The sequence below is a fragment of the Aplidium turbinatum genome, chromosome 1 (assembly GCF_918807975.1).
Source record: "Aplidium turbinatum chromosome 1, kaAplTurb1.1, whole genome shotgun sequence".
Taxonomy (NCBI): domain Eukaryota; kingdom Metazoa; phylum Chordata; class Ascidiacea; order Aplousobranchia; family Polyclinidae; genus Aplidium; species Aplidium turbinatum.
Window position 1 is genome coordinate 10,205,030 of NC_137472.1, and position 144,179 is coordinate 10,349,208.

The following is a 144,179-nucleotide window of genomic DNA, read 5'->3' on the forward strand; positions in this document are numbered from 1 at the left end:
TTCTTTTGACAATAGCAATCAGCCTTAAAAAGATTTTTTTGCAAGATTTGGTATCTTGCTAAATGTATTTATTTTTTGTATCGTTATGACACGGCTTTGAGTTTGTCATACAGAACGGGAGTTCCATTTGGCAATGTACTAACGACTAACTTCTATAGCCTACCAATACGATTTGACTAAAAGATTATTGTCACTACACTAAATAAATAAGTATTATATTCCCTTGGGGGGGGGGGGGGGAGAACAGTCACCTTTACGCGGCCCCCCTTGTAAGTAGCATCATAAAAATGCGAAACGAAGACTGTCAAAACCGAACCTCTACCCGAAACGCTCAGCACAACACCCCAAGAGAACCGCTCTTTTCAGAATGCGGCAGTCCCACTGTCGACAAGTACCGTCATCTCACCATGTTACAGCTGAACGTTGAGGGCATCACATCCAACAAGATTGATGTGATCGAGCAGCTCGCTCATAAGAACCGAGCTCTTGTCATCCTCCTCCAGGAGACCCACTGCACTTCTGCAGACAAGCTAGTAATTGCACACTACTCACTAGCTGGGTCTACCCAAAGCAGGAAACATGACCTTTCCAAGTTTGTCCATGAGAGTTTGAACTGGATGCTTGCAAACTCATCCGTCAATGAAGAAATAGAATGGGTTTGTGTGAGCATTGAAAAATACAACATCATCAATGTATACAAGTCACTATCCTCACGCCTGAACCCATCATCTATACCCGCATTCCCCTCACCCAGTATCTATTTTGGAGAATTTAACTGCCAGCACACCGACTGGGGTTACAAGTACATCAACAGCGACGGAAAATGCCTGGCTGCTTGGGCTACGAACAATAACCTCGCTTTCCTATACAATCCATTTGCTGCCCCTAAGCTTGTCTCTCCCATCCCAAGTGCTCCAGTGAAGCGATGGCACTTTAGAAAGGCCAACTGGAATCGCTACTGCCTCATAAACAATCAAAACACGGCGGAACTACCATCACCTTCTAACCGCCAGCGTGGATGAGGCTTACCAAGATTTTTGCAGTGCTATCAAATCCGCAGCTAAACAAGATATCCCTCGCGGCCGCCGAAAGAACTACACGCCGTGCTGGGATTCAGAGTGCGAAATTTTATACCGCTCTTATGTTTGTGCCTCACCAGGTGCTGCCTCTATCTCAGCCGCAACAAGACTGCTCGATCGGCTAGACTCACGGAGGCTAGAGCAATGAAAAAGCACCGTCAACACTATCGACTTTACACACTCTAGCCGGATAGCATGGAGTACTGTCAACAATATTACGGGCCGTTCACCACGCCCTTCCCGCCAATGCCCCGTTACTGCCAATAAGATCGCATCAGAACTAGTGATAAACGGGACCTACAAAATAGGCGACCGCAAGTTCTCCAAACTTGTAAAGAGGGAAACGTCTGATCTCTGGAATATTCCAACTCGTCCACCTTACCTCGTCCACAGGTCAACTGGCCAAAAAAACACTTTTCTTCTACAGGTACCTAGACTCCTAAGCCTGGCACCGGCGACCTAAGCTGGTGGACTTCCCTTCAGGGTGCATCGCTGCCCCATAATCACGACACTCCCCGCCGCCGCGGGGCGTGGAAAGTCGGTTTTTTAAAGTCTTCGACCTGGCTACGTTTATTGTGTTCTTCTCGCAGTGTCAATTATTTTGTACTCGAGCACTGTTGATCAAAATAAAACAGTTCATCACCGTTTCTAGCTTTTGTTTAAAGTTAGTTAGACTACCAAAATTTTAAACAGCTTCGAAAATAGCCTAAGTCAGCTAGATCATTGGCCTCCCTTGCTGGGAATCAACAATCTAGACGAGTAGTTAGCTTTTTCTTTCCCACGCCTATTTTTTCTGAAGTCGGCCCTTTTCTGGGAATTAGATGATTCAACGTAGACAGGTCAGGTGAGAATAGCCAGCTAGCTACAGCGAGTCCAAAGCAGATAAAACTAGTTTATTGGGCGTTAGAATTGCAAAACTTTTCTTCAAACGAAAAGTTTTCAACTGTTAAAATGAAAATTCAGTAACTCTGTTTAAGATTTTATTACTTAAAGCTTTGGTAGAGAGTTTGCTTTGTTGAACCATAGAGAAATAAAACAAATTAACTTCAGCGGGTTTAACATGATGTATTACATACACAAATATAACATAATTAAAATAAACTCAAACGTTTTCGACACGTACATGTGTCCTCATCAGGAATTACATATCTGCAATATAAATAAAATGAAAATTGTAAGGTAAATTTGACTTTGCATTATAACTGTAACTGTATACTAACGACACTCCAGACTGAAAAACACAAACTGAACGACACAGGAATGATTACAAGTAAATTATACGGTGGAAACAGATCACATGAGGTGTAAACTACAGGCATTTGACAAACAATTAGAACACACACAAGAGGAACGATGAGCCACAGGCGAATAACTGCCGGTTGAGAGACGGATTATTCGTCTCTCAGCTCGCTAACATCCCCGAATAGGTGCATTTGTTTGTTGAATGGAATTCCATCACCAAGCCTGGGCAGGGACATTTGCCACTCTGCCAGATAAGCAAAGTCCGGGGTCACCTCACACCTACGTGCTCAACCTCCCTAAAAAACCCAGGCAGATCTACTTTGGGAACGGGCACCTAAGACGACTAGAATAGGGGCGCCGGCAATGAGATCAAAACGCTCTCTCAATAGGAGCAATGAACGCTTCTGTCAATAAGCTGAGGCTCAGTTCCTGAAGAAAAATGCACAAGTCAACCCACGGCCACGCGTTCTCCCACTTAAAAAATGCAGGATGGGTACGATTCAAGCGAGTCGTCGTTTACCAGACAAGCGATTAGGCTACCTGTTCTGCTTTTCAGGAATCAGGCTTTACACGCATGATTGAAAAGCTGTACGATCCAAGCTCTAGAAGAAGAAATAGGCACAGAAGCGTAAAAAACTCACCTCAAGCGATGATGGCTTTACCATCGTGGGCCGCGACGGAAGCACAACCCAAAATCTCGCGAGCGAAGCAGTTCGATTTCAGCCACCGAATTGTTGGAAAGGCACCGATCTAACAAACAGGAGATTATAACTTCGTTTCCAAATGAGCCCACACTGAAGAGGAGATCGGTTTCACAACTAACATCTCCCAAGCAAACGACCACGACGTATCCCACGCTAGCTCCAAAGATGTGTCGGTGTTAGTTGACAAAGACCACTTGCCAAATGACTCGGAGTCCGCTTCTTCCAGATAGTCTTTGCGGGATGGACTGCTTGAGACTCTTCATCACTGAAATGTCTTCATTTTGATCGATAAGTTCACAAACACAGACGACGACCTAGCGGTTTATACGGCGTAGTCCATACATTATCCTTTAATCTTTTTGTTTTCTTTTTATATCCATGTTTACTGGTACAGGGAGTAACTATTCGGATGCCGGACGGGACAACCTCAAGGTTAGCTCAATGAACATTAACGGAATATTCACAAAATTGCAAGATGTCAAAAAGTTCTTTTCATCACACAGACTTTCTGTACTTGCCATACAGGAAACAAACAGGATCCCCACCAATCGACTCGAGACGTGGGCAAAGCATAACAATTACAAACCATATGCTAACATTGAACCTGATAGAACCCGTTTCGATGCAGGAAAAATGTTTATAGTTTCCGAAAGACCTTCACGACAGGTCCGAAATCACACACCACATCATAAGTTATTAAAAAACCGCATACAACATCTCAAAAACATATTTTACAAACTTATTTAGCACAAACTTATTTAACACATACTTTCTACAAGGCATTAACGAGAGAAAGTCTTAAGAACAGCTCTCCGAAGCTATGATGGAATGCAATCATCAACATGTTTTCTTGCTCGACGATTTTAACGTGATTGTTGATTATTTGGACACCCCTAACCCACAGCTTTTCACTAATAACCAAAATAAAAAAGCACTTAAGACATTTGTACCGATTGTGAGTTCGCATTCTGACATATTCATATTGGTACCATATTCTACAGTCTAGTCCCTCCGGTATATAACTTTTTACCTTCACGGTTTAATTTATCTACATTGTGGTTTTGGAATCACTGGCCATATTTAGTAAATTTTACCTTAACCATTGTGACGTCACAATCGCTTAAACCTTAAACCCTTTAACTGCCACGGGCTCTTTAAAAAGCCCAAGCCGTAAAAAATACATACTCTATGCAATCACCATAACTCTAATCTTTGTTTGTTAAACCGCATGGGTCTTACTTTTTTAGAAAGAGGAAGACTTGTATTGTCTAAAAGTTGAAAAAAATTACTAGGTTTGTATTTGAACTTTTTCTACAATTTTCCATCATTTACAGAGAATTATTATTTTTTGCGCAAAGTGAAGTTTATGAAGTGCAAAGTGAAGTTTATGAAGTGAAGCGCAATGTGAAGTTGTCACATTCTGTGATAACTTACCCTGAGGATCAATACTAATACTTCATTAATATCTTGTTTCAATCAGAGTGTATTTTTGTAAATTCTGTTATAATTATGGTAAACCTACTGTATTACAAATAATTCTTATTTTTTTTCTTTAACATATAAAACCGGTAGCTTATATCTTTGCAGATACGTAACTACCAAAGAAAAACTGAACGTGGACGGTATTCGAAAGACGCGACAGAGGCTGTTGCAGAAGCGGTTGTGAATGGTGGCTTGAGCATCAGAAAATCTGTAGCAACAATGATGTTAACTACAAAACCTTAAGTCGTTATATTTCAATCTATAAGGCTAAGAACAACAGCCTGAAGGACGTCCAGCTTGGTTATACTTCTCACCGCCAAGTGTTGACCACAACTATGGAGAATAGTTTAGCAGAGTCCAGGAAAAGGAAGAAGGGAAAATCTGAGATATACGCAGACTCACCTGTTATGAAAAGGATGGCAGAAGAAAAGCACAGCAAAAGAAAAGGGAAGAAAACAGCCGCTAAAAGAGTGATAAAGTTTCAAAAGAAGACCAAGACTCCAGCACCAGAATCATCAAGTGAGGACAATGAAAGCTTAAATGAAACAGTCTTGTGCGATGATACCAACGATGGAGACTCAGATGATGAAAGTTGTGTCCAGACACCACTTAGTCTTGATAACATAAATATTGACGACTACATTCTTGTGTGAAATTCGAAGGTGATCGAACCACACAATACTACGTTGAGAGAGATTTAGAAGTCACCGAAGATCAGATTTCATCAAACTTCATGCGGAAAAAATACCTTGATAAATTTGGAAACATGCAATTTCATTTTCCTGAAAATCCTGATACTTACCTTCACCACTAGATGATGTTGTCTTCAAGCTTCCAACTCCCGTTTGCGGACAAACAAAACCAGGAGCAACCTCCGTTTAGCTTTCGCTGCTCTCAATTATTTATTTGAGTACAATGTGCAGTAGTTTTGGACTCCACACACAAGCCAATTAAGTAACAACAAATACCATACTTGTAAAGTGAATACTATGTATAATTGGCTTTTTAATGTAGCCTATCTGTATTCTTTTATTCATTCCATTGTACTGTATCTTAAATGAACTTTATGCGTTAAAAACTGCATGTGACAATTTACCCCAAGGCTTGTGACAACTAACCCCAAAGCGGGGGTAAAAAGTCTCACCTCGGTGCTCATTCAAGATGTTGAAAAATTTTGATAAAGAATATAGTTATGTGGAATATTATATGTAGTTCAAGTACTCGAAGTATGACAGTAAACATTTGTTTGTAAACTCACCCAAAGCGTGTAGATCGTTTAATTAATAAACCTAGTGACGTCTTGCCCCACCTTCCTTTACTTCGGATGGAAGGCTGCGATATTTCTCATTTTTCCTGCGTCAACACATGGCAACAATACAAATGGACTTTCTGACTTCAACCACTGTTTAAGTTCAGCCTAGAATGCCACATTTCAATATGAATCGTTGCAATGGTCGGCCCAATATCCTTCGAACTCAAGACTTTGGACGGAGACTTGTCACAATTACTTACTAACAATTTCAACACCGGAAGGTAATGTTGCATGTGCTTTTTTATACCTTGCTTTGAGTAACCATAATCTCTAGTAGCCTATTTACCTGTAACATAGCCACCTATTTTACTCTACTGTAGTATATCTTAGAGGTTGTCATAGAAACCACCACACATAGAATTTTTTTAACTGCTTTAAATTATCAAGTACTGTAGCCTATATTTCTTATCAACCACTTATAACTTTTTCTCTACCGTAGCTTATCTTAGTAGTTGCCACAGCAACCACCTCATCTACGAGGGTTAATTTTTAAGTTATGTGAGCAACCATTAAAACATACTATAAGCTCATTCACCATACCTCGTTTTCTTACAGTTTCTCATGCTTTCGATACGCATTCTACTCCTATTAATGCCGCGCTATCCCATACGTCTACATCCGCCTTAACTTGTGTCAATAGTTCTCATATAGCCTATCCACGTCGTGACTCTTGACAGTATCGCATCCACCACTTTCATTATGATGTCTCTTGCAGACGCTAATATCTCCACGCCAGTGGAGGGAAACGAGATGGAATGAAGATGAACAAGAAAAAGATAAAAATAATGTGTAACGAGACAGCGAGGGTACAACCAAGATCTGGTATTTTGATTGATTTGCCTGCTGTGGCATGACTGACTAATGATGAAGCCTTCAATACAGTTTTTTGTTGTAGATCGGTTTCCGGTGTTTGAATTCGCTTATCTCTGAAAAGTTTTTAAGAAATGATGTTATGAATGCGTCTGCAGACATTAAATCAATAAAAACATGATGGATCAGCTTGGCGCAACGTAAATTAGTTTCTACTGCTTTGAGACGCTTCCTTTGATTCAATTCAATGTGAGATGAAAATCTATTTTCTCATAAATTGGTTGACGCTAATGGCAAAAGTCATCTTACTTCATATAATGATATGTTTATACTAGGGGTGGCCAAGCGACATTTGATTGTGGCTCTTTAATGATAATAAAATATCCATTTTGGCAGCCCCACCTGAAAGAAAGAGAAGAGGGTAAATATGTTTTTCTCTGTATTTGTCCGACCCGGTTACTTTTTCCACTTAAAAATGCAGATCGAAAATTAAAATATTAAAAGTTTCGTTTGGCAACACCGATTTTGGGCAAACTTTTTTTGCAGCCCGAGATTCTGGATTTCAAGCGCTCTGATTGGCTAAAAATTATCCTTGAAGTTCCACCTCTTTTGGTATTTTACAGCAATTTTTTAATCTGTTCAGTCTGCATGGAAAACAGCCCCACTTAACCGAATAACTTCACAGACTTTTAAAATTAATTTTTATTTCGCAGAGTGGCGATATTAGCCATAAATATAGAAGTGTTAGCTGTAGAGTTAGGGTATTCAACAGGTCATAGGAAGTGCTAGGACATCTCAAAATTACTTGAACCTTATATGCAACGACGAGGCTAGTCAAGACTAAGCTCAATACTAGTAAAGTTATTCTCCAAAGCAATAGGCCTACTGTTAGTTTTTTTTAAATACAGCTTAGGAATACATCAGCTTTTCAACAAAGTTTGAATGCATTTTTTCAAAATTTGGGGTAAAAACATGCTCAGAACGAACCAAATTTAATGTGATTTTTCAAATTTGTCTGGGGGGAGACCCCTAGATCCCCCCGCGAAGTCGTTTGCAGCTCCACTGGTCACAAACACCAACAGCCACTGGTTAGCTGGACAGCAATAACACTGTTTACCATTTGCCAGCACTGTTGAAAGTCAACCAGCGGAAAATGTGGTAATGATGAAGGGAAACTTACTGAATGCAAGGAATGCGCCGCGCAGCAATAACAACTGTCACTATCAACAAAACTGCATTTTTAGTTTGAAGAACTCCCAGTTTGTTGTAGTCAATGGCATAGCCAGCACAAAATTTCAAGGTAAGACAAAAAAGTATTTTTGTACATGAGAGGAGTGAGCTCCCCTACGAGTCATTGAAAGCGGCGTACTGACAGACAGGCCCAGATTTAGGGGAGGCAGAGGGTGCAGGTGCCCGGGCCCTCCGACTTTTGAAGAGCCCCCTACGTGGAGAAAATGTGCTTTTGTGTTATTTTTTTTTCCTTTCTGCCTTTAAAGTTTCCGCAAAATGCTGTGCAGTGCTAGATTAATGCTACTGTTGACGTATAAGGTGGTTTTTCTTGCCGTAGCCTAACAATTTTTTGCACGGGGCCCCCCGATCTAAAAGTGCCCCGGGCTCTCCATCAGCTAAATCCGGTCCTGCTGACAGAGAGGTCTGAGAGGCCTTTTCTAAACTTTCTTGAAAATAATACCTTAAAATTGCGCATACGAAGAGTAGGCTACTTTCAGTATAAACTAATAATAAAACTTTGCCCAATGATACTGTAACAGAGTGTACAATTTTTGTATTTCTCTAATTTTTTTCAAAATGATCAAAAAGTGCAAACACTGCTCGAGAATACGTCACTATCGATAACAATAACAAAAGGCACGTTAACACTAACATCAGATCTGATGTTTTGAGCAAACTGTCTGATATTTTGATGTACATACATGCATAGCCTACAGTTAAATCCCCGCAGTAACAACTATTGCGCGATCAGCTAATTGCTAGTCCATAGTGACGTAGACTGTACAGTCGCACACTTCGCTGCTCAAGCCCATTCTCGTTTAGAAAGCTCTGACCATGGCCACCTGGAGATGCGGCCTGATTTGTCACATTTTGCAGATTTTGATTACAGCTACTGCTAGTGCTTGACTGACATATTTTGAGATGTTTTTACTTTTTGCGGTTTCCTAATGACATAAAACTTTTTTGTTGCCTTGGGGAAGCAGTAGCAAATGAGAAAAAGTAAGTTGAAAAACGCAAAATCAGACTGTTATTGAAAATTAAAAGTCTGACTAAAATCTTCGAAATCAAATTTTCTTAGTTTTTCCTCATCTGAGGATGTTAAAACCTATTGTGTCGTCTGGGGAAAAGAATAAAGAAAGCGTAAAAATCAAATTTTTAGAAAAATTTATTTAAACGTTCGCCCAAAGTTAGAAAAACCTGGAAATTTATGCAAAATGTGACAAATCAGGCCGTATCTTTAGGTGGCCATGCTCTGACAAAAGCACGCGCGGAATGCTGATCAAACCGCAATGGGACAAAATTTTATTGAAAATCGTTTTATGGTAGCATGTTAAACGCAAAGAACGTGTATAATCGCCAAGTCAGGTTTTTCCTTTAGTATCCCTTTAAAAACTTGACAAGTTTAAACCCTACCTAAAGTATATATACAGTGGTGGGCACTAGTTACTTTTAAAGTAACTGAGTTACAGCTACAGTTACTTCGCTCAAAAAGTAACTAGTTTCAGTGCGATACTGATGAGCCCAGCCTCATGGGCGAAACACGTGTCTATCGCTGTCAATTCTTGCTACAAATCGCGGCTGCCGAGAAACATAGTTTCAGTTACAGTTACCGTTTTTTAAAAAGTAACTAGTTACAGTTACTAGTTACAGTTACTTTTCAAAGAAAATGGATGTATATGAGTACTGATCTACAACTATTCTTCTTTCTATGAAGTACAAGTTGAAAAATACATGATAAAGGGCAAGATGATACTTTGTTCGTAGCTGTTGCTTAACTACAAAACAGCGACCACTCCGCTAGCTGTCCACATAGGCTACTATAATGCTTCTAAGAATCCATGATCTCACCCCAAAACCAAAACGTCCGCCAACCGAATATAAAACAATAAAAAATAGAAAAAACGACATGCACAGGACACTCCGTGATAAGCAATAGAGCGTGTCAATATTTTTATACGGGTATCTAAAATGAACGAAGAGTCACAACATCAATTTCCTTTCAGAAACATCAATATTTCAAAATTAATGTTGATCGCTAAGTCCAGCTTGCTTTGGCTCCAAAATATCTTTTCCAAGGGAGAGCAGTCTTGCAACAGCAGCACTGGAGGGGATAGGGGTATTGTATGGTTTGGTTTTTGAATGGTTTTTGAATCTTTATTTTCGGACTGACAAAGCCTTGATAGGTTATTCCTGGTACTTGTTCGCATACTTGTAGAGGCTCTTGACGCAGGGCCGGTTACCGAGATTGGCAGAGTGAAGTTTTCCGATTGTTGAAGTGTTGCTGCCGAGAAATTATTCCATTCACTAGGTGTCGCTGAATGGAGAGAAGTCCTGAAATGCGTTGCTCAAGCACACACCCCGAGAGTCGAACCAGCGCCGCGTGATCTTGAGCCCGACGCGTAACCACTGAGCTAACGGGGCAGACGCAAGAACAAACGCCTCATGGCTTCATTGGGGAATGCATCAGACGTAACTGCCTTTGTTTGGTTACGTTCGAAAAATTCATTTAAAATTTTTGCGGCACTAACTTCCTTTTTTTTTGTGTTTTCAAATAACAGAGCAAAAAAGTCATCTGTTGCATGCCTGTCAACATCAGTGTCGCTGTTGCTTGCTGCATCGTCGATGTTGAAATTGCTGTGGTTCTGTAATAGGTTAACAATTTTGGGGTGTAGAGGCGTCTTAATTTCTTCACCCTTGTTAAGCCAAGAAAGTCGGAATGTGTTCAAAGCTATATAATCACAATCTACAAAAAAAGAATCGCTTTACAAAAAAGGAGAAGCTGAAATTTCTAAAAACAGACAGCTTAGTGGGGAAACAAACAACGGATTGTGGCGTCACAGACATCAATTTGTATAGAACACTGCGAAATCCTACCTCGCAGTTTACGCGGCTTCCTTTCTGTCGCTGGTACACCGCAAAATCCTATCTCGCAGTTTACACAGCTCCTCTCTGTACACAACCTCGCTTCTTGTCGCCAAATGCCTATAATCTCTCCCAAACAAATAATTTAACCACTACAAAAAAACTGCCATAAACTGAAAAACAAACGACCAATTTTTGTTTGGGAAATCAAGTAACTGTAACTAGTAACTGTTGAAAAACGATAAAATAGTAGCTAGTTACCGCTTATCGTTACTTTTTCAAAAAAGTAACGAAGTTACAGTTACTCAAAAAGTAACTAGTTATGTAACTAGTTCCTTCTTTAACTAGTTACTGCCCACCTTTGTATATATATATCAAGCTTTTCAGAGTAGAAAATTCTATATACAACTTATTTTAACCACGTTGTAAACAGTCATTATTACGTCCTTTGCATTATAACAAACGCAACTATTACGCGCATTCTGCTGGAAGCTTCTATATTAAAGTACCATAGAGTGGCGTAGCCAAGGGTGGGGAGGGGGTTGGGGGTTGCAAGCCCCCTTGGGCACACGTGTGACGTCACGATATTGAGAAGGATGCTTTCAGTCTCTAACAAAAGGTGTGCCTAATTTTAAACGAAACTGCAAAGAGCGATTTTGCCAATACCAAACATTCGACTATCTCAGCCAGGAATTAGTAACAAGAAAACATAGAGACTTGTAGTTTTATTTCCGAAAGATGCCGAAGAAAACATGATCTTATCCTTTTGCTATGGCCTACCACCGGACCATTTTAGCACCATTTTACAGGAATATTCATACCCGCATGTTTGTTGAAAATACTCTCAGAATGCACCAAATTCAAAGTAATTTTTTAAAATTTTCGGGGGGTTCCCCTGACCCTCCGCCGCTGGGTCTCGTCAAAAGCGAAACACGCCGTCAAACACCCTCCCTTTCAAAATTCCTGGCTACGCCACTGACCGTAGTGTTCTCTGCAAAAACCTTATCGGTAGTTGACATCAGGGCTGCCACTCCTATAGTGGTTTTCCTTTGAAATAATCTAATGGTCTAGTGGCTTTCTTGGAGAATCTAGTGTTTTTTTTTAATTTTGAGAGTGGCAGCATCAACTTTCTTTCTGTTGTTAACGAAGGAGATTTAGATGATTTGCAAGAAGAATAGAGAGTTTGCCTCAAGCATGCAATGCTCTCCATGATAGTGATAACCTTAGCCTACCAGAGTTTTGGCTAAAACTAGAAATGGACAACCAAGGTTTAAAACTTTGGCAAAAATGATGTGCTGCTTGTTTGCATTACCACACTCTAAAATTTAAACTTTACAATTATTTGTAACAATTAAACAATTACAATTATTGTACCGGTTGTTTGATCAAAGAAATTAAAAGTAAAATTGAATGAACCAAATTTTCATTCCTTTAATTAAAAATTTGCACCCATGAATGTGGAAATGAAAAGAACGAAGAGTTTAATACACTCACATTTTTAACATTAAGCAATGACATGTGATGTTGTTTAGAGGGAAATTCTGATCTCAAAAATCGGGAGGGGCCTCACAAATGGAATAGCCTATGGCCTCTCATGGTCTCAATCCGGCCCTGACCGGCACTGATTTTATTTATGCTTTTGTTATCAACAGTCAATCCAAATGCTTCAAAGGCTGTCAGGCCGTAATTTACGCGAATCTGCTTCTTTTGGTGGTAAAATGCTATATTTTTAGCTAGGATATGCATATTCATTGAAACTCATGCTTTATACAAACCTAAACATAAAAGCCTGAATATGTGAACAATTAAAGTTGAAAAAAAATGTTTTTTAGAAGATTTGAAAAACAAATCGTCAGTCTCTAAAGGGCACACATTTGCTTGATGTTTTTGTCCAATGTGTTCACGCAGATCTATGTGCATTGGAATAACGTGTAGTCTGGCAACCAGCTTCCTCCTGCTTGACAGGTGACGCTGGTGATAGCAGCGTTTAAACGCCTTCTAGAATCTTTACATTCGACTTGAATGGATGAGCCGGTGATTTGGTGCGATCCGGTCACGCCAACAGCTCGAACCTCAGAGCTAAGACGACTTTCATCGAAGAGACATCCGGACGCAGCTGCAATGCAATGAGGACATTAAGTCTGCTCACACGACGACGATTAAGTCTGCTTAGAGTATAGATAGTTGTGGTTTCAAACATTTTAAACAGGTTACATGCTTAATAAGTTGTAATATCTGCGACAACTTTTATTTGCTCGAAGCCATCTACACAACTATTCTCTCAAAAAGTAACAAATTGTTAATTGGAAGACCTCAAGCTGAATAAACGTTTTGATTATTAATTTTGGTAATAAGCTTTTTCTATAAACCGTAGACAAGCAAAACAAAGTAACCTTAGCGGTTTATCATAATGTATTACATACAAAATAAAATATCTAACATAACGAATCAAACGTTTTCGACACGTACGTGTGTCGTCATCAGGAATTAAATCTGCAATATACATAAAATGAAAAATCGTAAGATAAATTTGACTTTGTACCATAAGTGTAACGACACTGTGGACTGAAAGGCACAAACTGAACAAATGACACAAGAATGATTACGAGTAAATTATGCGGTGGGAAACGGATCACATGAGGTGTAAACTGCAGGTATTGGACAAACAATTAGAATACACGCAAAAGGAACAATGAACCACAGGCGAATTACTGCCTGTTGAGAGATGGATATTTCAAAATCTCTACCAAAGCTTTTCTATAAAGGTTAAACAAACATTTCGTTTCAACATGCACAAATGCGGAATGGCACTATCTGCGGTCTGTGAGTGTGGTAAGGAGGAACAAATCGCAAACCACACCATCAGCAACTGCGCCATCCATCATGCGTCAAACATTGTGCGTGGTCTGCGTGGTCAACACATATGCCGGGACACTATCACTACTTTAGGATAGTAACAGGCAGAATTATTCGATCATAAGCTTAGCAAAAAAAGTTTAGAAAACTGGTAAAAATTAACTATTGGCCATAAAAAAAAACATAAATTTTACATACACTTTTGAAATCGGTTAGATTTATTATTTCAGGCCCAAATTTTTCCTGTTGTCACCTTCCACCTATCCAACAAAAACAATAATTTGACGTGACGTTCTGATGATTCTCAATTCGATTGAGCTTGTTTGGTGGCCTGAGGATAGTACAATCGTTGATGACGCGGTTCACAGTAGTTCGACGAGATACAGAACTTTATTCCTACTCAGTTTGTCGAATGACTCCAGTAGAAGAAGGTCGTCCCATCTTGTGAGAAACAAACATCAAACTGATGTATTTTTGGGACAACATTAACAAAATGGTGAATTTTGATGAGAACAAATAAAATTATGTCAATTTTTTTCAAGAAATATGAGCAATGAGCAGCAACGTTGACAAGGGGTCCAGGAGGTACTCTACCTTGGTCCTGAAAGATTTTAGGGCCCCATAACATGTCCAGAAAACCCAGAAACTTAAAGAATCACCGCATATTTTTGTCGGCTGCGTAGCCGAGTGGTGAGAACGTCTACGCGACGTTCGAAAGTACGTGGACGATACCTCTTCAGAGCACGCGGCTGTGTCTCGGCAAAGACACTTAATGGCAAGCCAATATAAGGGGAACAGCTGACTCGAAGACTATAAGCTATGTCACTTCGCTGCTTTTTGTCTGTCTGTTGTATCGCATCTGTGATCGCAGTGTAGGCTACTGTATGTTATCGCAATGGGCGCAAATAAAAACATGATTATTATTATAATTATTGATGATACTATATCACAGGACGGCAACTGATAAAAGATTGAATAAAGCTCACAGAAACAAACAAGGAAGACGAACGGAACAGAATGATACGTTGGGTTAATTAAGTCTTAATATATCAAAAAGAAAAAAAGAAAGAAAAAGGCTTGGAGAACATATTTTGATTAAAATAGGGCTGTTAAACATTAACAAAATGGATTTATTATTTACTTGAAGTGTTCGTCCTACTTTCCTTGTCTGACTTCTTGTAACATGGTAAAGGTGTTGTCGGAGGACGAAAACTAGCGGAAACTACAAATAGTAAAATTTTTAACAATAATTGATAATTGTATGTAAATACTTTATGAACAATCAAAGCCACAGCATATAGATGAAGTCTAATTCTATTCTACAGTGCAATACCAAATTATTTTCCAAAAGGGCTTGAATGTGACGATTTCTTCTAGTTTTTTAAAATTTAGATTGAAAATTATAATACAGTATGTTTATTATACACAATAATAGTCCGTCCCGTTAGTTCAGTGATTATGCGCCCGGCTCATAATCACGCAGCGCAAGTTCGACTCTCGGGGTGTGCGTTTGGGCAACGCATTTCAGGACTGCTCTCTATTCAGCGACACCTGGTGAATGGAATAATTTCCCGGCAACAACACTTCAATAATCGGAAACTTCACTCTGTCAATCTCGGTAACCGGCCCTGCGTCAAAAGCCTGTACAAGTATGCGAAACTACTAGGAATAACCATTTAACCAATCAATTCTTTGTCAGTCCGAGGATAAAGATTCAAAACCAACCAACCGATAATCTATAGTTTCACTCATGGCCACCTAAAGATATGGCCTGATTTGTCACATTTTGCAGAAATTTCCAGGTTTTTCTAACTTTGGGCGAACGTTTAAATAAATTTTTCTAAAAATTAGGTTTTTACGCCTTCTTTTCTTATTTCCCCAAATGACACAATAGGTTTTAACATTTTCACATGTTGAAAAACAAAGAAAATTTGATTTCGAAGATTTTAGTCAGACTGTTAATTTTCAATAACAGTCTGATTTTGCGTTTTTCAACTTACTTTTTCTCATTTGCTACTGCTTCCCCAAGGCAACAAAAAAGTTTTATGTCATTAGGAAACAGCAAAAAGTAATAATATCTCAAAAAATGTCAGTCAAACACTAGCAGTAGCTGTAATCAAAATCTGCAAAATGTGACAAATCAGGCCGCATCTCCAGGTGGCCATATTTCACTCAATTTCTTTCAATAGTAATTTAAATAGGACTTCGAAAGCCTGTATCAGTGTATGATCACCTAAAAAACTTCTCTGGGATACGGTTTGAACCGGGACTTTGACTACTTTGATTTTGTAGTAAAGTTCCAACGTTTGAATAGGCCTCCATCTGCACCTTGCTAAAGTAGCAAGAAACTTAATTTAAACCCATCGCCGTCATCGCTTGTTTAGCCAACTGTTTGGAGATGCAACTTAAACCTAACTAGAAAATCTAAAATGTCAATCAATAGAAATTATTTCATACTTTAGTAGACATAGCATTTACATTTACAACAACATACAACATACATTTACAACATAGCATTTACAACTGTTGTGTCAGTTCAACGCAAAAGTCATCAAGTAGTTTCTCTGAAACGATATCAAGCTTGCCAAAAACAAAAAAATTGTTGCCTACTTGATTACATGGGATGAGCACTGTGCAGTTATCTGCGAAAATCTTCCATAAACTAGTCAAATAAAGTTTTATTTACCTGACTTAATGCGAACAGAGAACTTTCCAGTGTTAAAATCACAACTAGATGAACCTGCAAAAATATCAGCGTGATTCTCAAGACTTCACACAATTAGGAAATATAGGCTACATCCAATGATATAAAACTAAACCTCACAACTGATGCTGCAAATTAGTGTATTCTCCCAAAAGCTTGACAACGTTTCGTTCTCAAATTTTGTTGTGAAAAAAATATTGCTGCTAACAGAGCTATGGAAATCATCCAACGAATGACATGGAGGGTAAAACGACAAAGCAAAGTACTTGATGAACAAATCTCGATCCAGCATTCTTTAGTTTAATTTCCAAGCAATAATAAATTATAAAGGTAAAATTTTCATGTATCAATCTACCGACTGTTACAAAACAATCGCCTGTTGTCTGCATCTTGCCACAGTCAATTGTTGATAAAGATTTTGAAATGTTTTACAGGAGACTTACTTGAAGCCAAACAGAACTTTTTTTCTTTTATAATACTATTCTACATACTTGTGTTTCCTGAAACGTCTAGTTGGAAGACATACTTTGTATTCTCAGTGATCCCTGCATTGAATGATTAAAAGTGAGTCATTTAGTTTTTATGATTCATAGAGATTAGCACGGTTATTTTAATTACTTCTCAAAAAATCTTTGATGATAATTTGGTGTAGCTACTTTGATTAAGCGAAACAGTCTAAAGTTGCATTTTTTTCAATATCAACACATAGAGAATGGTTGTCAGCCTCGTTATCTGCTTTGTCGAGTGCCGAGAACGATGATACGACTCTCAAAAGGACGTCAATTGTATGCTTTATAATTTTGAAATCAGGTACAGGGAAAGCTCAGTAATCATACTGTACCACTCTCCATTGTGATTAGCCTAACTTTTCTACTTACAACTTACACCACAATGGTCCGACAAATCAAACAAGGATTGTTGTTTTCAACATTGTTGATTTTACAATAGGCTATGCCCATAAAGTGTGGAGTTATAATTTTTTTTGCATTCTGATTTTTTGCAAGAAGTTTATTACTTCAAACTGAGAGTGTTAGGTAGACGAAGACCAGGCTACTTTTAAAAAATAAGAAAAGCCACGCCTCTAGCCTGCAGTACAAGAACCGAGCTAGTCAATTAATGAGCAGATGGGTTGACATCAATTTGGCATGAGTGGAACGTTCAAAAAGCAAAATTTAATAGGTTACATTTGATCCTATCATGGCACGCATAAACATTTACGATTTCTAAGTATTCATAGAGCTTTGGTAGAGAGTTTGCTTTGTTGAATCATAGACAATCAAAACTAAGTAACTTTAACGGTTTGAACATAATGTACTACAAAAAAAACATAATTAAAAATAAACTCTAACGTTTTCGACTCGTACTTGTGTCATCAGGAATTACAAATCTACAATATACATAAAATGAAAATTATAAAATAAATGTGACTATGCACTGTGACTGTAACGATATTTCGAACTAAAAAGCACAAACTCAAAAAGGGATTCAAGAACGATTATGAGTAAATCACACGACGGAAACAAATCACATGAGGCTTAAAATACAAGCATTTGACAATTAGAACACACACAAAAGGAAATACGTGCCACTGGCAAATAATTGCCTTATAAGAGACGGATTATTACGTTTGATTATTAAGGCTTCCATGATCTTGGTCTGGTATTCAGATCTGCCATGAAGGTGTTAAGACTTTATCGAAAAAATGAGAAGGATATCCATTTAAATCTGCATGCCTTGATGTTCTGTTTTTTCGTGTGGAGTACGGTGAAGCGCTTTGCTATGTCGTGTGGAGCACACCGGTTGGCATCAGACATAAAGCGTCGAACGAGAACTTGACATGGTCTCTAGTGTCGTCATCGGTGGTATATCTGCATTTTGCTTCATTGATGATACCAGTTGGTGTACACTGCATTTTAAATCGTCCAGTTTTACTTTGTTTGGCAGGATGTGGTGGTCAAAGCCGTAGCGTAAGGCGTTCTCTTCTTCTAGACTTAAGACTTTTCTGCTTAGATTGATAATGCAGTTAGGACTTTGTTGGTTTAGTTATCTCTATGTCTTTGTTGTCTCCTTTGTCATTCTGGAGTGTCGTTACAGTTATAGTTATACAGTTATAGTCAGATTTATCTTATAATTTTCATTTTATGTATATTGCAGATTTGTAATTCCTGGTTAGTACACAAGTAGCCTACGTGTCGAAAACTTTAGAGTTTATAACAATTATGTTTTTTGTGTAATGCATTATGTTAAACCCGTTAAGGTTACTTAGTTTTGTCTGTCTATGGTTCTAAATATTCATCGTGGAATTCATTACAATAGCTTACGTAGTAGCCTACTAATGGATAATGAACATAAAGTAGAAATTCAACATTGGTAGTTACTTAAAAATGCTTTCACAGACATTATCAAAAAGCTATGCGGATTGCAAAGATAGACAATAGTTAATGAAGGCAGAAAATACAATATAAATTATCTTACATCTGAACTCTCCTTTGCTTTCGCTCAAATTTTTCAGAACAGCTGACCATGGAGGGTAACCTAAGATTGTCAACTAATTAGCAAACTATCTACTTTTAATTAATCTAACTTTTTATTGTATCATTTCACTTACAAGGTATAACATCGATGACATTCATTTTATCAACTAATTACAGTTAAAAAAACACAATTTGTTTTACAAAATAATACTAATTTACAGTTTATTCTTTTTGTGCGTTTATTTATTCTTTATTTATTTGTTTGTAGCTTACGCTGTATAACTTTGAGAGATGGCAAACTTTTACAGCTTTTGTAATATATGGATGAAGCGAGGCTATGCTAACGTTTTGCTTTAGAAGTTAAAGTTAAAAAAATTCATATATCCAACAAAATTTTCAAACAACAACTTGCTCTTTCCGTAATTATAAGTTTTTTTAGCGGTAAAATATAACAATAAAGCTAGTAAATTTATTTTTTAAATATATTCAACATCTATTCATTTTGGTGCTGGTAGATATAGGTTAATCGGATTGTAGCCTATATGCTGGGCAGGCTACCTCAACTTTACTATCATACAATAGACCTGAAATTATGATAAATGTCACAAACTAATCACAAAATCTCACATTTATTGTTGGAGACGATGACCATTGGTTTATCTGAAAGTGTAAAAGATTATTTTTTACATTTCATTTACTTTCTACATTTCATTGCATAAGTCTTTGCAATGAAGGCGTGAACATACGCCGTCTAGTAGCCATTTGTGTGGTCCCCTTGTGCTATTTAAAAAATAATAAAATGCTGTAGACTTTTATGGCTGGGATTTTAGGAAAGTTGTTGTTTTCAAATTACAGAACTTTATTTATTGGTAGGTCTGATGTCAGGTTAAGTTCTCAATGCTGCTAACCTTCAATAACCTTCAATATTAAACCTCCATACTTGAATGCAAAGAAACAAAACAAACTTATCTGTACTTCAATCTCTGATACATTATCAACGAAACTTGCTAAAAAGGAGAGGTAATTTAAATGCACTTTAAAGGTAGATTAAGCTTTGGTAAAGAGTTAGCATTTTTGTACCATAGACAAGCAAAACAAATTAACCTTAGCGAGTTTAACATAATGTATTGCATACAAAACAAAATATATAACATAATGACTAAAACGTGTCGAATACGTATGAGGAATTATGTTATATTTTGTTTTGTGTGTAATACATTATGTTAAACTCGTTAAGGTTACTTTGTTTTGCTTGTTTATGGTTCAAGATAGATTAGGTTTTAAAAAAATTATGTTGACGCATCATGCTTTCTCAAGCCAAATGGAAAAAGAAAATAGCCTAAACCAGTGGTTCTCCATCTTATTATCCTGACGGACCCCTTTTAGTGCTTTCGAAAAGGTCACGGATCACTAAAAACATTTTTTCTGAAATTTTAATTTTTATTGCATCTCCAAATGGAATCAAAGGTTTCATAAGTTTCGAAATAACACACTTAAAAAAATTTGCTCAATTTGCGACTAACTTATGACGATTGATGACATTGACGAACTTATATTATTAAGCTATATATTAGCACACATGATTAAAATCAGTAATCTATAAGCTGATTTATTGTTTTTGCAACCGTTACATAGAATTTCTCCTTTTTTTCACTTGTAATCAACATTTCGTTGTGATCACAGCCATCGTAAAACTGTGACTGGTGATAGACTGCTGACTAAAGTTTGCACTTCCAAATTAAGCAGTGATCAACTCTCCGCTGTCTCAAATGAATTAAGTTGAACATAGCCAACATAGGTTTATAAAACGATTTTACTCATTTATATGCTTTTTTTCTAGGGAAACCAATCTTGTGTGATGTCCTCTGAAATTTCAAACAACACACCAGTGCGTTGCTACGTACAGTTTGAGAATCGTTGTAGTACACAAATAAACACAGTAATTTTTTTAATTTCTTCGTTTATCAATTATGCTGCAAACTTGAAAACTTCCACGGATCCCCTGAAAAGAAATCGCTTTGCGGACTCCTTGGTGTCCGCGGCCCCAGATTTGAGAACTACTGGTCTGAACTAATGTAGCAGTTGATTTTATATTTGCCCTCTCTTCAGTGAGCTTGAAGAGTCCGACATTACAAATTCTTGCACAACATTTAGTCATTTGAAAGTAATACACAAGCTTACTTTGATCGCCTGTAGGAGGGATGGCCAAGTTTCCAAAGCTGAAAAATGATCTATTCCCTGAAATTTATCGTTGCATAATTGAAATGAATCTACAATAAGTAGGCTGAGCAGTAAGCAATCGATTCAGTGAGGCAATGAGACAACAGCATACGAAAAAGAGTCTATCTTAAAGCCTAAAAGACTAACACTCGATTGTCATGTAATACTCTGAATAGAATGTACCTAACTGAATGAGGAAATAAGATAATTTAAAATAAAAGACCGTTTTTTGCCCACTGTAATTGAACGATTCAACATAATCTTTACAATTTTCTAGTGAAACATAATGACAAAATGTATACTCAACTTGACATCAGCAATGCTTTACTATGCAAGAAATTAGTGAGAACAAGTTTTGTCTAGTGTTTTCACTAGTGTTTGAAATTTGAGATTCTAAACTCTAAAGCATTGCAATGTGAAATTAGAATTAAGTTTTTGACTTGAACCAAATTACAAATAATACAAAACTGTTCTACGTCAATTATTCACCCTATTGAAGTTCTTATAGAAAACACATAATCTTACCACTGACATATACTTACATATCGGTAAAAACTCGAACCTTATTGGAAACTCCGATATTGCATTGAAATATACAACTGCAAATTGCAAATAAGAAAATTGGTTTGTTTTGGTCGTCTTGGTTTCTCTCGAGATGAAGGAAAGAGTGAATAGAGCAATTATTAAATCGCGCTAAGTCTACTCATGTGGCATTGCATGTTTAGCCGGAGCTTGATTGGAATTTATGATATTTTAACAGGAATGTGCTGTTTATGACCGGAAGTTATCACAAAACATACTCTCTGTACAAGCATGACGGCCATTCAAGTAAAATAATATATTCGATTAAAGATAATTAATCAGAGATATGATGCCGGAAAGTTGGATGGGCGCTGCTGACAAACACTCGTGAAGGTTTCGATTTTTAAATTAAACACCAATGAAAACCTGCAGTCTTAATTAAAGAATCATCTTAATGTGAATTAGTTTTTCAATAAAAATTAGTATTTTTGTGACTTTGACGGCATTATTATTTTTAGTTAGAGAACTGTCTCACTGCTAGATGCCCTTTGAAATTTCAAACAACGCACTGTTTAAGAAGCAATCTTTAAGGATTGCAAACTTTTTTCAAGAGGATATGTATCCAGGAAGAAAAATGTTTCTCCCTTTGAACTAGGTACAGTATTTAGGCTAGTAATGTTAAGAACTTTAGTTTTGACTTGTTATAAACAAAGTATTAAAATTTAAAGCAATGAGTTTGACTATCAAAGAAGATCTTTTGTGATTTGACAGGTGCTAAATATAATTCAGTAAAGTAGAGTTGTTGGTTTAAGAATAACTCATGGTGTTATTTGCGCTTGCAATTGTTCACAGCCACCATTGTTAGGCAACTGTAATCAAGGGTGTCATAAGTTAGACGTGTATGGTTACTGAAGGAAAGGTGGCTTAGAGAAAATAACTCGTTACTCTATTTTCGTTAGACCTAAAGACTTACAATGGGAGCCTTTCTGCATTATTTTTCCATTTTCATTTATTTTTTCCATTTTCAGAAGCCCTTGGATTTGTTTCAAAAACCCAGATAGCCTAACAGTTCATTTTAACATTGATTCGACGCCTGAATACATTGAATCACCTAGTTGGCCTATCATTTTTCTTTACATTGATTTCATATCTGAATGGGTTGATTCTTTGTAAAAAAGAACTGATTTGCTGACTGGCGCGACGCGCTTGTAAATGCAATGGGTCGTTTCACCGATCAGTCAACACCGATTTGCACCAAAACTTCAAAGTGCGTTCCGATTGTTTGGCAACATATTTTTTCATAACAATGGCAACAAGAGCAAGAGAAAAATTCCTACAAATTGCTCCAAACGCTGGCAATCAAGGTGTCTGAAGCAATACATTTCTGATCAAATAAACGTTTCACACGTGACTTAGAGTGATGTTGTTTCACTAATAGTGTCGCTGTCGATTTGGACACCTTCCGTTGTTAACGGTACATCGACTTTCTCCCGTCGTTCTGGTGTTAAAATCAATCTAAAAACGCAATAACCACCAGGATCAAAGTTCTCAATAGGTCTTCTCAGTCTGAGGATCAAGAATACCACAGTCAATTAATCAATCATTCAAACTACAAAAAACTATAGGTTTCATTTGATGACAATGATTACAGACAAAGTATGCGTCTTAAACCTCAAGCATTGGACTATTTGGGGCTCTGTTGCACAAAATAAACTTAACGACCAAACAAACCATTGTCACAATTTTCTAAAATCCAACTCCCAGAAACTCTTCTTGATTTTTAGACACATATGAATATTTACCTCCACTTACAAATCTCTCTTAGAAATGTGTGTTAAGACTAAATTCTAGTGACCTCTGTTCGTTTCTAACCCACTAATTCCGCCGGACGTAGGTGGCATACAAACTACATAAAAAGTATGGAGCTTTGCTAGGATGTTTCAAATCAGGCAATATTGTTACATCAGCCCAGAAGGTGTGACGTCGGCAATGTGTATCAGTGCCGGTCTTAGGGTATTTTGGGCCATGTGCGGAATATTTTTGCGGGCCCAAATGACAATGATAGAATTCAGTAGAGTAGCTGACGGCGTGTTCGCCCAAGGCAACACCCAGCGGCGTGGGGTCTCCCCCAGAAAACTTTGAAAAATTACTTTGAGTTTGGTGCATTCTGAGAGGATGTTCGACAAAAATTTGGGTATGAATATTACTGTAAAATGGTGCTGTCTCATGTTTTGTTTGGTATTTTTCCGAAATAAAGCCGAGTCTCTATGTTTTCTTGTTGCTAATTGCTGGCTGAGATATTTGAATGTTTGGTATTGGCAAAACTCGCTCTTTTACTGCATTTTCTAAGTAAATTGCGGTCTCCATAGCTTGCGGGCCCTGTGCGATCGCACGGTTTGCACACCCCAAAGACCGGCACCAGGGCCGGATTTACCAATAGGCTAAGCAGGCTGAAGCCTCGGGCCTCAACGTCTAAGGGCCTCGAAATTTGGTTTCGAAGTTTGTAATTCTTTTAAAAACTTGACAAGTTTAAACCCTACCTAAAGTTTGTTTTGTTTTGTTTGTTAAATAAAACAAACCAAAAGTATATATATATCAAGCTCTTCAGAGTAGAAAATTCTATATACAACTAGTTTTAACCACGTTGTAAACAGTCATTATTACGTCCTTTGCATCATAAGAAATGCAATTATTACGCGCATTCTGCTTGAAGCTTCTATGCTAAAGTACCATAGAGTGGCGTAGCCAAGGGGGGGGGGGGGGGGGGTTTGGGGGTTGCAACCCCCCTTGGGCACACGTGTGACGTCACGATATTGAGAATGATGCTTTCAGTCTCTAAAAAAAGTTTGCCTAATTTTAAACGAAACTGCAAAGAGCGAGTTTTGCCATTACCAAACATTCGACTATCTCAGCCAGGAATTAGTAACAAGAAAACATAGAGACTTGTAGCTTCATTTCCGAAAAATGCCGAATCTTATCCTTTTGCTATGCCAGCGGACCATTTTAGCACCATTTTACAGGAATATTCATACCCACATTTTTGTTGAAAATACTCTCAGAATGCACCAAATTCAAAGTAATTTTTCAAAAATTTCAGGGTTCCCCAGACTCCCTGCCGCTGGGTATCGCCAAAAGCGAAACACGCCGTCAAACACCCTCCCTTTCAAAATTCCTGGCTACGCCACTGACCGTAGTGTTCTCTGCAAAAACCTTATCGGTAGTTGACATCAGGGCTGCCACTCCTATAGTGGTTTTCCTTTGAAATAATCTAGTGGTCTAGTGGTTTTCTTGGAGAATCTAGTGTGTTTTTTTTAAATTTTGAGAGTGGCAGCATCAACTTTCCTTCTGTTGTTAACGAAGGAGATTTAAATGATTTGCAAGAAGAATAGAGAGTTTGCCTCAAGCATGCAATGCTCTCCATGGTAGTGATAACCTTAGCCCACCAGAGTTTTGGCTAAAACTGGAAATAGACAACCAAGGTTTTAAACTTTGGCAAAAATGATGTAGGCCTATTGCCTGTTAGCATTACCACATTCTAAAATTTAAACTATATTGTAACGGTTGTTTGATCAAAGAAATCAAAATTAAAACTGAATGAACTAAATTTTTATTCTTTTAATTAAAAATTTGCACCCATGAATGTGGAAAATGACAAGAACGAAGAGTTTAATGCACTCATATTCTTAACATTAAGCAATCACATGTGATGTTGTTTAGAAAGAAATTCTAAGCTCAAAAATAGGGAGGGGCCTCACAAATGGAATAGCCTATGGCCTCTCATGGTCTCAATCCGGCCCTGACGTCATTTATGCTTTTGTTATCAACACTCAACAATCGATCCAAATGCTTCAAAGGCTGTCAGGCCGTAATTTACGCGAATCTGCCTCTTTTGATCCTAAAATGTTATATTTTTAATATCCATTGCAACTTAAGCTATATACAAACCTAAATATAATAACATGAATATGTGAAAAATCAAGGTCGAAAAAAGTTGTTTTTTAGAAGATTTGAAAAACAAATCTTCAGTCTCTAAAGGAAAAGCGCACACATGTTTTGCTTGATGTTTTTGTCCAATGTGTTCACACATATCTATGTGCATTGGAATAGCGTGTAGTCTGGCAACCAGCTTCCTCCTGCTTGACACGTGACGCTGGTGATAGCAGCGTTTAAACGCTTTCTGGAATCTTTACATTCGACTTGAAAAGATGAGCCGGTGATTTGGTATGATCCGGTCACGCCAACAGCTCGAACCTCGGAGTTAAGACGACTTTCATCGAAGAGACATCCAGACACAGCTGCAATGCAATGAGGACATTAAGTCTGCTCACACGACGACGATTAAGTCTGCTTTGCGTGTAGATAGTTGTGGTTTCAAACATTTTAAATAGGTTACATGCTTGATAAGTTGTAATATCTGCGACAACTTTTATTTGCTCGAAGCCATCCACGCAGCTATTCTCTCAAAAAGTAACAAATTGTTAATTGGAAGACCTCAAGCTGAATAAACGTCTTGATTATTAATTTAGGTAATAATCTTGTCAGCTTTTTTTTCTGTAAACCATAGACAAGCAAAACAAAGTAACCTTAGCCGGTTTATCATAATGTATTTGCATGCAAAATAAAATATATAACAATAATGAATCAAACGTTTTCGACAAGTAGCCTACGTGTGTCCTCATCAAGAATTAAATCAGCAATATACATAAAATGAAAAATCGTAAGATAAATTTGACTTTGCACGATAAGTGTAACGACACTCTGGACTAAAAAGCACAAACTGAACAAATGACACAAGAATGATTACGAGTAAATTATGCGGTGGGAAACAGATCACATGAGGTGTAAACTACAGGCATTGGACAAACAATTAGAACACACACAAAAGGAACAATGAGTCACATGCGAATAACTGCCGGTTGAGAGATGGATATTTCAAAATCTCTACCAAAAGCTTTTCTATAAAGGTTAAACAAACATTTCGTTTCAACATGCACAAATGCGGAATGGCACTATCCGCGGTCTGTGTGGCAAGCAGAAACAAATCGCAAACCACACCATCAGCAACTGCGCCATCCATCATGCGTCCATCGTTGTGCGTGGTCTGCGTGAACTGAACTACCAATCCATACTCAACATTTATCCCAACACATAGCCCACATAGCAACACAAGACAAAAAAAAAAGGAAAAAAGCTTGGAGAACATGTTTTGATTAAAATAGGACTGTTCAAAATTAACAAAGTAGATTTATTATTTACTTGAAGTGTCCGTCGTACTTTCTTTGTCTGACTTCTTGTAACATGTTAAAGGTGTTGTCGAAGGATGAAAACTAGCGGAAGCTACAAATAGTAAAATTCTTAACAATAATTGTTAATTGTTAGTAAATACTTTATGAACCATCAAAGTCACAGCGTAAAGATGAAGTCTAATTCTACTGTATTCTACAGTGCAATAGCAATACCAAATTATTTTCCAAAAGGGCTTAAATGTGACGATTTCTTCAATAGGTACGTTATACACAATAATCTATAGTTTCACTCAATTTCTTTCAATAGTAATTTAAATAGGACTTCGAAAGCCTGTATGACCACCTAAAGAACTTCTTTGGGATACTGTTTGAACTGGGACTTCGACAACTTTGAACTTAGCAATACCAAATTATTTTCCAAAATGGTTTGAATGTGACGATTTCCTCTAGTGTATTAAATCTAGATTAAAAATTAAAATACAGTAGGTTTATTATAAACAATAATCTATAGTTTCACTCAATTTCTTTCAATGGTAATTTAAATAGGACTTCGAAAGCCTGTATGACCACCTAAGCAACTTCTCTGGGATACCGTTTGAACCGGGAAGGGGAACTGAAAAAAAATTGCGGACTTTACCGCGACAGGATCAGGGTCACTCTGCAACGGCAGAAGACTGTCACAAGCACGTTTTGTACAAGACGGTGTTTTCTTTTTAGCGCTTGTTCTTATCATTTAAGTAGGCAAAACATAATAGTTTCAGTTTAGGTAAAACAATGTGAAACAAAATGTTTTCTTTAGGATATTAACATCCAAGTTGAGAGTAAATCATAAACACTAGAAAAGCATTGGACTTGATGTCTGAACAATCTCATATTTAATCAAATAAGAAGTTTACTTCAGTTTTTCTGATTTAGTGAGTAGTCTTTTGCAAGACACTTAATTTCAACTCTATCGCCGCCATAGTTTGTTTAGTCAACTGTTTGCAGATGCAACTTCAATCTAACTCGAAATACTAAAATGTCAATCAATAAAAATTATTTCATACGCTAGTAGACATAGCATTTACAACTTTTACGTCAGTTCCACGCAAAAATCCTCAAATAGTTTCTCTGAAAGTATATCAAGCTTGCCAAAAAACAATTGCTGCCTACTTGATTACATGGGATGTGCACAGTGCAGCTATCTGCGAAAATCTTCCATCAACTAGTCAAATAAAGTTTCATTTACCTGACGTTATGCCAACAGAGAACTCTCCAGTGTTAAAATCACAACTAGGTGAACCTGCAAAAATATCAGCTTCATTCTCAAGACTTCACACGATAAGGAAATATAGGCTACATCAAATAATATAAAACCAAACCTCACAACTGACGCTGCAAATTAGTGTATTCTCCCAAAAGCTTGACAACGTTTCGTTCTCAAATTTTGTTTGCGAAAAAAATATTGCTGCTAACAGAGCTATGGAAATCATCCAACGAATGACATGGAGGGTAAAACGACAAAGCAAAGTACTTGATGAACAAATCTCGATCCAGCACTCTTTCGTTTAATTTCCAAGCAATAATAAATTATAAAGGTAAAATTTTCATGTATCAATCTATTGACTGTTACAAAACAATCGCCTGTTGTCTGCATCTTGCCACAGTCAATTGTTGATAAAGATTTAAAAATGTTTTACAGGAGACTTACTTAACGCTCAAACTGCTGCTTAAAGCCAAACAGAACTTGTTTTTCTTTTATAATACTATTCTACATACTTGTGTTTCCTGAAACGTCTAGTTGGAAAACATACTTTGTATTCTCAGTGATCCCTGTATTGAATGATTAAAAGTGAGTCATTTCATTTTTAAGATGCATAAAGATTAACACGGTTATTTTAACTTACTTCTCAAAAATTCTTTGATGAAAATTTCGTATAGCTACTTTGATTAAGCGAAACAGTCTAAAGTTGCAATTTTTTCAATAACAACACATAGAGAATGGTTGTAAGCCTAGTTATCTGCTTTGTCGAGTGCCGACAACGACGATACGACTCTCAAAAGGACGTCAATTGTATGCTTTATAATTTTGAAATTAAGTACACGGAAAGCTCAGTAATCATACTGTAGCACTCTCCATTGTGATCCGCCTAATTTTGCTACTTACAACTTACATTACAATGGTCCGACAAATCAAACAAGGATTGTTGTTTTCAACATTGTTGATTTTACAATATTCCCATAAAGTGTGGAGTTATAAATTTTTTTTGCATTCTGATTTTTTCGCAAGACGTTTATTAATTCAAACTGAGAGTGCTAGGTAGGTGAAGACCAGGCTACTTGTAAAAAATAACAAAATCCACGCCTGTAGCCTGCAGTTCAAGAACCGAGCTAGTCAATTAATTAGCAGATGGGTCGAGATTGACCCAAAGGATCAGTTAGGCATGAGTGGAACGTTCAAAATGCAAAATTTAATAAGTTAGCCTACATTTGATTTTATCAAGGCACACATCATCATTTACGATTTCTAAGTATTCATAAAGCTTCGGTAGAGAGCTTGCTTTGTTGAATCATAGACAAACAAATCTAAGTACCTTTAACGTGTTTAACATAATGTATTACACAAAAAAAAACATAATTAAAATAAACTCTAACGTTTTCGACTCGTACTTGTGTCCTCATCAGGAATTACAAATCCACAATATACATAAAATGAAAATTGTAAGATAAATGTGACTATGCGCTGTGACTGTAACGATATTCCGAACTAAAAAGCACAAACTCAAAAAGAGATTCAAGAACGATTATGAGAAAATAACACCACGGGAACAAATCACATGAGGTTTAAAATACAAGCAGTCAAGAATTTGGTAATTAGAACACACACAAAAGGAAATACGTGCCACTGGCAAATAATTGCCTTATAAGAGACGGATTATTACGTTTGATTATTAGGGCTTCCCTGATCTTGGTCTGGTATTCAGATCTGCCATGAAGGTGTTTAAGACTTTATCGAAAAAATGAGAAGGATATCCATTTAAACTTGCATACCTTGATGTTCTGTTTTTACTGTGAAGTACGGTGAAGCGCTTTGTTTTGTCGTGTAGACTGTAGAGCATACACGGTGGGCATCAGACATAAAGCGTCGGACGAGAAACTTTACATGGTCTTTAGTGTAGTCACCGATGGTATATATGTATTTTGCTTTATTGATGATACCAGTTGGTCTACATTGTATTTTACATCGTCCAGTTTTACTTTGTGTGGCCAGATGTGGTGGTCTATGCAGTAGCGTAAGGCGTCCTCTTCTTCTAGGCTTAAGACTTTTCTGCGTAGATTGATAATGCAGTTAGGACTTTTGTTTTAGTTGTCTTCATGTCTTTGTTGTGTCCTTTGTTGTTCGGAGTGCCGTTACAGTTACATGGCAGTCAGATGTATCTTATAATTTTCATCTAATTTTATGCATATTGCAGATTTGTAATTCCAGATTAGTAGACAAGTACGTGTCGAAAACCTTAGAGTTTATAATAATTACGTTTTTTTGCGTAATACATTATGTTAAACCCGTTAAAGTAACTTAGTTTTGTCTGTCTATGGTTCTAAATATTCATTGTAGAATTCATTACAATAGCTTACGCAGTAGCCTACTACTGGACAATGGACATACAGTAGAAATCCAACATTGGCATTTTTAAATTTAAAAGTGCTTTCATAGACATTATCAAAAAGCAATGCGGATTACAAAGATATACAGTTAGTTACTGAAAGCAGAAAATACAACAAAAATTATCTTACATCTAAACTCTCCTTTGCTTTCGCTCAATTTTTTCAGAACAGCTGACCATGGAGGGTAACCTGAGATTGTAAACAAAATGGCAAACTATCTACTTTTAATTAATCTAACTTTTATTGTATCATTTCACTTACCAGGTATAACATCGATGACATTCATTTTATCAACTAATTACAGTTAAAACAAACACAATTTGTTTTACAAAATAATATTAATTTACAGTTTATTCTTTTTGTAGCTTCGGCTATTCTTTATTTATTTGTTTGTAGCCTACGTTGTATAACTTTGAGCGATGGCATACTTATACAGCTTTTGTAATATATGGATGACGCGAGGTTATGCCAACGTTTGGTTTTAAAAGTTAAAGTTAAAAAAAATTATATATCCAACATAATTCTCAAACAAGAACTTGCTCTTTACGCAATTATAAGTTTTTCTTAGCGGTAAAACATAACAAAGCTAGTAATTTATTTTCAATATATTTTCCATCAATTCATTTTGGTGCTGGTAGGTATAGGTTAATCGGATTGTATGTGCTGGGCATGCCGCCTCAGCTTTACTATCACACAATTGACCTGAAACATAGGATAAATGTCACAAACTAATCACCAAATCTCACATTTATTGTCAGAGCCGATGATCGTTGTTTCAGCTGAAAATTTAAAAGATTATGTTTTACATTTCATGTATTTTTCTACATTTTATTGCATAAGTCTTTGCAATAAACATACGCCCTGTGGTAGCCATTTGTGTGGCCCCTTGTGCTATTTTAAAAAGAATAAAATGCTGTCGATTTGTATGACTGGAATTTTAGGAAAATTGTTGTTTTGAAATAACAGAACTTTATTTTTTGGTAGGTTTGATGTCACTTTAAGTTCTCAATGTTTCTACGTTTTCGTTCTTCATATTACGACCACCTGCTTGTATCAAAGCAGACACTGACAAACATGTGAACAAGATTATCTCTATATCAATAAGAATACAATGCAGAGACTTTTTGAATATCTCACATAAAATCTGTTTTGGTTGTTTTGAACTTAAATACCTAACCATCGATATTAAACCTCTATACTTGAATGTAAAGAAACAAAACAAATTTATTTGTGTTTCAATCTTTGATACATTAATAACGAAACTTTCTAAAAAACAGAGGTAAGATGCAAGATAAATTAAGCTTTGGTAGAGAGTTTGCATTTTTGAACTATGGACATGTAATACATTATGTTAAACCGGCTAAGGTTACTTTGTTTTGCTTGTCTATGGTTCAAGACAGATTAGGTTTTTAAAATATAATGTTGAAATATCATGCTTTCTCAAGCCAAATGGAAAAAGAATATAGCCTAAACCAATGGTTATCCATATTATTATCTTGGTGGCGGTTCCCTTTTAGTGCTTTCGATAAGGTCACGGATCCCTAAAAACATTTTATCTGAAATTTTAATATATCGCATCTCCAAATGGAATCAAATGTTTCATAAGTTTCGAAATAACACACTTAGAAAAGTTTGCTCAATTTGCGACTCACTTTTGACGATTGATGACATTGACGAACTTATATTATAAGCTATATTATTAGCACACAGGATCAAAATCAGTAATCTATGTGCTGATTTATTGCTTTTCTATTAATTTTATCAAAAAAATTAATGGAATTTTTGCAACCGTTACATAGAATTTCTCCCTTTTTTGATTTGTAATCAATATTTTGTTGTGATCACAGCCATGGTAAAACAGAACTGTGAGTGCTGATAGACTGCTGTATAACGTTTGCATTTCCAAATTAAACAGTGATTAACGATCAGCTGTCTCAAAAGAATTGAGTTGAACATTAGGGTGGATCGTTTCTTAACTTTTTTTCTTAATTGCCTATTAATAGTGCGGAAAAGTTGTGCACTGACATTTTAAGCACAACGCAAAAAAAAAAAATTCAAAAAATTTAATATCTTGGGTTGCCCCAAAGAAGTTGAAATATTGGAAAAGAGTGGAAAATTTCCAAAATTTTGTTTTGTTTTTAATCGCTTAAGAAAATTTCTGAAAATCAATATTTACTTCTCATGCTGATGCCATGGTTGTCTAATGTCTATATCCTATTTAATAACATGAATATTCACCAACGTTTGCTACCTTCCCCTTCATAGTGCGGGCCTTTTATGTGTTATGTGTAGCCTGTAGGTAACACAGCACACACTTGACTTACTGCAGGTTTCCAGCTGTATCTCTCTCACGCAGCTACACGGATCGCAAATCAATATCATGACGACGACCATAACTCTAATTTCGTCCCACCATACTTATAGACCACCAGACCTGTAGCGTCTGCTGCATTGCACGACGTAGGTATGGTAATGGTTAGTGCTGATAAAACTGGTATTATTGATAGAAACAAAGTTCGGAGATCAAGAAGTAGAAATCGAGATGAATTGCAAGAGTCCAGGTTGGACGTTTTACACGGTTTGTATTTTGATGGCAGAAAAGACAAGACACTAAAGATTGAAGTAGACGATTCATGGGGTGTTTTCCAGATCTGTTGTTGAAGAGCATGTGTGTATTATCACAACCTGGATCTCAATATTTAAGTCCAACCGCAGGAACAGCCAGAAGCATTGCCGACTCAATAATATCAGCAGTTCATGATAGAGGAACAGACACCAGCTTAATAACAGCCGTGGGGTGTGATGGTACTGTAGTAAATACGAGTCATGCTGGCGGTGTTATCCGACTGTTGGAATTAGAGTTTCGAAAACCGCTGCAATGGTTGGTATATCAATTCCACGCAAACAAATTACCTCTGCGCATCTTTTTGAGTTTGTGGATAGCATTACAACTGGTCCTCGTGGATATTCCGGACAGATTGGAAAGGCTTCACTTATATGTGATAAAATGCCTATCCGACGATTTGAATCAATACCAAGTAATTTTCCTCATGACCGATAAGCACGGACCAAAGATACCTCTGGGACATTTGTCATTGCGTTTGTACAGGAGAAATTCCCACTTCACTCGCCACAAGAAGTCCAGGTAATCGTAATCACTCACGCTGGCTAACTGCGGGGAATCGAATTCTGCGGTTGTATTTATAGGGACCACAGAACCCTCTGATAATTTAAAAACGTTGTCCACCTTTGTCATGAAGGTGTATGCTCCTACGTGGTTCGAAATAAATTGCAATCCATTCTGTATCAGCGGTGCTGTTCATCTATGGCAAACCATCAGCAAATCTCGCTACCTGTCGGATAAACTAAACGCCATTGTCGACCCTGTTATTCAAAGAAATGGATTTTTTGGCCACAGCGAAAACATACTTTTATCAATGCTGTTTGACAAAGAATCACAGGAACGTGAGCTGGGAATACGCCGTATACTGTTTTTTTGTTTGTTTGTTTATCTTTATCCTGCATTACGGGAAATCGGACTTGAGCGCTATGCATCGGTGTACGCCTTACGACGTACACCTGACTCACGCTGCAGCCGACGGCAATGTCTTTTCCGGTTGTCTACTTATGACTTAAATTTGGTACTACCCATTACTCGAAATCTATCACTGGGTAGAGGCAATTATCGTAAAGTTTCTTGCCCAGAGAAACAACAGCAAGTGCGGGTGGCTGGAGTCGAACATGCAGGCTCTCGACTGCGAGCCCAACGCGCTAACTACTCGGCATTTGCACGAGAAACTCCAGTTTGTACTGAAATCCGGCGCTTCAAACTGCCCAAGTTCAATTTTAATGCTGTCTGTTATGTTGATAATGATATGCTGGCAAACCGATAACGACAAAAAATGACAACAGAGAACTTTGGTCGTTCAAAAACATCAACACAAGCCAACATTCTCTCAATTTCCCCTGCCGCACACAAGCAGTCGAGCGAGGTGTCAAGGTTGTCACGGAAGCCTCTGTTGCAGTATGTGGTGCCGCTAACCGCGATGGATTCATCAGAAGTCGGCTACAATCCAGGAAAGACATGCCGCGTCTCAATACAAAACAAGATTTTAGATTACTTTCTTAAAAGGTTTGCGTATCCTTCATGTACTTGTAATTCTACTTGTAAATATTGATTTTCTGCGTAATTCACAATGATTCGAGGGAGGTAGTGCAGTTACAAATGTGAAAAATGGAATTTTTAAAAATTTGCAACTTTTTTTTAATTTAGACTTTGTTGGGGCACCCCAAGATATTATTTTCTTTGGAAATTTATTTTTTCGTTGTCCTTACAATGTCAGTGCACAACTTTTTTGCGTTCTTAATAAGCGATTAAGAATTAAAACAAAAAATAAAATTTTTGGAAATTTTCCATTTTTTCTAATATTTCAACTTCTTTGAGGCAACCCATGATATCAAAATTTTTGAAAATCTTTTTTTGTGTTGTGCTTACAATGTCAGTGCACAACTTTTCCGCACTATTAATAAGCGATTAAGAAAAAAAGTTTAAAAACGATCCACACTATTGCACATAGCCACAATAGCTTTATGAAAAGATTTTACTCATTCATATGATTTTTTTCTTGGGAAACCAAACCTTGTGTGATGTCCTTTGAAATATCAAATGACACACCGGTGCGTTGCTAAGTACAGTTTGAGAATCGTTGTAATACACAAATAAAGCACAGTAATTTTTTTAATTTCTTCATTTATCAATCATGCTGCAAACTTAAAAACTTCCCCGGATCCCCTGAAATCGCTTTGCGACTTCTTGGGGTCCGCGGGCCCAGATTTGTGAACTGCAGGTCTAAACTAACTAAGTAGCAGTTGGTTTTATATTTGCTCTTTCTGCAGTCAGCTTGAAGAGTCCGACATTACAAATTCTTGCGTAACATTCAGTCATTTGAAAGTAATCCACAAGCTTACTTTGGTTGCCAGTCGGAGGGATGGTCAAGTTTTCAAAGCTGTAAAATGTTGCATGCCCTGAAATTTATCAGTGCATAATTGAAACGAATCAACAATAAGCAGGCTAAGCAATCGATTCAGTGAGGCAATGAGGCAAAATCATACGAAAAAGAGTCTATCTTAAAACCTAACAGACTAATACTCGATTGTCATGTAATACTTTGAATAGAAGGTACCTAACTGGATGAGAAAATAAGATAATTTACAGTAGAATAAAATACGACTTTTTTTTGTTTAATTGAACGATTCAATCTAATCTTCAAAAATTTTCTAGTGAAACATAATGACAAATGAATACCCGACTTGACATCAGCGTTGCTTTACCATGCAAGAAATTAGTGAGAACAAGTTTTGTCTAGTGCTTTTACTAGTGTTTGAAATTTGAGATTCCAAACTCTAAAGCATTGGAATATGAAATTACACTTAAGTTTTTGCCTTGAACCAAATTATAAATAATATCAAACTGTTCTACATCAAATATTCACCCTTTTTAAGTTGTTATAGAAGAAAACACTTAATCTTACAACTGACATATACTGTACTTACATATCGGTAAAAACTCGAATCTTATTGGATACTCCCATGTTTCATCGTACTTTTCATCGTATCCATTCAAATATACTACTGTGAATTGCAAATAAGAAAGTTGGTTTGTTTTGGTCGTTTTGGTTTGTATCGAGATGAAGGAAAGAGTGAGTAGAGCAATTATGAAATCGAGCTAAGTCTACTTATTAGGGTGGATCAAAAATGGCAAAAAAAAATTGTTTCTCAATTTTAATTAGCTAGATATCGCAAAAGTTGCCAATATATCACCAAAACATAATGTAAAAATTGAAGAGGTTTGAACAAGTTTTTGATTTTTTCCCGCGACATACAAATTTAGGCACTCACCTACATACAAGAACTGCAGGGCATTTTTTTTTTGATTTTAACTCGCTAGGTAGACATGGCAAAAGGTTCTAATATAACACCAAATACAGTGAAAATGTGTGTACTTAAGAATTTTGACTTCACCCTCTTTCAGCATATTAATTTTAAAGTGACTTGGCGGATGGACCACCCGCGGTTCCAACAGGTAAAGGAAAAGAGTGGGTAGAGCAATTATGAAATCGCACTAAGTCTCATCATGTGGCATTGCATGTTTAGCCGGAGCTTGATTGAAATTTATGATATTTTAACAGGAATTTGCTGTTTATGACCGGAAGTTATCACAAGACATACTCTCTGTACAAGCATGACGGCCATTCAAGTAAAATAATATATTCGATAAAAGATAAATCAAAGATATAATGCAGAAAAATTCATTGGATGGGTGCTGCTTCTTCTTCTTCGTCGTATGAGCTGTTCTTCCGGACTATATGTTTGGGCATGATGTCACCAGCCACTCAACAGTCTCGTCATCCAGGGCCTTCAGTCCAAGCGTTCTACGTGGTGGTTGATGGATTGGGCAGTCATGGACGACATGATCTACTGTCTGGTCTGTGGCGCCACACTCGCATCCCGGTGAGGGAGCTAGGCCCAATCTGCACATGTCTGAACGAAAGCGACCTACGCCGGTTCGTAGGCGGTTAAGCCGGACCCACGCAAGTCTTGCGAGGGACATTCCCGGAGGGTGGGGATCGACGTCGGGTAGGAAATCACGGAGTCGGGAGATTTTGTTTTGCCACTCCATGTTCCATGTGTAGTTCGTCCAGTGTGCCGCACTTATTCCAAGATCTTCAACGTTGTTCAGAAGCTGTCGTGCGGCGGGCACAAATGGGCGTCTTGATTTCAGTTGCTGCTGTCCTCCAGGTAGGCGCTGGAGTGTACTGTGGAGGAGGTGGTCGGGGTCCAGTGCGCGACGAGCAAGGGAAATCATGGCTCCTTTACGACGAAGCTCAGCATGTTGGATGCCTGCAAAGATGGGAAGGCAGTCCGTTGGAGTGGGACGCAGGCATCCAGTCACAGTGCGTAGTGCGTTATTGATGGCGGTGTCAATGTGGCGGGTGTGAGAGCTGCGGCACCACACTGGTGCGCAGTACTCAGCGGTAGAATGGACGAGGGCCAAGGTAGTTGTGCGAAGGGTTTTCGCATCAGGTCCCCAGCCGGAACCCGCCAGCCGCCTCAAAAGTGCAACGCGCGCAGATATTTTTTTGCGCAGTGACTCCAGGTGTCGTCGGTACGTGAGTGACCTGTCCAGGGTTACGCCGAGGTAGGTGGGTTCGGCGCAGTGGGGGAGATGTTCGTCATCGGTGGTAATGTTGATCTCACGTTTTGCTTCCTTGTTGTTTAGATGGAAGGCCGCCGACACTGTCTTTGCCTTGCTGAGCTGTAGCTTCCATTTCTGGAGATATGTTGATATAGTTGACATGTCCTGGCTTAGGTTCCTCTCCATTGACTGCCAATCTCCGGCTGGATGCAGGAGAGCCAGATCGTCTGTGTAAGCATACTTCCTGGATATGGTGTCAGGAAGGTCATAGATGTAACTGTTAAAGAGGAGGGGAGCCAGGACAGAGCCCTATGGGACGCCGTTCCTGAGTCGACGTAGTCTACTTCGTCGGCCGCTACCGGTGGAAAGGGTAAAGCTGCGGTTTTGCACAAGTTCCATAATCATATGGACCATGTGCCTGTCAGGAAGGAGACGGAGTAGTTTGCAGGTAAGGCCGCTGTGCCATACAGTGTCGTAGGCAGCCGTAAGATCGACAAACACGGCGCCAGCCTTCTTTTTTGCCGAGAAGCTGTCCTCGATGTCTTGAGTCATCAGAGTGACCTGGTCTACGGTTGATCTTCCGTGGCGTAAGCCGGCTTGTTCCCGAGGAAGCTGAGGGTATATTACCGGTTCGACACGGGCGTAGATAAGTCTCTCGAGTATCCTGAAGGGGATACAGAGCAGAGAGATGGGGCGGTAGCTCTTCGAATCCCCTGGGGGCTTCTTTGGCTTTGGGACTGCAACCACTAGGGCTCTTCTCCAGATTCTTGGGATGCGCAGGTGACGCAAGCAGCAGGAAAGGAAGTCTTTTAACAAGGACCTCATAGAGGGGGCAGCTTAGAATATTAGTTCCGGGCATAGGTGGTCAAGGCTCGGGGATTTGCCTGGCTTAAGTACTGGAGGGCGGAGGCAAATTCTTCTGGGGTAAACTCACCAGAGATGTTGCCTTCGACAGGTGTTGGGACCTTCCAGAGGTCCGTCATTTCCTTGAGGACGGACTTGCTGATTCACGGTCTCTCGTTCTGTGCACTCCATTTTTCAGAAGTTGTAAGGCGATGGCATTTTCTGAAATCGGGCATTGGCGACGAGAGGCACGTGATCTGCCAGTGAGGTTGTTGAGTGCACTCCATGCTGTGCGGCTGGAGTGCGTGAAGTCGATTGAGTCTATGGCTTCTGTCCAGCGCTTCTTCCTCTTTGAGGCCGTGTTCTTCCGCTTTGAGGCCGTGTTTCCTGCTGCAGGTTGCGCCTGCGAGTGTGAAGTTGGTTATTACCAACTTATCCACAGATGTACAGTGAGTCTCCTGGAGGAGGATGATGAGGGCTTGATGCTTGGTGGCCAGGTGCTCGATGATGTTGAGCTTGCTGGCCGTGATGCCCTCGGTGTTCATCTGCAGTACGGTGGGTCGTCGGTACTTTTCGACAGTGCGAGCACTGCCGTGCCCTGAAAAGGGCATTTTCCTACCCACCCTGCGCTGAACAGTCTAATTAGCTCTTGTTTGACAAGCTTCGTGTCGCATACGTATTTTGTATAATTTCGTATGTTACTGACGGGGGGACCACGTGAAGGTGCTTGTTCTTCCTCCCATGGGTGCTGCTGACAAACACTCGTGAAGATTTCAATTTCTAAATTAAGCACCGATCAAAAACCTGCTGTCTTAATTAAAGAATCATCTTAATGTGAATTAATTTTTCAAGAACATTTTTTTTTTGTGAGTTTACCTGCATTATTATTTTTAGTTAGAAATCTGTCTCACCGCTCAATGCCCTTTAAAATTTCAAACAACGCACCGTTGAAGAAGCACTCTTTACTAATTGCAAAGATTTTTCAAGAGGATATGTATCCAAGAAATTTTCCCTTTGAACTAGGTAGCCTACAGTATGTAGGCTAGTAATGGCAAGAACTTTAGTTTTGAATTGTTATAAACAAAGTATTAAAATTTAAGGAAATGGGTATGCATTATCCTAAATGGATTATCCAAGAAGTCCTTTTGTGATTTGACAGGTGCTAAACATAAATCAATAAAGTTGTTGGTTTAGCCCTATCTGTAGCGACACGGGGTTTTATGAGGACGCCCCACTCTAGTAGTGAAATATTTCTCAGAAGGAAATATGCTAAAAATGTGAAATTTCTTGACTTTTAGTTTTTATTCTTTGCAATTTTTCTAAACCTTACTGGTCATTTTTCTACCTTCCTGCCATTCACAATAAGCATTTCCTCACAGCTGGCGAAACATTTTCGTGCAATAATAGATTTATATATAATTTAATGTTAGTGCAATTACTTTGAGATGTAAAAACGCCCAAAAATGGCTTATATTTATGAGCAAAGGTAATTTTTTGTTTAGTTTAGCATTGCTTTGTGTTATAATTCAAAAATTTCAATTTTGAAGTTATTGTTAGGAAATTAAAATAAAAGCCGACATTCTGACGTTTTTTCATCTCAAACAGTTTATTTCAATAATTTGCTTGGGTACAAATTTAATTTCTGCACGCACAATACACATGGCTATTATCTTGTCAAATATTTTGGCCCTGTGATTTTCATAGCTTTCGTTATTAGCGATTAATTAGCACGGGCTAAGATAGCTCGTGATGTGCTTTCCGCGTACGAAAGCAGCTCGTATTAAGATATGGTTAAGAATAGTTCATGGTGTTCTTTGCTCCTGGAATTGTTCACAGCCACCATTATTAGCAACTGTAATCCAGGATGTCATAAATTAGATATGCATAGTTGCTGAAGGAAAGGTGGCTTAGAGAAAATAACTCGTTGCCCGACTCTCAGTAGAACTGTAGAATTACGGTGGGAGCCTTTCTACGTTATTTTTCCATCTTCTTGCTCAGATAATAAATAATATGTGACTATCTTCTACATACATTCTGTGCTTCATCAATTTTTAACCACAAACAGATAAATCGAGGTAAACATTCTCTCAATCTATAACGTTTCGTTTGAAAGTTAAGTTTGTATTGTATAGCTACCTCCAAAACTAACTTCCCGGCATTTTAGATTGCGGTACTTGCCACTTTTGCAACTGTTAATGCTGATATGCACATCGCAATGACGGTTCAAGAAATCATCTGAAACAACAATGCATTGGGTAAGCTATATTCCATGAACAACTCATTCTGAGCAAAAAAATGCTACACGAAATCTATAACATGGTAGGTGATATTGAAACATAGATCTATGTACAAGAACAATATTAGGCTTGCGAGTAAAACATAACAACATTTTAATTACAATCGTTTTTTTATCTGATCTTTATTTTCGGACTGGAAAGCATTTTTGCAAGCTTTAATCCTAGCAGTTTAGCACACTTGTAAAGGCTTTAAACCATTGACGCAGATCCAGTCATCGAGATTGACGGAGTGAAGTTTCCGATATTTGTTGAAGTATTGTTGCCGGGGAATTATTCCATCCATTAGGTGGTACTGAATGAAGAGCATTCCTGAAATATGTTGCTCAAGCGCACACCTCGAGAGCCTACAAAATTGATATAGTACCATGAAAACATTTCCGTATAATATGTGTAACAAATATAATATACTGCACACTTAAATTAGGATTACTAAGTTGTAAATGAATAAATATGTTTCAGCTATGGAGTTCAATTTGGTATTAAACTCAAGTTTCGTGTATTGAATGATACAATAATATTTATGAAACGTTCATCTAAACCATTGCATTATCACAGTTGTTGAAACAAGCGTTGGTCGAACAATAGGTAGTTGAAAAAGTGAGGATACTGGGGATTTGGCGGATAATTACGGATTCGTGTTTCTTTAAACTTAGGGAAATTGGGAGTTGAAGAACAGAAGAGATTGAAAAATCGGGAAAGTGGGGATTTTAGGGAGTAAAGATTCAGAAGAAGGTATTTGGTAGAGTGGGGATTAGGGGGGTTGACATTAACCCATTCACGGCCGTTGTTCTTTTAAAAGAACATTGTTTTGAATGACTCAGTATTGCATCATCCAATTTTGATTGAATCATTTTGGACTTGCTAGTAGTTGTTTAGGGTCTGTTTTGGAAGGTGCAGATAAATATTTCAGAACAGCGTACTTTTTCTGGATTTTGTGAAAGTTTGAAGATTGTTGAAAAATGAGAAGAGTCGGAAGAGATGAAGTGAGGAGAAACATGGAAATTTTATTGCCTATTAGTAATAGACATGAATTATATCTCTTCATAGTTTGACACTCTATAATATTGTGCTTCCTACTACACTTTAATTTGTGTAAGGTTTTGCTTCTTTTGTTTGTTTATTATGCTTTATATTTACTGTAACTTTTTAAAAGGACACCGGCCACATGGCCAAATTTTCTTGGCTGTTTGTTACACTGTCAAAGGGTATTGAAAATCGTATAAAAGCAGCACATTGTGCCTATGGAAGACTTAACCATCGTGTTTTCAACAACCAAGCTATATCTATCCACACAAAAATTCTGGTCCTCCGGGAAGTCGTTCTCTCCACCATTCGCTATGCTTGTGAAACATGGACGTTATACCGCCGTGACATCAAACGTCTTGAAAATTTCCGGCAGAGGAAACTGAGTCAAATGCTAGGCACTCGTTGGGAAGATTGTCTCACCAACTATGCAGTCCTTGATCGCGCTAGGTTTCTCAGTTCAGAAGCCACCATATTGCAACACCAGTGAACATGTCATGCGAATGGTGAACTAATTTGGTGAACTAGAGACAAGAAAAAGACCCCCCAGAAGACCAAAAATGAGATACAAACATCAGCTGAAAGTCTCCCTCAACCATGCAAACATTGATATGGATTCATCGGAACAACTTGCTAGTGACAGATCACTCTGCAGAAAAAGATCTAAGGAAGGCACGGAAATTTAAAAAAAAAACAGGATAAAAAAAGCCCAAGAAAAACGATTAATACAAAAACTAAAACTACCATGTCCCCATCCTCCATACAATGTGACTTTTGTCAACGAATTTTCCATCATAGACTGGGCCTCCAAACCCATATACGACATCACCATCCAAAGCCAAATTAGATTTGACGATGAAACCATTGCTCGGACACAAGCTGGAGCCGACGACAACGACTGTCAGTGGCGTATAGCTAGAGTTTGCGCCGCCCGGGGCAGACCATGATTTTTCCACCCCTGATCGTTTGAAGTAGGAGCCAGCAAATAGAATTCGAGACAAATCCGCTTCAAAAAAGATTTTTATTATGCTTTTTCATTTACATGTAAAAATTCTGCCACCACAAGCTTCCGACCGGGGGGGGGACTGCCTTCTGGGGGGTACCGCCCTCCCACTAGCTACGCCAATGGGTACCGTGAATATAATATGTTTATACAATAATTTTGAATTGTCCTTCAAGAAAGATCTGAAAAATTTCTACCGAAACAAACACCCGCTTCTGTTAAGGTATCACGAGATTTATATTTGACCATGTGGCCGGTGTCCTTTTAAAAGACAAACAAAAAATGCATCAAAAAAGCAAAAATCACCAGATTTTTTTGATCTGATTAAAAATTTAAGACAATACAACTTTGTCGTCTGAAATACGTAGCACCTAAAACGAGCAACGGGAACTTGTGGCGGCTTTTAATGGGTTAAGGAGAGTGGAGATTTGTGTGTTTGGAGATATGGGGAATTCAGATTTTGGGAACTGAGGGATTGAAAGTGTTGGAAGGAACTTAGAGAATTGGCTATTAGCTTTTAGTGATTACGTATTTGAAGTTTATGGTTTTGGAGTTAAGGTTTGGCTATTAATATTTGAGCATTGCAGTTTTGAGGGATGAAGATGTTAAATTTGAGACATTATAGACTTGAGAAACTGAGGGATTCTAGCCTTGTTAGATTTAGGTAGAGAAATTATTGTGGAGGTAAAATAGGGAAAAATTATCTCAAATCTCCAAACACCACAAAATCTATACCTCCAATGCTCAATTCACCAAATCTCAAACTATTGTGTGACCAACTCGATTAATTATTGTTCGACCAACTGCTCGGTAACGAAAAGCTATTACCATGTGTCATATCCATGGGTGAATCAAAGTGAAGATTACTTCCTGAAACAAAAAAATGCAACAAGTCGTCAAATCAGACATTTTTGCTTACTGTAAGTACAATGTCATGTAGATGTTATATGTAAGACAGTAAGATAATGTAGCTTACGCATATGTGCATACCAATTTTTACAGTTTGTGAAAAATCATAGTTTTAGAATAGACCCGAGTTGTTTCTATACCATACCTGTGTGTCCATCTGCAATGTCAAAACAATAAAAGTGAACATACTACAAAATTTTATAATGAACTACATAAGCAAGACACCTTAAACCGATACTGTAATGCAGTGGCATACGCAGGAATTGTGTTTTGCTCCTTTCAAACATTAGTTCGCATGAACTTGCAAAATTTATAACTAAACAAAATTGCTAATTTTTTGAATAAACCTATAAACTATAAGAAAAAACAGTTAACCTTATAGTGTCTGACGAGAAGATAGAAAATCTAAAAAGTAAAAGCGAAAAATGTTAATCGGACGTACAGCCAAAACATGGCCATATTTTCAGGACATATTGTATCAATATACAGTGAATTGAAACTTCGTGAAAGCAAAACTGCAACGGCTGTCTTTCGTTTCTATAAAAAAAAAATTTAGATGAAAGTAAATGTCAACAGCAGGTCTTTGCCGTTCTATCCAGGGCCTGCACATCATGATTTTAGACTCGACAGACCACTGACACACCATTCTATCAACAGCCACTGATAAGTCTGCACAAAATGATTGGAGTGTCTGGTAGACATAAATGTTCTGTGTTTAGCTTGCAACAACGTGCGCACAGCAAATGATCTATTCGACCTTAACCCTTTGAAAGTTGGAGGGTGAGCTGTCAATGCAACTTTTTTGTATCAACAGTTGTAGCTCTAAAGCCACTGACGCTGCGACTATGAGATTTCTTGACTTTTCCTAACTTTTATTCACCTCAATTGAGTTGAAGTTTTGAGCGTATAAAGGTTATAAATTGAGAGATATAAGGCATTTCTCAGCACATCCTCTGAAATATTTCATATTCCATTTATATGTTATTTTGCATTATTATATTATTTTGCATGAAAAATATAGATTCAAATTGAGATTATGTAAAAAAAAAAATTAATCACAACATTGCAATGCATGTTCTTCATTACTTTACCAAAAAATAATGTGTAAACTCATGCAATGGCAAAATAATCTAAAAGAAATTAGTCACGTCAACATTTCAACGTATATGAGCAGTTCTAAAATTCAGATTGTTTTAATTTTTGGATATGCTCATTTTGAATAATTTTACAAAGTGAATCCCAAATTTTGAAACCGTGCCTTAACAAATAACAGAGATATCACTCCTAAAGCATAAGAAGAATCGACAGCCCCCCCCCCCAAACTGAACAAGACTCCAGGAGCCTAACCTCTGTAGAGTTAACTGTAACTTATACTCATCGGTCTGGTGTAGCAGTACATTACAGGGCGTGATAACGCCCCTGTGCGCCCCAACTGGGGGGGAGGCACAGCTGTTAAGGGCCAACTCGCTTTAGTCTGTTGAATTTTTTGCAACTGTTTAAAAATATAAAAAGCTGCTATTGATAACACAGGCCTACAAAAAAAATTGTGTCTGCAATGTAAGATGTGATTTGGTGTATATTGAGGCTGCTGATTTCAAAAATGACATCAGGTTATACCTATCGCATCAGGTTTTTGGAGATTTTGGCATGATATTTTTTCTCATAATATTGGATGTTTAGCCGAAATTTCTCTTACTGTTACAGTTTTATAAAGACCTTATGAGCCAATAGTGTTAGAAAATTTGTCAAAAACATAGAAATTATTTTATCTTGTAACATTTGGAAATTTATTATCACACCATGACCATTGGAGTGACCGACCTATGTTCAGAAGGTACACCAGTTAGAAGGCCTCCTAGCTAGATGATCCACTGGTCAAGAAGGCCACCTAGACCTTCTTACTATAGTAGTATATATCTTCTTACGATATATATAGTATATAGTATATATAGTATATATATAGTATATTATATAGTATATATATATATAGTATATATAGTATATATATATAGTATATATAGTATATATATATATATATATATATAGTAGTATATATATATAGTATAGTATATATAGTATATAGTATATATATATATAGTATATATCTTCTTACTTCTTACTATAGTAGACTTTGTGGCTAGTTGACCATCTGTCTATGATAGACCATCCAACTAATGTACCTGCTGAGAACTGTCCATAAACCACCACTTACAGGAAGGGATACATTCACTTTCACCTGAATGTTTAGTAGGCTACCACACCACTTTTTGTTATTTACCTTCGGTTATAAATTTTACTTTTTGTGAGAAGTCCGCCATAGTTACTGCTGAGCGTGGAGATTTAAGCTGATGAGACACTTGTCTATAACTCATTCTTATTATAATTTTCGGAAATTCGGATTTTTTCATATTGGCAAGTTGTTAGTTCTGTTTGTGGTGTGAATAAGTACCAGGGGGGGAGGGGGCATCTTCAAGGAGAAAGTGTGAAAATATCCTTGATGTTTTTTTGTTACACATGTGGCAGTTATAACTTACTGTTCCTAATCAAAAAAAATCTAAGAAATTTTCTGAAACAAGAATAATTTTCTTGCATACTTCAAAATTCGCCTTGGTGATCAGGGCTCCACATACTGCATGTAAAGCTTGTATGGAAAACCTAAGACGATGGATCAATTCGAAATCCAAAAGGTATGAAGTTTGCTATTCCTATGGTCTGGAGAGAGCCACAAAGCCATCTGCAATTTTTTTTACTTTTGCATGGTCAAGACTAAAGGATTTAATGCTAAGGACAAGCACATGATTAAGTATCCGGATGTACCATCAGCAATCCGACCAGTTCCACATTGTACTGAATTCCCCGTCTCTGATTTCCAGAATTTGTCACCAGATATTGAGGAAGTTGTAAGTTTGGGGGATGCAAGTGGAGATAAATTTGTTGCCTCGTGTGATGATCCACAAACAGTTAAGCAAAATGAACTAAATGACTTGATAGGTGACCTCAGTCTTTCTTATGAAGTATCTAAAATACTCGCATCTAGGTAAAACGAAAAGAACCTGTTGGAAAGTGGAACTCGAATAACTGTTTAGCGCAATCGGAATTCGGCTTTGTTTAACCCATTTATGCCTAGCGTCCTATACGTAGGACACCTACTCAAATTAAAATTTTTCTTCGCACGTTCAGTTTTTAGATTTAGATGAAGTCAAAACACGTTTATGAGTATTTTTGCAGCATATATCACAACTTTTTTCAAAAATTGCTTGTTTTGTTGAGACTTGACATCATTTTCAATTTTCCCGATTTTGCTAAGTCTGAAACTTTGAAGATGCATGTCGAATTATATCAATAAATCCGCATATGCAAATAAGCTTCCAAAAATATTTGTCATTGTCTTTATTCGTTATGTATCAACCTATTTTACAACAAATGTTTAAATTTAATTGGCAGAAAAATTTTCGAGAAAATTGATTCAAAAGATTGGTGTCCAATATATAGGTCGCCAGGCACACGTGTTAGCAAAATGAAGCAAAAGCGACAATCAATTCCCACGCATCAAGTGGTATCAAACAGCGATTCCCTATGATTTCTACGCTGTATAACAAAGTAGTTGTGTTTGTTTTTAGAACAATAACATAATTATCGTAATTTACTGAAAGTTTTGATAATTTTTTAGTTTTCTCTTGGCATTTTTAGATGGAGAGCATCTTGACGTAGGCGAATTCGGCCTCAAAGCGATTTCAATCCGCTAAATGACTTGTTTCAGTGATGTGTTGCTTTGCTAATTTTCATCTTCGTATTTTGTGAACTTTCGTTTCAATAAAATGCTCGATGACAAGAGACTTTCCATTTATCACTTTGAGCGATAACGATTAGGCCTACGCATTACGCACAAGAAACTTGCAAAATTTGATAGCGGATTTGCCTAGCGTCCTATATGTAGGACGGTCTTTTTCTCAACCGGTACTAACATAATTAAGAAAAAATTAATTGTGAAATGTTTTTTAGGTCATGATTATGCAATACTTAAATTTTCAAAAATTTTTTTTAAGTACTTTCACTTTCGGCACAAATGGGTTAAAGTACTTTAAAAAGTAATATGTTTTTTTGTTTTGTTGCGACATAGAAGGACTAATGGAGCATAATGAGCATGGGAATATATGTGTTCCAGACGGTTGTTCGCCTGGTCAAACGTCATATAAAAACCGTTCAAGTCTACTGAATATTACGTCATGGAAATTCCTAAAACATGAGCCAAAATTGCGCCATCGTTTGTAAGACCTGTGTCAAACCTGTTGAAAGCTGTTTAAACATGAAATATTGCGTCACACGAACTGCTCACGTGCCTTTGAGTTATCACAAATTTTTCTGATTCATTCCTTGAAGTTGTTTGTTGGAAGTCGGTCGCACATTTAACTGGTTTATTTGGTGCTTGCTAGCTGGACAAATTCTCCGTCTTTTATCCAAGTAATCTGTATCGTAGTGACAGTTTTAGAGGTGTAAGGCGTTGCATCTCGATTTCGATAGCCGCGGGCTAATTTTACAGGAATACACTTTAAGAATAGACGTTTCAAGGAGTGTTTCTTTTCGGTCACTACATGCAGACAAACGGATCCGGGAACTTTATGTTACAATTTTCCCACGAAGAGATTATGGTTTACCGCTGTGACCAATATGATCCAAACGAGTTGCTTCTTGCGTGATGTTGGATAGCTGTAGCCTGTACTTCGTCTGTTGTTCAATTTTTAGTAACATTTATTACGTCATAAATCTAGAGGAGTTTCTCAAAGCTCAAAATGATAAAGCCGTATTTACGTTCTACCATGAATGATGATCGGCTATCAGCTCTATCGATTCTTTCTATAGAAAGAGATTACGTTCAAAAACTTGATTTTGAAGATATTATCGCTGATTTTGCTTCGGCGAAAGCTCGAAAAATTCAATTTTGAGGCGGCTATTGATCTATTATTTGCCTAATACATTTGTTGTCCATTTTTTGTCTTTTATTTTGTCGTTGAGTCTTCCACATTTTTCTTTTATTTTATTAGAAAAACAAAGATATCCTTACTTAAGGCCAACGGTTTGATTTCTAATATGCTTTGTATTTTGCATTTGGGTTGCAAACGCAGAAAGTTATGAGTCAAAATGTGTAAATTATAACGTCAAAATTTCAACTTCAGTGAAATGTTTGCAACATATATAGGAATGAGATGTAGGGGTGAAATGCTTTCTTTTTGTCCGATAGTCCAAATCTAAAAATGCAGATAAAATGTATTGTAAGAATTGGATAATCATCACGATTCATTACTGCACATTGTACATTCAGTGATTATTTGATATATACAAAAATATTACGAAATATAGCCTGCCACAGTACTAGCCTAGCGATTAGCCTGCCAGACAGCAGAGCAGACACGAACAGCGAGCAAACTAAGGTTGCCAGATGTTTATAAAATTTAAAGCCCAACTGCTACTGAAAAGTAGCCCAGTCGTCGAAAGTGATGAAACAAGTCCAGAATATAGTCAAAGCTTTTTTTGTGAATATAAAACAAAATAAGAAAAAACGCCACTGCTAACATTTTTCCGCGACTTTGAAATAAAACTAGCTTAACTTCAGGGGAAAACCGCAGAACTGGCAATCCTGGAGAAAACCTACGAACTCGACGCAATCACGCAAAGAAACTTTGCAAATGAGTTGACGTAAGAAAGCGATACGGCTTCTGATTGGTCAGTTTTCGAGATAGGCACAAAATAGGGAACCTTTTGTAAATATGCCGACCGGAGACTTTTCATTGACAGTTCAATGAGAAGTCTAAAACGTGTTTTGCTTTACAATGGTAACATATTCACATCCATCCCTATTGGTCACTCTGTTGGTATGAAGGAAAAATGTGAAAATGTCAAAATCATTTTGGAGAAGACCAGACATGCTGATCTTAAGTGGGTAATATGTGTGGATCTCAAAATGGTAAATTTCTTACTCAGCCAACAAAGTTGATACAAAAAATACCCGTGTTTTATATGCTTGTGGGACAGCAGGGCTAAATCTCAACACCATGTCTCAAAAGAATGTCCAATCCGTGAAGAATTCATAGTCTACCAATATAGATCAGGGGGTGAATTTTACTAATTTTTACCAAAAACAGCATTCAGATATCATAAAATCTTGCTGTGATACAAAAATATGATGTGATTGTTTAATTCAGCACCCAAAATGTACTCCGGAATGGCATTTACTATGCTAACATAAAATGTATGTTGGCTTGTGTCATCAATAGCTTAAATTGTTCAAGGTCGTATTTACTTCTTCCCAACCCTCCGGCTAGGGGGCCACTCACATTTAATTTGTTCAGCGTTTATCGGCTTGTAATTTTACATGTAACATTTAATATGCTTTTTTTTTCCATTTTGAAAAACTTTTTTACACTCAATCTAGTGCTTTGCTAGTGAATGAAATTTCTGGAAGAGTAAATCAAAGTAGAGAGGTAAATGAAAGGTGAATAAAACTTTACTGAAATAAGGAAAAACAACCCGTTTAAGATTGTAGTTTGTTCATAAAAACTTTTAATCAGTTGAATTGACAATTTCATGAAAAATATGGCGGTATCTATTGCGTCTAGAACAGTATGATTTTTCAAAATGCAGAGAAATATGACCCAAAGCAAAATTTCAAGATTTTCTGGAGAGCAGGCCTATTCAATAAAAAAAAACATTAATTTTTCCAAAAATTATTTTTAAGTTAGCTACCGAGTATACTAGTAATCAACATCTTCCATCAAATACGAACATCGGAATACATAATCCATATAAAATATTGTCAAATGTTTTGACTTCAACAAACTTTTTAAAGATTTCTGATTAATATTAAATCGCCAACGGTAGCAAGCAAAGTTTTTTTTGAAATAAAAAATTCGGTTTGTTATTGCAAGTCTGCCATTTAGACATAATAATATTTAACAAATCGGTGAAAACCGACGCTCATCATTACATTACAGAAATGTTTAAAAAAAAAGTTGGGTTACTACTGGGACACTTTCCGAGCTGGTAACCAAAATTTTATTCTGCTGTAGTGTAGAATGTCTTTTTAGTGCAACAACTCTGATTATTTTCCTTTACCATGTAACCTTCAAATTATTTAGAATATAGGCTATCTGTCATAGATTCACAATGATATTTGTTTAGGGTTAAATAATCGCTGCAGTTGATAGTAGACATGAAAAAAAAGAAAGAAAATTGTAACAAGCACTGGCCTTTAGACTTAAAACAGAAGCAAGTTTTCTCCTTCTTTAAGCTGTTGTGGAAAACATCCCCGCATCCTTCATAAAATTCCTGAGTATACCACTGCTTTAATGAATTTGAAAATCTGAAACGTCTAGTAAATAGAATATAGAATAGCTGAATATATGTCGTGACACCACTTAGTCATTAGGGTGGAGTGAAAAAAGAAAATTTTGATTTTTGCTCTGTAATAGCGATTAAAAGTTGTAGTGTGGCTTGACTATTAAGCTTTGAAAATTTCAGCGTTTTAAAATAAAGTTTTCGTCTGCCGCAAGCAAGTTCAAGATTACAAGGGATGTGCTGATTAAATATCACAATTTGCTTCAGATTTTTTTCCGCAACAAAACCATCGCATGTGACGTCATAGAGGATATTTCTTACGATTCAATTAGTCCATTTAAGCAACATAATCGGAAATATGCAATTCTTAAAAAGGGCCTGAAAAAGCCATTGCAGCGGTTTGTATGTCTGTTGCATTTTAATGAATTACCACTGAGACACTTGATGCATTATCTTGATGGAGTTACATCTGGTCCACTAAGTTTTTCTGGCTCCATTGGTAAAAAACTTGAAGACTGTGACAGTTTACCAGTCACAGAGTTTGAGGCTGTTGATATTCAACTGCCTTCAATTGACGTGAGCTTAAGCACAGACCAGCAGTAGCCTACTGTACTTGTATGGCATCTGTAAAGCAATTAGCTCAGGGCGTTGTGATGCCAAGCTTGCCTATTGTAATCCAAGAAAGATGAATCACTCCAGATGGCTGACAACAACCAATCGCATTTTGAAGCTTTATGTTTCACGAAACAATCCCTGTAAAATCTGAGAGCGTTGGTCTTCTTCATCGTGTATCACACGGCCGTAGCCCAGAGCATCACGCAGGCCCTTGCTCTATCGTTGAACTCGGCCAAATCCTGTGCAGAGCACCTTGCTTTTAGGTCAGGGCATTCGAGTAGATGTTGCATCGTTTGCTCCTGTCCGCATTTGCAACTTGTGCTCCCCATGGAATACCCCCAGTGTCTCATCAAGGTTTTACACCTGCCAATACCAGTTCTTAAGCGGTTGAGGCATCGCCAATACTTCCACGGTTCACGTTTTCTGGGAGGAAGGCTCTCCATGGGTGTGAGCTCCATATTGGCCAATGTCGGTCCGGCTGCCAGTCTCTCCTGCCATAGTTGAACCCGCACATTGGCGGCGACATCGTCATGACCTAATGGGACAGCTGAAGCAAGAAAACTTTTGGTGGAGTAGCCTACATTGCCAAGTTATACGCTCCAACGTGGTTTGCAGTGAAAACGCAACCTTCCTGTACTACTTACTGTAAAGGAGCTAAACACTTTGTTTCACGTAGTTAAAAAGTCGCGCTGTCTTAGCGCTGAACTAAAAGCAATAGTTGTCCCTGGTATCAACCGAAATGCCTTTTTTGCTCACCAAGAGAACCTATTGCTGTGGATGTTGGTAGATGAACGTCTGTAGGCTACAACAGAAAATTAGCACTGAGAAGGATACTTTCCAGAAAACAAGGTCATGGAGATTCCATTCGTCTCTTTAAAGTTCCACTCTTGATCTTTGAAGCAAACGAATACTTTGAACTGATTGATTGGCAGCATACAGAGAGATATGAACCACCACTAACTCGAGACATACCGGACAGTCAGTTAATGTCCTTCATTCAAGATGCTGCAGCTCCAGAGCTTGAATTTCTTAGCTATCCGTGTCACACGCAAGCCATGGAAGGGGCCGTGCGCCTCGTTACTGAAGCAGCATCTGCGGTGTGTGGGCAAAAACAACGGGAGGGATTTATTCGAAGTAGACTGCAGTCAAAATTAGAAATGCCTGTATTCAATACAAAACGAGAGTTTTTGGCAAATGGAGTGCTTAATGAGATTTAAACTCATGGGAGTCGGCAGAGAGGGGCACTTGTCCCCCTGGATTTGGGTTTTATAAACGTTTCTTTCCTTATGAAAACGATACTTTCAAAAATGTTTCTTACCTTTGGGCGATAATATCTTTTTCATCCAATTTTCTTCGAAGTAAACCAACATTTTTCCAGGACTATTTTTTCGCGCTTTCGGAAACTATCGCTAAGTATGCCTTGGAAATATCTTTAATTGTAACGTTTTCGCTCGTGCCGTCCAAATTTACGTTACATTTCATCAATACACTTAGCTACGTTGCACTCGTTGTAGCTCACAAGATGAAATTTGGCTTAAAAGATGTTTGCCCCCTCCCCCTGCAATATTTCTGCCAACGCCCATGTACTGTATAAGCTGATGATTTAAAAAGCGTTTACAATATTTATATGGGATCAAAAGTAAACAGGCAACCGAAATCTCAATATTGTCATATTAAGAAAAACACTTTTCTACTGTAGTTTGCTTTACCTTCATTGCACATACTTGCTTAAACTGTGGTGATGAACTTGTGAAAGGAACAGAAATTTGAAGAAAATAGCTTAAAATCCGTGTTTTTTCTTATCAGTTGATCATATACATGCAACAAGCGTTCTAAAAGACGTATTTTCCACTGCATTGCAACGATTTATGTGTAATTTACAACTCTGATATTGTTAGATAGAAGTACCGAAGGTAGAAGTTAGATAAAAGTGACCATCTGCTAATTGTGATGACGTCATAGCTCCAAAATACCAGTGAAAACTTCAATGGACTTGCGGCAGACGTAAACGTTGATCAAAATCAAAAATATTTCAGCATGTGAATACATTTACCACATCACAACTTTTAGTAACTATTACAGATTGATTCTATCAACTTTCATTTTTAACCTATGTTTCACTCCACCCTATTAGTCATGCCAAATGTATGGTGATAGTGATAGAAACTGCATGAGGCTAACCTTCTTTGGTTCGACACAAACGTTCAACCATAGTAGCTGTGTCTTAGCAAGATACTTATAAATATATGTATAGACATAAAAATTGTTTTTTTTATCTTTCCCTTATCCTTATCTAAAGACCAATAGTCCAGTCGTTGAAGGGTTTTACCTTGACTGAATTGGTGTAAAGCTGAAATTTTGCACATTGGTTCTGTTCATTGTGTACAATCAATAAAAAAAATCCCCGTGAAAATTTTTTTGACGAAAAAAATTATCCGCTATTTTCGAAATTCTGCCATTTTGAAAAAAATGGCGGATGTACAAATAATGAATTATTCAGTTTTTATGAAATTATTGTTAGTGTTGGTGCTCATTTAAAAGTAAATTTCATATTGCAATTATTTCACACTGGCAAAGTTTTGGCCTACCGTGATTGCCGAAGATAGTTTACGGATACACGGAAAAAGGGTTCAGGGAAAATGCCTGCAAAGAAATTACGATCTGTGACAAGGAAATTCAAGCTTCTGAAGCCTCCAGTAGGCTATACTGCGTCAAAAGGGTGCTGATGGGATTAATGCTGCCAGTACTAATAGAGGGGACAACACTGTTGCGACAGCTGGTCGAAAAGTACACATAGACTGTCGTAAATGTTACACCAACCCAATCGATATACATCTTAAGAAGCACAGAGAGGAATGTGGGTCCTGCGTCACGAGGAAACGAAGTGTTCGAATTCTTGATGGCAATTTCCACAGTAAGACTCATTGTTTGTTTTGTGGGACTCGAGTTCTCACGGACAGACCTGGCTTTAGTTTTGTTAAAACAGATGGTTTTGCAAGGACTACATCAGAGTGTTGTGAGAGACGTTCTGACGATTGGTCATTCGGCGTGAAAGGTCGTATTGAATATTACGGTGGCGATTTGCATGCTGCAGACTGTTTATACTTTCATTCTTGTAGTGTTAATTCTATATATGGATTTACCCTTGCGATGCGGCAGAGTACCTGAGGCAAACCTTTTAAAATCTGGGCGACCGAAGGATGAGGAACAGGACCAGGCATTTCTAAGATGTGTTCCCATCTTGAACAGAATGATGAAGAACAGTTAACGATATCAGACCTCAGATCTAAAATGAAGGAGTTTTTAGCAATTGATGATTGCCTTCCTTATGGATCAAAATATCTGAAGACCCAATTATACTGTAGAAACAGTGCGGTGAATCTATTTATATAGCTAAAGGTCAGGGTCTTCATTGCATTGTCACTATGAGAGAGAAAACATCCGAAATCCTCCGATCTCATTACCATGGCCACCTGGATATGCGGCCTGATTTGTCACATTTTGCAGATTTTGATTACAGCTACTGCTATTGCTTGACTGACATTTTTTTAGATGTTTTTACTTTTTAAGGTTTCCTAATGACATAAAACTTTTTTGTTGCCTTGGGGAAGCAGTAGCAAATGAGAAAAAGTAAGTTGAAAAACGCAAAATCAGACTGTTATTGAAAATTAACAGTCTGACTAAAATCTTCGAAATCAAATTTTCTTTGTTTTTCAACATGTGAGAATGTTAAAACCTATTGTGTCATCTGGGGAAAAGAATAAAGAAAGAGTAAAAATATAACTTTTAGAAAAATTTATTTAAACGTTCGCCCAAAGTTAGAAAAACCTGAAAATTTCTGCAAAATGTGACAAATCAGGCCGTATCTTTAGGTGGCCATGTCATTACCTAAAAACAAGGTATGAGGATGATGAAGAGTGAAATAATTAAAACTGCGGCAAGGCTCATCAATAATGGTGTTCCATGTGTTAATGATTACTATCCATGCACAGACGCACTCATTAATAATAATAATAATAATCGTGTTTTATTTGCGCCCATTGCGATACATAATATACAGTAACACTACGATCACAGATGCGATAGCCTACAACAGACGACAGGAAGCAGCGAAGTGACATATAGGCCTAGTCTTTGAGTCAGCTGCTCCCCCTATTTCGGCTTGCCTAGACACAGCCGCGTGCTCTGGAACGGTGTCGAACCCACGTCCTTCGAACGTCGCGCAGGCGTTCTCACCACTCGGCTACGCAACCGATACTCAATCTCGGTCCTGCTCTGATGTAGCCCACTTGCCTGAAACTTTGCGAACCCTGTTGCGTTCCTTATTTGTAGGAAAAAACACAAAGCAAAAGGTTGCAAGCATTGGCCAAGATGTCAGACCACGAGCGGTGATTGTACCATTGCAAATTGGTCTTGCTGTTCAAGGACATCATTTGTACAGGTCGAGATTTCTTGTTGATACTTTACAGTTTACACAATATGGGATGTTGTTCTTCTTACGCAGAAGTCCTGAGGTTTGAAAAGAATGCAGCTGATTGTGTAGCGTCAGGATCCATTGTTCTAAAGAATATAGACCTACTCGAAAGTACAATGTTATTTGCAGCTGACAATGTTGATCATAATATTATCACCCCGGATGGGAAGGGGACTTTCCACGGGATGGGAATAATTGCTGCCTTGACACCGGGTCAGAAAGCAAACCGTATGATTCCAAGCCACAACACATCACAACTCAACATCACAAAGAAGACTAGGATTGAAATCATGCAACTCCGCTTTGCCAATGAAGCGCAGAAGACATCACTGGCTGGTAGCCTAGTGGTTACGTACCTTTTTCTCAGGATCAAATCCTGAGCAATATTATGAATGGTTTTGTGGCCGAAGATGTCGTTAATGCAGATGAACATAAACAAACGAAAGAATGGTCGACTTGATCAGTAAAATACTGCGGGGTATTCTAAAGGCTGCGAAGTGATCAATGCCCCAGGGGCGCTGATGTTCCGATTGTGATGGCTACTGTTCTTAATGCAGTGTCATACTCGACAACGTTGATTGGAGAAGACGCAGATCTGTTGGTCCTGCTTCTTCGTCATGCGCAACAAGCAAATGAAGATCTATATTTCCGTTCCGACAAGGAAAATGCTGACAAAGTGTATCATATAAACGAACCGTAAATGGTGATGGGTGAAGAACTATGTTCCCAATTACTTTTTCTACATGCTACATGCCTACACTGGATGTGACACCACATCAAGAATCTTTGGTGTGGGTAAGAAATCTGTCTTTCACAAGCTGGTAAAGGGTGCTGCTACTCTGAAAGACTATGCCAATTACTTCCTTCTTCCAAAGCAGACAGCAGCATCCATTGTGAACAAAGATTGTCAAGCGATGGCTGTGATTTTTGGTCGCACGCAGACGGATTCCCTCTCGTCATTGCACTACAGAGTACTAAGAAAAAAGTAGACACTTCCCAAACATTTGTGACATCAGAACGCCTAATACCTTCTGAGTCATCGACAAAATTTCACTGTCTAAGGGTTTACTACCAAATAATGGTCTGGCTAGGACAGGAGAGTGATATGGAAATTTACGGGTGGGGTTGGAAACTGGAAGGCAGTCAGTTTGTGACGAGTCGAACATGGATGCTGATCCAGATTTCCTCTTATAGAATCCACTGCAACTGCACAACTGCCTGTAGCACTGCCAGGTGTAGCTGTAGGAAGAATAATCTACCCTGTACTTCAGCATGTGGACAGTGTAACTTGATGCCTGTGACAATACGTACAATCAGTCATTCTGGATGAAGATGATGACCAGGAATTATTAAGCAACTGAATGTAAATAACTTAATAAGTGGTCTGCGATTCTTGTACTGCCAGTGTTTCACTATATTGGTTTTGTTTCATATAAGTCTTTCCATTGGACTAATTATTTAATTTCATTTTGAATTGTTTTAATAAATTCCTTACCATCTTAAACCTAGGGATAGACGCCAGAATTAGAGCTCTAGCATGAATATTAAGTGAATTATTGTCATTAGGCTATACTGATAAGGCGGCCATCTTGAAAATAACAACTTTCCATTGCTCTGATTCTCCTAGATTTTTAATATATTATTCTTGATGATAAATACTAGAAAAAACCTTTGGAAAACCTTTTGTAGGAATTTTTTGGGTTCTTTTAATTTTTGTTTGCAAATTTTGTTTATCCGCCAATTTGAGAAAAAAAATGGCAGATTTTCAAAACAAGCGGATAACATTTTTCCCCAAAAGATTTTCACGGGGATTTTTTTTTTGGTCAATTTACATAATCAACAGAAACAATGTGCAAAGTTTCACCTTTACACCAATTAAGTCAAGGTTCGGCCCTTTTTTGCGCTTCAACGACTGGACTACAAGCTCAAATGCTGTATAGACAAGCAAGCTTATTCGCAAGATCACCAGATCGTTGTGAGATGAAAAAGGTTAAAATATCTTCAAATCAAAAGTTTGTGTTGAAGATAATTTTAAAAGTTTAACTAGAAACACGTAATTTTATATTGAAATCGGATACTTACAGCTCCCTTTTGGTAGTGTACAAATGAGAAGTTGATCGATTATTGTGAAGGCGATCTCACTGCTACCTAAAACGGAAACAAGTAGCTACAGTAAGAAATGGAAAAAGCTGTTACAAAATTATTGCATATCAGCTAGATGTGATAATATGTGACAGTTAGCTTAGATAGCGAGGGTACGATTTTGTAAAACCGATGAAACGACAGGATCAAGAGGAGCTGGTTCAACTCTTAGAATGCTAAAGCATTTCTTGGACATCATTTTATTTAGGGGCACCTGATGGATAAAACAAATCAGACAAAACCATTTCGAAGAGCATAAACTTTACTCTGTCAATCTAGTTGACCAAGTTTCTGTCAATGGTTGGTTTGGTTTTGAAGTTTTTGAATCTAGAGCCATCTACAAACAATAACGGCTCAAGGAGGGCGCTTAGCCATGTGCCCTCCACAAATCCAAAAATAAAGCCATGTAATATTTTCTGTTTGTAGCCAACAACATTTTCTCTCTAGCTTTGCTCGCTCAATCACATTTCCTTGGCCATCCAGTGGCATAGAAATTGCGTGTTTCCTGTAGTAGATATAAGGCGGGTGAATTTTATGCCTCTTACAGACTGAGAAAATAATAAACATGCCAAAGTGAAACCCATCGCTTACTCAACCATTGTCGCCAACAATTAAGTTATCCTATTCAAGTGTTAATAGAAATATAACCTATAACGTGAAATGTGTCTTGTGTAATTAAAAAGTGTCAAGGTGGAGACTCTGCGGATGAGTTAGGTATTCACAGAACTACGGGATGTCAAATAACCAGACAAGCGAACTGTAGGTAAAACAAAAGTGTTAGCAGATGTTATTGAAACTTATAGGAGAAAGTAGGAAAAATAATTATTTTACTTTAGCGGTAAACTAGATCTTTCCCGTAACAAATTATTCTAAATTAATCTATCACAATTTTGGTAAATCTAAATGTAAAAATTATATCCTAAAAAATGATGTTTCGACATTAGAAGCATGAAGTTTCATATTCCTGCATTTGAAATTTTCTGAAAGTTGTTTATCTTTCAATGCTTAGTAATCTCTATCTCCTCTATTTATACGATGTAACGTCTCTTGTTCCCCGTATTGCAAGTGTTAGATGCCAACGGATGTCTACTTTGTCTGATGGCATTTTTACATGTCCCCCGATACTAAACATCGACCGAAACAAAATCTTTTAGTCGCAGATCTTCCCGAATGTTGTTGAGCCAACGCTTCTTTGTACGTCTTCGAGGGTTTATCCCACGGACGTTAAAGGGATGGATTTTTTGGGCTACTCGACTTATTCCATGTGCTTCACGTGTCCGTACCAAAGCAGCCTTCTCCATTTCATGGTATCTTCTTCAAGCAAATGGATGCCAAGCCTACATCTCAACTCTTCCATCCTCACTCGGTCAGAAAGGCGCTGAAACAGATCCATCGTACCGTGGCATTGTCATTGCGACATGGCTGATTTTTCTCTTCGACGGTGATCGGCCGCAGGTCTAGCATGCAGTAGAACACTTCTTCACACATATACTGTACAGTTTTATACACGTGACCGCGGCTACCAAAAAGCATGTCCCTGTTTGTAAGGGTGAAATTCAGCTCACGGAAACTCTTCCACGCCGATTGTCTAATCATGTCACCAAGATAAAAAAAAAGGCAGGTACGACATTGTTTCATCACGACACTTCTTGCATTTAAAAAGTATGAATTTTGCTTGAAAGGACCACAAATACCTGAACACTAGTGGTGAATCCGTTTATTGCTTTCAGCGTTTATTGCTTTCAGAGGATGGACGACAAATGGCTCCTCGTGCCCCATCCTGTGAGTACCATCTGCTTTCAACCAGATGAGAAACGAAATTTGTCAACAAAGAGCCTCCACCAGGACGGCACAGCTGCAAGGGGCAATTGATAAGTTCAGACGCCCCACCATTCTGCAGCTCAACATAGAAGGCTACACAACAAGCAAGACCAAAGTTGTGGAGCAGCTTGCCCATACCAACCGGGCACTCGTCATCCTCCCCCAGAAGACCCACTGCACTTCTGCAGATAGGCTAGCCATTCCCAACTACACGCTAGCCGGGTCTACCTTAAGCAGGAAGCACGGCATTGCCACGTTTGTGCATGAGAGCCTGAAGTGGACGTTTGTCGACCAATCTCCAACTGATGCCGAGATTGAGTGGGTGTGCATATGTATCTCAGACTACAACATCGTCAACATCTACAAGCCCCCACCCTCGCGAATGTTGCCATCATCCCTTCCAACGTTCCCCTCCCCCAGTCTCTACGCTGGCGACTTCAACTGCCAGCACATCGACTGGGGCTACAACAACACAAGCAGCGACGGAGAATTGCTGGCTGACTGGGCCTCTACAAACCATCTTGCCCTCTTATTCAATCCAAAGGAACCAGCCAGTTTTCACTCCGGCCGCTGGGGAACAGGGACAAACCCTGACTTGGCCTTCGCGAGTGTCGACAGCTCTCTTCCAGACAGACGTGTGCTTGAGAAGTTCCCGCGGTCCCAACACCGGCCGTCCCTCATCATCGCCCCAAAACTTGTGGCTCCTGTCCCGAGTTCACCGGTGAAGCGATGGAACTTCAAAAAAGCCGATTGGAATCAATACAGCCTCCTGACCAATGAGTCTGCTGCAAAGTTACCACCGACTGAAACATGCAACGCAGACGAGGCATACCAGGACTTCTGCAATGCCATAATAACTGCGGCAAAGGCCACAATACCACGTGGCCATCGAACCAGCTATAAACCATGCTGGGACTCTGAGTGTGAAGCTCTCTACCGCTCATACCTAGCCGCCACAAGTGGTGCTGCTTCTAACATCGCCGCCACCAGACTACTTGAGTGGCTGGACACAAAGAAGCTTGAGCGGTGGAACGAAGCTGTCCAAACCATCGACTTCTCACACTCAAGCCGCAAAGCATGGAGCATCATCAACAACCTCACTGGGCGCTCAGCAAACTCCCCTCGTCAGTGCCCCGTTTCTGCTAATGCCATCGCTTCCCAGCTGGTGCAGAAGGGGGTGTACAAGACGGAGGACCGCAAGGCATCCCACCTTGTTGCCAAGGAAGTATCTGCCCTATGGCGAGTGGAAACACCACCAGAAGAAACAATCTCTGGAGACTTCACCCCAGAGGAATTCGCCACTGCCACCGCCTAGTGAAACCACACAAGTCTCCAGGGCCCGATAAGATCTGCCCTGAGCTTGTGCTCCATGCTGGCCATGCCCTAAAGTCCTGGTTACGTAGATTCCTCTCTTCCTGCCTGCACCACCTCACAATCCCAAAAATCTGGAGAAGAGCTTTAGTAGTTGCGATCCCTAAGCCTCACAAGCCACCAGAGGACCCAAAGAGCTATCGTCCAATATCCCTCCTCTGCGTTCCTTTCAAGATCTTCGAAAGACTGATCTATGCCCGCGTCAACCCAATCATCGACCCGCTCCTTCCAAAAGAGCAAGCTGGGTTTCGGCGCAGAAAATCCACTGTAGATCAGGTCACACTGTTGACCCAGGACATCGAGGACTGCTTTAAGGCAAAAAAGAAGGCCGGCGCTGTCTTTCTAGATCTCACAGCTGCCTACGATACTGTATGGCATCGCGGCCTTACTTACAAGCTGCTTCGCCTGCTCCCTGACCGACATATGGTCCATATGATCATGGAACTTGTCAGGAATCGAAGCTTCACCCTCACCACCGGCAACCCACGGCGAAGCAGACTGAGACGCCTGAAAAACGGCGTCCCACAGGGATCGGTCCTGGCTCCACTTCTTTTCAACATCTACACCCACGACCTGCCAAGCACGGTCTCCGCAAAATACGCTTATGCGGACGATCTGGCGGTTCTCCACTCCACAAAATCGTGGGAAAATCTAGAAGATACCTTGAGCCAGGACATGCAAACCATCTCAGCTTATCTCCAGAACTGGCGACTGAAACTCAGCGAAACCAAAACTGTGGCGGCAGCTTTCCACTTACACAATCGGGAAGCTGATCGTGAGCTACATGTCCACAACAACGGAAAACCTCTGTCCTTCTGCCCCGAGCCAAGGTATCTTGGGGTGACACTAGACAGATCGCTCACATACCGCCACCATTTGGTGTCACTGCGCAAGAAACTGACATCCCGCGCTGCATTACTGAAGCGCCTGGCAGGCTCTAGCTGGGGGGCGAGGGCTGACACTTTGCGTATAGCGGCCTTAGCCCTTGTCTACTCTTCAGCAGAGTACTGTGCACCTGTCTGGTGCCGCAGTGCTCACTGCCACAACATCGACACTGCCATAAACAGCGCCCTGCGCACAGTGACCGGATGCCTGCGTCCCACACCATTGGACAATCTCCTCATTCTCGCTGGCATCCAACCTGCTGAGCTTCGTCGCGAAGAAGCCACTCTGTCCCTCGGTCGACGGGCACTGGAGCCTAATCATCTTCTCCACCACAAGATCTCTGCCTTCCCAAACGGGCACCCCCGCCGACTGAAATCAAGACACCCATTCGTGCCAGCCGCTCGGCTTCTGATCAACGAAGCTGATGAACAAGACATCTCTGCGGCTGCTTGGGCGGACCATAAATGGAATTCTGAATGGAGGTCAAGCACCACCAGACTCCATTCATTCATCCCCGACGCCGACACGCGCCCCATCAGCCTGACACTACAGAGACGGGCATGGGTGCGCCTCAACCGTCTCCGTACGGGCGTCGGGCTTTTCCGCTCAACCATGCACCAATGGGGAATGGCTTCTTCCTCCTCCTGTGAATGTGGTGCCGAGGAACAGACCGCAGACCACATCATCAATGACTGTACCATCTTCAAGCCACCTAACGGAGTGGAAGGTCTGCGCGTCATGGATGATGAAACTAAAGACTGGCTGCTCTCTAGCAGCCTTCCAGTGTAGTCCGGGAACATCGTGAATCTGGGGTGGTAAAAGGATAGACCCTCGGCCCCAGAAGCTCAAACGACGACGACGACGAGCGCAGTATATGGAGTTCCTCCCAACGCCTTGCCCATACATACCACATGGAAATTTTCGACTTTTTTTAATTCGTTTTTTAAATCTTTTAGTTATTTTCAATTTAACCCATTCATGGCCGGTGTTCTTTTAAAAGGACATCGTTTTGAATGCATCAGTATTGCATCATTTTATTTTGATTGAATCATTTTGGACTTGCTAGTAGTTGTTTAGGGTTTGTTTTGGAAGGTCTTGATAAATATTTGCAAACAACGTACTTTTTCTGAATTTTGTGAAAGTTTGAAAATTGTTGAAAAATGAGAAGAGCCGGATAAAGTGAAGTGAGGAGGAACATGCATGTTTTATTGCCTATTGGCAATATATATGAATTATGTTACTTCATAGTTTGACACTCTATAATATTGTGCTTCCTACTACACTCTAATTTGTGTAAAGTTTGCTTCTTTTATTTGTTTATTTTTCTTTATATTTATTGTTGCCTATTAAAAGGACACCGGCCACATGGCCACATTTTGTTGGTTGTTTGTAACACTGTCAAAGAATATTGAACATCGTGTAAAAGCAGCACATTGTGCCTATGGAAGACTTAACCATCGTGTTTTAAACAACCATGCTATATTTATCCGCACAAAAATTATGGTCCTCCGGGCAGTCGTTCTATCCACTCTTCTCTATGCTTGTGAAACCTGGACATTATACCGCCGTTACATCAAACGTCTTGAAAATTTTCAGCAGAGGAAACTGGGTCAAATGCTAGGCACTCGTTGGGAAGATTGTCTCACCAAAGATGCAATCCTTGATCGCGCTAGGTTGCCCAGTTCAGAAGTCACCATATTGCAACACTGCCTTCGCTGGACAGGACATGTCATGAGAAGGAACAACGAGGAGGGACAACTAGAGACAGGAAACCCTCCCTCCAGAAGACCAAGAATGAGATACAAAGATTAGCTGAAAGTCTGCCTCAACCATGCAAACATTGATCTGGATTCATGGGAAAACCTTGCTAGTGACAAATTACTCTGGAGAAAAAGATCTAAGGAAGACACGGAAATTTTCGAAAAAAAAGGATACAAAAAGCCCAAGAACAACGAACACTAGAAAAGTTAAAACTACCACGTCCCTCCCTCCATACAATCCTTACCCCCCATACAATGTGACTTTTGCCCACGTCTTTTCCATCATACACTGGCCTCCAAAGCCATATATGACATCACCATCCAAAGCCAAATTCGATTTGATGACGAAACCAATGCTCGGTCACGAGCTGGAGCCGACGATTGTCAGTGGCGTATCGCTATGGTTTGTGCCGCCCACGGCGGACCATGATTTTGCATCCCTGAACGCGTAAAGTAGGAACCAGCAAATAGAATACGAGCCAAATCCATTTCAAAAAAGATTTTGACTATGCTTTTTCGTTTACGTTTAAAAATATTCTACTGCCGCAAGCTTTCGACCGGGGGGGAGACTGCCAACTGGGGGGGGGGGACACCCCCCCCACTAGCTACGCCGATGGTTACCGTGAATATAATGTGTTCATACAATAACTTTGAAACGTCCTTCAAGTAAGATCTGACAAATTTCTACCGAAACAAACACCTTCTTATGTTAAGGTATAGCGAGATTTACATTTGACTATGTGGCCGGTGTCCTTTTAAAAGGCAAACAAAAAAATGCATCAAAAAAGCAAAAATGATCAAAACTAATTCATTTTTTTAAACTAATTCAAAAGTTATGACAATACAACTTTGTGGCTGAAATATTTCCTAAAAAGAGCAACGGGAACTTGTGGCGGCTTTTAATGGGTCAAGATCTGCAAATAAATTCTTAGCCTACGACTTCATTGCTAGGTATGGTAATTGACATGTACCGTACTTTACATGTAAACGTAATATCATCGTCATTTTCTCATACGAATATCAGTTAGTTTACATATCATTTTCTATAAAGTTAAAAAGCTGAAACACCATACCTTGGAAACACTTAAAAATGACTCTTCCATCGTGTATACGGTCACTGGGAAAGCACAAAGGACAGGGAAAACCTGCAACAAAACGAAGCGTTATGCTTGGAAACAAGGAATTTTGAAAATAAGCTATCTTCATTCTAATTTTATTTAAAACAGTAAATTGGCAAGAAAAGAAGTGATTGCTTTTGAATTTTTATCCTCGCACTGAAAAAAACTCTTTTTCCAAAATAAAAGGCCTACTCAACTTGAAACAATTATTTTCCAGTATTTCATTCGTAATACTTCATGCTATAACAGGCCAACAGACGATTTTTTTTCAATTTTTAAGTTTCAAAAATTTAAAGTTGCTTTGACATGTTTGTGCAACATGCATGTTATAACTTTTCGACCAAATTCACCAATTCAAAAAAAAATTTAAATGTTTTTGAAATTTTTGCCATGTTTGAAAAGTTTATTCCAGTAGGTTTAGTGCAAGATATGTAGGTCTAAAGCCTTTCCGATAAAACAAATTTGTAGAAACTTTAAGTAATATTATAAATTCATTTAAAATGTTTTAAATTTTAAGCTGAGAAACTTATTCATGCAGGCTATATTATATACATGTAGGCTATATAAAAAGCGAAAAATGCTATTAATACCCAAAAATGCTCAATGCCAAGCAAAAAACAAGAAGAGCGAATTACATCAAATAGCACGCAGTTACTATTACTGTACTGTATAAAGAGTTTCAGACCATAGCACGCAGTTACTATTACTGTACTGTATAAAGAGTTTCAGACCTTACTACAAAATACGATATCCCTGATGCATTGACATCAACTGCTAGAATTGTTGATTATTTACATGCAAGCAGGGAAGAAACTGTACCAGTGTTATGTTCTAGTTTCTATTTAGACATAGCTACCGGTTTTGCTTTTTCCGCAATTGTTACGTATTCTTAGCGGTAAAACATAACAAAGCTAGCAATTTTTTTTATTCAATGTATTTTCAATCTATTCATTTTGGTGCTGGTGGATATAGGTTATAATCGGATTGTATGTGCTGGGCATGCCGCCTCAGCTTCACTATCACACAATTGACCTGAAACATAGGATAAATGTCACAAACTAATCACCAAATCTCACATGAGTTGTCAGTGACACAAATAAGACGCAGTGACACAAATTCTATGCAAAGAAAATACATATCGTCAGACTAATAAAATAATGGCGTAACTCATTTTTTCTGGTTTTGAGATAATCGAAAAAAACTGTTTACACGGTTGTTTTTATCATATTTATTGTACAGTTAAACGAAAATAGCATGTCGACACAAGTACAATGAGCATGTATACTTTGATTTGCTTCATTTTGCATCCCATAATGTGATGGGATGACTTAGGCCATTTTCTGAATGCTCAGACATGACTTAGGCCATTTGATATTTTGAGTTTATCAATATGAGTTTTCAAACGGTGACATAATAGCAATAATAATACGACTAGAATTAACAGGAAAATCCCTAATAGCAACTCCAATCTAACGATAGGAGTTGTATTTCATGCTTGACTGCATATTTCACCCAAAAACAGTTCAGAGTTGGCAAGACAAGCTGAATAAATTATCAGTGATCAGGCAAATTATCAAAAAAGGAGTGGCACCCTGTTGGCACAACATGTTTCATAGATTGGAGATCATTGTATTTCCTCAATTTGATTGGAAGATGGCTTGAAAAAATAGGAATCCATGTAGTGTCGCCTAAGTTTGTTTGTGACCGCTGTGGCAGATCCTCCCACTGTGCAGCCTCACATAATGGGACCTTGTACAACACCTTTCCACTGCTTTCATGATTCAGGCCTCTAAGATCATGAACCGTGGGATCTACAGCTTTCTTTCCAGGTCTGATACTCAACAAGCATCATCCATCGATTTTCATAAAATCACTATGTTGCATCCTCTGAACATTGTTGGGATGCGGTCTAATCCTGGCATTCTGGATGATAATTTCGTAAACTCTCGTCGCAAAAATGTCGTTTACCAATTTTCGCTCGATAGTAGGCTACTGTGAGTAATAGTGATGCCATGCTTCCATGCAAGGGCACAGTAGGCACTAGAAACATTAGAGTTTATATTTTGATATCCACACCCATCACTCCAAATAACTATCTCCTCCAGACCGGGGCTTCCAGAAATTATCCGTTCGAAATGATTAAACTGCAAGAAAGGGAATACTTCACTGCGTAAATCACCTTCTGTTTCATTCCAAATAGAGCAATAAGCATCATTTCATTCAAGATTGAATAGTGTAAAATTGTGTACCTGCAGCTTGGTTTTATAGTACGTACTGCTTGCCTTAGTTTTGGGACACAGAAGTACAACCGTGAATCTATTGTCCATAAGAATTTTAGTGTGCTAGCGGACTCTTTGTCTTTCGTCTTCTCATCTCAAGCTTCATTCTTCAACTTGATATGGTCATCGCATTGTCCCTTGGTAATATTACTGTATTTGAATGAAACACACACGTCGCACTGATCCTTACGTGGTATGAACAAAGCACCCGGCAGCCCGTTGCAACCAGTTCCCCTGAATCTGCACGTTTCGATCTTATTGGACCGCAGTGGACATGGAGCTGGCAAAGAGTGTGTGCGTAGCCCTCGCGTAGTTACGACCACCTTAAACAACCATACAAGCGAATGGCCTTTGTCTCAATTTAGACCTGGACCAAACAAAGCCCAATGGCGATGGTATCACGGGTAACGGGGGCAAGCTTGGAAGAGTTGGAAGCCTCCAGCCTGGTTTCACACACCTTGGCGGCGGATCTATGATGATCGTCTCCCAGTGCCTTTTGCCCACGTCTTTTCCATCATAAGACTGGGCCTCCAAAGCCACATACGACATCACCATCCAAAGCCAAATTCAATTTGAAGACAAACCAATGCTCGGACATGAGCTGGAGCCGACGATGAAGAAGGAGGAGCTCTCATCATAAAATACTTCACTAAAATAAGCTGTGCTCAATGATCGTATTCCTGATGATTCATCAAGCTCTTTGTCTTGCCGATGAAGTTGGATTATGGTAGTTCCAGGGTACAAGAATTTCTTCTTTCTGTACGTTGTGACCTTTTTACAGCATTGGGAAATTTTGCCAAAAAGTGATTTTCCTCTTTTCCCATTTTAGCACATTTAGGCCTACACATAAAAATCAATTCAAACGTTTTGAAATCTATATTTTCCTTCTCCATAAGTGAAACTCAAGAATGATGGCGAAGAACCAGCAATGAACTTATAAAGTTGCTAAGTGTGATATTAAGCTGAGAATTAATTAAGTATCCAACAATGGCTTTCTACAAAAACCTGCCATGGGTGCAAGAAGACTCCGAGAAACGGTGCATTGAGAAGATCTGACCTGTATCACAGTGTGAGGTGATAAATCGCGCTACCAGAGTGCTAGGAAATGAAGCTTTTCAAAGGAACAGAAAAAAAACAGATTGATTTAAGTAGGGTACCGGTAGTTACTTGGAAATGGCCAAGATTACGATACACAGAATAGAAAAAAACATAATTATTTTGTGCTAAATTAATCGTCTAGACTTGTGATGAAGTGGAAGCTCTATTTCTGTACATTTAGATCGTCGTCTTCTGACCATCTGCTCTGTTGGAGGAAAACTTTATTTCCAGCAAACAATTAAAAAGATTTGTAAAATGGCCTAAGTCATGCGTTTGAGTTAGGCCATTTGACATTTTTACGAAAATCCCACTTTCTCGTTAACGTAGGTCTTAGAAAATTATATGGCAGATGCGCTACATTTTAGGGACTCACAAAACACGAATATCTCAATTTCGTCAAAAAGTGAGTTACGCCATTATTTTATTAGTCTGACGATATTCAATATTAGGGTACTATTCAATACAGACAGAGCAGACGCTTTCTCAAGCCAAATGGAAAAAGAAAATATTCTAAACCAATGATTCTCAACCTTTTTGGTCCTTTCAAAGCGGTCGCGAATCCCTAAAAACATTTTATCTGGAATTTTAATATATCGCATCTCCAAATGAAATCAAATGTTTCATATGTTTCGAAACGACACAAACATTTTTTCTCAATTTGCGACTCACTTATGACGACTGATGACATTGATGAAGTTATACTATGAGCTATCTGTTGGCACACAGGATCAAAATCAGTAACCTATGTGCTGATAAGTTGAGAATTAAAATAAAGTTCAACCAGCCTCATGTTTAAAAAGAATATATATTTCGCTACATAGTAATGAGCATCTTCAGTTCTGCAAACAAACAAATAAATTATTGCAATGAATGACATTCACTTTACCTATGTGCTGATTTAATGTTTTTCTATAAATTTTATCAAAAATAAATAGAATTTTTGCTACAGTTACTAAGAATATCTTCATTTGTAATAAATATTTCGTTGTGATTACAGTCAAGGTAAAACTGTGAGTGCTGATAGACTGCTGTCTAACGTTTGCACTTCTAAGTTAAGCAATGATTAACGATCCGCTGTCTCAAAAGAATTAAGTTGGACATAGCCAACAAAGATTTTACTCATTTATATGAATTTTTTTGGGGAAACCAAACCTTATGTGATGTCCTCTGAAATTTCAAACGATACACCAGTGCGTTGCCACTACAGTTCGATAATCATCGTAGTACACAATAAATCACAACCAATTTTTAATTTCTTCGTTTATCAATCATGCTGTAAGCTTGAAAACTTTCAGGGATCCCCTGAAATCGCTTTGCGAACTCTTTGGGGTCTGCGGGCCCAGGTTGAGAACTACTAGGTCTAAACTAATGTATAAGTTGGTTCTATATTTGTCTTTCTGCAGTCATCTTGAAGTTAGAAATACTTGCGAAACATTTAATTATTTGAAAGTAATCCACAAGCTTACTTTGGTTGCCCATCGGCGAGATGTCCATGTTTTCAAAGCTAGAAAATGCTCTATTCCCTGAAATTTATCGGTGCATAATTGAAATGAATCTACAATAAGTAGGCTGAACTACCGATTCAGTGAGGTAGTGAGGCAAAAGCATACGAAAACGAGTCTATCTTAACGCCTAAAAGACTAATGCTCGATTGTCATGTAATACTCTAAATAGAAGGTACCTAATTGAATGAGAACATAAGATAATTTAGAATAAAATACGACATTTTGTTGCTTAATTGAATGATTCAACATAATCTTTAAAAATTTTCTGTTGTAACATAATGATAAGATACCCAACTTGACATCAGCGATGCTTTACCATGCAAGAAATTAGTGAAAGCAGGTTTTTTCTACTGTAGTGTTTTAACTGGTGTTTGAAATTTGAGCATCTAAACTCTAAAACATTGCAATGTGAAATTATATTTATGTTTTTGACTTGTACCAAATTACAAATAATATCAAACTGTTCTACATCAAATATTCAGTTATTTACCCTATTGAAGTTCTTATAGAAAACATGTAATCTTTCAACTGACATATACTCACATATCCGTAAAAACTCGAATCTTATTGGACTCTCCGATGTTGCATCGTTTTCTTTGAAATATACTAAATTGCAAATAAGAAAATTGGTTTGTCTTGGTCGTCTTGGTTTGTCTTGAGATGAAGGAAAGAATGATTAGAGCAATTATGAAATAGCACTAAGTCTACTCATGTGGCATTGCAAGTTTATCCGGAACTTGATTGGAAATTTATGATATTTTAGCAGGAGCTTACTATTTGTGACCGGAAATTATCACAAGACATACTCTCTGTACGTTGTACAATAGGGTGGGCCGTTTTTGACTTTTTTTCGAAATTCAAAAACGGCTAGTCATAAAAAGTGGCACATGCATGAAAAAATTACGTGTGCAAAATTTCATCAGTTTGGGGGTGCATCTTCTGCCCCCGCAGGGTGGGGTCAAACTTTCAATTGTTTGAAAAAAATGGGAAATTTCACTTTCCGTTTTAACCCTTTAAGGGACAATGGTACATATGTGTACCATACCGTTTTATAAAAACAAACAAAAAAAAAAAAAAAAAAAAAATCTTAAAATCAATTTAAGTCGCTATTTTAAACTACAAAACATATTTATTTGGAAGAAAGCTTTCTTAGAAATATTATGTCCCTTAAAGGGACATATTTTTTTTTATAATTTTTCTACTGGCTAGTTATAAATTGTAAGTGGGATGTACCCAGAACTTTCCTATGTAAAGGCATGTTCGAAGCTTAAGGTTTACTGCCCCCGCATCGACGACCAAAATGCTGAATTTTCACCAATTTGAGATGCTATTTTGTCATTGCTCTATAAACAAACTTGTCGCAAAAGGGCGAGATGGTGTTAACGCTGTACGCTCATTTATGTTCTGTCCACTACCTTTGCAGGATGATACGAAGTGACAAACTATAAGACGTAATCTTGCTTAAATTAAAACCAATAGTAGGCTATACGTTTGATCAGTTGCAGCTATAAAACGCACTCCTATAATTTACTTCAGAATAAAAGCAATATGATCTGCAGGTTCCGTAAATGGAATGTGCTGTACAGTTCCACGTGAATTGTTATCATGATTTTGTTTACACAAATTTGTCATTTACAAACCATTAAACGTTCACTTGATAGGCTACTACAGAACCATATACAAGAGTAAACTTTGTTTGACAGCAATGTAACGATAAAAAAGAACTTGTGTTAACAAAAAAAACGAAATTGTGTCAAAAATACAACAAACAACAAGGTCTTTTAGCCAGTTCCCCAGATTTTGCTCAAATTTAGTTCTGGCTGAAGTCTAATGAATCATAAAATCTTGTTTCGACTGGAACCTAGGATTTTTTTTCCTTGATTGTAATATTTCTTCAATGTAGGCTACCCATCTCTTTCAACGCTTTCCACCACATGTGATGAGCATCTGTTGTGTGTGGCAGAGAAAACGTAGAAAACAACTGTTGTGAAGGCATCTTTGTTTTGATGTGCTCTTTTATCACATTGCTGTCAACACCACGCATCGCTGGGGGTTCCTTAACTGGAATATTTTGCCAGTCTATCATCTCAAAGTAACGTTCGGAACTGAACTGCAATATTGACAGGGTGAATTTTTGCTGACGAGTGCTGTGAGGTGATAATATTGTTGAATTGAAAATTCTTCTCCATCCTATTGTTTCCTTACATACTCTTTGGTATAACATATGATTGCAATCAAAATGTTTTCAGGATGGGCATAAAACACATTCCTCTATATTACTTTGTTGAGGATATTGCGAACTTTATTCGATAGCTTCTGAGCAGAGTTTAGAATTTTAAAGAAATGTTTTTGGCCATTAGTGAAATTGCTTTCCTTTATAATGGCAAACCATACTGGAATATAAACATTCATAATATAGTCCACACGTTCCACCAATACAGCTGACGCGTTAAATGCAACATATAAACGTAGAATTCTATTGGCTGTGTTCAACCATCTTGAGTGGTTCATCATACCTGGACTCCTACCTATATGCGAAATTAATTGATATATCTCCACTTTTCACTGTTCTGTGCATGTGTAGAAGATATTTTTGGTCAGTGCTGAGGTCATTTTCATCAATTTCAATCTCTGGTGCCGGAACTGCTTTATATTTTACAACATCTGGTTGTGTAACAGTGGCTAGCTGCTTTATAATGGGCCCAGTGAAGCTATAAGGTCTGCTAGTATTGTTATATCTTTTATAAGATGCCTAATAGGCAATTCATTACTATGGAGTAGGCATATTAACCATTAAAGTGGCTTTTGGAAATGATCTTCTAGGAGCTTTATCACGACGCCTTTTTGATCTGTGGTTATTGCGGTTCCATCGCATCCAATTGCCATTACATTATCGTAGCTAATTTTATTTGATCCAAGATAATCAAGAATCCCGGTAGCTATTGACACATTAGATCAGTTGGCTACAGTAAAATGACCATTGAAATGAGAACTTGGCTCCTCAAGTAAAATATTGTGCTCTTCAACTGCGAAATGTTTTCGATGTCGCCCGGCAATTTCATTTTGGTTGATGGTTTCATCTTTTCGGCCATCAAAATATATGCTTTGCAAATTTATGCACATGATAGGCCTACTTTCCATTTGAGTTGCGACTCTCCTTGGAAAACGTTTAAAATTAGATTTTGTGGCCGATTTATCATGTTTATCAATCACCATTATGCGAGTTGTTTTTTGATCAAGAAGGAACTGTTGTTCTGTAACAGGGACACGATTTTCCTGCGGGCAAGTACATTGCAGAAAATTGGAACACTTAGGCTACAACAACCGATTTCAAATATTTTTGCTTTGCAGATTCTTTTATTTGGTCCAAATTTTGGTGAAATTTAGGCCCACCTCTAGAATTTGACTTCAAAAGGTTATTCATTGTTTTTTTGTAACTCTTTATCATAAATATGTAGGCTACTGATGTTCGTACCTCATTCGTATCATCCTGCAAAGTTAATGGACAGAACATAAATGAGCGTACAGCGTTAACACCATCTCGCCCTTTTGCGACAAGTTTGTTTATTGAGCAATGACAAAATAGCATCTCAAATTGGTGAAAATTCAGCATTTTGGTCGTCGATGCGGGGGCAGTAAACCTTAAGCTTCGAACATGCCTTTACATAGGAAAGTTCTGGGTACATCCCACTTACAATTTATAACTAGCCAGTAGAAAAATTATAAAAAAAAATATGTTAAAACGGAAAGTGAAATTTATGATTTTTTTTCAAAAAATTGAAAGTTTGACCCCCCTTCGGGGGCAGAAGATGCACCCCCAAACTGATGAAATTTTGCACACGTAATTTTTTCATGCATGTGCCACTTTTTATGACTAGCCGTTTTTGAATTTCAAAAAAAAGTCAAAAACGGCCCACCCTATTGTACAAGCATGACGGCCATTCAAGTAAAACAATATATTCGATAAAAGATAAATCAAAGATATAATGCAGAAAAGATCATTGGATGGGCGCTGCTGAGAAACATTCGTGAAGGTTTCGATTTCTAAATTAAACACCGATCAAAACCTGCTGTCCTAATTAAAGAATCATCTTAATGTGAATTAGTTTTTCAATAAAGATTATTTTTTTTTATGTGAAGTTACCTGCATTATTATTTTTAGTTAGAAAAGTGTCTCACTGCGCGATGCCCTTTGAAATTTCAAACAATGAACCGTTTAAGAAGCACTCTTTACCAATTGTAAAGTTTTTTTCAAGAGGATATGTGTCCAGGAGAAACGATTCTCCCTTTGAACTAGGTACAGTATTTAGGCTATAGTAAGACATTTAGTTTTGGCTTGTTATAAACAAAGTATCAAAATTTAAAGAAATGATTTTGAGTTTGCCTATTCAAGAAGTCCTTTTATGATTTGAGAATTGCTTAACGTAATTCAATAAAGTAAAGTTGTTAGTTTAAGAATAGCGCATGGTGTTATTTGCTCCTGCAATTGTTCACAGCCACCGTTATTAGGCATCCAGGATGTCATAAATCAGATATGCATGGTTGCTAGAGAAAGGTGGTTTATAGAAAATAACTCGTTGCTCTATGCTCGTTAGAACTAAAGACTTACAGTGGGAGCCTTTCTGCGTTATTTTGCCATCTTCTTGCTCAGATAATAAATAATATGTGACTATCTTCTACATACATTCGGTTTTTCATTAATTTTTAACCACAATCAGGTAAACCGAGGCAAACATTTTCTCAATCTATAATGTTTCGTTTGTAAATTAAGCTAGCTACCTCCAAAAATACCGTTCCCGGAAGTTAGTAGGTGTGGGTCGCGGTATGTGCCGTTTTTGCAATTGTTAGTTGACACCTGCATCTCGCACACCCCGTTTTCCAAATAATCTGAAATGACAATGCAATAGGTTAGCTATATTCCAACTATTTCTGAGCAAGAAAATAGTAACTGCTAAAATGATAGGCGAAATCAATAACATGGAAGAAGATGTTTGTTTGAAACATGTTTGAAATGTAGAACAATATTAAGGCTTGCAAGAACAATATTAAGGCTTGCAAGAACAATATTATGCTTGCGAGTAAAACATCAGCATTTTAATCGCTATTGTTTTTTGGTTGTTTTATTTGATCTGATCTTTATTCTCTGACTGAAAGATTTTTGAAAGCTTAAAATCCTGGCAGTTTAGAACAGGGGTCCGCAAATACTTTTTGGCGCGACCCAAGAAACAATCGTTCGAAATCTTCGAGGCCCAAACCTTTCAGAAGCATATAATTTTGAGCAAATATTTTGCAATTTGATATCAATTTCAATACGGTTGTCCCCGCTTATTAAGCCCCCATCGGGACTGGATAATTTCGGGCTTATTAAGCGGGGGACAATTTCTACCACTTTTGTTCCTTCAGTAATTCCGGAATGGACCAAATTGGGCTTAATAAGCCGGTAGACCTATTAACCGTTGGCTTCGTCGTCGTCGTCGTCGTGTAAGCCTCTGGGGGCGAGAGTCCATCCTTTTACCACTCCAGATTCACGATGTTCCCAGACTACACTGGAAGGCTACTAGAGAACAGCCAGTCTTTGGTTTCATCATCCATGACGCGCAGACCTTGCACTCCGTTAGGTGGCTTGAAGATGGTACAGTCATTGATGATGTGGTCTGGGGTCTGTTCCTCGGCACCACGTTCACAGGAGGAGGAATAGGCCATTCCCCATTGGTGCATGGTTGAGCGGAAAATTACGATGCCCGTAAGAAGACGGTTGAGGCGCACCCACGTCTGTCTTTGTAGTGTCGGGCCGATGGGGCATGTGCCGGCGTCGGAGATGAACGAATAAAGTCCGGTGGTACTTGAGTTCCATTCAGAATTCCATGTAGCCTATGGTCTGCCCATTGCCCAAGTAGCCGCAGAGATGTCTTGTTCATAAGCTTCGTTGATCAGAAGTTTAGCGGCTGGCACGAATGGGTGTCTTGATTTCATTCGACAAGGATGCTCGTTTAGGAGAGCAGAGATCTTGTGGTGGAGAAGGTGGTTAGGCTCCAGTGCCTGTCAGCCGAGAGAGAGTGGCTTCTTCGCGACGAAGCTCAGCAGGTTGGATGCCAGCGAAAATGGAGAGATTGTCCAATTGTGTGAGACGCAGGCATCTGGTCACTGTGCGCAGAGCGTTGTTTTTAATGTCAGTGTCGATGTTGTGGCAGTGAGCACTGCGGCACCAAGCAGGTGCACTGGTGCAGTTGTCAGTTTCTTGCGCAGTGACACCAAATGGTGGTGGTATGTGAGCGATCTGTCCAGTATCACCCCAAGATATTTTGGCTCGGGGCAGAAGGACAGAAGTTTTCCATTGTTTTGAACATGTAGCTCACGATCAGCTTCCCGATTGTGTAGGTGGAAAGCTGCTGCCACAGTTTTGGTTTCGCAGAGTTTAAGTCACCAGTTCTGGAAATAAGTTGAGACAGTTTTCATGTTCTGGCTCAAGGTGTCTTTTAAACTTTATAACCGTAAGCTTAATAAGCGGGGACTATAGTGTAGCCTACTACAATCAAAAGTATAGTTTTTTTTGTGGAAAATTGTACGAAACTCAGCACATCAAAGAGTTTATGATTGTATTTACTTTTGTCATACAAATTATATCGATAGTAAATTTAAACTGTTTTGCGACCCACTGTGGATGGTCTCGCGACCCAAATTTGGGTCGCGACCCACTATTTACGGACCCCTGGATTAGAACATTTGTAGACATTTTAAACCACTGACGCAGGTCCAGTCACCGAGACTGACTAAGTGGAGTTTCCGATTGTTGTTGAAGTATTGTCGCCGGAGAATTATTACATCCATTAGGTGCCGCTGAATAGAGAGCCGTCGTGAAACGTGTTGTTGAAGCGCATACCTCGAGAGCTTACAAAACTGATAGAGAACCAAAAACATTTCCTTATAATATGTGTAACAATTAATATAATATTCTGCACACTCAATTACGATTACTAATATTTTGTAAAGGAATAAATATGTTGCAGCTGTGGAGTTAAATTTGGTATTAAACGCAAGTTTCGTGTTTTGAATGATACAACAATATTTATAAAACATATATTTAACCATTGCAATACCACAGTCGCAGAAACAAGCGCTGGTCGAACAATAGGTAGTTGAACAAAGTAAGGATACTGGGAATGTAGTGGATTCGCGTTTCTGTAAACTTGGGAGTTGAAGAGATTGAACAAACTGGAAAGTGGGGATTTTAGAGAGTAATGATATAGAGTTGAGATTTGTGAGATTGGAGATCTGAAGGATTGAAAGATTTGGAAGGAACTTAAAGTTGGCTATTAGCTTTTGGTGATTACGGGTTTGAAGTTTATGGTACTGGAGTTGTGATTTGGCGATCAATATTTTAGTATTGCAGTTTGAGGGCTGAAGATGTTAAATTTTGGATAGGGAAATAAATTATTGGGAGTTAAAGTTGTGGAAAATCCTCTCAAATCTCCAAATACCCCAAAATCTATACCTCCAATCCTCAAGTCACCAAATCTCAAACTATTGTGTGACCTACTCGATTAATTATTGTTCGACCAACTGCTCGGTAACGAAAAGCTATTACCATATGTCATATTCATCGATGGATCAAAGTGAAGATTAAATCCTGAAAATAAAAAATGCAACAAGTCGTCAAATCAGACATTTTTTGTTACTGTAAGTACAATGTCATGTAGATGTTGTATGGAAGATTGTAAGATAATGTAGCTTACGCATGTGCATACCAATTTTTACAGTTTGCGCAAAATCATAGTTTTAGAATAGACCTGAGTTGTTTCACCAAGTTTTATTACATTTTACTAAACCATTGATCTCAAATTTCTAAGTTTCATTGTCTAACTCAAAGTTAAACAGTATTTTATTTCATGCTTCTTTAACAACGTTGCTCATTTGCAAAGGATTAAAAAAAGTAAGAAGTAAGAAAAGTAAGAAAAAAAAGTAAGAAAAGAACATGCCATGTTTTATACCATACCTGTGTGTCCATCTGCAATGTCAAATTAATAAAATTGAACATGCTACAATAATTTTGTAATGAAATGCCTAAGCAAGACACCATAAACCGATAATGTAATGCAGTGGCATACACAGGAATTGTGTTTTGCTCCTTTCAAACATTAGTTCGCATGAACTTGCAAAATTTATAATCAAACAAAATTTTTAATTTTTTTAATAAACCTAAAAACTACAAGATAAATCAGTTAATCATAAATTTTCTGACGTGAATATGGAAAAGCTAAAAATAGATCAAAAAATGTTAATCGAACAAATAGCCAAAACATGGCCAATTGGCCATGGCTGTATTTTCAGCACGTGTTCATCAATTATACAGAAAATTGAAACTTCGTGAAAGCAAAACTGCAACGCATGCCTTCCATTTCCATAAAAAAATATTTAAATGAAAGTAAAATGTCAACAGCAAGTCTTTGCCTTCTTTTCCAGAACTTCACATTATGATTTCACATTTGACAGACCACTTACACACTACACAGCCACTGGCAGTGGCCATGGTGATGTATGAGAGCAGTGGGACTGCAAACGATTTGCATACCACAAGCAGTCCTATGCGAAAAATCACCGGATTGTTGTCAGATTATAAAGGTTAAATACCATGAAATCATAATTTTGTGTTGAGGATAATTTTAAAAGCTTAACTAAATATACATAATTTTACTTTGAAATCGGTTACTTACAGGTTCCTTTCTGCAGTGGACAAATGAGCAGTTGATCGATTATTGTGGAGGCAATCATACTGTCACCTACAACGGAAACAAGTAACTACTGTAAGGAATAGAAAAAGCTGTTAAAATTACTACACATCGGTCAGATGTAATAATATGTGACAATAAGCCTCGATAATTTAATTGGATGAGGGTACGACTTTTTAAAACCGAATAAAAGGCAGGATCAAGAGCTGGTTTAACTCTTAGAATGCTCTTCTGGGCAAAGCACTTCCAGGACATCATTTTATGTACGGGCACATGATGGATGAAACAATTCAGAGAAAATCATTTCCAAGAGCAGAAACTTTACTCTGTCAATCTCGTTGACCAGGTTTGTGTCAGTGGTTATTTTGGTTTCATTTTGAATTTAGAGCCATCTAGCCTACAAACAATAACGGGTCAAGGAGGGCGCTTAGTCACTGGCCTTTTACAAATCAAAAAAGCTATGTAATTTTTTCTGTGTAGCCAACAACATTTTCTCTCTGGCTTTGCTCGCTCAATCACATTTCCTTGGCCAACCAATGGCATAGAAGTCGCGTGTTTTCTGTAGTAGATATAAGGCCGGTGGATTTTATGCCTCAGACTGAGGAAATAGTAAACATGCCAAAGTTAAACCGATCGCTTACTCCACCATTGTCGTAAACAATTAAATTAACCTATCCAAGTGTTAATAAAATGTATCCTATAAAGTGAAATGTGTCCTGTGTATTTAGAAAATGTTTAGGTGGAGACCTTGAGGATGAGATAGGTATTCACAGAACTACGGGATGTCAAATCACCAGACACTACGAATCTATCACAATTTTGGGAAATTTAATCGTAAAACTGACATCCTAAAAAAGGAGGTTTAAACATTTGAAGCATGAAGCTTTATATTCTTGCGATGTATCTGAAGTTTTCTGAAAGTTGTTTTATCTTTCAATGCATAGTAATCTCAATCTCCTCTATCCATAGGATGTAGCGTTTCTTGTTTCCGTCTTGCAAGGTGTTGGATGTCAACGGATGTCCACTTTGTCTGATGGCATTTTTCCATGTCACCTGGTCCTGAGGGTCGACCGAAACCTTTTAGTCGCAGATCTCCCCCAATGTTGTCGAACCAACGCTACGTTGGAAGTCCTCGAGGGTTATTGTCATGTTTGTCAAAGGACTGGATATATTTCGGCCGCGCGACTATTCCATGTGTTGCACGTATCCGTACCAATGCAGCGTTCTCCATCTCATGGCATCAACTTGATGGATGCCAAGCCTGGATTTCAACTCTTCCATCATCACTCGACCAAACTGGCGCTTGGAATAAATACAACGTAGGCTACCGTGGCATTGTCGTTGCGACATGACTGATTTTGCACTTCGAACGGTGACCACAGATGTAGCATGTAGTAAAATACTCCTTCACACACATATAATATTATAAACGTGGCCGCAGCTACCGAAGAGCATATCCCTGTTTGTAAAGATAGGGTTGAGCTCACGAAAACTCTTCCAGACCGATTGTTTAATCATGTCACCGAGATAACAAGGCAGGTACGAAGTTGTTTCACCAGGGCAGTTTTTGCATTTTAAAAGTGAAAATTTTGCCTGAGAGGACCATAAATACCTAAACACTTGTTGTGAATCCACTTATTGCTTTGAGCGCAGTAAATGGAGTTTCTATCAATACCTTGCCGACACATACCACATAAAAATTTTCCATTTTCTTTGAGAATATTTTCTCTATCTTTTAGTTATTTTCAATTTAAGTTCTATAAATAAATTGTCACAATCTCATTGGAAGGTAATTTACATCTACCATATTTACATGTATATCATCATCATTCTCTCATACACATATTAGTTTACATATCATTTTCTACATAGTTAAAAAGTTGAAACACCAACCTTGGAAACACTTAAAAATGACTCTTCCATCTTGTGTACTATTACTGCGAAAGCACAAAGGACAGGTAAAATCTGTAGTAAAACAACATGTTATGCTTGCAAACAAGAGATATATTTTTTATTGACAATATGCTATCTTCATTCTAAATTCATTCAAAATATTAATGTGAAAGAAAAGAAGTGATTGCTTTTGAATTTTTATCCTTGGACTGAAAAAACTCTTTTTCCAATATGATATAGCGTATGAATTATATAATATCGTGGACATAGGCCTACCTAACTTGAAAGAATTATTCTTCAGTATTTTACTTCTTGCTAAAACCTTTTTAAACAGGCCAACAGACGAATTCTTTTCAAAGTTTTTAAGTAACAAAATTTTAAAATTACATTGATAGTTTTGTGCAAGACATAAATTTTCAGCAAACTTTACCAATTCAACCAAAATTGCCATTTTTGAAAGTTTATTCACGTAGGTTTAGGGCAAGATGTGTAGGTCTAAAGCCTATCAGACAGAACAAATTTGTAGAAAGTTTAAGTAATTATGAAATCATTTAAAATGTTTTAAATTTTAAGCTGAGAATTTTATTCGTCCATGTCTATATTATATGCATATACAGAAAAAGCGATAAATACTATTAATACCCAAAAAGTGCTCAATCCCAAGCAAAAAACAAGAACAGCAAATTACATCAAATAGCACGCAGTTACTATTTTCTAAAAACTTGAACGGACTGTTTCTCTTTTCATTATACAGTATGAAACTGCTTGAAAAATGTAAAATATTTCCTCTAAACTGGGTAGTGGATAAGTCATTTGAAGTTCGTCTGTTTGTGAATGCTATCCATAGCTATGTTGATAAATAATCCTTTTGGCCGGATAGTTATTTTCAGCTGGTGACTCCTCGTCTGCAATTGATTAAGTGAAAATTTTCTTGGCTTGAAACAATATAGAAAAAACACTTTGTTTTGGGAAATCTATTTGATGAATTCACACGCTTTAGCAAAACAGCCCTTGTTTTCCATCTTTAGCCCTTGTTTTTGATACAGCAGGAGGCAGGATATTCTAAGACCTCTGTACTTTTGTGTTTGAAATTTCGGACCCCTCTCCTCTGAAAATTACTTTTCGCGTTTAATTGCCTATACAGTATTGTATGGGCGTCAATTTTTGTTTATGGCATTTAAAGTTCAAATATTATTTGCTACTGTACTAAAACACATTAAATATGTTGCAAGACTGCCGCTAGTATTTCTCTAGGCTTGGTTTCATCGTAAAACATGGAAAAGTGGTTATTTTGGTTTGTGTGCATGACTACGCCCTGCGCAAAAGCGTGACATTAATCTAAACACATTGCATGAAGTTGGTTGTAGTTGAGACGCCGAAATTTAACACAACTTATCTCCAAAAATTACTTTTCAAAAAATAGTGTCGCTTTTAGCTTGTTTTGAGTGATTTAACTGATAAAACATCTTTGGCTTATTACTGCAAAATTTACTTCGATTTTGAACTTTGCTGGAGACACCATGCTATTGCATTGCGCATAGCTCACTGCTTGCAGTTGAGCACTTCGGAAAGGTTGGCGAAAGTGCCAATTTTGTGTCTTTCTAGGTCTGGTGCTGGGGGTTGCACGAAAACGGAGCTCTATATCGTAGCTCCGCCAGCAAATAATTGCCTGTTGAGCCCTGGGTGACTAGTATGACTAGCCGATAACGTTAGCTTATTGTTTTCGTTTTTTTGTTTTCATAATGCTAAATATAGTGCTGTTGCTGAGTTAAGCCTATGTCTGTTAATGGTTTCTCAAAATAACATCTTATTATTATGTCATTTATAAAAAAGATGTTCATTTTTTACTTTTTTTTTCACAATATAATTTTTTTAAATACCCCTTTCTTTAAAAAAATTATTATTTCATAATAAAATCTTATTCCCTATTTTAATTTTTCAAGATCCATCAGTGGAATCCAGTTGTTAAATTTTTCTGGATATCCCTTCCACTTTACCAAGGCAAGCTTCTTTTTATTATCCCAACGAATGATTTTTTCTATTCCAAAACTAGATTCAGGGGTTTGTTGAGTTTTTAATAATTCTTGTTCATAAAACGATCTTTGAATGGACTCACCACGCAAGTCTCCAATCATAAACGTGACTGGGCTTGTGTTTTTCTTAACTTCTACAAATTTGAAAATTTTTTCTATCCAATTGGAGGTGTAACCTTTGTCAAAAACTCAGGGATATCTTGACAATACAGGGTGCGAAACTCGAAATCTGCCCGTCCAATAGCGTCCCACTGAAGGGTTAACTATGCTGTCTACATCGTATTGCACAACGCCATGTTACAATACTGCGTCTGCATGAGAATGAGCTTTGCACTGGCTGATTTCACTTAATCGTTTCATTAAAGTGGTATTTGTTTATGTTTTTTTACAAAAGTACTAATATTTCTTAAGTTTAGTGCCTATTACATAGTAAAGTTACATAGAGAACGGAAAAAACAAGAAAAACAACGACTATGTGCGTATTATGCACGTTTATTCTATGAAAATGTTTACCTTACCAAGCCCACGCTCTGCGTTTGTTCGAGCTGTTAAGAATGCCACAGAGATGTCATTCGGCTTACAGGATGATGAAGCTTGTTCCATAGGCAACTATAACTTTGAATTGATTGTAAAAATTTTGTTTAAATTTTCGTCAAAAATTAACTAAAACGTTTGAACGCTCCCAGGCGCGAGGAACTCGCGAAGACTGCTCGAACAGTTCACAAGCTTACGAGTGGTAGTTCACGCAAGATTGCGAATATTTGAATTTATGTCATCACTTGATTGTGGTTACAGTTTGTAGCCGAGTTATAATATCTAATCATCCAATGATATGGATGTGCATTATTTTTGCTTTGTGTACATGCCCACCAAGTTAATGCACAATACGGCAATAGTCGTTGTTTTATTTTTGTTTTGTTCGTTCATGTAATTTTTTTGTATAATAGGCAATAAACTTATAAAATATTAATACTTTTGTAAAAACATAACAAATACCATTTTAATGACACGATCAAGTGAAAACAGTCAGTGCAAAACAAACATTCTCATGCAGTAACACGGCATTGCTCAATACAATGTAGACAGCATAATTATCCCTTCAGTTGGACGGGCAGATTTCGAGTTTCGCATCCCATAGTGTCACGATATCCCTGCAAAAACCCTATGAGTTGGCTATTGTTACTTACGAATTAATGTAGCTGTTATTGTAGTGGTAGTAGCTACAGTGGAGTCTGGAGTCAACGGCACAGTCGTTTCTTCTGGTAGTGTTGTAAGTGACGGTTCTCCAGTGGTGATTTCTTTGAAATACTCTGCAAATATATTGTGTGCAATTATACACTGCTTAGGTACATTTCTCTGTACGGGAATCCTATGAGTTGGCTATTCTCACTTACGAGTTAATGTTGCTGTTGTGATGGTAGTAGCTACAGTGGAGTCTGAAGTCAATGGAACTGTCGTTTCTTCTGGTAATGTTGTAAGTGACGGTTCTGCAGTGGTGATTTCTTTGGAATGCTCTGAAAATGTATTGTGTTCAATTATACACTGCTTAGGTACGTTTCTGTGTGCGAGCCCTTGTGTGCAGTGGCGGCTGGTGCTGTTTGTGAGCAGTGAGGCTGCAATCGATTTCACAGAGGGGGGTCTGAGGGGTCCTCCCAAGAAAAATTTGAAAATCGCATGAAATTTGGTGCGTTCTGAGCTTTTTAAGTGTTTTTACCCCAACTTTTGAAACAATGCATTCAAACTTTGTTGAAAAGTTGATGTATTCCTAAGCTGTATTTAAAAAAATTAACAGTAGCCTATTGCTTTGGAGACAACCTTTACTAATATTGAGCTTAGTCGACTAGCCTAGCCGTTGCTTACTCCAGCAATTTTTCCTCAAATAAGTTTATTTAAATTAAGGCTATTTTCATCTCGATTTACACAACTTCGAAGCTTGAGAAGTGATATGACCGTCTTTTCACCCCCATGTAGCCTACCTGTGAAATAAGTTTTGCATCTGTAGAAATCCAGCTTGAATTGAATTCACTGCAGGAGGATGACATTCTTGTACAAAATTTCAATAACATAAACTCCATTGCTAAAAATATGAATTTGTGCTTATTTGATATGCGGCCCTCCTGTAAGCATTATATTTTCCTCACTGGCCCTTGTGTTAAAAAGGTTGCCTACCCCTGCCATAGCACTTCCTATAACCTGTTGAATACCGTAACTCTACAGCTAACACTTCTACTTTCATGACTCATCGCTAATCTGCGAAACAAAAACTAACTATAAAAAGTCTGTAAAGTTATTCGGTTAGGTGGGGCTGTTTTCCATGCAGTCCCAACAGATTCAAAAATTGCTGTAAAATACAAAAAAGAGGTGGAGCTTCAAGGATAAGTATTAGTCAATCAGACACTTGAAATCCAGAATTTCGGGCTGCAAAGAAGTTTGCTCAAAGTTGATGTTGCCAAACGAAACTTTTAAAGTTTTTATTTTCGATTCGCAATTCATAAGTGAAAAAAGTAAACGGGTCGGAAAAACACAGAGGAAAATATATTTTCCCTCTTATCTTTCTTTCAGGTGGGGCTGCAACCCCGCAGCCCCATGGCACGAGCCGCCACTGCTTGTCTGAACCTTTTGAGTTGGCTATTGTTACTTACGATTTGTTGTGGCTGTGATGACAGTAGCTACAGTAGTCTGAAGAAAACAACATTGTCGTTTCTTCTGGTAATGTTGTAAGTGATTATTCGGCAGTCCTGTTTTGTTTGGTATTCTGTAAATGTGCTATATGACAATTACATATACTGCTTAGGTACATTTCTCTGTGTGTGAATTCTTGATTTCAATTAATTTATTGGTAACAAACTACATTCCACAACTACCAACCTACAGATTGCTTGAGCAAAAAATGAAAGAGGATATCGAAAATACCAATAAATTCTGTTGTGAAATGGCGTTATTATTGAATTAGTATAATTATTGCATATCGCCAAGGTTCTCCAACGGTGATTTCTTTGAAATACTCTGCAAATGTATTGTGTTCAATTATACACTACTTAGGTACATTTCTGTGTGTGGGAACCCTATGAGTTGGCTATTGTCACTTACGAGTTTCTGTGGCTGTTGTTGTAGTGGTAGTAGCTACAGTGGAGTCTGAAGTCAACGGCACTGTCGTTTCTTCTGGTAGTGTTGTAAATGACGGTTCTGCAGTGGTGATTTCTTTGAAATATTCTGCAATTGTATTGTGTTCAATTATACACTACTTAGGTACATTTCTGTGTGTGGGAACCCTATGAGTTGGCTATTGTCACTTACGAGTTGATGTGGCTGTTGTTGTAGTGGTAGTAGCTACAGTGGAGTCTGAAGTTAACGGCACTGTCGTTTCTTCTGGTAGTGTTGTAAGTAACTGTTCTGCAGTGGTGATTTTTTTGGTATAATGAAAATGCGTTACATGTCAATTATATATACTGCTTAAGTACATTTCTCTGTGTGTGAACTGTTCATTTCAATTATCTTTTTAACAGCCTAAATATGCTCATTCCGGGAGTAACTGGGGTGTAGTGTTGAGATTAGTCTCCTGTAAAGGATTAACGGAGATCGCCACGTGAAGGCTCTCAACATTAATTTATTGGTAACAAACTACATTCTACAAGATTGCTAGGAAAATGCAAAAGGATATCGAAAATACAACTAAATACTGTTGTGAAATGTCGTTATTATTGCGTTAGTGTTATTGCTATTGTGTTTCCCTTACTGTGTTTGTGGCTGGCTGATTGCTGCGTGATTCTGCTTAACTCGATGAGTCTGCTACTCACATTGTAGTGCAGTGGCCAGTAAGCATTGTAGTATGAGCACATCTTTTATTCATCGGCGTATGAGCAGATATTTCCAGGCTAGATTGGAGGGCAAGAAATCATCAGCCACTCAGCAGTCTCGTCACCCAGGATCCTCAGACCATGCGCACCGTGTGGAGGCCGGTGGGTTAGGCACTTAGGCAGTGGTGGATGACATGGTCTGCGATCTGTTCAGTGGCACCACACTCGCATTCTGATGAAGGAGCCAGGCCCCACGTTTGCATGTCCGAACAAAAGCGGCCGACGCCAGTTCGCAGGCGGTTAAGCCTGACCCACAGAAGCCTTCCGAAGGACATCCTCGGTGGGCGGGTATCGGCGTCGGATATGAAATCACGAAGCGTGGAGGTGTGGTTTTGCCACTCCGTGTTCCACATGTGGTTCGTTCAGTGTTGTCCTGCCTGCACTTAAACCGAGTTCTTCTGCGTTCTTAAGTAGTTGTTGTGCGGCAGGCACAAAGGGGTCATCTTTATTTGAGCCGCTGCTTGATATGTGGTGGTCGCTTGAATGTTGCATGGATGGGATAGTCTGGGTCCAGAGTGCGGCGAGCTAGAAAAATCGCGGCTCCTTTACGTCGTAGTTCAGCGGCAGTCCGTCGGAGTGGGACGCAGGCATCCAGTCACAATACGCAGTGCATCGTTGATGGCTGTATCCATGTGGTGTGTTTAAGAAATACGACACCAGACTGGTGCGCAGTACTCAGCGGTGAAATGAACAAGGGCTAGGGTAGCTGTACGAAGAGTTTTGGCACCAGCTTTCCAGCCGGAATCCGCCAATCACCTCAAAAAGTGCGACGCGTGTAGATAGTTTTTTGCGCAGTGACTCGAAGTGCCGACGGTACGTGAGTGACTTGTCCAAGGTTATGCCGTGGTAGGTAGGTTCGGCACAGTAAGGCATGTGCTCCCCATCAATGTTGATGTTTATCTCACGCTGTGCCTCCCGGTTGTTAAGGTGGAAGGCTAACAACACTGTCTTTGCCTTGCTGAGCTGTAGCTTCCATTTCTGGAGGTATGCTGATAGTGTTTTCATGTCTTTGCTGACGTTCCTCTCCACTGACTGCCAGTTTTCCGCTGCGTGCAGGAGTGCCAAGTCTTCTGCGTAAGCATATTTCCTGGAGATAGTGGGGGCAGGTCGTAGGTGTATATGTTGAACAGAAGAGGAGCGAAGATTGAGCCCTGTGGGACGCCATTTTTAAGTCGGCGTAGTCTGCTTTGACGTTCGCTCCGGATGTGAGGGTAAAACTGCCGCTTTGCACAAGTTCCATCATCATGTGGACCATGTGTCTGTTAGGGAGCAGACACAGTAACTTGCAAGTAAGGCAGCTATGTCATACGGTATCATAGGCAGCCATGATATCAACAAGCACTGCGCCAGCCTTCTTCTTAGCCGAGAAGCTGTCAATGTCTTCAGTCATAAGTATGACCTGATCCACGGTTGACCGTCTGTGTGGGAAACCAGCTTGTTCACGGGATACCTGCGGATCTATTATGGGTTCGACATGGGCGTAGATGAGTCTCTCGAGGATCTTGAATGCGATGCAGAGTAGTATAATTGGACAGTAGCTCTTCGGGTCCCTTGGCGGTTCTTCGGCTTCGGAACTGCATTCACAAGGGCTCTTCTCCAGATTTTTGGAATTATCAGGTGGCACAAACGGCAGGAGAGGAAGTCTTTTAACCATGACTTCAAGGAGGCAGCAGCATGGAGTATCAACAGACATAAGTGGTCAGAGTCCGGGGCTTTACCTGGCTTTATGTGCTGGAAGGCGGCGGAAAACTCTTCCGGGGTGAACTCACCGGAGATGTTGTCTCCGTATGGAGTTGTTACCCTCCAGAGGTCCGTCATTTCTTGTAAGACGGATTTTCCTAATTCAAGGTCTCTCGATTTGTATTTCCCGTTCTCCACGAGTTGTGAGGCGATGGAATTTGCTGAACGCACTCCAAGCTATGCGGCTAGAGTGCGTGAAGTCGATTGATTAAACAGATTCTGGCCAGCGCTTCTTCCTCTTTGAGTCCAGCCTTGCCAACAGGGCTATGGCTGAGCTGTTGGTGTCATTGCCCTGGAGGAAGACTTGGACAACTATTTTTTAGCTGTTTGAAATTTGATTAGATAATTACAGATATTCTAGTTTTTTACAAAATATACTAGACTTAAAATTAGAGCTAGCTAAGTTTTCGCAAACTAAAGTAGAATTTAAACTAGATTAGAATTAGTTTGACATAGTTGTCACATATCGTTTTCTATTTGGATAAAAACGCTAATATGGCAACTCTAGATCAAAGTGTCATTCCCTCATCTCTGCACCAAAGCCATTAACGTCGTAATAAAAGACAGTCTGATGTAGGTGAATTGATGAGTTAGTCAAGATTTTAATGACTTTGTTACTTAATTTTTTTTTCGCAACCTAAGCGATGGAATGACAGTATGACACTTTGATCTTGATCGTTTTATTACATTTTTCTTGCATGAGATTTCCTTTCATTTGCTGAAAAACGCTATTGGAAAAACTAGAACTTTTAGCAAAACTAGGGATTAGATTAGAACTAGAAATATAGTAAACAAGTTTGTACCATGTTAGATTAGAATTAGAATTACTAACGTATTGCGCTAATTCATCGAATTAGACAACTAGAATTATCTATTTGTACAAGTCTGCCTGGGAGGCGTGGATGAAGTCGGAGTAGAGGCTTTCGCACTCCTTATCTCAGCAGGGTATGTAGGTTTTTTGTCGGCCGCGGGAAATGGAGTGTTTTGCCGCTGATGTTGTTGCATCACAAAAGTCCTGGTAGGCTTCTTCCACGTTGTTGGTGTGTGGGGATGGGTGATACTGTGTGGCTTTGTTGGTGAGGAGGCTATAGTATTACCAGTTAGCCATTCTGAAGCTCCGTCGCTTAACAGACTTGCTCTGGACAGGCATTGCGAGCGTTGGAGCCGTGATGATCGATGTTGGAACCTGGGAAACTTCTCTAGAACACGTCTGTCCGGGTGGCAATTATCGGGGAATCACTCACGAAAGCCAGATCGGGGTTTGTACCAGTGTTCCAGCGCCCGGAGAGGAAGCTCGCTGAACCCTTGGGATCGTGTAGTAGGGTGAGGTTATTATTGACTGGCCATGCGGCCAGGCTTTCTCCATCGGTGCTGGTGGTGTTGTAGCCCCAGTCAACGTGGTGGCAATTAAAATCGCCAGCATAGATACTGGGTTGAGGGAACACTGGGATGACTGTTGGTGTTAAGCGTGAGGTTGGTGGCTTACAGACATTGATGATGTGGTAACCTGAGATGTCTATACAGAGCCAATCTCCAATTGGGCATTGAATTGATCTATTGGCATCCAGCTCAGTTGATCTTGGACAAACGAGGCGAGGCCGTGTTTCCTGCTGATTGTTGCGCCTGCGAGTGTGGAGTTGGGTAATACCAACTTATCTACAGATGTGCAGTAGGTCTCCCGGAAGAGAATAACGAGGGCCTGATGTTTCGTGGCCAGGTACTCGATGATGCCGAGCTTGCTGGCCGTAATGTCCTCGTTGTTCAGCTGCAGTACAGTGGGTAGTCGGTACTTTTCGACAGAGGAGCTGCCTTGCCCTGAGATGGGCGTTTCCCCATCCACCCTGCACTGAACCCAGGCCTGGTTTTCTCGGGTGGGACAAGCTTCGCTTCGCATATCCCTTTTCTGTCTTGAAGATATGGTACTGAGGGGAGGGACCACGAGAAGGTGCTTATTCTTCCCCCATTATAGATATTGTCTGTATATGTAGTATCGTTCTATTTTATGTTCCATAGTGAAAAATTTGCAACCAGCTTATTAAAGCCTAGCAAAGGTTAATTTAAACTAGATGTGTTTTATTACAATGCAGTATGTGAAATAAGCCTTCAAATTTTTTACAAAAGTTATCAGCCATTACTATTTACAAGTATGTAACCATAAGTAATTAAAATTTAGTAATGTCTCCAATATAAAACACATTAATCCATGGTTAATCACGACCTCGTAGACGCTTTTAGTGCAAAGAAAGATATTCCAAAATTATTCCAAATTAATAGTATAGCTTTGAGAGAAGTAAGCTAATTTTGAATACCATAGATAGGTGATTGATTACAGCTTAACGAGATTGCATTATTCCAGTCATCATTTAAACACGATACGCTAAACCAGGGATGTGTATACTTGCAGCACTGCTAGGACAATACACAATATACACAATACACATATCCAGCTTGGTTCGCGGGGCACAACTGGAAATATCTATTCATTACAATATGACGAACGTGCACGCAATAAATGACCAGGTAGATACCTCACGGCTACCTAGCCGAATGATGGGAACCGCAGAGAGATGCTCAGCGGATAAATGTTCACTTCTTGTTCACACACAACACGCGAGTAAATTAATTATTCAACTGTAAAACAGCAGCAGATTTGGTCTGGTTTTTCGGCTTGCGAACGTCCTAAAATTTGTTTTAGTTTTGCGCTGCGTGAGAGCGAATGGAATTAGTCTACCACAGATAAAATGTGACTGCAATCAAAAGATGTAACTGCAAGGGATGTAGGTAAAGATTGTTTTCTAGATTTCACACTGGTAGAAATTTTCATGTCGCCTAACAAAAAAATAATGCACTAGAATTACCAAGGTGTCCTATAGGAAACCGAGTCTTCTTTTATCTGCAATTGCCACTACGGATTAAGAGTTTTTGTTCTGAAATTCCTTGACTTTTAACAAAATTTAGTTGACATAATGTTACCGTGTTGCCCGAATAGGTTAATGTTGCAAAATAGGATAAAGAAAAATCGTTTGGCCGAGGCACACATTACAATACGGCCCTTTCCTCGGGCCGAAAAGTTAAAGCTTGAGGGCTCCACGGTTTGTACACCCATGCACTAAATTAATTGATAGCTAATAATAATTGTCATAAAACCGCATGAAAGTTATACTTAAAATCAGGGCTATTGAGAAGATATAGTTTGGGTTGAGGCACCAATGAGCTCGATTAGGCCTTAAATCAAGACACTTTGTTGAAAAACGATACATATCCAAAAAACACAAGGTGGGTCTTAAAATTTCCAGGCCTCTTGAAAAGGTTACTAAAATCATTCCGGGTCCGGCTCCAAAACTACTCCTAAACTCCTTGTCAACGCTACTGCTTAAAATCGCATATTAGACAACCTGCTATTCATTTATGTGGCCTACTGTATAGTAGGGCAGTGGAGTCGAAGTCGGAAGATTTCTGGCTTGCCCGGGGTCGGAGTCATTAAATAAAAGGCCGACTCCGACTTGATACAAAAAGATGAACAATAACATTTTTGTTTGCAATCTTTTCAAAATATTGTTTCATGTTTTCGGTATTGAGTTCTACAATAGTCTAAAACTTCACCGGAAAATAGAGGTGTTTGTTCTTGTTAGATTTTATGAAAGTCGCCGTTTCAATTTCGATCATAACTGAAAGTGAAATTAATAAAAAAAACAGAAATTTAAAAAAAACCCAATAACCTTCCAATATCTGGCAACACTGAAGCCGGAGTCGGCCAGTTATGAACAAAGGAGTCAGAGCCGTAAATTTTTAGATGTAATATTCAGTGGCGCCTGCAGAAGGGGAGCAGGCGGGGCATCTGCCCTCCCAATGTTTTGAGCATTATCTTTTTTATATTATTACATATTGTTATTTTTTTTTTAATATTTGAATCCCAACCTGAAGTCAACTGAAGTTGCAAGGGGGGGGAGGGGGGGGGTAAAATCTTTCTCTTTTATTTTAAACTTGTTCTTTTTGCTGCTGTTATTATTGCGATTTTGTGATTCTATTCACGTACTTCTCTTGCTACCTGTCACGTAACAATTGTTACCGGCTGTTCAGTAGATTGGCTCTTGCTTGGTTCTTGAGTGGTGGCAGTGCATACAGCAGTGGGTCATTCAATGTTTCAAGGATATAATGTAGATTTAACTCAACGAAGTTTACTAAAGTAATACAGAAAGTAACCAGTGGTTTGATGACTATCTCTGGGTGGAGTATTCAGAAGTTAAGGACGCCACATTTTGCTTTCCCTGTCGAGTTTTCAACAGCTTGGTATACGTTATACACTGTAGTTCAAAGTTTATTCTTTTAAACTGCAATTATGCTCTTCCAGTGTTAAATGATTTTTTATTTTTAATGTTTCTTTATCCTATCCACGAAGATTTCATGCGCAATATAATGACGATAAAGTTTAAAACACAAAATGAGCGAACAATTATATTGTATACGTATTAAGATGCAAAAACTGCAATAGGCTATGACGAAATAATGCAACTAAAGTCAACATGTTCCTGCGTTTATTAGACGTTAAAATACGTTTCACTTGTAGTAAAATTCTTTTCTCATTCTTTTATTTTTAAGAATATTGCATTGCCTATTGCCTTTAAATTGGAAGATTTGCGTCCCCACGAGCAAGATTGTGCATTTTTGTAGGGAGTTGTAGGGCTTTGAATCGATGTAAAATCAGCAGATTTAGCTGGCTGGGGTTTTAATTGATTAATTATTTTTATTTTCACTGAAGCTTGTTTTAACTCAGTGAAGCTTGTTAATACTGTAATAATAATTAACTTGAAAACTGTAGTAATCTCGCAAAAAAAGCAATCAACCTATGTCTCTAAAACAAAGTTTGTCTAATTCTAAACTAAACTGCATTAAAAGAGCGAGTTTTGCCAATATCAAACATTCAAATATCTCAGCCTGGAAATAGCAACAAGAAAACATAGAGACTTAGCTTTATTTCCGAAAAATGCCGAAGAAAACATGATCTTATCCTTTTGCTATGCCACCGGACAGCACCATTTTACAGGAATATTCATACCCACAATTTTGTTGAACATGCTTTCAGAATGCACCAAACTGAAAGTAATTTTTCATAAATTTCTGGGGGAGGCCCCCAGACCTCCGCCGCTACGTGTCGCCTTCTGCGAACACGCCATCGGGCTTCGCCCGCCGGCCATCAACAGTCAACACCCCCCTTTCAAAATTCCTGACTACGCTACTGTCTTGCACTGTCAATATTTTGCCCCCCCAATGTTGAAGGTCTGGCGGCGCTACTGAATATACTCTGTCTAACTACATCAATAAAAATATTTCTATAGACTATGTCGTTGATACTCACGTGCGGTTGTAGGTGCGTCGGGTGTAGTTGTCTCTGAAAGTCTATTTGCCACTTGCTCAGACAAATAATCGAGTCTGGTTGTGAAAGTCTTCATAAATTCTAAATCGGTTTTCAACTTCAAATTTTTGTATGACCTAGTTGTTATATTTATAACCATGAGTATCATTGCTGGTTGACAGCATATACTGTGGATAACATTTAAACAATATTTTATCAAATGATTCCTTTTTGCCTATGCCGTTCTTTTTTGTTTGTAAAAGCTTTCGTTTTCCACGTGATTGTTTGTAAGAATACTTTTCTTTAAAATCAGGTGAATGACTTTCGTAATTAAAATCCATTTTGGCCTGCGTTTGGGCTTTTTGATAATAAACACGAGTTGATGTTAGCAGTGGCTTACTATTTAAATGATAAATGTAACAAGTTGCTTATAATAAATTCAAAAAGTGAATTGTGATTGTTTAAAGTTCCAACAAAGATATTGACCGTTAACGGTATTGTAGCAAGAAGAGTTTCCATCTGAATATAGCTTGTGGTGTTCTATGAGTGTAGGCCTACCAATACCATACATCATACACGTAAACTACGATTAAATTGAAAATCGTTTGATTTAGAATGAAAGCAAATTAATAAAAATGAAAAAATACTAATTTTATGAAAACAATGCACTTTGAAACAATAAAATTAGAAACTTACCGTCAACCATTTCTGTAGCAATTTGTTGTATTTGTTCTTTCTTGCATTCATCGAGAGGCTTATTACCGCCATGATCATTGCTTGACTTAACTATTGTCACCGTCTCACCTTCGCATTTCGGTGGTTCAGACTCATTATCAGGATTGTAGGTTCTGCAAACAGTCACCCGCTCTTCATAGCTGTCATCAACTGAAAGACTGAGCGCAAGAGTCAAAGCTAAAGCGGGGTATTTCATGAACATGTTCGCTTTGAGCTGTTAAAATTTGTCCCGAAATTACGTTTTCTACTATAAGGTGGCCTTCTAGAACAGATTATTAAAATGAGCTACCAGGTCGATTCTTAGAAAAATACACCTGCAATCTAATTCACGTTCAATACTGAATTTCCATCAAACTCGCAAGGCACTTCCTTTGTTTATGATGGCTATCACGATCAGGTTGAATCTCCTTCACACCGCAGTTATTTTCAGAGTAGCAAAGCGAAACTTTTGTTTGTTTTTATTATGACTCGCATTCTCTTTGTTTCACTCAGTATTTTTGCCTTTATTTAATTTTTGTGCGACAAAAACGATCTTTTGATTTTTCTTGTTTGACTTCGCTTGATTTTCCATGACGTCATGCATTTTTTGGCTTGAAAGTCGAATTGCTGTGTTTCCGGTTTCGGCTGAGCCAAGTACGGTACTGTAGTAATGAACAACTGAATGCAACTAGCTAACACTAGCCCTACTTTTATTAAAAAATGTGTGCAAATCCCACAAGTAGAAAAATGGCTGCAATAGCTCAGTTGGTTTAGCGCCAACATCATGAACAATGATACATTAAGATAGAGAAACGCTGGTTCGAATCTAGGGGTGTGCGCTTGAGCAAGCATTTCAAGGACAGGCAGCAACATAGACGACACTTCAACAACAAGCTGGAACTTCACTGTCAATCTCGGTGACCGGGCTGCGTCAGAGGTTCAACTATTAGGCTTGCCACAACCCATCTCGTATTGCAGTTACGCCATCTAGTAAAAATCGATTGTTGGGCCAACACTGACAAGAGGTTAACCACATCATTGGCTATAATGTTGTGGTCAACGTTGTGCAAATGTTTTATGCACAATTTTGATTGATCTAACCAACGTTGGCATCTGACCAGCGTTGGCAAAATGTAGATGCTAACGTTGGTCAGATGAATCGAACTGGTGCATAAAACATTTGCGCGACGTTGGCATCAATATTTTTCAAACGTCTCTGAACCTAACCCTGCTGGTCATCACCAAAAGCATATTAATGGCTTATAGTTGGTGCGAAAGAGCATCACTAACACTGACAGCAATGCTTCCTTTGTGACAAAACAAAGTAACAACCAAGCCATATCTTTTTACATTTATTAACAACGAGAATTCATCGCACAGGAATAGCAGGCTTTCTCTTGTATCCTCTCCATCATTTTGAATTCCTGCCATAGAAAAAAATATTTCAATCAAGGTGGATGAAAGGCAACATGATTTTGAGCAATTGACTTCTAGGATAATGCGACGTTAATTGATAACACTGTGTCAGAAAAAATATGGCATGTCGGCAACTGAGGTATGAATATCCTATCCAGATGTAATTTTTTTCGATGATTCCAAATTTTAACAATTTTGCTCTGTCATGACAGGGTTTTGAGTTATTTGCATTGTTCTTTCCAAATTTAGCAAAATAGGCTATGAATCAGCAAATTTTGTTTAAAACCCCAAATCGCTGTGATAGCAGTCTAGTTGAGCACAGCGGGCATTAGCAATAGAGCATTCTCCTTGCTTTACAGGAGGCAAAGTTCTGGATTCTAAAGCTTCGCAATAAATAATGCAATGCGTAGCCTACTAACACTAAGTTCTTATTCACTTCCCAAGCGCCACATTGTGGACCGAGCAAAAAGAAGCTCTACGTGTTAAAAGTTCTGCCAGCAATTCCGCTTCCAAAATTTGTTTTTTCTCAAAAATGTGTTAACGCAACATAAAATACAAAAACATATCAGCTCATCAGACTATAGATCCGACAGTAGCCTACAAAACATAAAAATCACAGCAAATATTAAATATCGTTGTAGAGCTCGCGCCCTCTATGAGAAACGTTTGAAGCCCCCCTTGTGGGGAGCCCCCTTGTGGGGAGCCCCCCGGTTAAGAACCACTGCCCTAGCCCATGCAAAATCCAGCTGATATGGAATTTATCTATTCTTGAGTAATGGTCATACTATTTAGATTTGGCTAAATAAATATTGTGAGTTTATTTATTACCACATTGAGTGCAAATAATTTGAGAATGTTTTTGGCAAACAGTGAGTTTGCAAGCCTAACTTAGTACAGAATTGTCTGCATTTTCGGTCTTCGTGTCTTTCGTGTTGGTGCTCTCTACCACCATCCCCCCATGCACGCCTTGTAAATTGCGATAAATTTAGTTTTTTTGAATTTTCTGTCCGCCATGGAAGAAACCACTAGTAAGAATGTTTTATCTCAAACTTAATATTTTTTTTTACATTTCAACACGGAAAAAATTGCTAAATTAAAATCAGTTTGTCATACTTTGGAATACACTGTTTTTGTGTCATAAACGCCACTGAAGGCTGTTGTCCACTGATACCTGTTTGGTTACCTGTGGTGATAGGTGTTTGCCTAAGCTCAGACTCTTCTTCATTTTATCTTTGTTTTGTGAACCTATTTTTCAACTATGGCCATGTAGGCTACGACCTGGGTGACCTATGAATTTGCCTTTGTTGCACACTTTTGTTACTTACCCATCAAAAACAGCTTGTTAATCCAACATTGCTAGTGCTTTTCTAATAGTTTCAGTAGACAGGGTTTCTACAGGTGCTATTACTTTTTTTACGCTGCAAACCTTTGCTTGAGATCAATCATTGTTATATTCTCCTAAAGATCAAGAAAACCAGGGAAAAGTCAGTGTATATCAATAGCGCACTATATATCTTTAAAAATCGCAGATCGAAATTTGTTTTGGGGTCCCATGGACACTACGGTAGACAGAAGGTTAAACGTTACCACAAAACTGACACTACCATTTATTTAAAACAAACCAAGACAAATAGTTTAGACTACGCCGAAAAAAGTTTGTTTTTGAAAGAGAAAAAAAAAAAAAAATCAAGCTTTGTTGAAACAGAGCGATATAAAAACTTTTCTTTTAGGGTTCACTTCGTCATGGTTTGCTTATCTTCGTTTACCGCTTTCGAAGGATTTTTATTTAACCAAATATGTTTCAAATATCTCCTATGCCACGTTGTAGCTCGCAATTGGACGGCTGCATTTTAGATTTGAATGAAAGTTCGCTATTATGACCGGTGAAGAACGCATGGCTTACGGCATAAAGGCTTTATGCGACAGCAATCTGCCAAGAAAACATCACGATCTTCAAATGAGTCCCATCGACCAAAGAAACAGCCTCTCATCCAGCAAACAAGAACCCGTGTTTGTGACTTTATGTTTGTTGTGCGATAAAGGATGAACAAAGACGACAAAGGGTTTGCTTAGTTTCTAGGCTGTTGAGTGTAGCAAACAGCGATAAACACGTAGTTGACGATGAGTTGTGGCTTATTTCTGTTAATTTAATGTTAATGAATAATGAGACAATCCGGTTTTCACATTTTCATTTCTCAATACCATTCAGTCTAATCTTGTAAAGAATGAAAATGCAGAGTTTGTTGAGTTTCAACGGCCTTGCCCAGACACCAAATTGCACAGGTTTGGTTCACTGGTTTGGCATAATAAATCAATTATATGGTAGAAATTTAAATTTTTCTTGGAGTTGAAATGTGGCTAGACGTCAGATTATAGTCTGAACTTCTCAATCTGCTTGTCAATCCTCTTTTTCCTTAACCTGCTTTGTTTGTGACGTAGCCTACGCTTGCAGTTGTATTTTCGGTGGAAAATAAGAAAGGCTGAACCTTAGTTTTAATGATTGCAAAATATTGTGCATTAACCCATTTCGGAACTGGTACCTTAACAGTAAATGTTAACAAGTCACCAGATAAAGTTTAACTGTTTTTTGTTAGTATTTATCATATCAAAATGAATAACGGATTTTAAATCGGAAAATTTGACAAAATGATGCCATCTGCAGGCATGGCCACCGAGTCCATTAGGCGAACTAGGCACTCTGCAATGTAAGATGACTGATGACAGGCAGCACCTTGACTGGTTAACCGCAAGGTTGTTCGGTGCTGCCAGACCTTTCTATTGCCATATTTTGATTTGTATGTAATTGTGTTTCTTTATATCGAGTCGTATTAGAAAGGCAAATAAACAATATCTCTCTCTCTCCTAGGGCGCATCCTTCATTGCGGCGCAGAACGAGTTTTTAACTTATCATTTCTTGGATATTTATAAGTTATTTTTATTTAAATAATGATGATTTTGTGTTTCGAATATTGTCGCACAAACTGTATGGGGAAGTCGCGTTGGTGCTTTGAAACTATACAAATCATTTCTTCGAGAAACGACGTGGGTCCGACAAAGTAGAAGGAATTCCATGAGTTTGAAGGAGGAATTTTCGCTTTTATTTTACAGCTAAGTTATTTGTTTTCAATTACTGTAAAAGGAAATCCGTCTCGAAAATTTTGAAATTATGACAAAATATTAGTAGATCAATCGAACAGAAATATAGACAGCAATGAGTTGAAATTTAAACTATGACAGCAATAGTTAAATGATTCCCAAAATGTATGACACGCTTCTTTTTGGTGCAAGAATAACTTTTATTCTAGTAGACTATCTTAAAAATCAAAAATCAAGCAAAGCAGTGAAAAACCAGAGTATATCAGTATCGCCTCTGCTATTATGTCCTTAGAATTCGCAGAGCGAAATATGTTTTGAGCTCCATTGGACACTACACGGTAGACAGAAGGTTAAACGTCACCACATAACCGAAACTAGCATTTGTTTAAAACAAACTAAGACAAATAGTTTAGCGTACGCCGAAAGGATTTTGTTTTTAAAAGAGAACAAAAATTAAGCTATGTTACAACAGAGCGAGATAAAACTTTTCTTTTTTAGTTTACCTCGTCATTTTGGCCAGCTTCGTTTACCACTTTCAAAGGATAATTTTTTTTATCTAATCAAATATGTTTCAAATATCTCCTATGCCACGTTGTTGCTCGCAGATGGACGGTTGCATTTATGAAAGTTCGCAAATATGACCGGTGAAGAACGCATGGCTTACGACATAAACGCTTCATGCGACAGCAATCTGCCAAGAAAACATCGGGATCTATGAGTTTTATCGATCAAAGAAACAGCCTCTCTACAGCAAACAAGAATCCATGTTTGTGACTTTATGTATGTAACATGTAACCTGTTACATGTTTGTTGCGCAATAAAGGATAGACAAACACGATAAAGGGTTTACTTAGTTTCTAGGCATCTGAGTATAACAAGCGATACACAATAGCGAGTAAACAGGTATAAACACGTGGTTGGCCGTGAGGTTGTGGCTTATTTCTGTTATTTTGATGTTAATAAATAATGAGACTATCCGGTTTTCGTATCTCCATTCCTCAATACTATTCAGTCTAAAGTTGTAAAGAATGAAACGGCATAGTTTGTTGAGCTTCAACGACCTTGCACAGACACCAGATTCCACAGGTTTGGTTCATTGGTTTGGCATAATAAATCAATTATACGGTGGAAACTAAATTTTTCTTGCAGTTGAAATGTTGCCAGACGTCAGGTGATAGCTTGAACTTTACAGATTCCTCAAATTGCTTCGTTTGTGACGAGGTTGCGTATGCAGTTTTATTTTCGGTGGAAAATAAGGAAGGCTTTCATTTTAATGATAGCAACATATTGTGCATTAACCCTATCTGTAGCGACACGGGGTTTTATGAGCACGCCCCACTCTAGTAGTGAAATATTTCATAGAAGGAAATATGCTAAAATGTTAAATTTCTTGACTGATAGTGTTTATTCATTGCTAATTTTCCAAACCTACAGTGGTAATTTTTCTACTTTCCTGCCTTTCACAATAAGCATTTCGTCTCAGGTGGTTAGACATTTTCGTGCAATGCTAGTTATATACAGTATATGTTTTCATGTTAGTGCAATATAAATATTAGCGCAATTACTTTGAAATGTAAAAACGCCCAAAAATGCCTTATATTTATGAGTAAAAGTAATTTTTGTTTAATTTAACATTACCGTACTGTATGATATAATTCAAAAATTTCAATTTTGAAGCTATTTTCGGGAAATTAGAACAAAAACCTACTTTCTGACGTTTTTTCATCTCAAACACTTTATTTAAATAAATTTGTTGGGTAAAAACTTAATTTCTATCCGCACAATACACATGACTATTATCTTGTAAAATATTTTGGCTCTTTGATCTTCATAGCTCCCGTTATTAACGATCTGCGTACGAAAACAGCTCGAAGGCCTACTAAGATAGGGTTAATCTATTGCGGAAATAGTAACTGTAATCGTTAACAAGTCACCAGTTAAACTTTAACTGTTTTTTGTTAGTATTTATCATACGAAAATGAACAACGGATTTTAATTCGAAAAATTCGACAAAATAATGCCACCTGCAGGTAAGGCCGCCGAGTCCATTAGGCGAGCTATGCATTCCCCCAGGACGAATCCTTCATTGCGCGCAAAGCCTGTTTTTAATTTACAATTTTTTGGATATTTTGAAATAATATCATTTAAACAATGATGTTTTTGTGCTTCGAATATTGTCGCACAAACTGTTTGGAAAAATTGCGTTGGTGCTTTGAAACCATGCAGAAGACGGATAGTCTATTCGAAAAACGACGTGGGTCTGACAAAGTAGAAGGAATTCCATGAGTTTGAAGAAGGAATTTTCGTTCTTTATTTTATAACTAAGTTATGTTTTTACAATTGAAAGGAAACCCGTCTCGAGAAATTTGAAATTGTTACAAAAAATTACTAGATCAATCAAGCAGAAACATAGACAGCAATGAGTTGAATTTTGAACTATGGCAGCAACAGCTAAACGATTCCCAAAGTGTACGACAAGTGTAAGTAAGACAAAATGTTTGAAAACGTCAAATGTTTATTTTGTAAGGAAGAACATCTCAGCTATTGTTGTGCAACAAGAAGACAATTATAAAATTTTCTGCACCCTTACCAAGCTTCGGATTATCTAAACCAATCCCGAACCCTTGTCCAAAAATAGCCTACTTACTGGACAACCCTTTTTACGCTAGTGGCTGCGTTATCCATCATGTGTGACTATGCTTTCGCGCTCGACATGGCAGAATTGGTAACAAAACTCGCAATTAAACCAGTAGATCTTAAGTAGGCTACAAAAAATTATATTTTGATGGAAGCTTCATCCGCATTATGTATATATTGACCAGGATTTAATTTTGAATTGCTAGGCTGCTTATTAAGAATGTTATGGTTTATTAATTGTCGCTGTGCCACTGCTAAAGTCTTTTAGCAACATGGTTTATTTTAAATTTGGTATCACATCTAAGATATCAGCAAATTATCACCAAACTTGTCCTCACTGCTTTATGCAAAACAACACAATCTCAACCGTTACTAAAGTCTTTGATCCTACCTACATTCGATCTCAGACCTACCAGAACTAAAGACTAATGCAACAACCACTTGGTCACTGAACTGGTTGCTAGGCTTCTTAGTACTGTACAACAGTTTGATCAACAGCTATAGGAGTTACTCAAATAAAATCATAACTTTCATTGTTTACTTATCACAGTAAAGCGTTGAGCAATCAGCAATGGGGCGAAGAAGTTAAAGCTTGCCTTGGATGCAAAATAGCCTTGCGCCGACCCTGTCTGCACGACAGGTATGAACGGTTGTAACGCTCAATCTACAAAAAACTTTATCAAATTTTTATAATGAAGTTACAAAAATCGATGTAGCTAGATAGAGCTCAGTTCGCTGTTTTGCAACATCGCGCAAGGGAAATATTTAGGCTGCAATAACTTTATTAAAATATGTTATTGTAACATAGCCATATATTGTGGTCACGATGCACAGGCTGAAAACATAAAGAAGATGCAGGGAATCTTGTGCATTGTACAGCAAGCATAAAAAGTTGAACATAACCATTTCATCTTTCCGACAAGTTTGACTTTTGTAAGATATTTGATTTTGTCAAATCGTCATGGACGGACCACACTTTGGGATACTCTGTAGTACAAAGAACTAAAAACTGTTAAGTCGACATCAGTGAAAGCAAAAGATGATGTTCGTCTCATGGTTATTTCGCTGATAACATCAGAAGTCGTTTTAGTAATAATCTTTTGAATAGACCTTTCATTGGGGTTCTATGATTATTTTCAGAGTTCTTAAAGATCGTTGTCAGTAATACAGTTTTGGACACACACCGGCAAATATATCAAAGGAGGTTGTATTTAAGCTCATAATACGATGTAAACATGTGGGTGCAGACTAAATATTTGTAACTTTTCACATCTTCAGAGTCTAACATGTCCTTAATTGTTAACGTTATTGTGATGTTGTTTTGGATCAATTTATCTACATCATCCAAACAGGACAACGAACCAGCATCCTGGATAACGCTCAACTGCCCAGAATTCTTCAATAGCACAAAGCCATGGCCTCGGACTAAGACAAAGAGTAGTTCAAAGTTAGTAAGGTTGTGTCAAACCCAACGTAACGCAAATGGTATGTTTGGACCCCCGTTGTTTGCAACGCTTTATGATGTCACCAATCGCATACCAGTGTATACTGCAAACAAAGTAAACTATACATCTTGCGTCAAATCACATCCTCGTCCCAAAAACTCCTTATGGAACAGAGTTGCTTCCAGCCTGTGTGCTTCAACTGTGCCAACACAAAAACAATCAGTTGCTTCTAATATAAAATTTGTTAATAAAAATATGCTGAAGAAATGCAACATCAACCAAGCCATTAATGCAGATTACACAAACAACGGAATGAATCTGACCAGAGGACATTTGACACCAAGTGATATCAACAGCCAAGATCCGGAAAAACAGAAAGCGACATTTGCGTTGACCAATGCTGCGCCACAATACAGCCAGTTTAATCAGAACTCTTGGAACCAATATGAACTATGGCTCCAAGACCTTCTTAAATATAAGGTTGCCAATCAATCCGTTTACATTATCACTGGAACTGCCAACACTGACACAGATAAATTTATGAATAATGGATCGACTACTAAAAAGCGAGTTAGGATTCCAGGAATATTTTGGAAAGCTGTTTGTTACCCAGGCAACTCCACAACTACACCTTGGGGCTACGCTATTGTCCAAGATAACGTGAACTCGAAGACCACTGCAAGCAAAAGTAATTACATAACACTTCGCGCTTTTGCAGCAAAATATTTCGATGATCTTCCATTTGGTCCAGCTTGCATGAACGCTCCTATTCCAATCGAAAATAAATTTTCTGCATCATCGGAGAATTCGACGAACCCCTGGGAAGTCGATCCAACGTGTTCAGGGTATTCAGTGAGTACAGTGAGTGATGGGTATTCAGTGAGTACAGTGACTTAAGGATATTCAGTGAGTCAAGGCAATAAGTTACTTATTTTCTTTACCCAGTGTTTATTTTGCATTTCCCTGGTTTTGTTCATGTAATCTTGTTTGTTTTTGCTTCTGCACTCTCCATCGACGTAGTGCTTACGAATAAATTTATTTTATTCCATCTTTCAGCACCTGAGAGCAGTGCATTCGATAAAGTTAAACCATTTAAACCAACCTTCTCAATAATTAGAGATTTCTATGGAAAGAGAAACATTTTTTTTATATTTTATGTTTAAAAAAAATCTTCCATTTTGTAGTTTATTCCAGTGATTCTCAACCTTTTTTGGCCCATGGACCATATTTTTAAAAAATATGTCCGATGGACCACTTTGCTATGTTGACGCCTCATGAACGCCACTAGTCGAAACTGTATTACACATAGGTCAGAAAACTCAAGGGCGTGTTCAATCTTAGTCCTTAATAAAACATGAATGTACGGCCTGATTTGTCACATTTTTCAGAAGTTTCCAGATTTTGCTAACTTTTGGCAAATGGTTAAATAAATTTTTCTAAAAATTATATTTTGACGCCTTCTTTACTGTTTTCTCCAGATGACACCATAGGTTTTAACATCAGATGTTGAAAAATAAAGAAAATTTGATTTCGAAGATTTTAGTCAGACTGTTAATTTTTCAATAACAGTCTGATTCAGGGTTTTTCAACTTACTTTTTCTCATTTGCTACTGCTTCTTCAAGGCAACAAAATGCTTTTATATCATGAGGAGACAGCAAAAAGTAAAAAAAACTCTCAGAAAATATAGCTGTAATCTAGGAGTAGCTGTAATCAAAATCTGCAAAATGTGACAAATCACGCCGCATGATAAAATTATCTGTAAATAACTAATTAAGCAAACCCTCTTAATTTGCACACTCAACCTTAACTACTTGAATACACATAACTTTAATTTCAAATTTTATTCTAACAAAACATCATGCACGTATTGTTTCAATAGAATGGTAATGTCTCAGTCTTGCCTTCTTAGCAACAGCAGCTTCTAGCATTTTGTTAATTTAAAACCACTGCAGAATTCAGTACTTAATTTAGCGCCTGAAAAAATATAACATGTGGCGTTCATAAACTAATTTAATTAACATTCAGTGAAGCAGTGAATAGCTCACACCGACAGCTCACACTAGAAATCTCTGTGGGCCAACAGAATTCCAGGTAGACCACCAGTGGTCCAGCTGGACCACGTTGAGAATCACTGGTTTATTCTATTTGAGGGCTTTTCATGATGACGCACCTATAATAAGGCCATGACAACAAGTTACCGAATGTTTAAAAGCCAGTGTTGTACTGTTATGTCACTATGCAACGTGGCAAAGTTATAATGATGTAACAAAAGTAACGAAGTCAAGTTGTTGACTGCACAGTAGTCTGCTACATTGCACAGTTTTAAAACAGACTGTGCATGCCAATGTTAAGTATTGGAAGTTGTTCTGAAATTTTCGACAACAACAAAATACGAAAGACCTTTTTTTCCTTTCTTACATAAAATATATGTCATCCATTTTACATAAACTCCTGCCAAAGATTAATAAGTGTTTAATTCTATCAGAATTGATTGTTTAGCCTTTGTTTTGCTTTGGTAGGCCTATATTCATTTTGCTGCAGCATTGAAAGCTTTCTTACATACATGTCATACTGATAGTCTTGACAAGAAATGTAGAATTGTACAGAAGTAAGAAGCAGTCTTATAATTAGGTTACTTTACCAATGCATTGTGTTTGTTGAACATCTAGAAATTTTTCTGTACTTGAGAATGTAGTTTCGTTTTCATAATTAAATCAAATTTAATTGTTGAATTTGTCAATTTGTAGCTAAACTAACACTAATGCTTTTAATTCATTTTTCGCTTCTAGAATGGCTTTTTTAGCTGGCGTGTATCAAAAACTGCATTTTTGTGTGACATTGTAAGATTTATAACTCTTTTACGCCAAGCAATCGTCTTTTTGTGTTGTTAATTACAATTGGCTGTTGATTATGAAAATCTTTTGTGTTTTTCTTTGCAAAAGCATCTTCAGAAGCTTATTTCTGGCATTTTCGCGTAAGCGTAGGCCTACTTGTAAAGACTTGGAACCACTGACACAAACCGGATCGACGTAATTGACAGAATGAAGTTTTTTTGCTTGTTAATGTAACCTAAAGTGAAGAACGCATGGCTTAATAAGGCTTTATGTTCGCTAATTATTTTGTTTGCTAATATGACATATCTTCAGAGTCTAACATGTCGTTAATCGTTAACGTTATTGTGATGTTGTTTTTGATCAATTTATCCACATCATCCAAACATGACAACGAACCAGCATCCTGAACAACGCTCAACTGCCCAGAATTCTTCAATAGCAAAACGCCATGGCCTCGGACTAAGACAAATAGCAGTTCAAAGTTAGTAAGGTTGTGTCAAACCCAACGTAACGCAAGTGGTATGTTTGGACCCCCGTTGTTTGCAACAATTTATGACGTCACCAATTGCATACCAGTGTATACTGCAAACAAAGTAAACTATACATCTTGCGTCAAACCACTTGGTGTTCCAAAAAACCCAAGACCCTTATGGAATAGAGTTGCTTCCAGCCTGTGTGCTTCAACTGTTCCAACACAAAAACAAACAGTTGCTTCTAATATGACACGTTTTAATAAAACAATGCTAGTGAAATGCAACATCAACCAAGCCATTAATGCAGATTACACAAACAACGGAATGGATCTGGACAAAGGACTTTTGACACCAAGTGGTATCAACAGCCAAGATCCGGAAAAACAGAACGCAACATTTACGTTGACCAATGCTGCGCCACAATATGAAAAGTTTAATCAGTTCTCTTGGAACCAATATGAACTATGGCTCCAAGACCTTCTTAAATATAAGGTTGCCAATCAATCCGTTTACATTATCACTGGAACTGCCAACATTGACACAGATAAATTTATGAATGATGGATCGACTACTAAAAAGCGAGTTAGGATTCCAGGAATATTTTGGAAAGCTGTTTGTTACCCAGGCAACTCCACAACTACACCTTGGGGCTACGTTATTGTCCAAGATAACGTGAACTTGAAGACCACTGCAAACAGAAGTAGTTACATAACAGTTCGCACTTTTGCGGAAAAATACTTCGATGATCCTCTTTTTGGTCCAGCTTGCATGGACGCTCCTATTCCAACCGAAAATAAATTTTCTGCATCATCGAAGAATTTGACGAAACCCTGGGAAGTCGATTCAACGTGTTCAGGGTATTCAGTGAATCAAGGCAATAAGTTACTTATTTTTTTTACCCAGTGTTTATTTTGCATTTCCCTGGTTTTGTTCATGTAATCTTGTTTGGATTTCGCTTCTGCACTCTCCATCGACGTAATGCTCGCGGTTAATTTTCTTTTATTCTATCTTGCAGCACTAGAGAGCAGGGCATTCGATAAGGTAGCCACTTTAACAAGTAGAAATTCTGCCACTTAAATTGATTAGAATGAAACCGCCAACCAATCAGAACATGTTATAAGAAGCTACCGTCCAATTGTGACCTTTCTAGCACTCAGCCAGAGAGTTAATGCTTGTTTTGAACTTTATTTGGTAATTACAGAAGAAAAAAGAGCAATAGCAGTGCTGGGAATCGAACCCGCGTCCCTAACCCCTAAGCCAACCAGCTGACTAAAAATCCATCACTTGATTTGCTTTGTATCATCTTCTTTTCGCTCTTTTACACGTCATAGAAAAGGTAGCTTATGATTGGTTGGCGGTGCATTCTAGTCAATTGCAGTGCCAAAAATTTACTTGTTAAAGTGGCTACCATTCGATATAGTCAAACCAACCTTCCCAATAATTAGAGATTTCTATGGAAAGAGATACATTTTTTAATATTTCATGTTTAAAAAATCTTCCATTTTGTAGGCTACTTTATTCTACTTGAGTGCTTTCGATGATGACGTAGGCTACCCATAATAAGGCCATGACAACAAGCTACCAATTGTTTAAACGCCAGTGTTGTACTGTAATGTCACTATGCAACGTTGTGGTGAAGCTATAACGATGTAACAAAAGTAACGAAATCAAGTTGTTGACTGCACAGTAGTCTGCTTCATTGGACAGTTTTAAAACAGATTGTGCATGCCAATGTTAAATATCGGAAGTTGTTCTGAAACTTTAGACAACAACAAAGTGAGTAAAATACGAAAGACTTTTTTTCCTTTCTTACACGAAATATATATCATCCATTTTACATCATCTCCTGCCAGAAAATAAGAAGTGTTTAATTCTAACATAAATGATTGTTCAGCCATTGTTCTGCTTTGGTATATTCATTTTGCTGCAGCATTGAAAGCTTTCTTACGTGCATGTCATACATATAGTCTCGACAAGAAATGTAGAATTGTTCAGAAGCAGTAGTCTTATAATTAGGTTGCTTTACCAACGCATTGTGTTTGTTGAACGTCTCGAGATTTTCAGTACTTGAGATTGTAGTTTCGTTTTCATAATTAAATCAAAATCTAATTGTTAAAGTTGTCAATTTGTATCTAAACTAACACTAATGCTTTTAATTCTTTTATCGCTTCTAGAATGGCTTCTTTAACTTGTGTGTTTTAAAAACTGCATTTTTGTGTGACATTGTAAGATTTATAGCTCTAACGCTAAGCAATCGTCTTTTTGTATTGTTAATTACAATTGACTGTGTTGATTATGAAAATCTTTTGTGTTTTTCTTTGCAAAAGCATCTTCAGAAGCTTATATCTGGCATTTTCGCGTAAGAGTATAGACCTACTTGTAAAGACTTTGAACCACTGACACAAACCGGATCGACGTAATTGAAAGAATGAAGTTTTTTTGCGTGTTACTGTAGCCTAAAGTGAAGAACGAATGGCTTAATAAGGCTTTATGCCATACTAAGTTCGCTAATATGACCGGTGAACAACACATGGCTTAAGGCATAGGCCTAAAGGCTTTATGCTTCAGCAATCTGCCAAGAAAACATCAGGATCTTCAAGTGAGTCCCATCGACCACTTTTCCTATCTGCATTCCTCAATACTGTTCAGTCTGATGTTGAAAAGCGTGAAAACGCAGAGTTTTTTGAATTTCAACGGCCTTGCACAGACACCAAATTACACAGGTTTGTATCACTGGTTTGACCTAATAAATCAATTATACGGCGGTAATTAAATTTTTTTTTTTCGCAATTAAAATGTTGCTGCGTCAGATGATAGCCTGAACTTTACATATTCCTCAATCTGCTTTGTTTGTGACGTAGCTTACGTTTGCAGTTTTATTTTCGGTGGAAAATAAGGAAGGCTGAATCTTCATTGTAATGATAGCCAAAGATTGTGCATTAATCTATTTGTCAGGTTCCCTATGTCAATACAAAAAGTTTTGTTCAAAATTTTGAGAGATTAACAAACCTATACATTTTCAGAAAGCTTAGACCATGAGGAATCCGAAAAACGTTGATTACATTTGCAGAGATGTCCGCATGGCCGCCATTTTGGATTTTCAAAATGGCCGTCGCAAAATAGCCTATATATTTTGCTCTATCTCGGCTCCTAATAAAATTAAAAACTTCATCAAACATGCTAATCCTATGTTTTAAGGGTCAAGGAATCTATTACAAACATATCTAGATGCATAGCGTAGCGTTAACCACTTTGCAATTATCCGCCATATTGGTTTTCCAAATGGCCGTCGAAATTATACTTCGTTATATTACTGAATTACTTACTATTTGAGATATAAACTTCATTCAACATGCTAGTGCTAAGTTATGTTGACTTAGGAACTCATTAGAAGCAAGCCTGCATACAACTGTCATATTTTAAAGACAAAAGAAAAACAATTCAATTGCCTGACAGCTGTCGTTATATACTGTACAATATCTGCATAGTATGATAGCGAGGATCATTTTCGACATACCACTACCAATGTACATTTAGCATGTAGCCTTCTTTGATTTTGGCGCCTGATCTTCAACAGCTGTTCCCTTTTTTGTTTTGTTTTGTAGAGCAATTAGATGTCTTGTTGATGTTAAAGGCGAAGTTGGTAATGCAGCAAGCTCTTTTCCGAGTTGGGTCCCAATTTGTTTCTCCTTTTCATGCTGAATATGCTGCTATTTCTACCTTACAATTGTTGCCGTATTGCAAAAGCATTGACAGCAGTGACATCAATCATGTTGTAAAATAGAACTATCGGTCATTTTTTCGTCATTCTCTTGGAAGTGTTTATTCTAACCATGTTGTCAAGAGTGTCGACTCCATTTTTGGTGCTGTTGTAATACAAAAGTACTTTGAAGGCTTTGGGGTCCATTGACCTCACGGCACAAGATGCTGTAGCGGTCAGTTTATTTTGTTCCCTTTTGTTTTGTTGGTGCTCTCTACCGCTATCCTGCAATGCACGCCTTGTACGATAAATTTTGTTTTCTAAATTTTCTGTCCGCCATGACGGGAACCACTAGAGAGTTTGTTTTTTCTCAAATTTGATATTTTTTTTTACATTTCAGCATGGTGACAAATTGTTAAATTAAAATCAGTTTATCGTACGTTGGAATAAACTGTTTGTTGTGTCATAAACTCCATTGAAGGCTTTTGTCCACTGATAAATGTTTGGTTACCTGTGGTGATAGCTGTTTACTTACGATCGGACTCTTTTTTATTTTATTTTTGTTTTGAGAACCTTTTTTCTAACTATGCTTTATGGCCATGTACGACCTGGGTGACCTATGAATTTGTCTTTGTTGCACACGTTTGCTACTTAAACATCCACAAATTGCATTTTAATGTAACTTTGCTAGTGCTATTCTAATAATTTCAGTAGACGGGTTTCTACAGGTGCTATTACCTTTTTCATGCTACAAACCTTTGCTTGAGATCAATCAGTGTTATATTTTCCTAAAAATCAAGCAAAGCAGTAAAAAGCCAGAGTATATCAATATCGCATCTGCTATATGTCCTTAGAATTCGCATAGCGAAATTTGTTTTGAGCTCCATTGGACACTATACGGTAAACACAAGGGTAAAAGTTACCACAAAACCGAAACTACCATTTGCTTAAAACAAACTAAGACAAATAGTTTAGCCTACGTCGAAAGGATTTTGTTTTTAAAAGAGAACAAAAATTAAGCTATGTTACAACAGAGCGATATAAAACTTTTCTTTTTGGTTTACCTCGTCATTTTGGCCATCTTCGTTTACCGCTTTCAAAGGATATTTTTTTTTTATCTAATCAAATATGTTTCAAATATCTCCTATGCCAAGTTAATTGTTGCTCGCAGATGGACGGTTGCATTTTTGAAAGTTCGCTAATATGACCGGTGAAGAACGCATGGCTTACGACATAAACGCTTCATGCGACAGCAATCTGCCAAGAAAACATCAGGATCTATGAGTTTTATCGATCAAAGAAACAGCCTCTCATCCAGCAAACAAGAATCCATGTTTGAGACTTTATGTTTGTAACATGTAACATTGTTACATGTTTGTTGTGCAATAAAGGATAAACAAACACGATAAAGGGTTTACTTAGTTTCTAGGCATCTGAGTATAACAAGCGATAAACACGTGGTTGGCCGTGAGGTTGTGGCTTATTTCCGTTAATTTAATGTTAATGAATAATGAGACTTTCCGGTTTTTCCATCTCCATTCTTCAATAATTTTCAGTCTAATGTTGAAAAGTGTGAAAAGCAGAGTTCGTTGAGCTTCAACGACCTTGCACAGACACCAGATTGCTCAGGTTTAGTTCACTAGTTTGGCATAATAAATCAATTATACGGTGGAAATTAAATTTTTCTTGCAGTTGAAATGTTGCCAGACGTCAGGTGATAGCTTGAACTTTACAGATTCCTCAAATTGCTTCGTTTGTGACGTAGGTTACGTATGCAGTTTTATTTTCGGTGGAAAATAAGGAAGGCTTTCATTTTAATGATAGCAACATATTGTGCATTAACCCTATCTGTAGCGACACGGGGTTTTATGAGCACGCCCCACTCTAGTAGTGAAATATTTCATAGAAGGAAATATGCTAAAATGTTAAATTTCTTGACTGATAGTGTTTATTCATTGCTAATTTTCCAAACCTACAGTGGTAATTTTTCTACTTTCCTACCTTTCACAATAAGCATTTCGTCTCAGGTGGTTAGACATTTTCGTGCAATGTTAGTTATATACAGTATATGTTTTCATGTTAGTGCAATATAAATATTAGCGCAATTACTTTGAAATGTAAAAACGCCCAAAAATGCCTTATATTTATGAGTAAAAGTAATTTTTTGTTTAATTTAACATTACCGTACTCTATGATATAATTCAAAAATTTCAATTTTGAAGCTATTTTCGGGAAATTAGAACAAAAACCTACTTTCTGACGTTTTTTCATCTCAAACACTTTATTTGAACAAATTTGTTGGGTAAAAACTTAATTTCTATCCGCACAATACACATGGCTATTATCTTGTAAAATATTTTGGCTCTTTCATCTTCATAGCTCCCGTTATTAACGATCTGCGTACGAAAACAGCTCGAAGGCCTACTAAGATAGAGTTAATCTATTGCGGAAATAGTAACTGTAAACGTTAACAAGTCACCAGTTAAAGTTTAACTGTTTTTTGTTAGTATTTATCATACAAAAATGAACAACGGATTTTAATTCGAAAAATTCGACAAAATAATGCCACCTGCAGGTAAGGCCGCCGAGTCCATTAGGCGAGCTATGCGTTCCCCCAGGGCGAATCCTTCATTGCGCGCAAAGCCTGTTTTTAATTTACAATTTTTTGGATATTTTGAAATAATATCATTTAAACAATGATGTTTTTGTGCTTCGAATATTGTCGCACAAACTGTTTGGAAAAATTGCGTTGGTGCTTTGAAACCATGCAGAAGACGGATAGTCTATTCGAAAAACGACGTGGGTCTGACAAAGTAGAAGGAATTCCATGAGTTTGAAGAAGGAATTTTCGTTCTTTATTTTATAACTAAGTTATGTTTTTACAATTGAAAGGAAACCCGTCTCGAGAAATTTGAAATTGTTACAAAAAATTACTAGATCAATCAAGCAGAAACATAGACAGCAATGAGTTGAATTTTGAACTATGGCAGCAACAGCTAAACGATTCCCAAAGTGTACGACAAGTGTAAGTAAGACAAAATGTTTGAAAACGTCAAATGTTTATTTTGTAAGGAAGAACATCTCAGCTATTGTTGTGCAACAAGAAGACAATTATAAAATATTCTGCACCCTTACCAAGCTTCGGATTATCTAAACCAATCCCGAACCCTCGTCCAAAAATAGCCTACTTACTGGACAACCCTTTTTACGCTAGTGGCTGCGTTATCCATCATGTGTGACTATGCTTTCGCGCTCGACATGGCAGAATTGGTAACAAAACTCGCAATTAAACCAGTAGATCTTAAGTAGGCTACAAAAAATTATATTTTGATGGAAGCTTCATCCGCATTATGTATATATTGACCAGGATTTAATTTTGAATTGCTAGGCTGCTTATTAAGAATGTTATGGTTTATTAATTGTCGCTGTGCCACTGCTAAAGTCTTTTAGCAACATGGTTTATTTTAAATTTGGTATCACATCTAAGATATCAGCAAACTATCACCAAACTTGTCCTCACTGCTTTATGCAAAACAACACAATCTCAACCGTTACTAAAGTCTTTGATCCTACCTACATTCGATCTCAGACCTACCAGAACTAAAGACTAATGCAACTACCACTTGGTCACTGAACTGGTTGCTAGGCTTCTTAGTACTGTACAACAGTTTGATCAACAGCTATAGGAGTTACTCAAATAAAATCATAACTTTCATTGTTTACTTATCACAGTAAAGCGTTGAGCAATCAGCAATGGGGCGAAGAAGTTAAAGCTTGCCTTGGATGCAAAATAGCCTTGCGCTGACCCTGTCTGCACGACAGGTATGAACGGTTGTAACGCTCAATCTACAATAAACTTTATCAAAATTTTTATAATGAAGTTACAAAAATCGATGTAGCTAGATAGAGCTCAGTTCGCTGTTTTGCAACATCGCGCAAGGGAAGTATTTAGGCTGCAATAACTTTATTAAAATATGTTATTGTAACATAGCCATATATTGTGGTCACGATGCACAGGCTGAAAGCATGAAGAAGATGCAGGGAATCTTGTGCATTGTACAGCAAGCATAAAAAGTTGAACATAACCATTTCATCTTTCCGACAAGTTTGACTTTTGTAAGATATTTGATTTTGTCAAATCGTCATGGACGGACCACACTTTGGGATACTCTGTAGTACAAAGAACTAAAAACTGTTAAGTCGACGTCAGTGAAAGCAAAAGGTGATTTTCGTCTCATGGTTATTTCGCTGATAACATCAGAAGTCGTTTTAGTAAAAATCTTTTGAATAGACCTTTCATTGGGGTTCTATGATTAATTTCAGAGTTTTTAAAGATCGTTGTCAGTAATACAGTTTTGGACACACACCGGCAAATATATCAAAGGAGGTTGTATTTAAGCTCATAATATGTTGTAAAAATCTGTATGCAGACTAAATATTTGTAACTTTTCACATCTTCAGAGTCTAACATGTCGCTAATCGTTAACGTTATTGTGATGTTGTTTTTGATCAATTTATCTACATCATCCAAACATGACAACGAACCAGCATCCTAGATAACGCTCAACTGCCCAGAATTCTTCAATAGCACAAAGCCATGGCCTCGGACTAAGACAAAGAGTAGTTCAAAGTTAGTAAGGTTGTGTCAAACCCAACATAACGCAACTGATGGTACGTTTGGACCCCCGTTGTTTGCAACACTTTATGACGTCACCAATCGCATACCAGTGTATACTGCAAACAAAGTAAACTATACATCTTGCGTCAAATCCCATCGTCGTCCCAATGACACAAGACCCTTATGGAATAGAGTTGCTTCCAGCCTGTGTGCTCCAACTTTGCCAACACAAACAGTTGCTTCTAATATAAAATTGGTTAATAAATATATGCTGAAGAAATGCAACATCAACCAAGCCATTAATGCAGATTACACAAACAACCGAATGTATCTGGACAGAGGACATTTGACACCAAGTGGTATCAACAGCCAAGATCCAGAAAAACAGAACGCAACATTTACGTTGACCAATGCTGCGCCACAATACAGCCAGTTTAATCAGAACTCTTGGAACCAATATGAACTATGGCTCCAAGACCTTCTTAAATATAAGGTTGCCAATCAATCCGTTTACATTATCACTGGAACTGCCAACACTGACACAGATAAATTTATGAATGATGGATCAACTACTAAAAAGCGAGTTAGGATTCCAGGAATATTTTGGAAAGCTGTTTGTTACCCAGGCAACATAACAACAACTCCTTGGGGCTACGCTATTGTCCAAGATAACGTGAACTTGAAGACCACTGCAAGCAAAAGTAATTACATAACACTTCGCGCTTTTGCAGAAAAATATTTCGATGATCCTCCATTTGGTCCAGCTTGCATGAACGCTCCTATTCCAACCGAAAATAAATTTTCTGCATCATCGGAGAATTCGACGAACCCCTGGGAAGTCGATCCAACGTGTTCAGGGTATTCAGTGAGTACAGTGAGTGATGGGTATTCAGTGAGTACAGTGACTCAAGGATATTCAGTGAGTCAAGGCAATAAGTTACTTATTTTCTTTACCCAGTGTTTATTTTGCATTTCCCTGGTTTTGTTCATGTAATCTTGTTTGGATTTCGCTTCTGCACTCTCCATCGACATAGTGCTTACGATTAAATTTCTTTTATTCCACGTTTCAGTACCAGAGACCAGTACATTAGATAAAGTTAAACCAACCTTCTCAATAATTAGAGATTTCTATGGAAAGAGAAACATTTTTTTTATATTTCATGTTTAAAAAAAAATCTTCCATTTTGTAGTTTATTCCAGTGATTCTCAACCTTTTTTGGCCCATGGACAATATTTTTAAAAATTATATCCGATGGACCACTTTGCTATGTTGACGCTTCATGAACGCCACTAGTCGAAACTGTATTACACATAGGTCAGAAAACTCAAGAGCGTGTTCAATCTTAGTCCTTAATAAAACATGACTACCTTAATATACGGCCTGATTGTTTACATTTTGCAGAAGTTTCCAGATTTTGCTAACTCTTGGCAAATGCTTAAATAATTTTTTTAAAAATTATATTTTGACGCCTTCTTTACTGTTTTCCCCAGATGACACCATAGGTTTTAACATCCTCAGATGTTGAAAAACAAAGAAAAATTGATTTCGAAATTTTAGTCAGACTGTTAATTTTTCAATAACAGTCTGATTCAGCCTTTTTCAACATACTTTTTCTCATTTGCTACTGCTTCTTCAAGGCAACAAAAAGTTTTTATATCATGAGGAGACAGCAAAAAGTAAAAAAATCTCAGAAAATGTAGCTGTAATCTAAGAGTAGCTGTAATCAAAATCTGCAAAATGTGACAAATCACGCCGCATGATAAAATTATATGAAAATAACTAATTAAGCAAACCCTCTTAATTTGCACACTCAACCTTAACTACTTGAATACACATAACGTTAATTTCAAATTTTATTCTAACAAAACATCATGCACGTATTGTTTCAATAGAATGGTAATGTCTCAGTCTTGCCTTCTTAGCAACAGCAGCTTCTAACATTTTGTTAATTTAAAACCGCTGCAGAATACAGTATTTAATTTAGCGTCTGAAAAAATATAACATGTGGCGTTCATAAAATAATTTAATTAACATTCAGTGAAACAGTGAATAGCTCACATCGACAACTCGCACTAGAACTCTCTGTGGACCAACAGAATTCCAGGTAGACCACCAGTGGTCCATGGACCACGTTGAGAATCACTGGTTTATTCTATTTGAGGGCTTTTGATGATGACGTACCTATAATAAGGCCATGACAACAAGTTCATCATCATCACGTACCGTCTCCGATCCGTAGGTTGGCTGTCACTTTCTTCCACAAGTCACGTTCTTCCGCTACTCTTTTTGTTTCTCCAATGCTTGACAAATCAGCCCACTGTGTAACGTCATCTAACGTCAACAACAAGTTACCGGATGTTTAAACGCCAGTGTTGTATTGTAATGTCACTATACAACGTTGCAAAGTTATAATGATGTAACAAAAGTAACGAAATCAAGTTGTTGACTGCACAGTAGTCTGCTTCATTGCACAGTTTTAAAACAGACTGTGCATGCCAATGTTAAATATCGGAAGTTGTTCTGAATTTTCGACAACAACCAAGTGAGTGAAATACGAAAGATTTTTTTCTTTTCTTGTATGAAATATATGTCATCCATTTTACATCAACTCCTGCCAGAGATTAGTAAGTGTTTAATTCTATCAGAATTGATTGTTCAGCCTTTGTTTTGCTTTGGTAGGCCTATATTCATTTTGATGCAGCATTGAAAGCTTTCTTACGTACATGTTATACTGATAGTTTTGACAAGAAATGTCGAATTGTACAGAATTAAGAAGCAGTCTTATAATTAGGTTGCTTTACCAATGCATTGTGTTTGTTGAACATCTCGAGATTTTTCTGTGCTTGAGAATGTAGTTTCGTTTTCATAATTAAATTTAATTGTTAAATTTGTCAATTTGTAGCTAAACTAACACTACTGCTTTTAATTCATTTTTCGCTTCTAAAATGGCTTCTTTAGCTGGTGTGTTTCAACAACTGCATTTTTGTGTGACATTGTAAGATTTATAGCTCTTTTACGCAAAGCAATCGTCTTTTTATATCGTTAATTACAATTGGCTGTTGGTTATGAGAATCGTTTGTGTTTTTCTTTGCAAAAGCATCTTCAGAAGCTTATATCTGGCATTTTCGCCTAAGCGTAGGCCTACTTGTAAAGACTTGGAACCGCTGACAAAAACCGGATTGACGTAATTGACAGAATGAAGTTTTTTTGCTTGTTACTGTAGCCTAAAGTAAAGAACACATGGCTTAAGGCAAGAAGGCTTTATGCTACAGCAATCTGCCAAGAAAACATCAGGATCTTCAAGTGAGTCCTATTAACCGGTTTTCGCATATCCTTTCCTCTATGCATGCTCTATGCTATTCAGTCTGATGTTGAAAAGTGTGAAAAGGCAGAGTTTGTTGAATTTCAACGACCTTGCGCAGACACCAGATTCCACAGGTTTGGTTCACTGGTTTAACATAATAAATCAATATGTTGGTAATTAAAATTATCTTTTGCAGTTAAAATAATGCTGCGTCAGATTATAGTCTGAACTATACAGATTCCTCAATCTGCTTTGTTTGTGACTTAGCCTACGTTTGCAGTTTTATTTTCGGTGGAAGATAGGGAAGGCTGAACCTTCATTTTAATGATAGCAAAATGTTGTGCAAAAATCTATTTCGGAATTGGTACCTTAACAATATCAATAATCCTTCTTTAATTGGTAGCATTAAAGAAGGTAGCATATATTTCCTTTTTTACAATCTCTAATAATATAGTAGAGTATAGATATTAAGTCGGGTAATAATCTGGTGACATATCACCCTCTTCCAACCTGCTTTGAGCCAGCATGGAAGCAGTACGGCTCATAAAATCACATGGAACCCTGTCAAGTAACCAATGTTGATGCGCAATCTGCTGCAAGCGGAGATAGCGAATGATTATTATAGATTAACCGGTTTCATTAATAAAAATAGTCATACCAAATGATGATCAACGATAAAAAACTTCAAATGTCCAAATTTTGTGCAGTATTTTTACATTTGTCATTTCAAATTGCCAAAAAACGCTTGACAACTAAATGTACGTGGGCCCCTAGAGGATGGTGGGCCTCTAGCTGAGGGTTTGAAAAGCGGTAAATACGGCCTTGCGTGATTTAAGCTATTGAATACAGAGCTTGTGTAGCAGCTTTTTTCATTTTTAAACATTCAAAAACATTTAGCCAACTAAAATTAGTGGACCCCGAAGTAACTGTAGGCTTCCTCCGCTGGGGTGTACAGGAAGCGGTTAGCACCGTCCTGATTGGAAGAACTTCTAAAAAGGAGCAAAGAAACGATACGCAGTTGCAGAGAGTGGATTGATTTCCTTTTGAAAAAAGCAAGTTGTTGGATTTGTGAAAGATGTGGAAATCGGAAATGCAAAACTACTTCTTGCAAGCGTTTAAAAACGTCTGTTAAGACCACTCAAACACAACTTCCAACAATTTCCATAGGCTACTTCTGTGATGCAGTAAATTGAACTAAGTGGGCTACACAACATATTTTCAGTGTTCTTCAAATTTTCTGTTTATTTTGGTTCTCCTGTCAATTGCGCATTTAGAAAATTGTTATACGAGCCAGTCGCGCTCACTGTGCGCAACCCTACAATGTGTGCGTCTCTGTGCGCACTTCTCGTATTCGGCCCCAAAGTTTTTCAAGACGAATTTAATTTCGCTTTGTGCTCGTCGCCTTGTTTGATAGGTTTGGAATCTTTAATCTCGGACTGACAAAGCCTTTGACAGATTATTCCTGGCAGTTTCGCATACTTGTAATGGCTGTGAACCACTGACGCTAGACCGGTTACTGAGATTGACAGACTGAAGTTTCCGATAGTTGTTGAAGTGGTGTTGCCAGGGAATTATTCCATCCACCAAGTGCCGCTGAATGGAAACCAGTCTTAAAAAGCGTTGCTCATGCGCACACCCCGAAAGCCAAACCAGCACCGTTTGATCGTGAGCCAGGCGATAAGTAACCAACTTAGCTAACGGGACACTTTTGCCTGGACGGCGCCATTACAGCGTGTGAAGAAGCCGAAGAACATTGTTTTTACTGACAACCGCAGTTTGGCAGAAATAATGCAGTATTGATGCGATTACATAAAAAACAACAGTCCAATATGAAATTTGTCGGAAGCGTCCAAAAAACAAAACGAACCAAAAGCTATGCAAGAAAAGCTCATTGCGCTGTTGGCTGGAGACTTCCCAACATTTTACAATGTAATAACGTGGCGAAAAAGGCTGGGAGTCGCCAAGTTAAATAATTATGAATAGTAAGTTGAGTTGTAAAAATTAATTAAGCACTTAAAATTTGTTAAAATTCAGTATTGAGTTGATATGTTCATTGAAACCGTAAAACAGTGCATGCCAATGTTAAGTATCGGAATTTGTTCTGAAACTTTAGACAACAACAAAGTGAGTAAAATACGAAAGACTTTTTTTCCTTTTTTACACGAAATATATGTTATCCATTTTACATCATCTCCTGCCAGAGAATAAGAAATGTTTAATTCTAGCAGAAGTGATTGTTCAGCCTTTGTTTTGCTTTGGTAGGCCTATATTCATTTTGCTGCAGCATTGAAAGATTTCTTACGTACATGTCATACTGATAGTCTTGACAAGAAATGTAGAATTGTACAGAATTAAGAAGCAGTCTTATAGTTAGGTTGCTTTACCGATGCATTGTGTTTGTTGAACATCTCGAGATTTTTCAGTACTTGCGAATGTACAGTAATTTCGTTTTCATAATTAAATTACATTTAATTGTTAAATTTGTCAATTTGTAGCTAAACTAACACTACTGCTTTAAATTATTTTATTGCTTCTAAAATGGCTTCTTTAGCTGGTGTGTTTCAAAAATGCATTTTTGTGTGACATTGTAAGATTTATAGCTCTTTTACGCAAAGCAATCGTCTTTTTATATCGTTAATTGCAATTGGCTGTTGATGATGAGAATCTTTTGTGTTTTTTCTGCAAAAGCATCTTCAGAAGCTTATTTTTGGCATTTCCGCGTAGGCTTAGACCTATTTGTAAAGACTTGGAACCGCTGACAAAAACCGGAACGACGTAATTGACAGAATGAAGGTTTTTCGCTTGTTACTGTAGCCTAAAGTATTTTTTTCGTTAGGTGCTGCTCATTGAAACGTTATTGATTGAAAATTAGTGCACGCTCATCTTTAACTGCGCTGCTCAAGTGTGAGCCCAATATAAAAGAACGCATTTCAAGAAAAAAGGTCTATGAACATTTTGAAAAGGCTAAAGTAACAAGTAGAAAACACACTGATCTTGGTCCCTGCGACCGAATGGTCATAATGTGAAAGTTGAAGAGTTGCTTTAGCATCAACTGAAAATTCAGTTTTTGTCTATAGAAATTGAGGTAACTACAGTATTGTGTTCATATTGTTTTCAATTTAAAAAAGATTTAATTTAGAAATAGATTTTGCAACTTGTTACTCTGGAAGTTGCCTTTTAAATTTGTTAATAGATATATTAACTCACATCCGCCTAGGGTCAGTTTAAACTCACTGCGCAAAAAGAAAAGTGCTAAGCATACTAATCCTGATGGAAGTCCAGTTTATGAGTAAATCCGATGATGAAGAGTTCAGCTACAGTAATTATTGTTGGATCTTTTTAAATGATTAATTAGCCTAACAACTATCGCAATTTTTACAGCAAGTTAAACTCAAAAGTGTTTTTTCTTTGTTTGTGCTAAACATAAACTGTTCAGACACCTATCAGTTAGGCTATGTTTGCATGAGAGGCGAAATAAGAATAACCGAAATTAAATGTCAAAGCTGCGTGGAAAACGTTTTGTTCACATGGAATCCCACTGCGGTAGGTTTTCGCTGTGTGCGAAAGGAATGCAATCTGTACGCATGAGTGATTCTTGAGCTTGTTTTCAAGTTTCGCAAGACAAGAGAGAGGTTATGATTAATCAACTACTGTTTGTGTTACTTTACTTGGAGTTAAGAAAAGTTGCTTGCTATTTTTTGCTATTGGTGGTTTAGGAGTTGCGTTAAGGTCACTACGTGCAATTGCAATGAGTCAAGAGCCTCTACAAGTATGCGAAACTACCAGGAATAATCAATCAAGGCTTTGTCAGTCCAAGGATAAAAATTCAAAACCAACCAACCAATGAATACCGATTTCAACCACACAGCTTTATTCGCGTGCCTTGTACAGTGGGCTACATATCTTGAAAGGTTGCCGATGACTTTAATGACAAATAGCTTAAACATATATAAAACAACTATAAAAAATAATCAATTAGCTAATGCAGCATATTTTACAGAATTTGGGAGGATTGATTGCAGATTGCTGGTATATCATAATTTCGAAGTTACTGTATCCTGATTGTTTACTTTTCTCGTGATGGCTACAAAGTTCACCAGACATATGAAAAGTAAAAGCTTCGAGGTTGCTTTTGAATTTCGAGCACTTTTATAAGGTGGGGGGAAGTATTGCCTGCCATGGGTAGTGAAAAAACAATTTCAAAACTCAATATTTTATAGATCTAAGATGAAACGGATTTTTTGCTCAGTAGTTTATTTTAAGTATCCATTATGCTGCAATATCGTATAATCACTTCTACTTCGATAGAAGCACATGGTTTTACATATCTCTTTTAACCAAACGGCAGCTCTCCCTACATTGTATATCTACACTTTAACCCTACAGTTACTGCTGTGTCAAGTGAGTCAAGGGTCCCGGCCTCACCACATCAGGGGGCTCACAGGTAATATATTTTTGAGTTTCATTAACAACCTGTTTACCGCACTGCTTCAGACTTTCATTCTGACCAAAAGTGTAGTAATAACTTACTAGATTTATCATTATTTTTTTATGTAATACAGTAGTTACATTTTGTTGTTTTTTTAAATTGTCAATGGAAAGGAACCATGGGTGTAGGTAGGAGTTGGAGATGCGACCGCATCCTCAACTTTTCTAATTTGTCGCAGGTTTGATAAAAACTTGGGCAAGAACCCCAGCACGTTTGAATAATCAAGATTATGCTCTATAATCAAATTAATTGCATGTAAAGTACTGTATACGTAATCATTTAATAATGTGCATATTTTATTTTGTAAAATTTTAGAAGTAACGTTTAGCCTGTTAAGATTTTGAACAGACAGGCTATGATAGTTTTGTTTAGTTTTGTTTCTTAAATGATCACAATTGTAGCATAAAATAAACAAATATTTGTGCAAAATTTGTACAAACTTGATAGGCTACATATAGCCTACTAAGCTGAAACTGTCCTTCTCTTACTTTCTAAGATCTCTGGCATAATTTTTAACCTGCTGAAATGTAGACAGGCTTTATAAACATTTGGGCACAAAATGTTTGTTTTCTGTTTAATTTCTTCAAATGATCAAAATTATGTAGGCTAATAATTTTTTTTAATACTTTTAACATTGTGAGCTAATATTAATAAAAGTAGTGCATGAAATATGTACGAAATTCATACATGTTAACACGACGAAAATTTAAAAAATATTTAACTTATATCAGGGATCTCTAAAGTACGGGATGACTCACTTGTTTTTGCCCCGGACACTAGTAGGGTAGATTTTCGAAACCCTGCAAACTTGTTAATGTTCTCTTAAATTAATGTTCTAAGAGGTCAATCCATAACGCTGATCCACTCACATTTATTTTTTGATGTTTTGAGGGCAACTTAACTCACTTCGTCAGACCACATTTTGAAGATTATTACAAGTGTATTACCAATAAGCGGTAGCAAAGTTGGCTTTAAAAGGATATAATACAACTTGCAGCGATAGTGATGTAACAGTGAATGCGTGAAAGGGAAAGTTTCTTCAAATACTAAAACTAAAACCGGTACTACACTAAAACTAGACAGTTTTAATTTGATAATGACGTTTAACAGATCTAGCCTTTTTGGAGCAAAAGACCACATTTGTATAATAAAAATAGTAAGGTGGTGTGGATACTGGATAGCCTGAACATAACAATGCTTGGACATGTCCGAAAAGGTACAAACAAACAGTTATTGTAACTGTTCACCGGATTCGTATCCCAGTCGGGTCATGCCAGAGACTTCAAGTAGGAACATACATCAAATATCACAAGCATACAAAGTACAAACAACAGAATTCAATGTAACACGTGGGTCAAGCAATCTACCCACTATTGTGGCTGTGCTTAAACTGATGATTGCAAATAGGTTCCAAGGAACCACACGAACACACATATTTGAAGAAAACAACATTTAAATTGACAGCTTCCGAGGATGTTGACTTGCCATTGACTTGCCTGCACCAGCCAAAACACACTTCAAGAGGATCCGACATTAGTTTGCCAGACAGAACATACTGGGAACTGTGTTTATCTTGCAAATGCCGAGTTAATTCAGGGAGTGCCCCCATAGTTTGTATGCACGCTGTGAAGGTTTCGGTTGTAAGTGCAGATCTATGAGATGCTTGCCATTCTTTTAAGACTGGTGTTGCTTCTTGTAAGTATGCCAATGCTGCATGATTTTCACCATCTACTACCTTCATCGCCATATACTTTTGGTCTCTTTTTCTTAAATCTACCAAAGCATAACCAGTATTATTTTGTGTATAATATACTTTAGTAAACACTAACTTAATAGGGATATACCAGACTTGGATTTTGAGTTCTGGCCAGATTAAAAAAATGCTTTTAAAACCATAACTATTGTGTGACTGTTCTTAGCGACTATTTAATTCAGAAACAAGACTTACCTTTATATGGTGCTTTTACTGACATGATTTTCCATATGCTGTTCACAAATTTCACGTACCGAGCAGTCTGCATGAATGGAGGGTAGGTGCTGGACTGCTGGCATAGTATTCCAAACCTCTGGCAGTGGATTCACTGAATACACCTGGAAAGTATATTATGGTATAATATACTTTCATTCATGAAGCTCTTTTGAATTGTTCACAACAACAAACTTAATGGATAAGGAATTTAATGATTACCAATTAATAATTATATAGTCATTCAATAATTAATCATGCAGTGAAACAGAGCACAAACCTGTTCATATAACCAGAGGTTGTCATTTACCAAGAAAGCTTGACATTAGGATGTTTTCTTACAAAACTTTGCTGTTTTTATGGAAATACAGCACTGGTACTGTATAACACAGTGACCGCTATTTTAACTAATAATACATTAAATTATGTCTAAACCAATGAAAACTATTAATACTACAAAAAGTGCTCAATGCCAAGCAAAAAGGCAAAGCAGAGCGAGTTAAATCAAATATAGTTATTACTATCTGAAGCCTTTACAAATTGTTTCACCTAACGGATCATCAGAAGGTCTTATTCAAATAGAATTCTATTTGAATAAGACCTTCTGATGATCCGTTAGGTGAAACAATTTGTAAAGGCCTCAGATAGTAATAACTATATTTGATTAAATTATGTCTATGTACAATATAAAATTTGTTATATAATTATTAGTGAAATAAACAGGTACCCGAAATATAACAAACATATCTACTTACCCAGAGCATGTTGAGAAGTTCGTGCTATACTGCTTGGATTTAATGATACTTTCTTCAAGCTGTGGGCTATTTTCAGAGTCTTATTTTCTTCCAGAGCATACAGCTTCTTGATGTTTGAGAATTCAGCACAACAGGCTTCACCCAATATTTGTTCATGGCCAACAGTGGGAAGATACATTATTTTTCTTTTAAGAAAGTTGTTGTACATGTTTTTGAAGTTGTGTGTAAAGTCGAATAAAATAAACAAGCGTTCTCCATTCCGTGTTGGGTGATCAATGCTGTGTGACAACACAAAGGTCGACAAAAAGCTTCTAAAAAATATATATTTACACACACCAGTAGTTAGTACAGTTTATAAATTACCATAACACAACAAACTAACCCACACAGAGAAAAAGAGCATTACAATTATGCTTATAACTGTTATCATTGGATGATGCTATGTATGCACCAAATATTAAAGTGCAACACACTGCTTCGACAAAACCAAAATGCCAAACCACACTGGAATCATACCATATGAACACCACACTCTAGAGCAGTGTTTTTCAACCTTTTTTGAGCCACGGAACAGTTTATGCATTAAAATAATCTTGCGGAACACCAAACGAAATTTTATAATGATGCAATAATATAAACAGCACAACAACAATTTATTGGCTGTCAGCTTTCTCAGTGCGATATCTGGGCCTGTTTGGATGAGCACAAAGCTGATATTCGGGCAGGAATTGCAGAAAGACAAACGCGAAGCTCTTCCTCAACAGTTCTCAATTTTTCTCGTTTTTTAACTTTTATAGCAGTCATGCTTGCAAAACTCATCTCACACAGATAAGTTGTTGAAAATGGAAGCAAAGTCAAAATAGCATTGTTTGCCACAATAGGAAACTCCTTGGAAGTCATCACCCAAAAGAAAAAGAATTTCCAAGGAAAAAAGAATTTCCAAGGAAACTCCTTGGAAATCACACTAGTCAAACTAATAAATTTCTTGCGGAACACCTGACGATCTTTCACGGAACACCAGTGTTCCGCGGAACACCGGTTGAAAATCACTGCTCTAGAGGATAGAAATTCTAGATGCAATTAAACTTTTTAACTCCACATTTGTTATTTAAAACTCCAAATCTTTTCACATACTGTATATACAGTATGTATACAGTATACATACAGTATATACATACATATATACATACATACAGTATATACATACATACATACAGTATATATACAAATGCAGTGTCACTAACAAGCTCATTTTTGCACAAAGCCGGAAACAAATGTGAGTTGCTTATAGGTTTTTGTAAAGAAAAAATGTTACCAAGTTAAATCATTTTTATCAAAAAATTTCAAACTCTACATTGAGATTAAAGACAAAGAGTATGGTGAGATTAGCGACAACTAACTGTCATTAGCTGCCAAAGCAAGCTAATTTCTTGCACACCAAAAATGTCAATTAACAACAACTTCTTAAATGCTGCACATGTATCAGTATAAGAACATATTTTAACTTACCTGTTGCAAACATGATTATCTGCACATACAGCTACATGCTTTAATTTCCATACTATCAGTACTAATTACTGATGCCAGCAACTGTGGAGCATCAACAAAGTTCCCTGAGCATTTCATGTAATGAAATTGCATATAATTGTCTTTCTTTATTGCAATGTACCCACTTATCAATGGTTCATCCTTTATTTTCTGCTGGAATGATGCAAAATCATTAAATGTTTCCTGTTGTAACAGATCTTCACTCATTTTTGTTATTGCTGCATTTTCTAAGTTAAGTCTTGCAGATGCAGAAGCTGATGCAGGTCGAGATGGGATCCCAGGTGTAGCGGACGCGTCGGTTAATACGCGCGCTCATATGCAGCCGTCCGTGCTGACGGCGACATTCCTGGGCAGAACCGAAATCAGGACTGGCAAGGAATGACCAGGACACGCTGGTCTTCTTCACTGTCTATTTCTTAACTGGCTTGACAGCTAACACTTGACTACAAGATTGGATTCTTCAAGGCTCCGTCGTTTATTAATCGATCCACTATCTTCAGGAGAACAGAGATTTAAACATAGCGAACTAAGAACACCGAACTTTTAAAGAATAGAACTTCAACTTGCAGAAATCAAATAGCCAACTTGGTTGCAAACAGAAAATACTAGCGAACTTTCTTGAATCGTCTCGAATAGTATAGTATAGTAAAGTCTAGTAAAGTTGAATAGTAAAGTACAGTCTAGTGAAGTCTAGTATATTGGTTTAGTAGTACAGTGAAGGATCATGGTTGCCGTTACTTAAAAAGCACTCTAGCTTAATTGGAAAGGCGCAATATACAGGCATTGCCAATTCTACATACGATCATTTAACATTATATAACGGTGGATTCACTTATCGATGAAATACAGTGATACTATGATTCAGGCACGGTACAAAGATTGATTACAGGATTGCATTCCGAACGTATGCGGTATTTGTTGATTGGAAACGAAGGTGCTAGAATTCCATATGACGTCAGTATGTGACGTGCGTTACGTCAGGGCTCTCGGGCGCCACACAGGCATAGATAAATACTTAGGAAGACACAGAAAAACATGTGAAACAGCCGTAGGTTTAAAACGTATTCGTTGCAGTTTATCAGATTTGCGAGTAATCTTTCGACTCTTTTTTGTATCATGAGAAGTGGTAATGAAATCATCATTATTGAAATGTTTTGCACACACTCTATGTTTTTCTGTTGGATTCCAATCTCGACGAGGAATTGCTCTAATCCACCTTTGTTGTAGAATTTTACCGGCTGGAAATTTGAACAATGCGATTTTATCAGTGGTGGTTGGTTTAGTTGTTTTATATCCAGAAACATTTCGGAATACAGCAAGTAAACACCATGGTATCCAAACACTAGCATAACAGCACTATCCTTAGTTGTATAGATTTATTTAGACATTTTAAAGCAAAAATTATTAACCTAATAAAATCATGTTTCAAAGTGACTGATAGGTTAGTGATATAACGTACATTGAAGGCAGTGGCTATTTGACCGGCTCCGGTCTTTTAATCTGAAACACTATTTGACCGGTTATGACGTATTCTTTTTCTCTTTCAAAGCAAAGGACGAGGGAAGAAAAAAGTGCACTGTTTTTATCTTGTACAAAATGTGTAGCCTAACTGTAATGCTTAAATTCACTTGATATTGCTATTGTTACACAGCGACATTGATAGTTCAACCAAAAAAAAAAAACAGTTAAAACCTTGCGATTACATATAAGTTGACTGCAGTAGCCTACAAAAAAATCACTTTACCATTATGAGAACCTGCAAAAAAAAGTATAGTCTACTGGAGTAAAACTTCTAAGGTACGGTATGTAGCCTGATAGGTGAAAGGCAACATTGCTGACCCAAAGTTTACAAAATTATTAAGAAGTTTACCAGAACTGGGGAAACAGTACGGTACTCACCCCAACACATGTTTATTGCTGATAAACATTTTGTGTTTAGTTACCTTAAGCATACTGGTGCTGGTATTCTGTAGAAAAAAATAAATCGGTGTACATTAATATGCTACTTTACTATTGCTGTGCCTAATATTCTAATTATTGCTGTTTTGATATAATGATGTACTGCATGCTTTTCCAATGGAAGTTTGACTTAACTATGCTGGTATTCTATAATGAAAATATATCAGAATGGTAGGTGGTATACTAGTAAAAGGGATGACCATGACTACAATCTATGCTTAAAATAACCTGTTTGTACCAGCTAGTGAAGTAATAATGATACTTGCCACTGAAACAGCTAGAAACAGATTTAAGTTAGCCTGAAAATCATAAGCTTAAAAGTCCTCTCTCAGTCAGTAGGGTAGCAATTAGTCTTCAGCTAAGTCTCTTAAAACAAGAACCATCACGTTATTGCTTGTACTCATATGTAAGGAATACCATCTGTTATAATAAAATTACACATCATGAGGATTCATCACTTGCTTGTAAAAAACAGACTACTACCTACCTCAAAGAATCACATTCATAATTCTCAAAAACGTACGTGTTTTTTTACCCTACTAGTGGCCACTAAAACACCGAAAATTCTCCAGTGAGCGGTCCCAGTATTCTGAGGTCCCTGAATTATATACCAAAGGTCTTAAAATTTTCTGCTGTATTCTAAAATCAGGGCTAAAGTTGAAATTAAAATTAACCTCCCCTTAATATTAGTGGGCTGCTGATCGCTTCAATTTTAACATAACCAACTTGACTTTTCAGTAAGATCTTATTTTAGTGAGTTAGCTATTGCTTTTATGTTAAAAAGATTTTGACCCAAAATTTCATTTATTCAACTTAGCAACAAGTATTATGATGCAATCTTAACCTAACACCTTAGAAAATTTTATTGTACTCCACAGGGAAGACTGACAGGACACCGCGTGCGATAGGTTATTTGTTGACAGTGAATTCTATTTGCAGCCTTCATTAGGCTACTTAATACATATCCTACAATGCTCACTTAACTTAAAAAAAAACGAATTTTTCAACCAAAAATTGGAACAAGGAATGTATTTGCTAAACAATCTTGTAACTTTGATTATGAGTATATCATTAGTCTACAAATCTACATTTTTTATTCTTTCGTAAGTCCAGTTTTGTTTCAATATCTGCAAATAATTCAAGTAACGATTGATAGAAAATGTATCACTCTGAATTTCTGTGAAGAAGAGAGCGTTCTTCCTGGCTATCAGCATAACGCTAAGTCAGGGGTTCTTAACCTTTTTTGTCTCATTTACCCCTTGCCGAATGAAAAAAGTAAAATTTACCCCCACCGTTTTGGTGGCCCCTTGTGATGTCATCGTGTCTAGTCAACCATGCAAAGAAATGCAAAACATCCTATTTTGTATGCATTTTCCTTGGTAAATATCAAAAACTTGTATATTTGCCGAAGACACGTTTGTTCTTGATGGTGTCCTGTGAAAAATAATGTCTGCTCAAATGACTTTTGTGCTTGCTTTCCACGAACAATTTTTGAGATTCTTGGAACAGTCGTTGAAAGAGCTACTCGCATGTCGTCTTTGGGAACTAAGCGAGATCGATGTTTTGTTTTAATAGTCAAACAATGAAGAGAACCATGCTTCACACAGATAAGTAGTTGGAAAAGGTATAATAACTTCAATTGCACGCTGAGTCAGCGTAGGAAACTCTTCAACTAATCCATAGCAAAACTTGGAAAAGTCACCATTGCACGACAAGAATTTGGAACAAGGCGTTGTTGAACATTGAAGATCAATCATATCATCTTTGCAAAGATCATCGTCAGCAATACTTTCTAACTTGGCTTCAAAGGGATGAGTTTTTCGAAGAGCAGTACTGTTAAAACTTTCCCCTTCGACGTAAAAGTTATTTTTTAAGGCGGCAAGGTGCTGGCATATTTCGACTTTGAGGTCAGAAATCTCGTTGTGACTTCTACTGACTTTTTACACATCAAATGTATGTATCCCTGATCAAATGTTAGAAAATTTGCATCAATTCCTTTTTGAACTCTTCTACTCCAGAGATCTAATTTTGTCTGAAAGCCCTGAATTGTATCATGTACATCTATAATGGTAACACCTTTTCCTTGCATTTGCATATTGAGCTGGTTCAAACTTGAAAAAAATGTCTGTCAAGTAAGCCAATGCACTAATAAATTTGCCACCGAACTTCTGTGTGATAAAGGAGAACAGAGTGTTCTAATTCCACCTGATCACAAACCACTTTGAAAAGACGACGATTAAGAGCAAGTGCCCTGATAAAATGTACATTCAACCACATGCTTCGATACTGCTTTCAAATATTCTGGAAAGATTTTATTTGCCAGTGCATGTCGATGAAGGGCACAGTGAGTAGATATGATGTTCGGTGCCCGTTTTTTCAACAGAGTTGTAAAGCCAGACTTAGCACCGAGCATAGAAGGGGCACCGTATGTGCAAAGTGAACCCACATGATTCCAGGATATATTATTTTGTTGAAAGAAATTATTCATTTTTTCCAGTTTTCCAGTATCCATTTTTTCCAAAAATGTAGCACACATACGCTGTTGAAATGAAACTGGTAGTCTACTTGCGTGGAGATAAAACAAAAAGACGAAAACTTACATTAAGCATAAATTTGAATCAAAATCAAGTGCAATAGCCTACTACCAGTTTTTTAATAACTGAAAAAATGAAGTTTGCTTTAATTTATGATTCAGCAAATTTACCCCCTCGGTAGGTGAAATTTACCCCCAGGAGGTAAATTTACCCCCGTTTAAGAACCCCTGCGCTAAGTACTCAATCACTAGTACAGCAAGCAATTGCGATTTGCCAGCCATAACGGCGAAGCCTTCATACTAGCCATTTAGACCATCCAATCAAATGTATGTTTTTCGGCAGCAGATTGTTGCAAGAATTGACGGCGATAGAACCGTTGTGACATGAATTAGTGGCACGCTACCGACGAGCCCAACCTTAAGGACGAAACATCGGTGTCTATCGCAGTCAGTTCTTGTTGCAACCGGCTACCGGAGAAGTATATACTCTGAATTTATACTGTTATTTATTAAATTTTGGTACGAAACGTTTAATTCCACGACTTTTCGCATAAGGCAAAGAATGATCTTCCACAATAAGTGTTGTAGCTGAGCATGTCTTTGCCCATGACCGCGCAACGTAGTTGAATTCCACTGTTTGGTTGTTCACGTGCCCACATAGCTTCAGCTTCAGTTACAAGATCGCCATTAAGCCATCTCCACGTTCCATCTCTGTCGATATCATCCATCCCAATCCACCAGCTTATTGTGAAACTCAAATTGGTTCTGATGATCCTAAAAAAAAACAGTGAACAAAATATTAAAGCGTAAAGGCAGGTCTACAGAAAAACAAAGATATTCAACCCCTACTTTGACGGCTGTATGCAATCGATTTGATATATTGATTTGTGTTCCCGAAAGAACAACCCAAGCAGGGAAAAAAATTACTTTACCATGTTTTCTAAAACAAAAGTACAATGTTTTAGGGAAATTTCATGGGTCGAAATTTTATTACATAGATTTAATATTGTCGATAATTCGATCTAATATGTTGGAATTGATGTTGGTTGAGGTTTAGCAACAACTAATTATAGTTATTTGCAGGTCGTGAAAAACAATGTTAGCCTACATCACATACAACTGTGTAAGTCGAAATGATATTTCTTCATACAATATATTCAGCCGCCATCTCCGCTTCAAGCAGATTGCGCATCAACATAGGTTATTTATTTCCATGAGTCAGGGTTTTGAACTGGCTCGCCCACTGTCGTTACATCTTCATAAATGTGTTAATCCAAAACTTAATAAAATCAAGACGGATTTCTGCATCGAAACGAAAGTGATATAGAACCTTTGTTTTGACACGTAACCAAGAAAACGATTATGCGATAACAAAAAGAAGCATTCCTTTCTATACAATTTCAACAATTAAACACATAATTTACACGTTTTGGCCATCGAGTTACAAGAAACCATGTATATTGCAAAAGGTGATTTTTCCTGTTATGCCACAAAACTGGCTAATATTGCTTATAATCTTACCGTCTAACTTCTTTATTGCGAACACCGTAATATGCCAAATCTGCTCCCATTCGTTGGCAATACTGTCTGCTTCCTGCATAGCTTGAAGAGCTTGGATAGCTTGACCTCTTGTACTGGTACCCATTGTACAATCCAATCCATCCATCATCCAATCTAAGAACACCATTCCACGCTGAAATATATAACTTATACTTGATTATTTGATGTTAATACGCTGAGTAGTCGAGAGGTTAGACGGTTGGAAGAAAGTTGGTTCGACACTTACTGGAAGAAGTAAGCAAAGCGAAATACACGTTGGCTCTATGACGTCATGTACACTTAAATCAGTGGTTCTCAAACTTTTTTTGTTGCGACGCCTCTGGAAAAGTTTTCTGGACTTGCGACGCACCAGCAAATAAAAGTTAATGAGGAAAATTATTATTAAAGTTGTGTTTGTTGATACAACAACAAAAAGCAATCCATATTATTTAATGTGACGTGTTGGCTTGTTTGTTTTTACAAAGTTCATTAAATCTTGGGAGAATTTTTGAAATTGCCACTCGCATTTTTCTTTCAGTGTTTATTGGTGATCGAAATTTGCTTTTTATCACCGCCAAGGCAGAAAATCCTGCTTCACATAAATATGACGTGACAAATGGGATAATAATTCGTAGTGCTTTCTTCACCAAAGCTGGATAATCGCCATTCATTGAAATCCAGAAGTTTGCCGGATTTCCTGAATTAAACATCCTTTTCAGGGAATTGTCACAAGAAAGGTCAATGTAGGCTTCTTTTTCTTGTGCAGTAAAAGACAGTGGAGTAGGTTGGACGAAAGGATCACGAATCCATACGTAGTTTGATATATTTTTCAGGAAGTATTTTGCAAATTTTGACTCGAGCTTGGACAAATGTTGCCCAAATATGCTTCACAAATTTGAAGGCAGCTTCATACTTTTCTTTTCAAGCAAATTGGACAAGAAAGTGAAGTATCGAGAGCTTCCAGACAGGTTTGCTATATCTTCCTTCCACAATAGCAGCTTTTTAACGAATGCTGCAATTTTATCTGAAATGTCATTTTTATTCGGCCCTTGCATAGAAATGTTCAGTTTGGCGAAGATATCACACAAGTAAAGTAAGCCAATTTCAATAAAAAATTGTTCTGAGCTAAACAATCTGCAAGTGGATTATTTTTTTGCTGCAAAAAAGCCTGAAGTTCATCCACCAATTCGTAGAAGCGTTTAAAGAATTTTCTAAGCGAAAGCCACCTGGATGAAAATTAAAAGAGCAAACTCCGATGCGCTGCATTCATTTCTCCACAAAGTTGTTTGAAAACTCTTGACTTCAGTGGGCGTGTTTTAATGAAGTTAACAACTTTGATGACAACTGAAACTGCTAATCAAAGATTAACCTCATCTTTATAAGATAAACTGAATTCAGCTACGAAACGAAACTCTTCTGCGACGCCCTTGGAAAATTGAAACGACGCACCAGGGCGTCGCGACGCACAGTTTGAGAACCACTGACTTAAATAATCCAAATTTTCAACCACCGTCGTATGCCTGGGTTAGTGGGTTATGGATATGCAGTATTTACCGGGAATGAGAATAAATTTGGCAGTGAACTTTGTTATCATCTTTAAAATGCTTTAAGGCTTCATAGTTCATAGGCTTGATGTTACGTGTTGATCAGTACTTAACAATAGAAAGACGCTGAAAATCAATCCATCCATCAATTATTTATTTATTGAAAAGCAAAACTCAAAAATGACATGAACCAAAAAATGCACACAATGTTTAAAGTTTTGATAGAGAGACAACGAAACCACCATATACGGTCCACTAGTCAGATTCCACCCTGAAAAGAATAACTATTCAACAATTTAACCAAATCGGTCACAACGAAAAAAAAATAGAAAGAAAGAAAACATGAACAAGGCTAATACTTCGATGAGCAACTTGCAATTAATTGTCAGTTTCATAAAATTTTACGTGAAACTTCCTAACGAACATTAGATGAAAATCACAGATAGACACCTTGAAGAGATAGCCAATAGACATCGTTGAATATTAATATATTCTCAGGTCAAATGAAGACCTACTTTTATATATATGTATAATAGCTTTGCAAATGTGATGCTTTGCTATTAGGGGGGGAGGTTAATTTTAATTTCAACTTTAGCTCTAATTTTAGAATACAACAGTAGCCTATATTCTGAGAACTCTAATATAATTTGTGTCTAAATTTTTGTCCAAACCCCACCCTCTACCCTGAAAAGTACTTATAGCTTGAAATTGCCCTGTATTGCATGCACGTCATTTTTTGTTTATGGCATTTGAAGTCCAAATATTGTTTACTACTGTATTTAACCACGTTAAAAATGTTGGAAAACAGCCGTGAACAGTTGTTTTAGTTTCCTCATAGAACACAATAAAAGTAGTCATTTTAATCTGTATGCATGACTACGCACATGCGCAAAAGCGTGCGGACAATGGTTGGTTTTGAATCTTTATCCTCGGATTGACAAGCCTTGATTGGTTATTGAGCTCTTGACGCAGGGCCGGTTACGGATATTGACAGAGTGAAACTTCCGATTGTTGAAGTGTTGTTGCCAGGGAATTATTTCATTCACTAGGTGCCGCTGAATGGAGAGCAGTCCTGAAATGCGTTGCTCAAGTGCACACCCCGAGAGTCGAACCAGCGCCGCTTGATCTTGAAGCACGCGCAAACCGACTGAGCTATCGGAGCATCATACAGATATTCTGTATCAAGAAAATAGAGAGTAGGTTGCCATAGTTTGATCAAGGGTATTGCAGAGCTTCTGCCACACAACAATGATTTCATCAATACATATCATTCTTACTAATGCATAACTTTAAACCTTCTTCTTTGATAAGATAGATATATAGGCTTAGTTAAGAACGAAAAAGTTAAAATACATGTTTGAATAAGACTCTTCTGATGATCCGTTTGAGGTGAAACAGGCTGTTAAGAATTCAGATAGTGATAACTATATTTTGATGTGAATATACCTATATGCACTTAAAAAAATTTTATAAACTTTTACAAGATTGCTCTTTCGTGCAGTGAAGTGCGTGAATGTTTCGGTATTATTTGCGTGCGAGTATATGTAAAATTTACTCCAGGTCAAAGTCCCTGAAGGTAACATGTTATTGTTTGTAATTGGAATACTTCACGATTGTGGCGCAGCAGCATTTTGATAGAGCTTTCTCTGCTACCACCCCTCGTCGATCGCCATCCATTCGGCCTACAATAATTTTACACTCAGTATTTCCGTTGAAGCATCTTGAAGCAATTCCAGCGGAAGCATTGCAACCAAGTGCAAGTCGACATCCGTGATTAAACTGAAACCAGTAGATAAAATTGACAGCAAGATGAAAAGGGGTTGAGCCGAAAATCTGTAAATGGGGGATTAGATCGAAAATGCAAAGTAAGATTTTGCAGATAGAAGCCAAACACGTTTTATCAGAAAAATCAGGTATCATTGCAAAACATACTAAATACGACTTTATTTTTTGCAAAATTGTATTTAGAGTTTGGTTTTGCTCAATTTACAGCGGTTTAAAGATAATTAAATGTAGCCTACACAAACTGTTTGCATTTATATGACGCTTTTTTTGCGTGTAGTTATGCGCACAAAACGAAATGACCATTTTGCAACGCTTTACGATGAAGCCAAGATCAGAAAAAACTGTTTGCAGCTGTCTTGCAACATTGTAAAAGTGTTTTAGTGCAGTTAGCCACTTCCCTTTTGTTTTGGGACTTGTTACGGGATATACATTGCAACGTGCACCATATGTCACGAACACTATGTAGGACAAACCATGACAAAATTTTCCACACGTTGGGCCACACATAGATCTATTTGGAACAGTTTTAATTACTTTGATAAATCCGGTGACAAAGCAGCATTATTGAAACATTATGCGAAACTCCACAATATTGAACTCAAAAAGAAACCAGCTCTGGCAGACTGCTTTGTCGTTACTTTCGCCGAACAACCCAGCAAACATTATTTAGACATCGCTGAAGATAAATGGTTACATACAATCAAAGCCACCATAAACATACAGAAATTGATTCGACCAACCACTTAAATCCCATGTCATCAGCAACCTCCGACCCCTGTGGTGTAGATTCTTCAACTATGCCCATTTAAACGTATTCTTTTTTGACGCTTTGTCTATGTAAGCTTATGGCAATGGACTGAAATTAAATTGCGTTTTTCTTTGTATTCGTCTTGTTGAACTGTTGTAATTTACTAGATGGATGCCCATTTACACTTATTCTTTATTGACGCTTTATCGATATAAACTTACGGCAATGGACTGAAACTAAATTGCGTTTTTTCTTTGTATTCGCCTTCTTAAACTGTTGTAATTTACTAGACGGATGATCAGGTTAATGTATTTCTTGAATTTTGTACCAGAATATTGTTGGAAATCGTGGGAGAACACCAGTTAAGATTTAGGCTTGCAGGTTTTGATTTTAATATTATGTAACCATCTATTTAAAATATAATTTTTATGCGTGTTGATAACATCGGAGTTTGCTTTATTTGTTCGTTTTACGTATTTTTCAAATTTTCTTCTTTTTTTACATGTGCTAGCTGAAGATGCTATTACTATAGCGAAATCGATTCTTAACTTAATAAATTACACTAAGAGGTTAGATTGTTGTGCAAATGCCAGCATTTGATGAATGCAAATTAGCAGTACCGTCAATACAGTACAATGCAAATTTACGCAAAAAATAATTTTCAGTGCAGCGGGTGGTTTTTGGACGAAAATTTCAAAATTTATTTACCAAGGGTCTTAGAATATACTGTTATATCCTAAAATCAGGGCTAAAGTTGAACTTGAACAAAAAGCCAACTAACACCCTGATTTCTAAGTTTTATTTTTTTTAGATTTCCATTATAATTTAGATCGGGTCAAAATTTGGAACCGGTTGGAACGAATTCTGAAACGGACATCCCTAATTGTATGCTTCTGGAAAACAGAGAGCATAAAATGCCAGAGCTAATTGAAAAAGGAATTTTACAGCATTTGTCAGCACTTGAAAAGTATCCGAAAGATAATTTTCAGAGAAATCTGACAAAGACTTGTATTTTGTGAGAAACCCTTTTACATTTCCAGCCTAAGAGATGTCAGGTGGATGCAAGGACGAATTTATAAAGCTGATTAATAACTCTTCTGTAAGGCAAGTGCGTCAAGGAAAACGTCTTCAACAGTTCTGGATCAGAATGAAAGATTCTTAACCCAAAACCACAGAAACAGATTTTCGGATTCTTATTCCTTTTGTGTCGACTTACCTGTGTGAGTCAAGCTTTTCTGTTCTGGTGCAGATTAAAAGCAAACAAAGAAGTAAACTTGATGCTGAGAATGACTTGCGTTGTGCACTGTCACGAACCATGCTGCATATACTACATTCATAGCGCAAACAAGAGTCAATTTTGCATGGAGTTGTACTATGAAATAAATTGATATTTCAAATCACTATAATTTTTTTTATTTTATATTTGTTTATCGCTATATGGGTTAGAGTGAATAGTTTAAAATAAGCAAAGGGACGAACGTAACAAAATTGATTGCGAACCACTGGGCTGGTTGAGAACCATTGGTTACACGATCACTTTTAGCATCATCCATCAGCGAGAGAATTTGTCGTTCATAACTCAAGAAACTTAAAATAAGCAACAAAAGCAACAATAATCCTACTTGTTTGCTTATTAAACATGATTATGATGGCAATCTTTCTGATTCATTTTCAAAAACACTTTTTTATTATTTTCTACTTTAGTTACGCAATAGAGAAATGAGTGGCGTACATGCAACCAATACTAAGACACTTATAAACACTTACTCCACTGTTTTTCGCACAAGCCTTGGAGTTTGACTGAGCATCTGATGTCAAAGCTGAGCAGGTGTGCATAGCTCATGAATGCGCAATCTTGTTGATTTGCACCATTTGGTTCTCTACTATACCACAAAGCGTCAGCATCGGTTACAAGATCGCCATCAAGCCATCTCCACGTTCCTTCTTCGTCGAAATCATTCATTCCAATGTACATGTGAGTGGAGGGGTTCAAAGTGTCCCTGATTATTCTGGGGACACATTGAACAAAGTATGAAATCAGTGAGGCAGATTGAAACAGTCAACTTTGAATTGAAGTTAAAACAATTTGCTTTCAGGGTTTCTTGTTATTCGACTGTAGCGTCTTGTTTCAACCCTAACAATTAAATAAGTCAATTACCTCCTTCTTAATGTAAATTTTGTTTCATGGTTTCAAAATCTTAAAATAGTTAACACAACAAGCAAGCAGTGGACAAAAATATTATGGACTCACAGAAGATGTGCAAAACAATATTTTAAAACGTGTAAAACCGTTTAATAAATCAATACATCAAGATGAAATTGAACATTTCAAATAAATCTGGCTTCAAATTGAATCAAATTAATTTCAAGTTACTGAGAAATCAAAACAGAAAACTTATAGTCAAGTAGAAAATTGTTGTCAGGCCGACATGAATTCAGAAGATGCGACCGATACCTCATCGAAAAAGTTTTGCTACTGCAGATCCTACTTGAAGCTATGCAATTTGAAAAACTGTAAATACTGTAGCATAACTTTATACTCCGTTTATTATTACTATGTGCTTTCGAAGTGTTGCAATTTCATCTCGGATCTCAATCCGTCACTACAATCTCCCTTTGTGAAACAGTCTTGCCATTTACACATTAGGCTACGTTATAACAGAGGTCAACACAGTTTCAGCTGAACATGAAAATTGGCTGATTTTGACAATAGGTTTCAGCTAATATTTGACTCTGATTTAAAATCTGGCATTAACTTTGCCTACTACATCAGGTTTTTGAGCTATAATTCTATTTTGTTTGTTTTTTTTCTGAAAAAATATTAATTTTTGAAATGTTGTTGTTGTTTTTGTATCAATTCAATTGACGGCAAGTTAGCTGTTCCCGTCTTCCAAGGGATGGCGTTCCAAAAGGATCAATTTAGCACCCATGTTATTTAATGTTTACACTAGCGATATTCCCCAGACAAACTCCCATCGCAGACGACTTGGCCCTTAACAAAATGTACACAATATCAGGGTTGTACTATATTATACTATGTTATACTTATATTGCTTGTACTCTCACCTTCTATTGTCCATACTTCGGATTCCGTAAACTGCTAAATCAGCTCCATTTCTATGGCAAAACTTTCTGTTGTCGTTGTAGCTAAGAGACATACTTTGTAGTTTGTATTGATATCCATGCAGTCTAAACCATCCATCACTCAGTCTTGTAACCTCGTTGAGGATTGCTATTGAATAAATTATATTAATGTTTAAAATTAGGTTGTTGAAAGATGTTGATTAAAATAATCTGCTTACTTTAATTTTTTGTGATGATTAATACTTAACCCTATTCGGACTGACGGGTGGACGGTTTCGTCCATACCTAAAACTTTCATCGATTACATAAAAGCTACTGGCTCAAATTAACTGAAGTTTTATGACTTTTCCTAAATAAGATTCATCTTTGGTTTAGTAATAAAATGACAGTTTTTTGTAGTATAGTTTTTTAGTTATCAGCAGTTTTTGACACCCTACTCCGACAATTATCTGCAAAACTAGTAAAAAATTAAATCAGCGTGAAATTGAACAGAGATTAAGAAGGATTACCTCCATCGATGACCTGACAATGCCATAGCTATTTAACATAAACCAACCTCCACAAATGGGAACATCATGTGACCAGGTTCCATCTCTGCGGCAAGTAACCGTTTTTTCTCCAGCCAGTCTGTAATAATCCTTGCAACTGTAGGTAATGGAATCCCCCAACCCAGCCATACTTTCCATGGTTTCCTCGAAGTTTTGATCAATCGAGCCAAACCTTGGCGGATTAGGAACGGGACATTGAACAACTGGAAAGCAAAGTGAGGACAATAGAAAACAATGCGAAACAGGATACATTTCCAATAGAATAACACCGAAGCGTTGTACCAAAACTCATCATAGGGACTTATCGAAAGGTTTGCTTATCGTCACAAGTGTAGTTGAGATCATTTTCATCTTGTTCACTATTGCAGATCTTAAGAAATTCCTGATGAGGACACACGTACCCTACGTGTCGAAAACCTTTGGGTTACTATGTTATATTTTTTGTGTGTAATGCATTATATTGAACCCGCTAAGGTTACTTTGTTTTGTTTGTTTATGGTTCAAGAAAGAAAGCTCTCTACCAAAGCTTTGTCATTTTCATCTATAGAAGTTAATGTTTGTTGTGTTAGTTTGCTTCTTCACATACTTTTAGCTTTAATAAAAGAAAGACAACATAACTAAAGATACAAAATAAAGTTATGAAGTTATATTAGAATTGGACCAAATTGAACATAAAGTTGAAACTTATTTTCTTGCCTTACATTCGTCAAGACGTTTGAATTTAATTGCATTGATCATCATTTTTTCAACTACAAATGTGAGTTGACAATGAAAAACTGTTTTTTAAACTGAAGCAATGCTAAGGATTGACAGAAAAAGATCATCCAGTACAAGCAAAAAGCCAAAGGCAACCCACGTGTGCAAGTTGGGACATCAAACGTCCAAGTCCTGTCCTTCTGACATGCCACAGTTGCGCTGTCTGTTTGTCTTCCTTCCATCCTATACCCTTCATTGCATTCATAAGTGAAACGCTCATCAAGGCGCAATCTAGGCTCTCTCGTTGATATCCTTCCAAAATCCAAACTATCAGGAACAATGCATTCGATTGCTGCATTTCAAAACATAAAGAATAACTGAGGTATGTGCAAATATAGATTTCCAATATTAAAATTTGACACCGCACCTCTGAAAGTAACATTCCTTGTTTGCGAATATTTATTAACTTTGATTGAATGCTTTAGGCATAGACTGAGCTAAAATTCTGAACTCCAGTTGTATTATACCGATAAACTCTTTTCATCCACTTTGTTATGCAATATTTTTTAGAAACATCACCTGTTTTCATAGAGTTTTTTTATCACTTTTAAATCTTTTCATTTGCGGTTTTTAGTTTTCCAATTCATCACTAATAGTTTCAATTGTTAATTTTGCTGATAAATCACATGTTCAGTGAGTTTAGCCACACTAGGCATTAAACAATTTTAAAAACTTGAAATAAATCAGCTTAATAACCTTTCAAATAGTGTTGTTTGTCAATCTGCAATGTGATTAGGCGAATGCAAAACCTCCATGCGACTACAGTAGGTACAAAGCTCATGCTGGTCAATAAAAAAAAATTGGTTGTGAAACTAAGTTAGAAAACAGTTTAATTTTGTATTTTAGTTGCTAATCTATACTTCAAATTACAAGTAAGTTCCAACAAAGCTGATGGGCTGAAAACATTGTTTCAAATATTTTAAATTATATAAATATTGCGCATGCATAGTTTTGGAAGTGGATTAAGGGAGTAAACAATTTGGTGTACCTCAAAAAAACTAACCACATAATAATAACACACTGTCTCAAATTATTTAAATTATGTATATAATTATTGTAAATCATAAATTGAAACAAGCTGCTCAAAAAATTTTTTTACGTGATTAGTGACAGCACTTGTCTACATTATGCAATTACATCGTTATTGCGTCTAGTGGTAGATGGAAAAGTTCGTTTTGTTCACAAAGCACATGTAACATCACATGAACAATGGAATAGGAATGGAATAGTATTCTAAAATTTACTAAAATCTAAAATCCTAAAATAAACTTGGGTTGAACAATTGTCACTGATTATATTACTCACAAAAATTCCCGTATTCAGCACTTGATGATCAAAAAGTAAATTCTAAAGTTTCCATCTCTTGCAAGTAAAGAGACTTTGCAATGATTAATGACGTAGTTTAGTAGCATATCAAACGTTAAACAGTCAAATTAAGTGGTCGAATAAGTCCATATTATTTTGAGATAGAATCCTTAAAAGACTTAACAAACTATTCAGCACTTCGAAGTTCCAACAAATAATCAAAATAACTCCAAACAGCAATAACTTTTCCACTTTTACTATCGATACGACTATTCATTCCAACACATGTAACTCTTATAATCGACGTCAACGTAGATTACTTCAATCACACTTCTCATAGGCGACAACTGTCATCTTGATTGAAATGAAAACGTAGTGGAGAATGCTGATTTCAAAGGTGTAGACCACAATGACCGTAATAAGAACTGAAACTTTATTTAATTTAATAAGCGAACAAAATCAGTCAGGTTTGGAAACTTGTATAATTTATTGATAAAGCTTCCGTAACTGTTAAGGAGACTTCTTCAGTATCTTATTCAAATATCAAACTTTGATAAAGCGATGTCAAACTTTTACTTTGACAAAATGCAAGCTCTCCATCCCATGTTCCTCCTTCAGTGCATCTTCTCGATGAACTACCGGAACTGATATAGTATCTATTCTCACAAGTGTATCTAGCAACACGCTCGTGTCCTTCTCCTGTGTAAGTGATCACTGCGTGGGCAGAAGGAGGAGCCATGTCACAGTCCACACCTGAAAACATATTATTTTTATATGGATTGTGATTGAGTGAGAAGAGATTTATGTTACAACAGTTTGTTCTACATTGTTGATGACTGCAAACAAATCAATCTTACTATTTTAAAAGCTTCTTTTCCAAAAATTCAAAAACGCAAAAACTTGTGTTCCACTAAGTGTAGCCTAATATTTCCCAGATGGGATGCAATCCTCCTCAACTATATTTTGTACTTTGCAAAAAAATTTAACGAGTGTTGATGACATTATTGTTATTGTTACATTTATTGACATTGGAGACATTGTCACGTTGTGTTGTAAGTAACAAGTTAAATGGCATTGAAGCACCAGTTAAATAAGGCTAATAAGTTGACTAATATGGCTTGTCTGCGTTATTTTGACTAGTTGGATTCGCAGGCTAAAAAGAAACCTTAATACAGTATTGGGTTTCAAAGATTGGTATTCTCACTGCTTACCAACAAATATCAAAACAATTCAGAAAACCTGTCCACAACTACCAAGGTTTCTTCATCATAAGCGCTATAAGTAGTTTATGAGCCTATACCGGTACCGCATATATTGTTTCCGTGGGTCGCACTTTCAATACCCATTTTTCCGGCCACACTTTTAATACCCCTGTTATAGACCGAAAAATTGTGTAAGGTTAATTTTTCATGTCAAATTAATTATTTTTGTGCTTTTGAAGTATCCTCCCACGGGGTCACGCAATGCCGCTATACCCCTGTGTAGAAACCATTCCTTCTTAAATGTAAATACAAAGGATTTAAGCGAGTAGTATTATTTATAATTGAATATGTCAGTATGTCTCTGTGTTGTACCATTTTGCTGCAAACCAGGTAGTTCTACCTGTGTCTGCATCCTTGATAAAGTCAGTCGTTCTGACTGACGAAAGGTCGGACATGAAGATGATCATTATTCTCAACATCTTGTGATAGCCTAGTTTGCAGTCGCCAGTAGAACGCAAA

At 37.6% G+C, this 144,179-nt stretch overlaps 2 protein-coding genes across 2 annotated transcripts; both read right to left on the bottom strand.

Annotated features, from left to right (window-relative positions):
• Nucleotides 1–25,120: 25,120 nt before the first annotated feature.
• Nucleotides 25,121–94,597, bottom strand: LOC145774942 (uncharacterized). The gene is made up of 24 exons (XM_082586233.1): nucleotides 94,357–94,597; nucleotides 93,664–93,762; nucleotides 85,801–85,923; nucleotides 84,105–84,224; nucleotides 83,898–84,020; nucleotides 78,770–78,835; nucleotides 78,052–78,063; nucleotides 77,644–77,685; nucleotides 74,838–74,945; nucleotides 70,602–70,664; nucleotides 70,020–70,076; nucleotides 65,132–65,203; nucleotides 58,162–58,227; nucleotides 43,804–43,815; nucleotides 43,578–43,619; nucleotides 40,563–40,661; nucleotides 35,942–36,019; nucleotides 35,357–35,413; nucleotides 31,135–31,167; nucleotides 30,518–30,577; nucleotides 28,502–28,555; nucleotides 27,972–28,025; nucleotides 26,754–26,834; nucleotides 25,121–25,792 (listed from the first exon to the last, which is right to left on the bottom strand). The coding sequence occupies exons 1-24, from the start codon at nucleotides 94,595–94,597 to the stop codon at nucleotides 25,587–25,589; spliced, it is 1,968 nt and encodes a 655-aa protein (XP_082442359.1). The 3' UTR covers nucleotides 25,121–25,586.
• A 36,185-nt stretch (nucleotides 94,598–130,782) lies between these two features.
• LOC145780319 (C-type mannose receptor 2-like) lies at nucleotides 130,783–140,538 on the bottom strand. Its single transcript, XM_082592023.1, has 5 exons — nucleotides 140,406–140,538; nucleotides 139,832–139,997; nucleotides 138,533–138,774; nucleotides 132,671–132,842; nucleotides 130,783–131,923 (listed from the first exon to the last, which is right to left on the bottom strand). The coding sequence occupies exons 1-5, from the start codon at nucleotides 140,533–140,535 to the stop codon at nucleotides 131,680–131,682; spliced, it is 954 nt and encodes a 317-aa protein (XP_082448149.1). The 5' UTR covers nucleotides 140,536–140,538; the 3' UTR covers nucleotides 130,783–131,679.
• Between the last annotated feature and the right edge of the window lie 3,641 nt (nucleotides 140,539–144,179).

What these genes read in the sequence shown, in the direction of transcription:
- LOC145774942 (XM_082586233.1), bottom strand. Translation starts at nt 94,597, where the DNA reads ATGTTCATGAAATACCCCGCTTTAGCTTTGACTCTTGCGCTCAGTCTT. An exon ending in ATTCGAGTTTTTACGGATAT is followed by an intron (nt 70,077 to 70,601) that starts GTGAGTATATGT and finishes GATAAATTTCAG; the next exon opens with GGAATAGAGCATTTTCTAGC. An exon ending in CATTTTTAAGTGTTTCCAAG is followed by an intron (nt 58,228 to 65,131) that starts GTATGGTGTTTC and finishes TTTCCGTTTTAG; the next exon opens with GTAGCAGTGAGATCGCCTTC.
- LOC145780319 (XM_082592023.1), bottom strand. Translation starts at nt 140,535, where the DNA reads ATGGAAAGTATGGCTGGGTTGGGGGATTCCATTACCTACAGTTGCAAG. An exon ending in CGAAGTATGGACAATAGAAG is followed by an intron (nt 138,775 to 139,831) that starts GTGAGAGTACAA and finishes ATGTGTCCCCAG; the next exon opens with AATAATCAGGGACACTTTGA. An exon ending in CGCAATAAAGAAGTTAGACG is followed by an intron (nt 131,924 to 132,670) that starts GTAAGATTATAA and finishes GTTTTTTTTTAG; the next exon opens with GATCATCAGAACCAATTTGA.